Raw genomic sequence first — 107,869 nt, 5'->3', positions numbered from 1 at the left:
TTTTTAAAACCACTTCCTCTAGCAGCTCTTTCTGTATACACACCTCCCTGTAATAGTATGTACTTGCCTCTGGGGTTCTTTTAAATATTTTCTCACTCACCTTAAACATGTGCCCTCTAATTTTACTTTCCCTACTCTAGGGAAATAAAAACTGATCTCATCTTTGTCCCTTGTGATTTTATCAACCTCTATGAAGTAATTGCTCAACCTCCTTCAGACCAAGCTCCATCAGAAGGAGATTAGTGGATGAAGGAAGGAAAAGATTCACATGTATGCTCAAAGACTCCTTGAAGAAATGCAATATCACCCCTAGCTCCTGGGCAACTGCTCTCTGATCCTCAGTGTGGAGGAGCCTACAGGTTAGCATTGGGAATCTCAAGTTCAGGCATCGATTGCACACAGAAGCCCTGTGTCAGAGACCACTTCACTATTTATCAACTGACCGGCTCCCTCATGTCCATTTTTATGGAAGGGTTCCCACAAGCCTCATGATCTACCTCAGAACTCGAGAGCAGAGTGCATGCAAACCTTAAGTGATGACTAAAAATCGTCAGTAAACAGGCTCATTATGTTTTGTGCAGTTTTTGACAAAATTTCAAGCTCCTCATTGAACCAGAACTGAGCTCCTGACTTGATGGTATTTGATTTTCTTTCACTTTAAGGATGCCCAATTATCTGTTCAAAATGTATCATATTCAGCAGTGGAGTACAGCCACACTGTGAAGATGGTTTCTCTTCACAAGGAGACTCTTAAAACTCAGAGTTTTGACATTTGGTATATCACCAAACACACTAGCAAATTTCTACAAATGTACTGCGAGAGCATTCTGACTGGTTGCATCATCATATGTCATATGTCAATGATAATGAACCTGATTCTGATTCCTATTAACATTGTGAGAAATAGAGGTAGAGTGTAATACTGATAATGTGGCTAAAAAAAATTACTACCCTTACTCTCTCACCTGTCGTAACTTGGCCAAGTCAAGCCAAGACTTGTTCATTTTCATTCTTCAAGCTTCGTTCAAGCAGTGCATCAATGTGGAGAAGTATTGATTTGTCCAGTAAAGGAATATAATTACATCTAATTGGTCATATGATGCAACAGAAGTTTGTTTATTCATTTGTAGGATGTAGACAGCAGTGCCAAAGTTTTCATTTTTGTTGTCCATGCTTAATTACCCTGGAACTGAGACAACATTTAATAGTCAACCACACTGATGTCACATAATGGGAAGGAATGGTAAAATTATTTTGCTGATTGATTCCCCCCCATAATAAGCCAGCTGCCAAGTGGGGTTTTAACTCGTGGGTTTGATCAATAGCTCAGAACTCTGGCTACTGGACTATGCAATTGTAGCCAAGTTAATTTATCCAAAGTAAACAAAACTGCACTAATGCATGTACAGCAAAACTTTAGCAAAGGCAAAACAATTCCATTTAAAAAAATGCAGCACTATACTAAATTCTGTTTGCAATGACTGAAGATCACAAAATAGGGAAAAGATTTGCAAAAGTTTTCCAATTTTTCATTAATTTAATTTTTATTCTCCCCATTAAATAGAAAACTTACCAATCTAGAACCAACTATTTCTCTAGATACAACTTGACCTATTGACCATTTCCATTATTTTCCATTTTATTGTAAGTAGATGAGGCTAAAGACTAGCTAAACTACATTCCTCATCAGGTTCAACATAAACTTGCAGGGATTGTCATACAACCTTTCAATAAGACTGTCCCTGGTCACATGACACCGCTTCATAGGATATCAATTACCTGGACTCCACATGTCCAAGCGCAAGTGTTGCCTGCATCCTATCGTTCTAGGATTGGGATTGGTGCACAGTATATACAATAGGTTTTGGAATGGAATCAATTTAAGTTGTTGATTAGATTAGCTTTATTTGTCCAATGTAGATCAAAATATACAGTGAAATGCATCACTTGCATCGGGGATGTGCTGGGGCAGCCATCAAGTGTCATCAAGCTTCTGGCACCAACACAATTCTTCACAATTTACTCACCCTAACCCCGGAGATTCCAACCTCTTTTTCGCCATAGATCATACCATTAAGCAAGAGGTCTGTGAACCCCAGGTTTGGAATGCCTGCCCAAACCTGTATGTCTTTGGAATGTGGGAGGAAACTAGAGCACCTGGAGGAAACCCACATGGAGAACATAGGCAACAGCAGACATTGAACATTGATCTTACAACTGGTGCACCATAAAGCATTGTGCTAAGCACTACACCAGCATGCTGGCCAAATATAGTCATGTATGCTAGTTCCATTTCACTGGGAGGCTTGGTGAAGGTGAGGAGCAGCTTTGCAGTGAGAAAGCATGGAAAGGTCAACACCAACCTTCCTCAGCATTGGTATGCACTGATAATGTTCCTGCTGTGGGCCATTGGTTAGGATCATGGCTTGCATGATGAATTTCTGTGGTTACCAAGTTTGAGCCGGGTATTCTATAGTACCTTCTGGCTAACAGTTAGAACACTTCATGAGCTTGAACATGGCCATGTATAGTGGTTGTTACTACTCTCTGCATTCTGCATTTCTCATCTCAGTTGTTGCTAAGTGAGCAGAATTCACAATGGCATACCACTTCCCATCTCCTAGTGGTCAATAGTGCAAGGCTAGAGCAGGCAGGTTGCAGAGGGATGAAATCAAGCTCAAAATGAACAAAGGGAAGATTGAGGTCATTTTGTTTCTTCCAGCTGATGCTGAATGTCTTTTTGTCCTTGAGGATTTCAGTGTTTTTTTTTAAACCTACATACAGACATGAATAATGTCTTTATTATTCCTTGTGAAGTATTTGAGTCACTGCTTTGTATTCCACTTCATCTTCTATCCGTCAAGACATCCCAATTCAAACTATACAGTGAGAAATCATTACTTCAAATTTCTCCTGCCTATTCTGCAATATTAACTTTACCACTTTGAATCAAGTATTTTCAAACAAATCTCAAATTAGTGCAAAATAAATTTTAGTTCTAACAGTTTTCAGAGTTACGTTAAATATCAGTCAAGTACCTGCTTTCAGAGTAAGACTACAATGACATTAACTACAAGCTAAAACTATACTGCAGCATGGTAGTATAGTGGCCTGCATAATGCTTTACAGCACCAGCAATCAGGGTCCAACTCCTACTTGTAAGGAGTTTGTGTGTTCTCCCTGTGACTGAGTGAATTTCCTCCAGTTTCCAAACAAGAGAAAGTCGCAGATGCTGGAAATCCAAGCAACACACAAAATGAAGTATATTTTATGTATTGCACTGTACTGCCGCCACAAAATAAAAAAATTCTCTGCATATGTCAGTGATAATAAACCTGATTCTGATGGGTTACCTAGTTGAGGGGGAGTGTTTCTACCCCAGAACAGACACTAGCGATGGAAGCCACACAAAAAGATATGTATAGTCAATGAGGAGTTTGAGCTTTGTAAACTTCAGCTATTGGTCTACAGAGCTGGACTCGAGAAAATATATCTTTAACATTTTTGTTAAATCAAAGAGTCATTGGTAGGTGGGGAGGGGAGAAAAGGAGTACAAGTTGAAGGATGATAGGTGAGGGGGAAGGTAGGTGAGTGGGTTGGGGGGGAATGGAGAAGGAGGATGAGGTGAGAAGCTGGGAAGTCATTGGTGGAAAAGGTAAAGGGCTGAAGTAGAAAGAACCTAATAGGAGAGGAGAGTGAAGCATGAGAGAACAGGAAGGAGGGGGAGGGGCACCAGAGGGAGCTGACAGGTAGATGGGGAAAAGAGAACAGGTAAGAGGGAGTCAAAATATGGAATGGGAAAAGAGAAAAGGAGGAGTGGAGCGATATTACCAAAAGTTAGAAAAGAAAAATTGATACATGCTATCAGCTGGCTACTTAAATGGAATGAGGTGTTGCTCCTCCTCATGAGATTGAGTTCTTCCAGCACTTCTTGAGTGCCGTCTTAAATAGTCTAACTTAAAGGCAGCAGCAAGGATTACATAATCAGGTAATAATCAAACATATTGAATGCAGAACTTCTAAGTTTTTGCTACTGTTTATTGCAAAGTAATTGTAACAAATAATTCAATAATGAAAATAGAAAAAAATTCTGGAAATACTAAACAGATCAGGCAGCATCTGTGGGGAGAGAAACAGAATTAACATTCCAAGTCAACGACCTTTAATCACGATGACTTCGGAACATCAACTTGTAATATTAACTCTTCCTTTCTCTACAGATTTGGTCTGAATCCCATATTTGCAGTATTTTGTTATTCCAACTCCGTCATCTACAGTTGTTTAAAAACTTAATAATTGAGCAATAATTTACATTGCAAAAGAAAACTGGAACCCAATTGGAATGAAAGTAAAATTAACAAGTATACAATTACCCTTGCATTGGACTCATTAAAGAAACCTATTGGAAAATTTGAGACCAAACAAATGATCAGTTTATCTTTAAAGTTAACAATGATGTTTTCCATGCTTGGTTTCTCAATGAAATACAAAAAAATGCGATATTTTGTGAAATTATCAAATTTAGGAAGTTTTATTTACCTTGATCAAATTCAGAGCAAATCTGAGATCACAAAAGATCAAACAGCACCAAGTACATCATGTTCTTACTAAATGAAAATGGTTAACTTGAAAAGACACAGTGGACCTGAAGTACATGAACTGACTGAATGAAAAGAATCATTCAGTCATTACAAAGATGATTACCAAAAAAAAATGACGAAGTTTGACTCATATTCTAAAATTATCCACACACATACAAAACTATAGCCCACTATTTTCACTGAAATGACAGGTGCTGACTAAATGCACCAACTTAACACAAATACTGCAAATTAGAAGTGATGCTGTTCAAGGATAATCAGACTTGGAAAGGGCATTGCAACGAAAGGGACATGGAGAAGAAAAATATATTATCTGTGGGAAAAAAAACATACTGAAACACTGCACCTTGAACAGAGGTTCCGACCACATTACAGCATGGAATGTAATTAGCTCTTCAGTGGTCAAATATTCTTTGTGCAAGTACTAGCAACTGCAAACAAGCTGTCAATAAAACTAAAGTTACAAACTGGAAGCACAAAACTAATTACAGAAATATTTTGAACTGATTCATAGAAAGTTTAAACACATTTTAAATGTCAGATTTCAAGTATGAAACAAACCTTCATATTTACTAATTCTGGAAATGCCATCAAAATGTTTGGGTAGAGAAAAATTATACCATTACATCTTTACACCAATATTTGGAAGACGACTGATTTATCCTTAAGATAAATTTAATGTTATTCCTTTTCTTTACATTTCTCTTCCAATAGCAGTGAATGAAATCACGTTACTGCAGTAAACTGACTTCAGTACAGCTAAGTCTCAAAGGTTTTATTAGAGCAATAAGCTGTAGAGTTATTGATTATATTTTCATTTCAAAACTTATTGTCCAGTTATTTTTAAATATACAACGTATCACTTTAAAAATTCTGATTTACTAATGGAAGCTGCACAATTTATTTCATATATCTGAAAAATATTGGCAAGGTACAAGTTCTGTATTAATGCATATTCTTCAATCTCAGAACATTGATGTCGTGGGAGATCAAACTATAGCGGTTTGGTAATTATCAGTCTGGTGTCCATAATATACTTGAAGACTCAAAACTCAGTTCCAATCATTTCAACCATGAAGAAAGATTAAATCATTGCCAAAATTTCTAATACAGATTTTCTTCAAATGTTGCCATTATATCACTCTGTAAATTCATGTCAATAGTTGTTGCCATCTGCAGAGAGATGGAAATGCACTTTTGAACAACATTAATCTTCAACAAATCAAATTCCTAAATTCCCCAAGGTGAAAAAAAAGTCTTCCGAGTAGAAAGTTGTTCTCTTTAAAGCAAATAAACTCCTGGGGGTGGGGAGAGCGGTTGAACTAGATAAATGTGAAACTCCTGCAACAATACAAAATTCAGCTCGAATTTTCAAGCAATCATTTACATTTAAAACTCTTGAGAAAAGAAATATTTTGCATTCTGTTTCCAAAGTCACATATATTATGGCATTATTTTAATGACATTAGGGTTCTAATGATATTAGACTGACCAGATTTTAATCATATGCTTTCCTTCTGTAAAAATAAAATTACTCTATGTTTTAAGTAGCAAAACCAGGATTAAACAAGATAGAATGGAAAACAATTTTTAAAAGGCATGTATTATTATATCCATTATCCCCAGAGAGTTAATCAGTTTGGTTTCATGGGACAGTTCCTGAAAGTTTATCTAAATGTTAAAGGCAGATAGATATTCAAAGTTATGAAGAGCTGAATGTGATCCATTATTATGGTTTAAAATTTGAGGGCTAACGCAGTGTGACAATGTCAAAAGACCATAAGGAGCTGGATTTGGCCATTCAGCCCATCAAGTCTGGGGCTCCATTCCATCATGGGTGGAAATGGATCCCACTCAACCCCATATACTTACCTTCTCACCATATACTTAATTTCCTGATTGGTCAGGGCATCAATTGACTTCCTCCTTTGATATACTCATGTACTCCTCCGCTGCAGTAGAACATTCCACAGATCTGCTATTGTCTGGCTAAAAAAATTCCTCCTCAACTCTGTTCTAAAGGGTCAACCCTGAATTTTGAGGCTGTGCTCTCTAGTCTGGATACCCCCACCATAGGAAACATCCTCTCCACATCCACCCTATCTAGTTCTTTCAACGTTCAGTAGGTTTCAATGAGATCCTCCTGCATTCTTCTAAATTCCAGTGAGTACAGGCCCAAAACTGCCAAAAGCTACTGATATGTCAACTCCTTAGTTCTTGGAGTCATCTTTGTGAACCCCCTCTGGACTTTCTCCAATGACAACACATTCTTTCTGAGATACGGGGCCCAAAACTGTTGACAATACTCCAAGTGCGGCCTGACTAGCATCTTATAAAGGCTCAGCATTATCGCCTTGCTTTTATATTCTATTCCCTTTGAAATAAATGTTAACATTGCACTTGCTTTCTTTACCACAGACTCAACCTGTAAGTTAACCTTCCAGGAGTCTTTCACGAGGACTCTTCCCATTTAGATAATAGCCCACCCTATTGTTCCTTTTACCAAAATACATTATCATACATTTCTCAACACTGTATTCCATCTGCCACTTTTTTGCCCATTCTTCCAGTTTGCCCAAGTCCTGCTGCAATCACATTGCTTCCTCAGCACTACCTACCCCTCCACCCATCTTCATATCATCTGCAAAATTGCCACAAAGAGGTCTAAATTACTGACCAACAATGTGAAAAGCCCCAATACTGACTCCTGAGGAACACCACTAGTCTCTGGCAACCAACAAGAAAAGGCCCCCTTAATTCCCACTTGCTCCCTCTGGCTTGTCAGCCATTCTGCTATCCACGCCAGTATCTTTCCTGTAGAGCCATAGGATTTTATCTTGTTAAGCAGCCTCATGTGTGGCACCTCATCAAACACCTTCTGAAAATCCAAGTAAATGACATTCACTGCCTCTCCTTTGTCCTATATATGTGTTATATATGAGGGGAAATTCATAGTTGTTAGAAAGAACTCTGGTGGGTATGGAAGCCAATACATGGCAAAAAGTAACCATTCTTCAAGGAAACCAAGATGATTGGAGCAGTACAATTAATTTGAACCAAGTGATCCCTTGTAATTTTGTGTGAGAGACAAAATAAGCTACCAGAAATTGCCACTAGAGCAGAAAGGAAATATGGATGGTTTTACATAAAGCAAAGTGTTGGAAACATTCAGGTCAGGTAGCATCTGTGAAAATAGAAATAGATTTTAATGTTTCAGACTGAAGACTTAGCTCTGACAAATCCTAAAACATTTATGTATCTCCTTCCACGGATGCTGTCAGATCCACCAAACATTTCCAGCATTTCCTCGGTTTTTAATTTTACATTTCCAACACCTGCAATTTTTATGACTTTCAAATTCAAGTTAATTTTGAAAGTGTTAGTTGGAATGAACGGTCTCATGCTACTCACTGCTTCCCTCCTCCTCCGTTCTTGCTCCAGCTTCCTGGCTAGCTTTCGGTCTTGCTGTGCTTTCTGCTCATCATGCGTTTTCTGCTCAGCTGCTTTCTCACAGAGCCCACTTGGATCTCTTGGAGTGGATTCCAGAACAATTTCCTTCCCAGGTTCGCTGTAACACAAATGTCCCTTCGGTGTGATTGCATTAGAAACTGTTAAAGTTTACTCGGCCCTTCAAATCTGTTCAATTAATGTGTTCATAGATGACTCTCCATCACAAAATATTTTATTTTCCTGCTTTTAACTCACTCCCCCACCCACTTACTGGTTTTTGCATCTAGCAATCTATCCACCCCCTTCTTAAATATATCCATAAATTGACTTCCAAACTCTTCTGAAATAGCACAGGGTTATTTTCCCTGTATTGTGAATGAGTAGGCCTCTCCTTACCTTAGTCATAAATGTCTCGCTTCTTATCCCAAGACTGTGACCTAATGGTTAGAATTGGCAGCCAGGGAAAACATCCTCCACACATCAAGTCTACCAGCCACATCATGATTCCCACCCCCCCCCCCAACCCCATTTCATAATTTTATTCTTCTGAACTCCAGATAACATTGGGTAAGTGAACTGAATCTTGAGTCATATGATAATTCTGCCATCCCAGGAATCTGTGTCTGGCTTGCTGAGGGAATCGGGCCTGCAGTCCTCGGAGTCGCCTGATGCCGGTGGCCGGAGGTGGGGACATCGTAAGCGGTGTGCGAGGAAGTGGAAGTGAGGTGAGTGGGCAGGAGTCCGTGCCAGGAAAAAAGCAAGCCCTAGCCGGCCGGCTCTCCTGTACATTCTGCTCTCCAGTGGACATTAAATTGGACTACACCTGTGGCAACGAAACACTTGGTGGGAGTACAGAAACAGACGGAATCCCGGACGCCACCATTCAGCTGATTATTTATGTAACAGATTTTCCCCCAAGCCATTGGACTACCAACCTACCGACCTCTGCTGTGCCTATTGTCATGTTTATTATTTATTGTAATGCCTGCATCGTTCTGTGTACTTTATGCAGTCCTGGGTAGGGCTGTAGCCTAGTGTAGTTTTTGTATTGTTCATGTAGCACCATGGTCCTGAAAAACATTGTCTCATTTTTACTGTGTACTATACTAGTAGCTATGGTTGCAATAACAATAAAAATGACTTGACTTGTGAACCTTTCGTAGTATTCCCTCCAATAACAAGTATGTCCTTTCATATGCATGCAAACAGTACTGCAGGAGTGGTATCAGCAAAACTCTATTTTATTTTAAACCAAACCATCTTTGCTTCTGCCCTCCACACCTTTTGCATACACTAATCCTTTCTCTTCATGCTGCTTGCTACATTTGTAGATTTATTTGCAGTGACTTGTGCCAGGGCACCTTCGTCCCTTTGTGTATCAACATTTCCCAGTTAACTTATCACCAGCCTTTTTGCTTTTCACATTGATGTATTTTGTGAGTAGATAGGCTTCAAGCGCCGATTTTTGCAGAACCCCATGACCTTCAGGAATTCCTGTTTATTCCTACTCCCTACATCCTATGCAGTTTTCAATCCCCAGGAGCATGTTCTCCTCAACCATGCAGTTTAGGTTTGTATTCCAATCTCTCATGGAAACTTCTACATACATCTCATCTACTGGTTCTCTGTCAATTCTACAGAGATAAAAGCTTGTCTAACACAATTTCCATTTCATAAATCCCCTTTAATTGTCTCTACTTGACTGAAAGTTTTATTACATTCGGTTATTACATTCTTGGAATAGACTCTGCCAAGGTAAAGCTAGATACAGATTAGAGAAACAGCACCTCCTATTCTTTCTTGATCATCTCCAACCTGACAGCATACAGCATCAATTTCTAACTTCCAGTAACCTCTCCTGGCTATTTGCATCACTCCCAATTCACTTCTCCCCCACCTACCTACCCTCCCCCTCTCACCTGGATTCATCTTCCACCGTTCTCATACTCCTCCCTTCTTCTGCCCTCTCTCTTTCCAGTCCTGTTGGACAGTCTCAGCCTAAAACATTGACTCTTCATTCCCTCCATAGATGCTGCCCGACTTGCTGAGTTCCTCCAGCATTTTGTGTTTGTTGCTTGGAATAGACTCCAGCACTTTTCTGTTATTTGAGTCATGTCTGTCACTGCCCATTTTCTCTCTTCCTCATTTTTTTTCTTATACAATTACAGGAATTAGTGTTGGCGTGTGGCCAAGCCGTTAAGGTGTTCATCTAGTGACCTGAAGGTTGCTAGTTCAAGCTTTGGCTGAGGCTGCATGTGTTCTTGAGCAAGGTACTTAATCACACATTGCTCTGCTACAACACCTGTATGGGTCCTAATGCCCTTCCCTTGGACAACATCAGTGGCGTGGAGAGGGGAGACTTGCAGCTTTGGCAACTGCCAGTCTTCCATAAAAAAAACCCTGCCCAGGCTTGCGTCCTGGAAACTTTCCAAGGCGCAAATCCATGGTCTATCAAGACTAACAGAGGCCTACATACAGTGGAATTACATTTGACACCTTCCAATCTACAGGAAATCTCTATAGAATTTTCTAAATTGATAACAAGCGTATGCACAATTGCCATAATTACTGAGAAAGCAGGTTCATGGGTTTGGCAAGTGAGACAGAAGACACGATTTCAAAAAAGCTCATGAACCATTTACTTACAGACTAACAGTAAAACATTCAACCAGATATCTAAGCGAAACAACTACTCCTCTAAGCCACCCTACATTACAAAAACTACAGCACTGGACATTCAGTAATATTTTAAACTTAAGTACTTTGCTAAGTCTCCCCAGATTACACAACTATAAAACTAAACATTCAACAGATTCCTAGCTAAGTGTACATGAGTGTTTCCTATAACTGCAGCACACATTCCCAATGGTTCCTCAGCACTGGTTGTGACCTCAGAGCGAAGATGAACACCTGGAGACAAAGCAAAGCCAACAAGCCTCTTGCATGTGCTGTTCTTATACCCCTAAGGCAGCTGGAACCAGACAATGGTGTGGGGTCATGCAAGGCAACCAATGGGAAATACCTGATGCATCTCTCGAATGGGCCAATCAATGACTGGCATGGCAGAAGCAGCTTTTGACTGTCAAGTGAACTAACCCTTCACATTACATTACCTCATTTGGTATTCTGGGCTACAGATGATTGGGGACTTTTTAAGCTTTCTTTTCAATTAACCTCCAATACACTTATTGATGTTACTAATTCAATTATCTTATTCATTGAATTGTGTTCGCTGATATTAATTTCCTTTAATTCTTCTTTCCAGTACTAGGAATTTATCTGTGCCCTCTTTCTAGAAGCAGAAACAAACTAGTTGTTTAAGTATGCTATCATTTCTATGTTCCTATTGCAAATACTCCCATTTCTTACAACAGGGGACCAATATATGTGTTTATTAACCTTGTCTTTTTATCTACGCAGAAACTTTTACAAGCCACTCAAGTTCTCTGCAAATTTATTTTTGTTCTCTTCACCAAACTCTACATTAAAATATTGACTATTAGAATTGCTTGTAAAGTAACAAGCATTGCTCAGACACCAAATAACATCAATCTAATTTTGAAGACACTGTAATATCATAATCCTTTTTCCAAATAAAATGAATCTTAAATCTTGCATTATATTCACACAGTATTTCATACAGTGAGGGAAACACTATAAGAGAATCCAGTTGCTAAACCATGGCGTTGCACAAAAATCTGCAGTTGAGACAGCAAGACCAGCTTTGCAAAAGTGCAATTAATATTATGCATACTATGTGAATACGACCCTTCATTAAAAGAAAGCATGCGTGTCCCTTACAGATTGAGAAAGGAGAAATTATTTTCAGATAATAAAGAAATGGCAGTGGCATTAAACAAATACGTCACCTTTTTTCATTGAAGGGACAAAATTAGTGGAGGGTGATCTTCAAAGAAAATTGAAATATGGTTCCAAAGCCACAGCAGTTGTCATCTTTAAAGATCATTTAGATTCTACAGTAGTTCTGAAGGTCTGTACACAGACTGAAGTGAAAGACATGATGACACTGGGGAAGGTGCAGAGCAGTTAGCAGGGTGTGGCCTGGGATGTAACACTACGAGAAGGTTGGTTTGGTGTGGCCTGGGATGTAGCACTACGAGAAGGTTGGTTTGGTGTGGCCTGGGATGTAGCACTACGAGGTTGGTTTGGTGTGGCCTGGGATGTAGCAATACGAGAAGGTTAGTTTGGTCTGGCCTGGGATGTGGCACTACGAGAAGGTTAGTTTGGTCTGGCCTGGGATGTAGCAATACGAGAAGGTTAGTTTGGTCTGGCCTGGGATGTGGCACTATGAGAAGGTTGGTTTGGTGTGGCCTGGGATGTAGCACTACGAGGAGGTTAGTTTGGTTTTCATTGGTGTAGCCTGGGATGTAACACTACGGAAAGGTTAGTATGGTTTTCATTGGTGTGGCCTGGGATGTGGCACTACGAGAAGGTTGGTTTGGTGTGGCCTGGGATGTAGCAATACGAGAAGGTTGGTTTGGTGTGGCCTGGGATGTAGCAATACGAGAAGGTTGGTTTGGTGTGGCCTGGGATGTAGCACTACGAGAAGGTTGGTTTGGTGTGGCCTGGGATGTAGCACTACGAGAAGGTTGGTTTGGTGTGGCCTGGGATGTAGCACTACGAGAAGGTTAGTTTGGTGTGGCCTGGGATGTAGCACTACGAGAAGGTTAGTTTGGTGTGGCCTGGGATGTAGCACTACGAGAAGGTTAGTTTGGTGTGGCCTGGGATGTAGCACTACGAGAAGGTTGGTTTGGTGTGGCCTGGGATGTAGCACTACGAGAAGGTTAGTTTGGTGTGGCCTGGGATGTAGCACTACGAGAAGGTTGGTTTGGTGTGGCCTGGGATGTAGCACTACGAGAAGGTTAGTTTGGTGTGGCCTGGGATGTAGCACTACGAGAAGGTTGGTTTGGTGTGGCCTGGGATGTAGCACTACGAGAAGGTTAGTTTGGTCTGGCCTGGGATGTGGCACTATGAGAAGGTTGGTTTGGTGTGGCCTGGGATGTAGCACTACGAGAAGGTTAGTCTGGTTCTCATTGGTGTGGCGAGGCAAAGGACTGGATTGATGGACCGAAAGTCACAGATAGGATCTGACCCCTTTCCTCAAGGAGGTACCCAAGATAGAAATCGCTCCTCGATGAGGTATCCAAGATGAAAAGCGATTGGTTTTTGACAAGGGATTTATCTGGTGAAACAGAGGAAGCATGTTATCACCCCAAGGTCAGTTGCGATCTGGAATGCATTGTTCAAATGGGTAGCGGAGTCAGGTACACTCAACATTTTCATATGAGGATCAGAGGGATCTTGGGGTCCGAGTCCATAGGACGCTCAAAGCAGCTGTGCAGGTTGACTGTGGTTAAGGCAGCATATGGTGTATTGACCTTCATCAATCGTGGAATTGAATTTAGGAGCCAAGAGGTAATGTTGCAGCTGTATAGGACCCTGGTCAGACCCCACTTGGAGTACTGTGCTCAATTCTGGTCGCCTCACTACAGGAAGGATGTGGAAACCATAGAAAGGGTGCAGAGGAGATTTACAAGGATGTAGCCTGGATTGGGGAGCATGCCTTATGAGAACAGGTTGCGTGAACTCAGCCTTTTCTTCTTGGAGTGATGGAGGATGAGAGGTGACCTGATAGAGGTGTATAAGATGATAAGAGGCATTGATCATGTGGATAGTCAGAGGCTTTTTCCCAGGGCTGAAATGATTGTCACAAGAGGACACAAGTTTAAGGTGCTGGGGAGTAGGTACAGAGGAGATGTCAGGGGTAGGGTTTTTTTTTAAATCACAGAGAGTGATGAGTGCATGGAATGGGCTACCGGTTATGGTGGTGGAGGCGGATACGTTAGGATCTTTTAAGAGACTTTTGGATAGGTACACAGAGCTTAGAAAAATAGAGGGCTATAGGTAAGCCTAGTAATATCTAAGATAGGGACGTGTTTGGCACAACTTTGTGGGCCGAAGGGCCTGTATTATGCTGTAGGTTTTCTGTTTCTATCTAGGTGAGCACATGATTTTCCAAGGCACAGGAAGTTACACACCGTGCTGCTAAATGCACATTTAGGTCAGGATGCACATGGTGGACTGAAGGGTCTGATGTGAAGATCATTCTAATCCATTTAACAGGACTATTCCGGATGGTATAAGGTGGCTACTCTTATCAATTTCTAATCCATTCACTTTGTACATTACCTGTGTTGCTCTGTCACTTTACTCCTTTCTCCACTCTCAGTTTGCTCAAGGTTGAGTCTTTTGATTTCTGCCCGAGCTTTTAAAGCTTTTTGACGTTCTTCCTTTTCAAGCACTGCTTTCCGGAATAACTTGAAGCTTTCACTGCAAGATTTTATCGCTGATGTAGGTGTCACTATTTTGCCCAAATTTGTCCAGCAATTTACATTCTTGACCTCAATTTCCTAATTTATTTAAGTAAAATATTTTGTGAAATGAATGGCTTAAAGTATAGTAAATATTTTAATATGCTAATTAATCATTTATTATTCCAAGAGTAGCCAGCACATTTAATCTTGCAACAAAATAAAAAATTTCTAGATTTAGCTTTGAGTTTGCAAGTCAACATAAAATGGGAACTTTAGAAAGACCGTGAGGAATTGACACATGGTAGGATGTGTCCAAAGGGAGTTACATCTATTAAATATTCAAAATCAGAGGGAATTGTAATAATTTGAAGAGCAAAATGACTAACAACTAGTTCTAGAAGTCATAACTATATACTTGAAAGAAAAAAAAACAGCATTTAGACCACAATACCATAAGACACAAGAGCAGAATCAGGCCATTCAGCCCATTGTCTGCTGCCCCATTTTAGCATGGCTGATCCCAGATCCCACTCAACCACATACATCTGCCTTCTCACCACATCCTTTGATGCATTGACCAATCAGGAACCTTATCAACTTCCATCTTTAATATACACACAGACTTGGCCTCCACTGTAGTCTGAGGCAAAGCATTCCACAGATTCACTTCTGAGTTAAAAAAAAATTCCTCCTTACCTCTATTCTAAAAGGTTGCCCCTCAATGTTGAGGTTGTGCTCTCTAGTTCTGGATACCCCCACCAAAGAAAATATCCTCTCCACATCCACCCTATTTAGTCCTTTCAACATTCGGTAGGTTCCAATGAAATTCCCCTGCATTCTTCTAAGTTCCAGTGAGTACAGGCCCAAAGCTGCCAACGCTTCTCATATGTTAACCTCTTCATTCCTGGAATCATCCTCGTGAACCTCCTCTGAACTCCCTCCAATGACAACACATCGTTTCTGAGATATAGGGTCCAAAACTGTTGACGATACTCCAAGTGCGGACTGACTAGTGTCTTATAAACACACAGCATTATCTCCTTGCCTTTATATTCTATTCCCCTTGAAATAAATGCCAGCATTGCACTTGCCTTCTTTACCACAGACTCAACCTGTAAATTAACCTTCTGGGAGTCTTGTTCGAGGATTCCCAAGTCCCTCTGCATTTCTTTTGTTTGAAACTTCTCTCCATTTAGATAATAGTCCGCACTATTGATCCTTTTTTCAAAATGCACCATCGTACATTCTCAACACTGTATTCCTTCTGCCATGTTTTTGCCCATTCTTCCAGTTTGTGTTAAGTCTTGCTGCAATCACATTGCTTCTTTAGCACTACCTACCCCTCCACCTATCTTTGTATCATCCACAATCTTTGCCACAAAGCCATCAATTCCATTATCCAAATCATTAACAATGTGAAAAGTAGCAGTCCCAATATTGACCCTTGAGGAAAACCATTAGTCACTGACAGTCAACCAGAAAAGGCCCCTTTTATTCCCACATGCTGCCTCCTGCCTGTCAGCCATTCCTCTATCTATGTCAGTATATTTCCTGTAATACCATAGGATTTTATCTTGTTAAGTAGCCTCATATGTGGCACCTTATCAAAAGCCTTCTGAAAATCCAAGTAAATGACATCCACTGCCTCTTCTTTGCCCACCCTGCTTGCTACTTCCTCAAGGAACTCTAACAGGTTGGTCAGAGAAGATCTCCCATAACAGAGACCATGCTGACTTTGTCTTATTTTATCATTGGTCTCCAAGTACACTGAAACCTCATCCTCAATAATAGACTCCAACCACAGGGGTTATGCTAACTGGCCGATAATTTCCTTTCTTTTGCTTTCCTCCCTTCTTTAAGAGTGGATGATATTTGCAATTTTCTAGTCCTCCGGGACCATGCCAGAACCAAGTGATTTTGAGCGATCATGACCAATGCATCCGTTATCTCTTCAGCAATCTCTCTCAGGACTCTGGGATGTACTCTATTGGTCCAGGTGTCTTATCCACCTTGAACTTTCAGTTTGCCTTGCACTTTTTCCTTTGTAATAGCAATGGCCCTCACTCCTGTCCCGACACTCACGGACCTCTGGCACACTGTTGGTATCTTCCACAGTGAAGACTGATGCAAAGTACCCATTAAGTTCATCTGCCCTTTCTTTGTACCCCATTACTACCTCACCAGCATCATTTTCCAGAGGTCCAATATCAACTCTCAACTCCCTTTTACTTTTATATAACTGAAAAATCTTTTGGAATCCTGCTTTATATCATTGGCTAAATTGCCCTCATATTTCATCTTTTCCCTTATAGTTTTTTTTGTTACCTTTTGTTGGATTTTAAAAGCTTCCTAATCATCCAACTCTCCACTCACTTCTGCAACCTTATATGCCCTTTCCTTACATTTTATGCAGCCCTTAACTTCCCTTGTCAGTCATGGTTGCCTACTCCTGCCATTTGAGAACAACTTCTCTGTGGGACACATCCTGCGTCTTGTAAACTCTTCCCAGAAACTTCAGTCATCTCTGCTCTGTCATTGTCCCCAAAAGTATCCTCTTTCAATCCACCTGGGCAAGCTCCACTCACATGTCTCTGGAATTCCCTTTATTCCATTGCAATACTGGTAAATCTGACTAGCACTTCTCCCTCTCAAATTGCAGTGAGAGTTCAATCATATTATAATCACTGTCTCCTAAGGGTTCCTTTACATTAAGCTCCCTAATATGATCTCTGGGTTATTACACAAGACCCAATCTAAGATAGCCTTTCCCGAGTATTCTCAAGCACAAGCTGCTCTAAACAGCCATCTTGTAGGCATTCAGCAAATTGCCTTTCCTACAATCTGACACCAACCTGCTTTTCCCTAATCTCCTTGCATGTTAAACTCCCCCATTACAATGGCATCATTACCCTTATTACATGGTTTTTCCAGCTCCCTTTACAATCTCAACCCTACAGCTTGGCTACTATTTGGAGGCCAATATTTGATTCCCATAATGGTTTTTTTTACCCTTGCAGTTTCTTAGCTTCACACAAAGATTAACCATTGTCTGAGCCCACATTACCTCTTTCTAAAGATGTAATTCCATCTGTTACCAACAGAGCCACACCACTGCCTACACCTTCCTGCCTGTCCTTTCGATACAAGGTATATCCTTTGACGTTAAGCTCCCAACTATGGCCTTCTTTCAGTTACAACTCAGAGATACCCACAACATCAAAATGGCCAGTTTCTAATTGCACCACGTATTCGTCCACCTTATTCCGAATGCTATGCACATTTAAATACAGCACCTCAGTCCTGCATTCTCCACCCTTTCGAATTTTGCCTCTGAGCTACAATTTAACTCTTTGCTCTGTCTGCATTTATACCCAGGCATTGGTTTGTCCTTCCTTGCATTCGTGTAACAGCCATTATCTACTTGTAAACCTGCTAGCTTATCCTCAGCTCTATCATACTGGTTCCTATTCCCTTGCCATATTTAGTTTAAGCCAGTCCCAACAGCTCTAGTAAATCTGCCCACAAAAATATTGGACCCCTCAGATACAAGTGCAACCTGTTTCTTTTGTACAAGTCCCACCAGCCCTAGAAGTCCCAATGATCCAGAAATCTGAATCCCTGCCCCTTGCTCCAACTCTTCAGCCACACATTTATCAGTCACTTTATTCTATTCCTATCCTCACTGTTGCAAGGCACAGGCAGCCATCCTGAGATTACTCCCCTTGAGATCCTGCTTCTCAGCTTCCTTCCTAACTCCCTACATTCTTTTATAAGGACATCTTCCTTTTTTTAAAATCTATGTCACTAGTACCAATATGTACCACGACTTCTGGCTGCTCGCCTTCCCTTTTCGAGTATTGTGGATGTATTCAGAAACATCGCAGATCCTGGCACCTGGGAGGCGTCCACAGAATCGCTTATCTGTCCCCTAACTATAGAGTCCCCTATTACTGCTGCCATCCTTTTCCGTTCTCTACCCCTCTGAGCCACAGGGACAGACTTAATGCCAGAGGCACAGCCGCTGTTGCTTCCCACAGTTATGTTCCCCCTCCGACCAACAGCAATCAAAATGGAGCACTTATTGTTGAGGGAAATGGCCACGGGGGTGCTCTCCACTACCTGGCATTCCTCCTTCCCTCTCCATGACAGTTACCCATATAACTGTCTCCTGTAGCCTTAGGGTGACCACTGCCCTGTAGCTCCTTGTCTATCACTGCTTCACTTTTCCCAACAAGCTGAATGTCATCAAGCTGCAGCTCCAGTTCCCTAACACAGTCTCTAAGGAGCTGTATCTCGATGCACCTGGTGCACTTGTGTCTGAATCAATATTTCAGACCAGAGAGACTTACCTTCTTTGGGGTAAGGCAGGCTTTGGGCTCTGACAATAATTCCAAGTTACTATTTGTTTTTGTTTCTCTGGGATGGATATGCTCCATATCTGAAATATTTTAAAATGTTATAAAGATTAGCAATTTTAAAATAATAATGGGTAACTACCATAGAGTTATATTTGAACATTCATCTGAAATTTTGAAAATGGATATTACTCTTCAACGTCATTTAATACTTCATCAATCGTAGTGACTACAGATAGAAAATAGTCAGTTACAGTTTATGATCATCAACCTGCGTTGAATACAAGGTAAAATGAAATTCCTATGACGTGTGCAAGATTGGATTCAGATTGTTAAATTTCACTCATAAGAGGTTGGCACTACTGCCAAATTCTGCTCTTATTTGTTTATACCCACTCACACTTGAGGTGATGATGGTGAGTGGTGTTGGATTAAGGTGTAGAATTGTTATTTTTCTTGTAGTTTAACTTCCCTGTGCTTGCTTATACTTTTATATATTCACCTATATACATATAATTGTTTAGTGAATTTTCCAGCAATTATGGTAGAAGTGCTTCTGTATTTTCTAGAAACTTCTTAGTTTATCTGTAGTACGTGTCACGACACTTTAATTTGGCTATTTAGTTGAAACACTGGAATTTTGTTCATCTCTAATCTGAGTATGAGGCAACCACAACTCTTTTTTGTTTGTTCTTCATTCTTGTAACACTTAACACAACAGCCATAAGAAAGAAATTTTATGCCTCATTCTCAACTTCCTGAACAGCATTGGATCACAAAACCATTCCGAATCCCATTCCTGTTCCGACATGTCGGTCTATGGCCTCCTCTTGTGCCAAGCTGTGGCCATCAGGGTGGAGGAGCAATGACTTATATTCCATCTGGTTAGCCTCCAACCCGATGGCATGAATATCGATTTCTCCTTCTGGTAAAGACATTTCACTCCGCCCCCCCCCCCCCCCAACCATTCCCCACTCTTACCTTTCACTTCTCACCTGCCTCCTCCTCTTTCTCCTATTGCATACTCTCCCCTCCTATCAGATTCTTCCTTCTCTAGCCCTTGACCTTTCCCACACTCCTGGCTTCACCTATCACCTTCTAGCTAGCCTGTTTTCTCTACCTCTGCCTTTTTATTCTGGCATCTTCCCCCTTCCCTCTCGGTTTTGAAGGGTCTTAGCCCAAAATGTCGATACTTACTCTTTGCCATAAATGCTGCCTGTCCTGCTGAGTTCCTCCAGCATTGTCTATGTGTTGCTTAGGATGCAACAGTGGTTTTCTTCAAACACTGCAGCCTCCCGGTGAGGCAATATTAATGGAACGGCAATATTCTGCCTGATCAGGATAGGACACAATGCAGGTGGAAACTTTCAGATGACACTGTACCGATGAGGCTGCTGCTCTAGTTTCTCTAGGTGCTGGAGATCACAAGATTTGGAATGCTGTGAAACCAGTCCAGGTTATTTGTTACAGTGTGATTTGTAGATGGTGCACACCGTGGACGTAGTTTGTTGGTACTGAATAGAACACATACTCACACTGCAGGGTGGGATGCCAACATAGATGGTGTGTAGCTTTATTTTTGACTGCAGTCAGGACTGTACTCAGCTAGGCTGTTACAATCCTCACCTAACTCTTTCCTGGTAAAGAATGGAAATAAGTGAATCCCTACAGAATACTAAATATCTGAGCTTCATTCGTAACCATGGTATTTGTTTTCCTAACCCAGTAAAGTTTCTGGTCAATAGCGACAACAGGACCTTGATGATATTCAGTGTTGGAAACCTCGAAGGCCTGGGATCTCACCAGTCCTCCGAGGATATTTGTTTCTGGCTGCAGAACATCAGCTCCATTTGTTTTCCTCATATATAATACTGCACCATTAACAGGGAAATAATCCTTTCATATTAGCACCATATATAATAACTAGTTATTGCATCACCCTTCAACCAGACTCCTGAAGCAGCATGGATAATTCTACTCATCTCAACACAAAACTGAGTCCACTACCCATAGAAGCAACACACGCAGAATGCCGGTGGAATGCAGCATCTATGCCCAGCCTGCTGCGTTTCACCAGCATTTTGTGTGTTGCTTGAATTTCCAGCATCTACAGATTTCCTCGTGTTTGTGTTTTTAAATCCACTACCTATAACTCACTTTCAAGGACTCTACAACTCATGTTCTCTTTTTTTAAAAAACTTTTATTTATTTATTATTTATAACCTATTTATTTGTATTCACACAGTTTGTCATCTTTTGCATACTGGTTGTTTCAGTCTTTGTGCGTAGTATTTCATTGATTTAATTGTATTTCTTTGTGTAACTCTGAGTACCTGCAAGAAAATGAATCTCAGGGTAGTATACGGTGACATATACAGTGCCTACAAAAAAAAGTATTCACCCCCTTGGGAGCTTTCATGTTTTATTGTTTTACAACATTGAATCACAGTGGATTTAATTTTTTTTAAAACACTGATCAACAGAAAAAGACTTTCATGTCAAAGTGAAAACAGATCTCTACAAAGTGATCCAAATTAATTACAAATACAGAAACACAATTAATTGCATAAGTATTCACCACCTTTAATATGACACACCAAATCATCACTGGTGCAGCCAATTGGCTTTTGAAGTCACATAAATAGTTAAATGGAGATCTGTTTTTGGAGACCTGTGTGCAGTCAAGGTGGTTCATTGATTGTAATAAAAATATACCCTCATCTGGAAGGTGCAACTGTTGGCGAGTTGGTATCCTGGCTAAAACATTCCAGGCAACTCCACGAAAAGGTTATTGAAAAGCACAAGTCAGGTGATGGATACAAGAAAATTTCCAAATCACTGAGTATCCCTTGGAGTACAGTTAAGTTGATCATCAAGGAATAGAAAGATTATGGCACAGTTGTAAATCTGCCTAGAGCAGGCCATCCTCAAAAACTGAGTGACCATGCATGAAGGGAGGACATCTTAAGAGGCCCATGACAACTCTGGAGGAGTTACAGCTTCAATAGCTGAGATGGGAGACAGCGTTGAATTGTTGCCCGGATGCTTCAACCGTTGCAGTTTTATGGGAGAGTGGCAGAGAGAAAGCCACTTGAAAAAACCTCACCTGAAATCTCGGCTACAGTTTTCCAGAAGGCACATGGGAGACTCTGAAGTCAGATGGAAGAAGGTTCTATGGTTTGAGGAAACTAAAATTGAGTTTTTAAGCCATCATTCTAAACTTCATGCTTGGCATAAGCATCATCATCAAAAATGTACCATCCCTACCGTGAAGCATGGTGGTGGCTGCATCATGCTGTGGGGATGCTTCACTGCAGCAGGCCCTGGAAGGCTTGTGAAGGAACAGGGCAAAATGAATGCAGCAAAAAAATACAAGGAAATGATGGAGGAAAACCTGATGCAGTTTGCAAGAGAACTGCAACTTGAGAAGATTTGTTTTCCAGCAAAACAATGACCTCAAGCATAAAGCCAAAGCTACATGGGAATGACTTAAAAACAAAGCTAATGTCCTGGGGAGGCCAAGTCACAGTCAAGACCTCAATCCAATTGAGATTTTGTGGCTGGACTTGAAAAGAACTGTTCACTCATGATCCTCAGAGCTTGAGCAGTTTTGTAAAGAAGAATAGGGGGAGAATTGCAGTGTCCAGATGTACAAAGCTAACAGAAGCCTGTCCACACAGACTCAAGGCTGTAATTGCTGTCAAAGGTGCATCTACTAAATACTGACTCAAAGGGGATGAATACTTATACAATCAATTATTTTGTTTTACATTTATAATTAATTTAGATAACTTTGTTGAGATCTGTTTTCACTTTGACATGCAAGAATTTTTTTCTGTTGATCAGTGGAAAAAAATCAAATTAAATCTATTGTGATTCAATGCTGTAAAACATGAAAACTTCTGGGGGAGAGGTGGAGGGTTGAATACTTTTTATAGGCACCATATGTATTCTGATAATAAATTTACTTTGAATTTTTAGTTTCATGGTTTGAGTGACTTGGTCTTGAAATATTTTCAACAACCAGCAAGTAATTGTAAATTGATGTGCTTTCAATACCCAGTATAAAAGAAAATTCTATTTATGATATAGACATTGAGTTGACTGTTTCTACTTTTGATTCAGCTGGTCTGTTTTGTGTTGGGGGATTTAGAATTGATTCAACATAACCTGATAGCTGGTAAGCATTGCTAGGTAGAGCAGGTCATCACAGTGAAACTAGTTTTGAGTACATAAGTTTAGATTCCTGTGAACATTGGATTAATATAGTATTTTCAGGCTTGTGGTTATTCTCCTCAAAAACAATGGCATGTTTAATTAAGGTTTTTGGATTTATTGTTTCTTTTTTTTTCCTGTTACTTTAGTAGTAGTCTGCAATATTGGATAGCCTTTATGCTAGAGTTGCCATCTCCTCAATGGTTACTCTACCAGCACCACATTCTGCTGGTTTCATAGTATCAAGTTTGCTTTTTAATTCCAGAATTATTCTCCTTTTTCTCTGGTGTGGCTTTGCTACTACTTCTTTCCTCATACTGGATTTTTGTTATTTTGGGGGACTCAATCAAGAGACCACCCAACTGTCCAAGAGACTTCGAGGAACAAACTTGCAAAGAGATTGCAGATGGTTGCAAGAAACACAAGGTTGTTATAGCAGGTGATTTCAACTTTCCGCATGTCGACTGGGAATCCCAAACTGTAAAAGGACTAGATGGGATAGAGCTTGTCAAATGTGTTTAGGTAAGTTTCCTTTATCAGTACGTAGAAGTCCCAACAAGATAGCATGCGTTACTAGATCTGCTATTAGGCAATGAGACAGAGCAGGTGACAGAAGTTTGTGTGGACAACAGTTTGCATTCAGTGACCACAATGCCTCTAAGTTTCAAAGTAAATACGCAAAAAGTCTGGTCTGTGGGGTGTGATTCTAAATTAGAGAAAGGTCAATTTTGATGGTATCAGAAATGATTTGGCAAGTGTGGATTGGGACAGGCTGTTTTCTGGCAAAACTTTTTGGAAAGTGTGAGGCTTTCAAAAGCAAAATCTTGAGTGTACAAAGCTTATACATGTATGTCAGAAGAAAAGTTAAAGTTAGCGAGTGTAGGGAACCTTGGTTTTCAAGAGATATCAAGGCCCTGGTTAAGAGAAAAAAGGAAGCACCTAGCAGGTATAGGCAGGTAGGAACAAATGAGGTGCTTATGGAGAAAACTTAAAATCAGGAAAGCTAAAAGGTGGTGTGAGGTTTTTCTCACAGACAAGGTGAAGGAGAATCCTGCGGAAGTCTGCAGATATGTTAAGAGCAAAAGGATTACAAGGGACAAAATTGGTCCTCTAGAAGGCCAGAATGGTAATCCATGTGTGGAGCCAAAATAGATGGAGATCTTAATGAATTCTTTGTATCCATTTCCTGAGTAAATAGAGATGGAAAGTCTGTAGAAGTAACGCAAAACAGCATCAACTGCATGGACCCCATACAGATTACAGAAGAGGTATTTGCTATCCAAGGAAAATCAGGGTGGATAAATCCCCCAGGGCCTGACAAGGTGTTCCCTTGGACCCTATTGGAGGCAAGTATAGACATTGCCAAGGCCTTAGCAGAAATAGTTAAAACATCCTTGGCAACAGGAGAGATATCAAAGGATTGGAGAATAGGCAATGTTGTTACACTGTTTAAAAAAAGGCTCTACACATAAACTAGGAATGTACTGACCAGTGAGTCTGACATGAGTTGTGGGAAAGTTATTGGAAGGTATTGTAAGGGATGGGATATACGAGTATTTGGACAGACATGGACTGATTAAAGATGGTCAGCATGGGTTCATGTGTGGTAGGTCACATCTAACCAGTCTTAAGACTTTTTCGAGAAAGTTACCAGGAAAGTTGATGAAGGTTAGGCAGTGGATGCTGTCTACATGGACTTTAGCAACTTGCATGAGAGGCTGGTCAAGAAGGTTCAGTCACTTGGCATTCAAGATGAAGAAATGAACTGCATTAGACATTGGCTTTGTGGGAGAAGCCAGAGAAGTAGAGGGTTGCCTCTCTGACTGGAAGCTTGTGGCTAATGGTGTGCCATAGGGATCAATGCTGAGTCCCTCGTTGTTTGTCATCTCCATTAATGATCAGGATAATAATGTGGTTAACTGGATCAGCAAATTTGCAGATGACACAGAAATTGGGGGTGTAGTGGACAGTGAGGAAGACCATCATGGCTTGTAGAGGGATCTGCATCAGTTGGAAAAATGGGCTAAAAATAGCATATGGAATTTATTGTAGACAAGTGTGAGGTTTTGCACTTTGGTAGAATCAACCAGGTAGGTCTTACACAGTGAACGGTAGGCCACTGAGGAGTGTGATGGGACAAAGGGATCTGGAAATACAGGTCTAGAATTCATTGAGAGTGGTGCCACAGGTAGATAGAGTCGTAAAGAGAGCTTTTGGCACATTGGCCTTCATAAATCAATGCACTGAGTACAGGAGATGGGATGTTATGTTGAAGTTGTATAAGATGTTGATGAGGCCTGATTTGGAGTATTGTGTGCAGTTTTGGTCACCTACCTCCAGGTCTGGGAGACCCGAGTTATAAGGAAAGACTGAATAGGTTAGGACTGTATTCTTTACAACATAAAAGAGCAGAGCAGATTTGATAGAGGTGTACAAAATTATGAGGGGTACAGATGGGGTAAATGCAATCAGGCTTTTTCCACTGAGTTTGGGTGGGACTACAACCAGAGGTCATGGGTTAAGTTGGGAAGGTGAGAAGTTTAAAGGGAACCAGAGGAGAAACTTCTTCACTCAGAGGGTTGTGAGAGTGTAGAATGAGCTGCCAGCACAAGTGGTGCACGCAAGCTTGATTTCAACGATTAAGGGAAGTTTGGATAGGTACACGGATAGTAGGGATATGGAGGGTTATGGTCCTGGAGCAGACTGATGAAAGCAGACAATTTAAAAGGTTTGAGCATGGACTAGAAGGGCCAAAAGGTCTGTTTCTGCGCTGTACTTCTTTATGATTCTATAAACAATCCGAATGGCTGTTTGCTGATGAGTTGCTTATGCAATCTGTCATTTCGATTTTTCTATGAAACCCATTAAGTTCAAATTTGTTCTTTGTACCTGGCATGATGAGCAGAAAATTTTAAAAAGAGCACAAGAGCAGAGCCAGCGAGAGTGAATTGGGAAATGGTTATGGTATGCTTAGGTTAAACTGCTGCTTCCCTTGAGTTCAAGCCTTTTAAATGCAAAGGTTACATCCAAATTTAATTAAAATATTGGCTATATTCTTTATTTATTGAATATAGTCAGGGCTACAATTAACAGCTGATGGTTAGTCTATGTGCTTGTTTTTTTAAAAATGTACTAGTTTAACTCCTTTTGTGCTTCACTGAAATAGATCTTGGACACAGAAATTTGTACTTTTGGAAATTTACTTTCCCATTTCTGGCAGTAAATACAGTCGCTTAATTGCAGTCAGAGCACTCCGCTTTCAGTGATCAATGTTTATTCAAAGTATTTTAATTACTGGACAAGATTCCAATTCACCCATTAGCTATTTGGCTCTCAAAAAACTGCCAATTCGCATGACTGGGCTCAGGCAGCTTTTTTAATTAGGGAGAGGTTAAAGTCCCAAATTATCAAAACATACTTGCTAACATGTAATTTCCAGATTGTGTTTGCTTATAGTCTTAATTAGTTTTGGATTGCAATTTTCTGGCTGGGTCTTTTGATAAAGACCTGGTTTGCCTTATTCAGAGATATACTTTTTTTCTTCTTATTCATTCCCTCCCAACATCTCAACAACTTAAAGCAAACTAATTTTCTCTTTTCTCAGTTCTGAAGAAATCTTTGACCTGAAATTAACTCCGCTTATATTTCCAGAGATGTCATCTGGCCCATTGAAACTTCCCAGTGATTTCCTCTTTTATTTATGATTTTAACATAATTCTTTTGTATTCTGAACTACATTAGATCCTCATGATTAACCATGATGAACTGCAAGTACAATTTAAGCAATCGAAATAGGAATACTGAATGCCCAACAAAGAAGATAATCAACAGGTTGACTGGAACAGTTAGAATTAGACACAGTCTTGATGAGGGAGCACTTAACTACTCAACACTAAGTGCCCTTAAGTGCTGGTAAGCTGCCTTCTTGAACCACTGAAGTCATATTGCACTGTATAAATAGATGTACTATTATAATTCAATGGCAAGTGATAACCATCTATGCTACAAAATGTCTCTGAAGAAATTCTTAGTTTCCTTCAATGTAGGTGTAGATTTCTAGCATACAATAGCTGCTGATACATCAAAAATACTGCAAGTGTAAACTGCTTTAAAAAAAAAGCTTAAATTTGGCAATCCTGCATTTAGGCTTCAATTTATTTCTAACAGCTTGCCTTGACTGTTAGGCAAATACGTCACCTCAATGCTGAACTGACTCCACACCTATAGACTTACTTTCAAGGACTGAACAACTCAATTTCTCAGTACTATTATTTTTAAAAAGTACTATTTGCATGATTTGTCTTCTTTTGCACATTGGCTGTTTGTCAGTATTTGTTGATGTGTAGTTTTTCATAAGCTCTGTGAATATCTGTAAGAATCTGAATCTCATGGTAGCATATGGTGACATATACATACTTTAATAATGAATTTACTTTGAGCTTTGAACTGAATTTGGCATAAACTCAACAACATCTCTACTTATACTTCAAAGTTTCTTAACCTTTTGGCATTAGCATGATTTTACGTTCAAAACAAATGAATATCTAAAGCAGTAAACCTACTTTTTTGTACTGTAATAGACTTCAGGTCACTGCTTGTTTCAGGAATTGGCATGGTCAGATTCATTGGGAAGCATTTAACATCTTCTTCTATATTGTATGTCCTCGATTCCTGGAAAACAACACTCAATGAACTACATTTAAGAATTAAGTGTTTCGAACTTGCATTTGTTTTTAATTTAAATTTCAGAAATGTTTTTTTTTACTTTTGGGTGACTGGATTGAAGAGAACAGTTCATTGATGGATGTGCAACTTTCAAAGGTGGTGACTGCAATGGCGATACAACTGGAGCAAGTCCTTAAAAATAAAACAAAAATAATTCAGACACAGCCAAAACATCTCTTGAAATGTTGGTGAAAGTAGACTAAAACTTTAACCGCAATAATTCAAAAATTTGTCAAATGATCTGAAGAGTTTGCTGCAGAATCCCTTGCTCCTATTGTTTATAATAGTACATTTCCTTACCTCATAAAACAACTATGTTTTATTACTCTTATTATATTATACATGCATAACATAAATTATGGCCAACTAAAAAAAGAATACATTCTTTGGAAAATTATGGTGTATTTGCCCAAAAATACATCACAATCAGTATCGTCAGCATTAAGTTCCATCTTCAAGATCACTGTTCCAGCCACAATTTAAATTGATAATTATCATCTGAGATATCTTGGACAAATCTAATTCCTGATAACGAATGGATAACAATATCCCCTTTCTGAGATTTACTCAAGGTATAGATTTCCTTTAAAGCAGAGACAGCTGTCAATTTGCACTTAATATTTAGGCTCACTTGGACAGGTTTGCATTTCCTCTTCATTAAAACACAACAATGCTGAAAAAAAAACTTAAGGTGTTGTGATGGAAAATAACTGGTTCTTTGAGTCTCAACAGTAGAGGCCTGGACACACACAGTTTTAATAATAAGGAATTTATTTACAAGGGGAAGTCGGGTCAACACAAGCAACTACAATACACAGGAAGCGGTGTGGGGACAGGGTATGGTTACACAAAGAACAAGGGAAAAGCACTACGACAGCTATCCCCCTTGACCTTGGATAGCTGCGGTTCCCTTACCAGGACAAACGATAGACCTTTGCAAACATAAATCAATGCACTTGCCTTCAATGAGGTGGTCTGTAAGAGAGGCCGATCCAGGGACAAGTCTCACCTTTTATAGCATGGGGCTGGGCGAGATAATCCAATTAAGGTGACCAATAATTTAGGTGTGCATTGATTAGTTGGGAGGGACCAAATGTTGATTGGCATGTGGTGTGTCCTCTGACCAGCCAGGTGGCAGTGCATCTGTCACGTGGCCGGTATCTCTGGATGCAGAAGGATACTCAGAACTAAAGCTGTGAAACATAGTTCCAACTCTGCAACTGCCAAATTGGAGCACAAGATAATAGTAATTGTAGTTGCCTCAAAGGCCAATGTCACTTGCACACTCACAGCATAGCTGGTTAGCGTATAACTTGGCATTAGCCAGGTAGTGTGGTAGTGTGAAAAACTAGAGACACAGAAAATCAAAAACATCCCTTGCTGCAACATCACTTTGGTTCAGTATTTAAAGTATTCCAGGTATTCCATATGATGGCACTTTAGTTTTGAATTTCTTCCTTTAAGAGTAGCTAATTCATCACAAAAGGGAGAAGAACACAAGCCATTACAAACTAAAGGTCCAAGGTTGCTGTGTAGATCCAAATATACAATATCATCCTCAAAGTCTTATAAAAAAACCATCAAAATTAAAGTGAAATCAAAAACTATGAAGTACTGAATAATATTTACAATCAAAGTTACCAGATAAAAGCTGGAGTACTCTGCAGATCAGAACTTCTGTAGTTACTCCATTGAAATTCCAGCAGAGATTACTGATGGACAAAGGAACTACATGACAGACTCTCAACAAACTCAAAACAGTGGACAATGCATGGCATCATCAGGACAACATTGATTAGTGGTATAATGGCAATATGGAGAGGGGCTACTGAGAAATAAAACTACAAATTATCAGTTTGACATAAAACACATTAATGGAAGAGAATCCACCATTGCTAACCAAACTTGTTGACTCTTAATGCAAATTTTAAAAAAAACAATCAATTCTAGGTAAACAGGATTAAATAAATGAGTCAATCTAGCTGTAAACAAATTCCAAAGAGAAATAATGAAACTCAAAATTTTTAATGGCAAACACTTGTGTGATGACCCTTATTTTTAGCAGAGGAACAAGTCCTACTCCAAGTACTAGAAGAAGCTCTGAGAAATATTTAAAAGGTAATCTGAAATCAGTGCATCCAGACAACACATGGTGACCACTTTATTAGGTACTCCTGCTCGTTAATGCAAACATCTAATCAGCCAATCATGTGTCAGTAATTTAATGGATAAAAACATGCAGCTGTGGTCAAGAGCTTCAATTTCTGTTCAGACCAAATGTCAGAATGGGGGAAGAAATGTGATCTAGGTCACTTTGACGGTAGAATGTGCCAGACAGAATGGTTTGAGTGTCTCAGAAACTCATTCTCACGCACAACAGTCTCTAGAGTTCACACAGAATGGTGTGAGAAACAAAAAGCATTCAGTGAGCAGCAATTCTGTGGGTGGAAACTCCTCGTCAATGAGAGAGATCAAAGGACAGACTGGTTCAAGCTGACAGTAAGGCGACAGTAACTCAAATAACCATGCATTACAACAGTGGTGTGCAGAAGAGCAGCTCTGAAGCTGCAACATAGGAGGTAACTAAAAAAGTCGTCTCTGTGTGTACATTTACTTTGTTAATTGGGATTGGGAGGGGAAGAGTGGGGAAATGCTGAAAAAAGTCCTCAAGAATACAGTTTCTCACCAGTTACTAATAGAACAAAAAAAAAGTTGCTGGAAAGCAATGATTTTCTGCATGCCTATCAGATATTGAAAAGACTAAGCTTTGATAATCTGAAATAAGATCTTAATATTAAGCAGCAAGGATGGAATTTTTAAAACCATCTCCAAAGGTTTCTCTCTTGTGCAAAAGATAATAAATAATTCTTCCAAAGCAGTTTGGTGGGACAATTCTCTCTAATGTTTCAAAGGGCACCTACAGTACCTAGTACAGTGTGTAATGCCAACTGTGGTACCAGCCATATGGGTAACAAAATCACCAATACAGTATTCACAAATCACTACCAAAAAAAAGTGACGAATAGAATAAAAATTCTTTTACAGGATCTATGAGAAAAGTAACTAAATAAACACAAGAATAGATTGTTGAGGAATTGTATTGTGCATTATGGACAGTTTTCTCGGAACACAGCTCTCTGCAACAAAGGGGTGTACTCTAACTGCAAGCTTCACTTATTTTAAGCAATCATTTCTCTCCCCCCCCCATTCCCATCTTCATCTCATTTTCACCATGCTACTCCTTCCCCCATGCCACATCTGCAATTGCCCCAAGCAAACTGCAAGTAGCATCAGATGGCTGCGGAAATGTGCACAGGCAGCAATATTCTTCTTAGTTTATTAAACTACAATTCTTCTTTACTGTATCTATGGTATATGCTAATGATCTGAGAAATGTGGTTCCTTCCAATGACAAGGAAGTTGAAAACATTTAATCTTGATCCAGGAGTACCCACTGCTTAACGAAATAAAAATGTCAGCCAAGTACTGTAGTGCTCACTGAGGAATAATCTATACTCTTTAAAACTTTGCATTATTTATCTTCTGTCACCTTAACATGCAATAATATATTTGCATTGCAAAGTATACATCAATACAAATATACACTGTAACATCTTAAAATCTCATAAAAGTCCAGTTCAAAAAGATTCTTGAACAAGTAAAGTCATTACCTGGTGGTGAAATTATTATCTCTGCTGGAACAAATTGCTCTGGCTGAGAAGGTCGCATTTTTGTCTTTTGGCTATCAGATAAAATAGGATGACTATATGTTTGTGGTGATTCTGTTACTTCTCTGACATATAATGGCTGCACTTGAGGAAAATAATCCAATGCTGGCTGATACAAGGAATATTTCAACTTGTAATTTGGGTGACCAAGCTTTAGGAAGGGAAAAGACAAGTTTAGAAACCCAAAAGCATTTGACAATTCCAATGGCATTAATGTTGTTAAAGTTACCATTTCTTCCTCCTTAGTGAGAATATTGTTACTTTTGTTCCATTTCTTTTTTGAAATTGTCTCTGTAGAAATTAAACATTAAACACAACATTAAAGATCATGAAATGAATAAAATGAGTTAAAATCCTAAGTTATAGTTTTTAAACATGGAAGGAAAAAATGGTCCAAAATGTCTTTTAGCTTAAATATGTATCACAATTATTTGGAAATGATCTAGCCAAAGCAATCGTGTTTCATTACAGCCTCTTCGCCTGATAAATACTGAAGACACTTGATGTGATCCTGGGTTTCATTCAGTTGGGGCTATAACATGATTATCATGATATAAACAGGATTCGGTCAGCTAATGCAACTGTGAAGGATATGGTAGGTCTACCAGTCAAGGCTAACATATCATCGCCAGTAAGGCAGATTAAACTGCTCAGTAAATTTGGAACTCTGAAGAGAAGTCAATGCACTTCAGAGATTAAATGGAGAAGCAAAAAATGAGTGAGGGAATAAAGATCTCTATGCCTTTTACAACCAGTTTAAATAGGGATGGTTGAGATGATGAGAAAACAAGGAGATGCTTTGATGCGATGTGCCAACATTTAGTATTTTGAATTAGCTCAATTGCATTATCAATAAAAAAAATTATCTGGAATCCAACTGCTTTTCCACAGCATTGGAGGCAGAAATAGCTTCAGCTTAGTTGCTCTATTCATGTAAGAAATGTCTTTTAGATTCAGTCTATAAAAATATATAGATGTACTGGAAATGAAACTATAAAGTTTATGGATAATTCCCTGTTATGCAAATGAACACAAATGACAATAATATTCACTTGAACTATTTTCAATACCTTTTAGGTACCAAAGCGGTTACTTGGATACAATACTATGAACATAACTGGAGTTCACACATTACAATTAGCCATTATTAACTTGTACCACAAGTTACCAAACCATCCCAACTTAAAAATGTATATTTAATATACCAAACATAATATCAAATATTTCCTGGCAATAACTATGAATCAATTAAGGCAGTCATTTTTCAAATCTTCTTATAGAATTTCTGGATCGAAACCAGAAAGTGGTAAGGGTATACAGGACAGCTTTCTGAACTCCTAACAAAAATGAGAAGAGTCAGTCATACCACACAGAAAAGCGCCCTTCAACCAACAAGTGTCTCATCTACACACATCCCATTTACCAGCACTTGTTCTGGAGCCTTTGTGGCTTGTATAGTTAGGTGCTTGTCTTGCTCCCACTTGAATGTTCTGAGTACTCCCCTCCACCAGTCACACAGGCAGATCATTTATTTCCAAACCCTAGGTGAAAAAAATATTCTTCTTTGGGTCCCCTTAAAAACATACTGCACACCTCAAGCTCGAGTACATAGTCCAGAATTAGACATTACTGATATGCATTCAAGGTCCCTACCACCTTCCCTATCAATGCCCCTCAATTTAGTCCAACTACTACATCACTCAACCTTCTGTCCTCCAACAAAGACACCAAATGAAATGCTTCATCCTGGGCAACATCTCTGCACCCTCTCCAGTGTAATCACACTCTTACTGGCATGTGGCCATTTAAATTGGACAGAGAATTCCAGCCTGGTCCAGCTCAATGTTATAAAATTGCACTATAACCTGCATGGCCCAGCTAATGAAAGCAAGTAGCCTGCATGCCTTCTTTACTACCTTACTCCATTTGTGCCATCATCTTCAGTGATCCCCAGACTTGTATACTAAAGTCCTATTCCTATCCTTAATGGCTCTTCAAAAGACCATCACCTCAAATTTATCCATCTCTTATTCCTCTGCCTATCTTATCAACAACGTCCAAAAACCTAGTACCACACCACCAATATTTACGTCATCTGCAAACTTACTAATTACACCCCCTGCATTAATTTCCATATTACTAAAGTGTATAACAAACAGCAGGATCCAATTACACTCCCTGTGGTAGTCGACTGGTCACAGATTTTCAATCACAAAAACAACCCTCCACTATCACCCTGTAATGACTCTTATAGCCAGACCAATTTTGGATTAATTTGCAACTTGCTTTGCTCTCTAAAAGACCAATTTCCCATGTGAAACAGAATTGGAGGCCTTAATGAACACTACATTAACCACATTGACCTCATTACTGCATCTCAGTTACAAAAAAAAAAATCAAATTGTTCAGACAGAATTTGAGTTTTTGAGTTGCCCCTGCTTGTCCAAGTGCAGATTAATCCTGTCTCTCAGAATTTTCCATTAATTTCCCTACCACTGGCTTTTGTTGGCCCTGGGCCACTGTTGTTTGCGCAGAGACAATACCTTAGACTCATGGGTCTCTAATTACCTGGCTTATACATGATGCCATTCAATGACAAAAGACTACATTTCCTCTCCTCCAGTCATATGGAACCTCCTCAATGGGCGGTGTAGATTTGCCAGCGACTGATAAGAGGTTATCTGTTACCCAAATGCATCTCATCAGACTGATTTAATTAGCTTTGACTTGCTAAGAGACCTAGTGTTTCCCTTTATGCATACATTATGGGACCACAGCCTGAATCCTCCAGCTATATTAACAATCCCTTGCCTTAGTAAATACTATTAGACATAGGAGCAGAATTAGGCCATTTGGCCCATCAATTTTGCTTTGCCATTTGATTATGGCTGATTTATTATCCCTCTCAACATCATTCATTTGCCTACTCCCTGTAATCTTTGACACCCGTGCTAATCAAGAGCCTATCAAATTCCATTTTAAATATACTAAATGACTTGGCTTCCACAGCCTTCTCTGGCCAGGAATTTCACAGATTCACCACACACTGCTAAAAGAAATTTCTCCTCATCTGTCTAAACAGACATCCTTCTATTCCGACGCAGGCACCTTTGGTCCCAGACTCACCATGTCCACTTTATCTAGGCCTTTCAATATTCAGTAGGTTTCAATGAGATCCAACTCATTCTAAACTCTTATGAGTGCAGGCAAAGAACTATCAAATAGTTCCCATACATTAACCATTTCATCCCAGGGATCATTCTCATAAACTTTCTCTGAATCATCTCCAATGCCAGGACATCCTTTCCTAGATATGGAGTCTAAATCACCTCAATACTCCAGATGTGGTCTAACCAATGCCTTATAAAGCACCAACATCACATCCTTGCTTTTATATTCTAGTCCTGTTGAAATGAATGCTAACATTGCATTTGCCTTTCTTACTACTGATTCAACCTGCACATTAATCTTTAGGGAATCTCGTACTTGGACTCCCAAGAGCCCTTCCATCTCTGATTTCAAGACCATAAGACATAGGAGCAGAATTAGGCCATTCGGTCCATCACATCTGCTCATGGGTGATTTAACAACTGACCACATTCTCTTGTTCTGCGGAGTTGCACCATTGCTTTCCTGCAAGCTCCACTATTTCCCTAATTACCCTCTTCCCCTCAATACAATATACAAAATTCTTACAAAATAAAAACTTATAAAATGCTTTAAGGAATTCTTTCATCATGTTCACCAGTGATATTTCATCTGCCCTGTTAACGTGAGTACTCCCACCCTTCTGTACTTCCTATACTCAAGGGCCATAACTAGTTGTTAAAATACTATGTGCAATAATTTGTACACTCCCTACAAAAGTGAAATTTTATGACATTGTTTTGAACCTTGTTTACTTCAATCACATTTATAATGAAAAGAACAAAACACACATTAGCAACCTTGTGCCGGCTGCATATCACAACAAAATGGTTCAGTGTTCACTGTCTCATTACAGCAGGTTGTGGGTCAAATCCCACACAAGATACTGCACTGCCAGGTGGCTGCCTTTCAGATCAGGTATTAAAATAAGAACCCACTTACCCATTCAGTTAGAGATTTTTAAAAAACTCAGATGTGTTGACAGAAGAGCAGGTTGTTCTGCTGGTCCTGGATGATGCTCGTCTGTTAACTAACACTCAAAACATGTAATCCGCTCATTAATGTCAGTGGGACTTCATGAGAGCTTGCTATGTACCAACAGGTTAACATTTTCTAAACTACAGCAATGATTGCACTAGTTATAAAGAAGGTAATTTATCATCAAAAATTACCACATCAATGCATTTCTTTGTAATAACAAGCTAGCAACTGATGGACAAGGTAATTATAAAATGCTCTGCAGCTTTTCTACAATACAGTCAACTTAAACGCAGGATATCATCCATACATTATCAAATTGCAGACAATCTGCAAATGCTGAAAATTTTGATCAAAACACAAGAAATGCTAGAGGAATTCAGCAGGTCAGGCAGCATCTACAGAGGGAAATAAACAGTCAATTGCATTTTGGTTCTGTACAAGTTGAAGGCAAGGTATCAGTCAAAGGACAGAATAGATTCACAATTTGGTAGAAGAAAGTAAAATACAAATCCATTTAAAAACTTGACTGTTTTTATTATAATGTGGGGAAAGCCACTTTATGAGATGCAGAATATTGGTTTAATGTGGAGGGCATCGAATACCGCTGTACACAGGAATCTGTACTTCCTTATATGAAATACAGAAAGTTGGGATTCAGAGACAAGCAGCTATTATAGAAATTTACAGCACATCACAGGTCCTTCAGCCCACAACCTTGTGCCAACCATGTAACCTACTCTAGAAACTACCTAGAATTACCCTAGCACAAAGCCCTCTATTTTTCTAAGCTACATTCACCCAAGAGTCTCTTAAAAGTCCCTATTGTATCCGCCTCCATGCACTCACCACTCTGTATGGAAAAACTTACCCGACATCCCTTCAGAACCTACTTCCAAGCACCTTAAGACTATGCCTCTCTTGTTAGCCACTTCAGCCCTGAGAAGAAGCCTTTAGCCATCCACACAAACAATGTCTCAAATTGGGCAAACCTTCACCACAAAAGGGATAGAGCATAAAAGCAGATATTTTGTAGCTTTGTTTCCTAATTTGAGGGATACTCTTGCATTGGAGGCAATTCAGAAACGTTTAAAAAATGATTCCTGATAAGAAGTGATTGACTTAAGAGGATGGGTTGAGCAGGCTGTTCAAGTTTGAATGAAAGGTGATGAAAGATTTAAGTTAGATGGTACAAGATCTTCCCTTCAAGAAAGAACCTTGACCTGAGCAGCAGAGCTTCAGAATGAAGATTCACTCATTTAAAGGATAGATGGCAATGCCATTAGTGCCACTATCATAACACAGCAAAGTATAATGGAGTAAATTGAAGAGCAACTTCTGGCAAGTTAAACATGGATACCTCTACCAGATGTGGCATCACAATGCAATCAATGGAACCAGGTTGAAGATTTGACCACAATCTCCACAGAAGAGGTCAGTAAAAGTTAGGGCTGCTGCTGCCAGGATTGTGTATTTTTAAAGATTCATTATTACAGAATCACCTCTTTGATTCTGAATATTTAAATTTACAGCTGTGGAATCTCAATCCTTTAGAAAAACATGTTTGTTTTTTTTTGTCTTTCAACTATTTCCTAATTCATTAATTCTAATTTTTATTTTCTGGTCTGTATTTGATTTGGATCTAATTTACGCTTTATACCGAGCCATTTTATGACTTAGTACTTCAAGTACCACTTCAAGTATTCTACAATCTAACTGGTTGATGATTGTTCCCTCAAAAAAAAAAGAAACTCTCCTTACAGGAACTGAGGGTGCTTCTGCATTAGATCAGAAGCTGTATTATAGAACACCACCAGTAAAACACATTATAATGTTTACAGCCAGCCGTAAGCAAGGTGAAAAAACATCTACTGTAAACAAAATCTATGCCAGTTTCATGCTAACATCCAAGTGGCAAAAATATGAGTCATATAATGTAGACCTTGGTGCTCTGCTGCTTACAGCCATGCTCAATACATAAAGAAATCAAGTTGAGCTAACTAACCACATTTGCTTCTCACAGACCGAGTGATTCTCCAGCATGATAGATGGATGAAATTGACAGCTTAACATCTTCAGTCAAGCTCACAACATTCTAAGATGCCATTCTTATTGAGAACTTGGCATGCAAGTTCAAAGATCTGCAAGGATCTGTTCTGGGTCCATTGTTGTCTGTCATCAATATCAAAGATTTGGATGATAATGTGGTAAACTGGATTGGCAAATTTGTAGGTGGCAATAAGATTGGAGGTATGGTGGACAGTGAGTAAGGCAATCAAAGCTTGCAAGCACATTATGGACCAGCTGGAAAAATTGACTGAAAATGTCAGAATTCCCAGAAACCAAATTAGCAAAAAAGCCATAAAGTAACTCAAGAAGGGAGTTAGGAAAGCCTGGAGGGCCATGAAAAGTCCTTGGCAAGTGGGATTAAGATGAATCCCAAGGTATTCTATATGAGCAAGAGGATAACTAGGGGGAGGGTATAACTATAAGTTTATGGGGGTGGGGGGGGAACATTTGTTTGGATGCAGGAGGTGTGGGGAGATCCTTAATGAGTACATTACTTTGGTATTTACCAAGGAGAAGAAGACAAAAGGCAGGGAGATCAGTGCTGAGTGTATTGACATACTAGGACACTTTGAGTTAGAGGAGGCAGTGTTGGGGTGTCTTAAAGAACATCAAGGTGGATAAGTGCCCAGGGCTTGATGGAATAAACCCCAGGTTATTGAGAGAGGCAAGACAGATTGCTGGAGCCTTGACCAACTTCTTTGTGTCTTCTCCAGCCACAGGCGAGGTCAGGAGGACTGGTGGACAGCTGATGCTGTTCCATTAGTCAAGAAGGGAACCAGTGATCACCGTTCCCTCTGAACTGTGTGGGGACATGGCCACGGAGGAACTAAAATGCTCCCGTGCACATAGCCTTTGTTGCTGCAGAGCTAGAAGTTTCCTTTATACAATGTTCATATCATTTTGATGTTATGCTATTAGTTTGAAATGTTAATTTGTGTTAATGAATATAATCCATAGATTTTTAAAATAAACACACCACGTTCACTTTGAAACATTTTAGAGCTTCCATGTATTGACATTGACAGTGTTTCAAGTTACAACACTGTTACTAATTCTAACAAACAAGTCAGTAACTCAATATTAATAAATCACTAATCCATTGAACACTGACACAAAGTTTAAAAGTTTACGATACATGAAAGATTCTCTTTGTACTGTATTTCATTGTATACTTCAATAAATAAAAATGTGATATTTCAATTTTTATAGTGTGCATATTACAAAAATAAACATTAAGTGCCGAGCGGTTTGCTGGCCATGTAAGAGTGTCCTGTTCAGAGCAATGGTTGGTCTGTGTGGGCAGTAAAAAAAACTCAAGGGATCATTACTAGGGATAATCCTAGATAATTATAGGGCAGTGAATTTCACGTCAGTGGTAGGGAAGTTACTGGAGAGGATTCTTATGGATAGGATTTATCAGCATTTGGAAAAAGATGAGCTAATTAGGGACAGCCAGCAAGTTGTGTCTTGCTGCTTTGATTGAGATTTTTGATGAGGTGACGAGAATGTTTGATGAAGGCAGAACTGTCAGTGTTGTCTACATGGATTTTAGTAATGTGTTTGACAAGTGACCTCATGGGAGGCTCATTGTGAATTCACAATTAGTTTGCCTAGAGAAGACAGAGGATTGTGCACAAAGGGACTTACGCTAGCTGAAAATCGGGAATTAATGGAGTTCCACAGGGATCTGTACTGGGATATCTGTTTGTGATGTATATACATGATCAGGATGAAAATGTACTGTAGTTGGGTGGGTTAGCAAATTTCCAGATGATATGAAGATTGGTGGTGTTGTGGATAGTGTAGAAGACTGGCAAAGAATACAGTGGGGTACAGATTAGTTGTAGATATGGGTGGAGGAATGGCAGATTGAGTTTAACCCAGCCAGATGTATTGCACCTTGGTAGATCAAATTCCAAGAAACAATATACTGTTAAGGGCAAAATCCTTAACAGTGTTGATCAGCGGGATCTTGAGGTCCAAGTTTAAAGATCCCTGAAAGTGGCTAACAGGCTGATAAGGTGGTTAAGGCATGAAAGGTTGATTTATTATCTGAGTATTTATACAGTATACAACTCAGATTCATTTTCTCCAGATAGCCATGAAACAAAGAAAACCATGGAAGTCATTCAAAGAAAGACATCAACCCACCCCTGCATTTAAAAAAAAAATCACAAAACCACACCAAACGGCAACAAGAACATCAAACCACAAACCCACAACCCCTTCCCCTGCATAAAAAACAAATCGCACCAAACGACAACAAAAAAAAGGGTGAAACATAAATGCAAAAAAAATAGACAATCAAATTAGTCTGAACAATTTGACAGTTCACAATCCAATTCATAACTTGCAGAACTTCAGGACATTCAACAACAGCATCGGGGGAATGAAAGAGACCACTTGAACGCAGAGGCTTTCCGAGATCCATCACAAACTGACACCTTATCCAGCAGCAGCGAGCAAGCAGGTCGCCAGCACTGACCACTTGCTCACCTCCGCATTTGCCTTGATGCTTCAGTCACCCTCTTCGCTTTAATCGGTGAGAAATGGAGTTGATCATGGACTCGCACCGTCTCTGAACTTCCTTGCCTCGAGTCCACTCACAATCGTCTCATGGAATTTTCTTAGAGGCAGGAAAGTGTTAGATCATTCAATCTCCATACTGCAAGCTGCAGGCTCCAACAGTTCCAGAAATACATTTAAGATAAAAAAAAATGTAGTAAAGTGAACTAAACAGTTCTGTGGACTATTTGGAAGATATTGCCTGAGGAAATGTTATTCACTGGTGCATCTTGACTGGATCTTTATAGACGAGGCACTGAGTTCAAAAGATAGGAAAATATGTTGCAGCTTTATAAAATTCTAGTTGCATACATTTCCAATAACCCAATAGGAAGGATGTTAAGGCATCAGAGAGGGTATAGAGAGGTTTACCAGGATGTTGCCTAGACTAGAGGGCATGTGCCATCAATGAGAGGTTGGACAAACATTGTTGTTTTTTTCTGGAGCAGTGGAAACAGAGGGGACATCTAACAGAGGTTTATAAGATTATGAGAGGCACAGATAGAGTTGACAGACAGTACCTTTTCCCCCAAGGGTTGAAATGTCTAATACCACAGGGCATGCACTTAAGATGAAAGGGGGCAATTTCTAAGGAGGTTATAGGGTTAAGTTTTTATATATACACAGTGGAGAGTGCCTGGAATGTACTACCCTGCAGTGGTGGTAGAGGCAAAAACATTAAAGACTTCTAAGAGATGTTTAGATAGGCACACAAAAGTGAGAAAAATGGAAGCACATGGGCATTGTGTAGGCAGAAGAGATTAGTTAGCCATTTGATTACTAATTTAATGGTTTAGCACAACATTGTGGGCCAAAGGGACAGTTCCTGTGCTGTACTGTCCATGTCCTACATAGACAAGTGAAGTGTTGCACTTTGGGAGGGCAAACCAGGGTAGTACTTACTGAGGAGTGCCGTAGAACAAAGGGATCTGGGACTACAGATCAAGAATTCCATGGAAGTGGTGACAAAGCTAGATAGAGTCGTAAAGTGAGCTTTTGGCACAATGGTTTTCATAAATCAAGAGTATTGAGTACAGGAGTTGAAGTTGTAGAAGATGTTGGTGAGGCCAAATTTGGAGTATTGTGCACAGTTTCCTATCAATAGGAAAGATATCAATAAGATTGAAAGAGTGCAAAGAAGGTTTACAAGGATGTTGCTGGGATTTAGGACCTGAGTTATAGGGAAATGTTGAATAGGTTTGGACTTTACAATTAAAACATACATCTGGAACACATTATGGAAGTAATTGGTAAGATCGCTCAAACACTTACCTCTTCACTTAAGGGTGAGTGCATAACTAGCACATAAAATACTTGCAAATCCATGGGTTTTCTTTTATTTCCTTCAATTAAAAGGAAGCATAGTAAAAACTAACAAAAACCTTTCAAGGTTTCTTCTACTCTCCTTCAAATCAAGCAAGAATGTAGCTAATTGTATTTACACAATGCATTGTCGCCCATGTCCTGAGAGACCATTTTTCCCTCAATGATTTTCAAATTTACATCAGATCTAACACAAGATGAATGATTTAAATCTATTTATTACATGATCCCTCAAATAGTGTAAACACTGAATGAGGAAAAGTCTACATACTAAATTGCATTTTCACTAGACACATTTTAGAAAAAATTACCTCTGTAACATTTATATCTGTACAAGGTAAGTTTGTCTAACAGGTTAATTGGTTCCTTTGCTATCTGTAATTAAATCCTTAAATTATTTTGCAAAATCCCATGAACATTGAACAAAGAGGCAGAAAACAGGATCAAATTAAAAGCAGCGTTTCAATCAGTGCTTAAATTCTCATTTAGTAGGATTTTGATCACAGATTTTAGCTTCAGTAACCATACAAATGATGTAACAATTACAATTTCCATCAACATACTCAAGTTATAACTGTTCTTCTTGACAAAACAAGCTTATTGAAGATTTACAAATACAGAATGCAAAAGGAAAATACTTGGAATCAGTCAAATGACTCCAGCAGAGGCCTAAACAAAACAAAAAAAAACAGTTAGCGATGTTTTATCTGGAGAAAACACTACTTGCTGAATACTACAGTAATTTATAACTGACACATTAATATCATAATATTGAATGACAAACTTATCATATTATAAAGATGATTATCTATCCATATTGCAGATCAGGTGTGATTAAGGAAGCTACAACACAGCTTGCCATCTACTAGAAACTCAAAATCTGTTAAAAGATTATTGTTAATATTTGTGCAGGTCTGAAAATAGAAAAGCAAATGCACTATCTTGTGGTCTTTTTTTCTTAAAGAGATGATACTAATGCTCTGATCGTGTAGTCATCAAAATATTACAATCATTTTAATTATGTTCCTGTCATAGACTACTGCCTGAACCACTCACTGTAGATTACTCACTATACATGGAGATCAGCTCTTCAATGTTCTGCCAGCCTATTTCCTTGCACCTAGCCGTTCAAAAGGTTCATGAGAGTTATAATATTGTGCTGAAGGTGCACCGTAGAGAGCAAATAATAAAATATCACTTTCAAGTGACTTGTCACAATTTCCACATGGTTGACTGTCTTTTCATGTCATACTAGGCACTTTGCTACAAAAAGAAAATCACAAGTTACAAAAATGTATATTGAACATAGAAGATTACAAAAATGTTAATGGTGAACTCCAGTTATTTTTTTAAGCAAGTCATAAGCATTTATATTTAAAGTTTTAGTCATTGCTTATTGATTGGTAGTAAAATGGGAAGGCAAGAAATGCTAAAAATACAACAGGTGGAGATTTTAATCATGTCTCAAGTTTCCCTTCAGAATTGCTGGCTTGATAAGCATTTTCAGAATCTGTAGTTGTCTTTTTTGTTGCTTATTACAAAGTATACTACATAGCTCAAAATTCTCCTTCTGGGTGAAAACATTGACACATTTATTGGCTAAACATCAATTTTTTAAAAAAAATACACATTTTGTTTTAAGATGGGGATATGACGGGCTTTTCCTCCCAATGTCTGAATGGAAGACATTGCAACGCCAGTACTGTATTGATGTGCACAAGAACATTTTCAATCCCCCCCCACTCATTATGGAATCACTTTCAGCCTCCAATGTTGTGTCAAGCAGGACTGTAGTTAACCATTTCGGTTTTTCAGTAATGACTCCATGATAAACGTTAAGAGTCACTATGAGCAACAGAGGTGGGATTGAAGTGATTAAACATCTGGCTGCATTTATTTACACACAGAGGCTGACATCTAACCTGGTTCAGAATCACTGCTAGATGAGGTACTAGAGTCACTGCTGCTGCTGTCACTTTCAGAGTCTGAGGAACTGCTGCTCTCACTTAATCTGGAAAATCCACCTGTTTCTTCTGCCGGATCATTCTTTTGAGCTGTTAAAAATAGTAAAAGCATACTGAATTCAAATATGAAAGGCCTGAGCAGAATAGTATCACTGCATTTGTATACCAAGTACATACATATTTTTGCTTGCTTCTTTCCAGAATTCAGATGTCCGGTCATATCCTGTAATCTTTTCTCTAGCTCTTGTTTTCTTTCCAATTGAATTTCTTCCTTAGATCTTCCTGGTGCTTTCTTTGCTGCACAACACAACACAACACCATCAAAGAAATAAAAAGGAAAATAAACTACCCACCATTCTAAATAAGAAAATTACACACGAGAATTTAATACTCACAACCAAGACTTTTTTGTTTCTTTCTTAGACATGCCATAACATATCTTTCCAGTTCTCTTAGTGTTGATGGTTTTAAAGTTTCAAAGTCAATTTCTATTTCATCTGGATCAGAGTCTCTCAAGGATAGTTCCTTTGACTGTATTATGTGGACAACACGCCCCAGTCTGTCACCAGGAAGCTTATTTACATCAAGACTCAGTTGCCTCTTTTCATCATAAGTCATTGGCTTAGCATTATCCTCTTCTTCTGAATCACACAAAACAGGAGCACTCTGCTTCATTTTCTTTGACTGCCTGTATAATTAAGTACATTCACTAGCAAAGTTAGCAGCTTTAAATAGTTCTACTCAACATTTCAGCTAGAAATATTTAGTACATAGTGTAGTGGTTAGTACAACGCTTTACACTACAGGTGATCCAGGTTCAACTCCTACCGCTGTCTGGAAGGAGTTTGGATGTTTTCCCCATGACTGTGTAGGCTTCCTCCGTGTGTTCCAGATCCTGCTGGGTGCCCCAGTTTCCTCCCAAGTTCAAAAAATGTACCAGTTGGTAGGTTAATTGGTCATTGTAAATTGTCCTCTGATTAGGCTAGGGTTAAAATTGGTGGATTGCTGGGTGGCATGGCTTGAGGAGCTGTAAAGGCCTATTCCATGCTGTATCTCAATAATAAAAGGAGGAGGAAGAGAATTTCGTGCTATTATAGGAAAGATGTGGCTAAATTGGAAAAGATTAGAAAAGATTTATGATGTTGTGGTCAGGATTACAGGGCTTGCATTAGACAAATGAAGGGCAATCTTGAGAAATATTTGAAATTAGGAGAGGCAAAAAGTGGACAGTAACATTATTTTCTCTCCTGAGTGGAGAGTCCAAAACTAGGTAGCACAGCTTTAAAGTGAACATAGAACAGTATAGCCCAAGAAAAATAGAAGGTAATTGGCTGTGTACGAGGGCAGTATAGTCCTATTATTTCAGCTTCTACAACCAGCCCCAACAGCCAGTTCCAGGCATCCAGGCCGAGTTCAGTTCAACATTTAAAGTAAGCTTATCAAAGTATGCATAGGTCATCATATAGTTCCTTATTAAGTTGGCAGTGGCAACCTACAGCAAAGCTTTCGGGCAGCTCACAAAATTACTAGATACTTCATTAAATATATTTCCTCTGAACTGCGATCATTGCAGTCTATAAGGGACGTACTTTTGAACTGTCTGAACAAACTGGTGATTTTGCGATTTCCTGGGAAATTTGGTGAACTAGACTCTTGAAAATGCAAGTATGGCAGTGGCAGCCATCACTGGGGGTGGACACTGTATTGAGGCCTGACAGCAGAAGACAAACCTGTCCTCGGTTCCATTACTCTGCACCGATTAAAGTCACCAGGCTGAAAGCAGAAGTTTTAAAATCTGCCTGCAGTTGACTAGTCTCCCTCTTTTCTCGCTGCTACAATCAGATGGGAAATGCAGGTGCCGTGGATCCCACACAGCCAGGTTCGGAAGCAGCTATTGGCCTGCATCCATCAGGCTCCTGGACCGGCTTCATGCGACTCCGTGCTGAACTATCTCTACAGCCATGGACTCACTTTCGGGGACACTGGAGTTTATGTTCTATGCGTTATTTTAGTATTTTTAAAAAAATTATTTGCATGACTTTTCCTCTTTTGCACATTGAATGTGTGGTGGTCTCTTGTGTGTTTTCTTGTGGATTGTATTTCTTTGTTTTCTGGCTACCTGCAAGAAGATGAATCTGAAGATTTTATATGGTATATGTACTTTGATACTTAAATGTTGAGCTTTGAGATTAATTTTCTTGCAGTCATCTACAGGGAATTTTTTTTTTAAAAAACACAAAAACTATATGTAAACAAACCACCAATGAGCAAAAGACAAACTGCACAAACAAAAATAATAGATAACGTGAGTTGTAAAGAGTTCTTTAAAGTGAATCTGTCAATTGTAATATCAGTTCAGAGTAATGGTGAGTGAAATTATCTGCACTGGTTCAGGAGCTTGATTGTAGTAGGATAATAACTGCTCTCAGGAGGGGAAAATTTTAAGAGCACTGAGCAGCAGCATTTTCCCATACAGAGGGTGATGAGTATATGGAATGAGCTGCCCAAAGAAGTGGTTGAGACAGGTACAATAGTATTATTTAAGATACCCAAGACATGCCTTCTTCACACTATTACCATCAGAATGGAGGTACAGAAGCCTGAAGGCACACACTCAGCGGTTCAGGAACAGCTTCTTTCCCTCTGCCATCTGATTTCTGAATGGACAATGTACCCTTGGACACTATCTCACTACCTTTTAAATTTTTTTGAACTGCTTTTTTAAAAAACTTAACCATTACATATATACAGTATATACACACTTAATGCAACTCCATTCTTTCCCTATTTATCAAGTATTTCATTGTACTGTTGCTGTAAAGTTAACAAGTTTCACAACATACGGCGATGACACTAAACCGGATTCTGAAGATCTATATTCTGCTGCGTTCTTTGGAAGTCCTACACAATATTCACAACTCTACCAATCTTTATGTTAACAAACTTACTAACCCACCCTTCTACATTTTCATTCCAGTCATTTTATACAGTATATCAAAAACTACAAAGGCCCCAAGTATTGTTTCCTTTTGATTAAGATGCATAAACTTAAGATATAACGCTTCACATCTAAAGGATAATTAAATGCCTTTTGATAATCACTTAAAATATGACAGATGCAACCTGCTTAACAGTGCTCAAGATGACGAATGTTATATAGTCTGTAATTGAAAGCAATGTAATTTACAACAAAATTGCCAGTAGAATTCTTCCAGAAAAATATCTCAGTAACCAGAACACTGAAATTAGAGTATTACAATTCAGATCTTTGTTCTTCTCCTTTTAACCTGTTTCAACAGTTACTGGAGCAGCAATGTAATGTCACTTCTTTGACTTCATATATTTCTTGTACAATGGCTTAACTTCATGACAAAGAGGAAAAAATAGTGAACTTTTGCACAATAAACAAATTAAATGTAAATATAATCTGGATAGAAAATGGAATAAAGAAAAGCAATTGAAAATGGATCGAGAGGGAATAAGGGACAAAGGAAAGAAAATGCCCAGGGTCCCTGCAGCTGTCACCCATCATCATCAACTCCCACCACCCAGGTAATGCTTTCTTCTCACTGCTGCCATCAGAAAGGTGGTGCAGGAGCCACAGGACTCTCACGACCAGGATCAGGAACATTTATTACTGTCCAACCATCAGGGTCCTGAACCAGACGGAATAGCTTCACTTACCCCATTGACTGAACTGTTCCCACATGTTCTTGACACTTAGTGTATATTATTTCCTTTTCTCCCCCCTTTCTTTTTGCATTAGCACAGTTTGTCATCTTTTGTACACTGGCTGCCTGCCCTGGTGGTGCAGTCTTTCATTGATTCTATTATAGCTATCGGATTATTTACTTTGTAAGTATACCCACGAGAAAATGAATCTCAGGGTTATACATGGTATCATATATGTACTTTGATAATAAATTTACTTTGAACTTTTTCAAAATGTTGCAAACTAACAAGAAGAGATCGTTGATATTTCAAGAGTCAGTGTTGGGGTGGGTTATAAGCAGCACAGATGTACTGGCCATCATATATTGTACTATAGAGCTCCAGATAAATGTGCTATAACATTTGTAATATTTGAAATACAGGACCAAGGTTCACATATTTTATGTTTACTGAATTTTTTTTTAAAAAGTGATTTAAAAGAAGGTTGGTCAACATTTTCATTTTATCATCAAATATTAGTGAATGTTGAGTAGAGAATAATTTGCAGTCTCACCACAACAGAGTGGCTCCCAAGACTGTGGAGTACAAGAAAACCTCTGTTCATGTGAGATATATCTGTAATGTTACATTTCTCAGTCACCATATTCGGTGAGCTCTTAAATAATTCCAGCACTTCTGTCTGCAGCAGTGCTTGGGAACTTTCCTATTCTGTATTAAATTAAAAAGCCCTGTTCCCTGGAATGGATGAGTGCAAGCAGAGGAACACAAGGGGGAAAAATGTATTAAAAGTTGACAGTACCGGCTTTCCAAAGTAGCTTTATTAAATTTCTTTTTCTGCGATTGCTTGGATTGTATTTTCTTCCATTCCAAATTTTTAGATTTATTTTTATCTTTTTTCTTCTTTTCCTTTCTGTCTTTGCTTTTTTTCTTCAACTTAGAGAGTGGAATCCGTGTTAATGCTGCAAGCTGCTCATGTACTGCTTTCAACTGGAAGAAATAATAGACTTAATCATAATATTGACAGACTCTTGATAAGGTGAATTTATATTCACAGGAGGGATTACTGAAGCTTTTTTGTAAACTTGCTTTAGTGTCTCAATTAACTAACGTAATTTCCTATAAATACATGCACTAATAAAACTTTACTTCAACATGCCCAAGATGTTCCAGTGTGATACCCACAACCTCCATTCTTCAGGCATCAACCCCATATCTGAGTGGCCTTGGAAGTCTGAAACCAGAAATTGCATCATTTCTATTCTTACACACTTCAGGAACCCAGGATCGACCCCATCCAGACCAGGTGATATCTCAAACATAACACAATCACCCCTTATAGTACTTTAGATATAGCTCCTCCAAGTATTGTACCAGAGTTTTTAAATACATGTTGCTACCTTCCTCCATGTTTATTACTACTCATTTAACCACATTGTAAACAGAACTATTATGTCTTTTGTTTGAACCTGTTGTCTACTTTGCTATTTATTTCATGAGTATTGTATGCAGAAATAGAACAGGAAAATTGTAAAACTTTACAAATTCATTGCTGATATAGTCAATTATTACACTAAATTATTGTACTAAATTTATTTACATTTGCAGCTCAGTAATCAAATAATTCATGCATTGTACCAAATGTACACAAAACACATTCCAGCTGATAACATCTCAAGATCTACACCACCATGTCTGATTTCCTATGTTTCTAACTTATCAGTTCAAACACTATACAAACTTCAGTCCTCTGTATCTGTCCTTTAATGCTTAATCTAATTTGGTAGCACTTGGGAAACAAAATAAAATAGTCAGAAAAGGTAGAAGAGCTTCATATTTTAAAAGTGTGTACAAGAACTAAAACGCAGATTCAAGGCAGAAAATTACCAAGGAAGAAAAACAAATCTAATTACGAGTTTTTCCTTAAATATTAATTTTCACAGTAATATTATAGATCTATATTTGTAATGAGAGCAAATTGCTTCAGTAGACGATTTTATTTCCTCCATTTACCTTCATCCCAACTCTATTTATTATAATCAAGAATTGGTGCTCTAGGAAAACTCATGTCAAAATTCCTTAATAATTATTCTATCATCTTCTTAGTGCTGCTGTTTGTTTCATTAGGAGGCAGACAGCCATTAATCAAATCCTATGATAATACCCAAAAGACAATGTTAAAGAATCTAAATCTAATTCAAATAACTGCAAGATTAATAGCTTATTTATTGGAAACAAAGTGGACAGTTTTAATTATCTGTTATTTAACTCTTGCCCATATTCAAAGTACAGTTATTATCAAAGTACGTACTGTATACAGTATACAATTCTGACATTTGTCTTCCCACAGACAGCCACAAAATAAAGAAACACCATGGAATCTGTTCAAAGAAAATGTCAAACATCCAACATGCGAAAAAAAACAAGTCACACTAACAGCAAAAAAAAACTACAAAAGGAATTAGCTGTTGAAATCTGCATCATCAACAAATTTCATGCCCTAAATCTCAAACCAAGGAAGTGGAGTACTGCATAGCTTACAAGCACATCATCATAGAGTAATGCATTATAGAAACAGGCCCTTCAGCACAACTGGTCCATGGTGACCAGGGTGCCTGTCTAAACCAGTCTTATTTGCCTACGCTTGGCCCTTATCCCACTAAACCTTTCTGCGGATCTGTCCAAGTCTCTTTTGCATGATGTTAAATTACCTGCCTCAAACACTTCATCTGGTAGCTCATTCCAAACCTTTCCCCTTTCACCTTAACCTATGCCTTCAAGTGCTCAATTCTCCAGCCTTGGGAAAGAATGTAATACAGCGCTGAATAACATAATACAAGAAATAGGAGCAGGAGTAGGCCATCTGGCCCGTGAAGCCTGCTCCATCAGTCAATAAGATCATGGCTGATCTGGCCATGGACTCATCTCCACCTACCTGCCTTTTCCCCATAACCCTCAATTCCCCTACTATGTAAAAACCTATCCAACCTTGTCTTAAACATATTTACTGAGGTCGCCTCCACTGCTTCATTGGGCAGAGAATTCCACAGATTCACATCTCGCTGGGGAAAAGCAATTCCTCATCTCTGTCCTAAATCTACTCCCCCAAATCTTGAGGCTATGGCCCCTAGTTCTAGTCTCACCTACCAGTGGAAACAACTATCTTATCCTTTTCATAATTTTATGTTTCTATGAGATCTCCTGTCATTCTTTTGAATAAAGCCCCTTGGTTTAACTTGTCTATACTGACAACTAAGCTAGTCCCATTTGCCCCCAGCGAGCCAATAAGCTTTGAAATCAGGGGTTCCCAACTTCTTATGCAATGAAGGTCAGTTAACCCCAGACTGTGAACCCCGGCTCTAAATATGCAAATGGGAAAAAGAATGAGTGAAATAAGTGGCACAAAGATGAGAAATTTTTAATTAAAACCTTTTAACAGTAGTCGAAACACTTCTTTCTTTACCTGATCTTCAAGCTGAGCAAGGCGCCTCTTCTGTTCTTTAGCTGAGCTTTCAGAGCTACTTTCAGAGGAACTCCCACTGCTACTTTCACTTGATGATTCAGCGATACGAGTTGTAGATTGTGCCAAAACTGTACTTTTTACAGGATTCTTACATATTTTTGCAAAAAGCATCTCAAAAACATCCTATATGAGAATGAATGGGTGGGGTAAGGGGAAGCAGGAGAGAGAGAGAGAGAGAGAGATAGAAAGAGGACATGACAAAGCTCTCTACAGCAGCTTATCTACTCATTCCATACAGATCAGCAAATTTAAAGTAACCCCATTGATGAAATTAACAATTAGAACTCAAGCCTTTCACCAGACTAGTATTCTTCAGTACATAAATCTCGATTAAAGCACATTTTGTGGACATGATTATAAAGCAAAACAACTGAGCACATAGTAATAATTAGATAGAAAGCTTCAAGTTCATGTGAACCAAAATCTTATCAGCAACTCAAATAAGTGCATCTCTAGTGAAACAGTTGACCACAATTCACTCATATATCAGAAATACTATGTTCTTGATATTAACTTACAATGTGTGGCTACACATTTTAAATCAAGTTTCTTAATTTGTTCAGCTTTAATACTGCAGTGTTTTCAATTTACTGGTTGATCCTGTTACACAGAGGGGCCTTATGATGAAATTCAGTTGTAGATTGGGCTCAGCACATGGGGAGATGCCAAACAGACTTTGCATCAAGAGATACAAAAAAGAGTGCAAGGACAATATAACATCCCCACCCCCCACCTTTTGTCATGCCTTTATTTCCTCTGTTTAGAAACTTTTAATGAGGGGTTTTCCTTCTACAGAAAAGTAAGCACTTGGTTTGGATTTGCTTGTAAGGAAGGCAATTGGCAGCTGTTGTTCCCTGATGTCTTCCTAGCCGGGTGGAACTGGAGTGCAGATAGCTTTACAGTGAGGAGAGAAACCAGCATGAGCATGTCTGTGGGTGCACAAGACTGAACATAGTAAAACGTGTATTACCTCTTACAACTTGATTACCAACAGCTTCTCCCCCTCTGTCATCAGATTTCTGAATAGACAATGAACCCATGAACACTACCTCATTATATTTGCCTCGCTTTTTACACTATTTATGCACCTAAGTTCAAAGTAACTTCATTATCAAAGTATATATATGTCTCCCTGAGATTCATTTTCTTACAGTCATACTCAATAAATCCAATAACTATAATAGAATCAAAGAAAGACTGCACTAACAGGATGGACAGCCAGTGCAAAAGACAACAAATTGCAGATGAAAAAAAATCCAAAAATAATTTTAAAAGACCAATAAAAGTCGAGAACATGAGATGAAGTCTTTGAAAATGAGTCATTGGTTTGTGGGAACAGTTGTGATGGGGCAAGTGAAGTTGAGTGAAGTTAACTCCTCTGGTTCAAGAGTCTGGTGGTTGAGAGGTAATAACTGTTCCTGAACTTGATGGTGTGAGTTCCGAGGCTCCTGTACCTTCTTCCTGATGGCAGCAGCACAAAGACAGCACGTCCTGAATGGTGTGGATCTTTGATGATGGATGCTGCTTTCCTGTGTCAATGCTCCATGTAGGTGTGTTCAATGATGGGCAGGCCTTTACTCTTGATGGACTGGGTCATGTACACTACTTTTTGTAGGACATTGGTGTTTCCATACCAGTCAATGCGCTCTCCACCACACATCTATAGAAGTTTATCAAAGCTTTAGATGTCATGCTGAATCTTCACAGACTCCTAGGGAAGGTGCTGTTGTGCTTTATTCATAATTGCTCTTGTGTGCTGGGCCCAGGACAGGTCCTCTGAAATGATAACACTGAGGGATTTAAAGTTGCTGACCCTATCCACCTCTGACCCCCTGATGAGGACTGGCTCATGAACCTCTGGTTTCTTCCTCCTGAAGCCAATAATCACCTCCTTGATGCTGCTGACAATGAGTCAGTGGTTGCTGGTGTGTCACCGCTCAGCCAAGTTTTCATTCTCCTTCCTATATGTTGATTTGTCACCACCTTTGTTTCTGCCAATGACAGTGGTGTCATCAGCAAACTTGAATTATGGCATCAGAGCTGTGCTTAGCCACAGGACTAAGCACAGAGCCTTGCAGTGCACCTGTGCTGACGGAGATTGTGGAGGGGTCTGTAAGCGAGGAAATAGAGGGTCCAATTGCACAAGGAGGTATCGAGGCCAAGGTCTTGAAGCTTTTAAATTAATTTTGAAGGGATTGCCGTCCAGATGTTCCAGGGTTGAGTGAAGAGCCAATAAAATAACATCTTTTGAGGACCTGTTGTGCTGGTAGGCAAATTGCAGCAGATCCAAGTTGCTTCTCAGGCAAGAGTTGATTAGGATTCATCACCAACCTCTCAAAAAACTTCATCCCTGTGGGTGCAAGTGCTGCTGGATGATAGCCATTCAGACAGGTTACCAAGTTCTTCTTGGGCACCAGCATAGTTGAAGCCTGCTTAAAGCAGGTGAATACCTCAGAGTGTCAGTGAGAGGTTAAAGTGAACACTCCAGCCAGTTGATCAGCATGGGCTTTCTTTACTACTTGGTTAAGTACCCCAAATTGGCCAGATGCTTTCTGTGGGTTCACCCTCCTGAAGGATGCTCTCACATTGGTCTCAGAGACTGAAATCACAGAGTCATCGGGGACCGTGGGAGTTCATGATAGTTTCTCCATGTTTTGATGGTCAAAGCCAGCATAGAATGCATTGAGCTCAACTGGAAGTAAAGCACTGTTGTCACCCATGTCACTTATTTTCACTTTATAAGAGGTGATGGCATTCAAGCCCTGTCACAGATATCAAGCATCCTTCATTGGTTCAACTTTAGTCTGGAATTATCACCTCCCCATGCGATTGCTTTCCTGAGATCGTACTTGGACCTCTTATAACTTTCGTGGTCACCAGACCCAAATGCCTCTGATTTGAATCTCAGCATATTGTGGATCTCATGGTTCATCCAAGGCTTCTGGTTGGGGAAGATGCTGAATGATTTTGTGGGGACACACTCATCTACAACTGTTTTTATAAAGTCAGTAACAACTGTGGTGTATTCATTGAGATCCAGAGACGAGTTTTTAAACATGGCCCAATCCACTGACCTGAAGCAATCCTGTAGTCGATCCTTTGCCTCCTGCGACTGTGTCTTTGTTGTCCTAAACTCTAGAGCCTTGCTCTTCAGCCTCTGCTTGTGTACAGGCAGGACAGCCAAGTGATCAGATTTATCAAAATGCAGTCTGGGTATGGAACAGCAGGCATCCCTCATCATAGTATAGCAGTGGTCTGGTGTGTTGGGACCTTTAGCACTACAGGTTTTATGCTGAAGGTAATTACACAGGAATTTATTCAAATAAATCTGATTGAAATCCCCAACTGTGATATGAAATGTGTCGGGGTGGACTGTTACTTGTTTGGTGACAGCATCATACAGTATCTCAAGCGCTGAATTATAGGCACTTGGTGGTGGTATGCAAACTGCGGTGAAGATCAAGGAGAACTCTCTCGAGGTATAATTATTCCACTGCCAGCATAACTACAATATTTCATATTGTGTATTGCAGCTGCAAAACAAATTTCACAACATATGCCAGTGATACTAAACCCGATTCTAATTCTCAATTTGAGTACAGCGTGTCAATCCCAAGGGAAGATGAATCAAGGCAACAGGTTGTCTTTGACCAGCATGTGTATGTCTCCTATCCCCACATATAGCAGATGAATATATGTCATCAAGCAGGGGAGTAGAAAACTGCAAGAAAATCCATAAGAGTTAAAATTCACTCCTTCTGTATCAGAAGAGCTGGAAATGGACACCAGAGATTGGATGAAGTAGATTTTTAATAAAGTGATGGGCCTTGAACAAAGAAAGATCACACAGAAGAGGAACTATTTTCTAGTGAGGCGGTCATTTTCCAAGATTGAGATAAATACTACACTTTCCAAATCCCCGGGTAATAACTAGGTTCCGTTTCTACAGATGTTCATATGTTAGAAAATATCCAAAAATCACTCAATATGGCAATCATAACTCAATAGTATCTAATGAATGACATCAAAAGTGCCAGACTGATAAGAGAATGAGACAGCACGAGTACTAATTACACTGGTCATAGGAATTAGTGAATGTACGTACTTTGGACATGAATGTTATAATATTATGGGAGCTCCTTTGTATATAGGGGTGTCCATATGTCTGACGTTCATAGCCCAGGAGTGGCTTGTAAGTATTTCAGCTTTGAGATACTGGCATTAAACTTCAATTCATCTGCTGGTCAAAACAAAAGATCAAAAAGATGGAAAAAAAAAACAAGTTAATATTTCAGGTTTAGTACTAGGAAATAAAGAAAAAGTTAGCTTTCAATAGCAGAGTTGGTAAGGGAAGTATATGAAGAAAAGAAATACCTTGAATGTGTGAGACCTAATGTATTATTAGTAGAATTTACCAGTTAGGATCAGATTATGCAACATTATCAGTGTGATTTGCTGATAATAACAAGGCTGTGGAACATATCCAAATTATAGAATATAACTAAATTGTGTAATGGATACATTTTACTCTTACCTGAAGTTTTCGGGCCATAGCTACCACTTCATGGTCTGGTGGATTATACTTGTAACAGTTCAAAAACATTAATCTCATGTCTGCTGCAAACTCTTCTCGATCTTTGTATTCTTGATTGCCCAATTTTCTCTTAGAAGATGGAAAAACAAAACCATCAGAAAATCAAGTGTAGTAAAAGTTTAGTTACCAATATCCTAATTTAATCAGAATCATCACAGATTTGAATACACATTTTTCATGACTGAAGAATGCAATTCCATACCCACCTGACAGATTCATGTACGATGACTTGATGCAATGGAGTGTATGGCATTTACAGAAAGCGCAGAGCACTATCCCTGTGAGTGAATATTTTGATTCATTTATAGGAATATTTTGGGCACATTTTTAAATCTATAGTTTTGAGTTCAAATCCAAAAAAATCAAAAGGCCAAGAAATCGTGTACATGGATTGAGTAACTGAAATAATACAGCAGAAAAGGTCAATTAACAAGTGTAGATGTACACCCAAGCATGATGGAAAAAACAAATACAAATCCTCATTAATGAGGGACCACAGAATAACAAGAAATGAATTAATCTGGACCAGATAAAAAAGTCTACTGGAGGAATAGCAGGTCAAGCAGCAACTGTGGGGTGACAGCAATGGGGTAAGGAAGTTTTGGCTTTTCAGATTTTGTCCTGAATCAGGACTGAGTTTGAAGACAGAAGGGAGCGAACTTAAAGAACAGAGGGAAGACTGAAATAGAAGCCAGCAGGTGATTGGAGGGCTGAGGAGGGGTGAAGAGTAATGGGCAGATGAGAGAGTGGGAGAGGTGGAGTTGGGAGACTGAGCAGGCAAGTGACAAGTTTCTCTCATTTCTCGGTAAATTTGCATTATTGATTTCAGTTATCAACAGATAGTTAAACTCTTGGAAATACATTGTGGTATGTGAACACAGTAACTTTTCAAATTGCTTTGTTAATTTTTAATTGCTAGTATTTCTGGCAACTCTACAATTACCCTCCTCTATTATTGCCAAGGAGATGATAAACAGTCATACACATTGGTGACTCCAGAGCCACCAACAGGGAAAACAAGGGAAACATGCCCAAAGGATCGGGTCAATTAGATGGATTTCAACAAAAATCATCGCCAGGCTCAGGATGAGATTCCATGATATATATTTTTAAACTTCAAGTTAATTATTTATACAAATTTAAATTCCCAGTGATCATGGTAGGATCTTAACTGGCACTTCTGAATCAAGGGCCCTGAACTCTAGTTACCAGACCCATTACTTACCTGCTGCACAACTCAACAGTACAGGTGCTCCCAAGGTAACTGAAACTAAATCATGGCACAATCAAAAAAGGAGTTTATTGTCTGAAAAGACTCTCAGACTACCTTTTAGATAAATCTGAGTGGATTAGTAATACATTTCCTTTAATTCTTCTGACAGCAAAATTCAGTATTTACTTTTGATGTTTGACTGAATGCTTAATTCCAGCTTGAACACTGACATTGATCTGTGATTCAAAATGGATACATTAGGGGAACAAATCAATTTCAGAGATGGCTAGACACATCATTCAAACAAACAAACAAAACAAAAAGTTAGTTGGGATTTCAGTTTCCAGTTTTGGTTCAGATCTGGGATGTTTCATCAATTAATATTTGGCAAAATCAGATCATTTATTTGATAGCACAACAAAATCAAAATCCATAATAGTCATAACATTAAACTTAATGTATTGTTTGCACCCAGCATATTTCTCATAAACAATAAAACATACATGGATACAAACATGCACATCATTTCTGCAAATGATGCCCAATATTTGAAAGTCAATCTGCAGATACCAACACTATTTTCTTGACATTTCCTTTCTTTTTCAATCTTTTTATTGATTTTCACATATACACAAAAAAATAACATAGTAATAAGTAAATTATAAATACAATAGACTTGAAATCACATTGATAATAAGATAATAATATCCTACTAAACATCAACAAAAGAAAATACCTTAATCAAGTCCACATGATTATATGAAAAAAAACAAAAATAACCATTAAAAAAGAAAAAAAAATATTAAAAAAATATGTGAGAAAAAAAATATATATATTAAAAAAAAATAAAACACTAAACTAAACTAACATAGGCAATAATAACAGTTTACAAGTATAAGATAGTGTCAAAGAACTCCGGAACTCCATACCTGAACATGAATAAGCAGAAAGGTCTGGAGAAGGCCAAATTAATTCATATGAAAATGTCGAATAAACGGTCTCCAAGTTTCTTCAAATTTAATTGATGAGTCAAAAATAGTGCTTCTAATTTTTTCCAAACTCAGATAAGAAATAGTTTGAGAAAGCTATTGAAATGTAGTAGGAGGATTTACTTCTTTCCAATTTTGTAGTATAGACCTTCTGGCCATTAATGTTACAAAAGCAATCATTCGTCTGATTGAGGGGGAAAACTGATTACCATCTTCATTTGGTATGCCAAAAATTGCAGTAATAAAATGAGGTTGTAAATCTATATTCCAAATTGAAGAAATAGTAGTAAATATATCCTTCCAATAATTATGTAAAGTGGGACATGACCAAAACATATGGGTCAATGAGGCCACTGCTAAATGACATCTGTCACATAGAGGGTTAATATGAGAATAGAATCGAGCAAGTTTATCTTTAGACATATGAGCTCTATGTACAATTTTAAATTGTATTAAAGCATGTTTAGCACATATAGAAGAAGAATTAACCATTTGCAAAATTTTTTCCCATTTATCTGTTGATATGTTGTATTGAAGTTCTTTTTCCCATTCTTGTTTAATTCTAACTGATATTTCTGGTTGTATCTTCATAATCATATTATAAATAAAAGCTACTAATCCCTTCTGACAAGGATTTAAGGTAAAGATCAAATCTGTAGTGTCCATCAAAGTTGAATTAGGAAAAGATGGTAAAACTTTATGTAAAAAATTTCTAATTTGTAAATATCTGAAAAAATTAGATTTAGGTAATTCAAATTTATTAGAAAGTTGATCAAATGACATCAAAGTATCTTCAAAAAAGAGATCACGAAAACATTTTATACCTTTCCTTTTCCATATGTTAAAAGCTTGATCTGTCCAGGAGGGTTTGAAAAAGAAATTAAATAAGATAGGGCTATCAAGAACAAAGTTTTTCAAAATAAAAAACTTACGAAATTGAAACCAAATTCGTAATGTATGTTTAATAACAGGATTAAATATTTGTTTATTAAATTTAACTAAATCCGCAGGAAGACAAGAACCAAGAACAGAGAATAGAGAATATCCCTTTACCTCATTACATTCCAAATTTACCCACTGTGGGCACAGTGGTGAATCCAAATCTAATTTCCAATACAATAAATTACGAATATTATTTGCCCAATAATAAAATCTAAAATTAGGTAAAGCTAAACCACCATCTTTTTTTGATTTTTGTAATTGCTTTTTACTTAACCTAGGGTTTTTATTTTGCCACACAAATGAAGAAATTTTTGAATCAATGTTATCAAAAAAAGATTTAGGAATAAAAACTGGTAGGGCTTGAAATAAATATAAAAATTTCGGTAAAATCATCATTTTGACAGCATTAATCCGACCAATTAATGATAAAAACAAGGGAGACCATCTTGTAGTAAGTTGATGAATTTGATGAAGCATAGGTAAAAAATTCAGTCTAAATAAATCTTTATATTTCTTGGTAATTTTTATACCTAGATAAGTGAAGTTATCAGTAACAACTTTAAATGGTATCCTATCAGTCAATAAAGTTTGTGCATTTAAAGGAAATAATTCACTCTTATCTAAATTTAGTTTATAACCAGAAAAAGTACCAAATTGAACCAACAAGGATAAAATAGCAGGAAAAGACCTATCAGGGTCAGAAATATATAACAGCAAATCATCAGCATAAAGAGATAATTTATATAACTTCTCATTACGGGTAATACCAAAAATATTAGGAGATTCACGAATAGCAATAGCTAAAGGTTTTGACATTTCCTGACAACGCAAGTGAGAGAAAAATATTTCAGATTTATATAGATGCAATGCTCTGCCAATTCTAAAGGAAAATAAAACTTCTAATTCTAGCCACCATGAACATCGAATTGAAGAGCATATTGGAGCTGCAACACACAGATTCACAGGGGCTGGGGTAAAAGAGATCTGAATGTATTACTTGTGCATTATCTCTTCATTGTCTTACCTTTCAAAATACTGAACTGTAATCAAAGCTTTGACAAAGCTACTGTTAGTTATTAACCTTCTGCACATTAACCGAAAAATGTCTCTTCACCAAAACATTGCAAATGCTTCATATCAGCATCGTCTTTGCAATATAATTTTTTTTATTTAAGCATAGCCTTAATTTACTCCAACCACAATCTATTCCAGCTGCTACCATCCGGGAAATGATACCGCAGCATAAAAGCCAGGACCAACAGGCTCTGGGACAGCTTCTTCCACCAGGCCATCAGTCTAGTTAGTTCACAATGACACAGTTGTATTTCTAAGCTATATTGACTGTCCTGTTGTACATCTTACTGTACATACCATTTATCACAAATACTGTAATTTGCACATTGCACACTCAGATAGAGATGTTACAAAGATTTTTATTCCTCATGCATGTGAAGGATGCAAGAAATAAAGTCAATTCAATTCTAAAACCAAGCAGGACAAAATCCTGTTGGACACTGATTTCTCCACGTTCTAGATATGAAATCGAGGAATTGAGTCACAAATTCAAGATGTCAAAAATCATATCTTCAAAACTGATCTACATGCTCAGTCTGAAATATTTCACTCATAGGAATATAAAACAGTACAGCATAGTACAGGTCCTTCAAGCTCACGATGCTGTATCAACCTTTTAACCTGCTCTAAGGTCAATCTAACTTGTCCCTCCAACATTCTTTCATCCATGATACAACAGATATTTTGCGAATGGTTATCGGTTGGTTAATTGGACATCAGGATTATTTTTTTTTAAGTGCAAACCTCATTTGCCAGAAGATTGTAAAATAGGTTCCCTTCATCTCCAATGTTTATGTGAATAATGCAGCACCAGAAATGGGGGGGGGGGGGGAGAAGAGAGTGGAAATCACCACTTCTGTAAAAGCAGAATTGTGGTCAGCTTTTTCATCATGTTGAATAAATGGCAGGGACCCACATGTACATTTAGTGGTCACTTTAGGTACAGCAGTGGAATCTGATGTGGTCTTCTACGCCGTAGCCCATCCACTTCAAGGTTCGACCTGTTGTGCCTTCAGAGATGCTCTCCTGCCCACCACTGTTGTAACACATGGTTATTTGAGTTACTGCCACCTTCCTGTCAGTTTTTACCACTCTGGCCATTCACCCACAGAACCGCTGCTCACTGGATGTGTTCTGTTATTCGTACCGTTCTCTGTAAACTCTCGAGACTGCTTTGCGTGAAAATCACAGATCAGCCATCACTTGCATCTCATTTCTTTCCCCCATTCTGATGTTTGGTCCAAACAACAACTAAACCGTGACCATGCTTTTATGTACTGAGTTGCTACCACGTGATTGGCTGATTAGACATTTGTATTAACAAGCAGGTATACCTAATAAAGTGGCCACTGACTGTATATTCATCCAAACTCAGGCTAAGTAGGTTCTGAGTCACAGAGCAGCATACTGCTTCCAGAATAAGTATACAGACATATCACATCATTTTTGAAACAAGTTCTGAACATTTCTGAGATATTTATCCAGAAGGGGAAGAATATTCTGACATGATTTTATGTCAGCCACTGGAGCATTTCTGCGACTTTTGTTCTTGTTATTGTAAAATATAAAAATACATTTGCAGGCGGATTGCCTCTGGGCTTTCAATGAGAATGATTATTTTTCTTACCAGCCATTTCAAGTTATTTTCTAAAACTTCTGGCAAATGCCCATTTTATGTGGTAGAATTTTGCTGTGTTTTGTTCCCTGCCCCCCAGTCCTCCTACTTGATTCAGTGTATCCCCAATTTTACCAGAGCCCTAACAAATAAGTGGTCATCTTTCCACATGCCTTTTTTTTCCATAGTAGGTAGTTTCTGTAAACGAGCAGATAGCACTCCAGAACCACAGGCTAGATTTTTAAATTATACAAGATGAACTGTGAAGGTGAAGGTTTTATTTAAACTATACAAATGACAATTCTGCCTTATTTGTGGCCTAGTTCACTATTTTCCCATATTTTAAAATTTCAAACATAACACTTTTTCTTCTCCCAAGGTCAACAGAAAAACCTTTATTTTTCCAAATTTTTTTTTTGCAGATGCATAATATAAACCTTTAGGACTTTTTAAAAATCTTTTTCAAAGTACTCAAGCTCTAATTTATAACAATCTTCGTAACTGAAACAGTTCAACACAAGGACAAAAGAAAAATATGCCATTCAACGCTAGTCTCTTCCCCAACCAAACCCCAATATTCAATAAGACTGATGAACCACTCATCTTTTTGCTAATTTCCTGAACTAACTCCATATCCACCAATTCCAATAATAAATAAAAGAACCATCAGTCTCTGTTTTGAATATACTGAGAACCAGTCTCCACAATCTTAATGAGTAGAGAATTCTGAGTGCTCTGTTTCTTCTAAGAAGGTAGTAGGGATTGTCTGGGTAACTATAGACCAGTGAGCCTTACGTCTGTGGTGGGAAAGCTGTTGGAAAAGATTCTTAGAGATAGTATCTATGGGCATTTAGAGAATCATGGTCTGATCAGGGACAGTCAGCGTGGCTTTGTGAAGGGCAGATTGTGTCTAACAAGCCTGTTAGAGTTCTTTGAGGAGGTGACCAGGCATATAGATGAGAGTAGTGCAGTGGATGTGATCTACATGGATTTTAGTAAGGCATTTGATAAAGGTTCCACACAGTAGGCTTATTCAGAAAGTCAGAAGGCACGGGATCCAGGGAAGTTAGGCCAGGTGGATTCAGAATTGGCTTGCCAGCAGAAAGCAGAGGTGGAGGGAGTACATTCAGATTGGAGAGTTGTGACTAGAGGTGTCTCACAAGGATCGGTTCTGGGACCTCTACTTTTCGTGATTTTTATTAATGACCTGGATGTGGGGGTAGAAGGATGGGTTGGCAAGTTTGCAGATGACACAAAGGTTGGTGATGTTGTGGATAGTGTAGAGGATTGTTGAAGATTGCAGGGAGATGTTGGTAGGATGCAGAAGTGGGCTGAGAAGTGGCAGATGGAGTTCAACCCGGAGAAGTGTGAGGTGGTACACTTTGGAAGGACAAACTCCAAGGCAGAGTACAAAGTAAAAGGCAGGATACTTGGTAGTGTGGAGGAGCAGAGGGATCTGGGGGTACATGTCCACAGATCCCTGAAAGTTGCCTCACAAGTAGATAGGGTAGTTAAGAAAGCTTGTGGGGTGTTAGCTTTCATAAGTCGAGGGACAGAGTTTAAGAGTCGCAATGTAATGATGCAACTCTATAAAACTCTGGTTAGGCCACGCTTGGAGTATTGTGTCCAGTTCTGGTCGCCTCACTATAGGAAGGATGTGGAAGCATTGGAAAGGGTACAGAGTTGATTTACCAGGATGCTGCCTGGTTTAGAGAGTATGGATTATGATCAGAGATTAATGGGGCTAGGGCTTTACTCTTTGGAGAGGAGACATGATAGAGGTGTACAAGATAGTAATAGATAGTGTGGACAAGGGCAACACTGCTCAATACAAGAGGATATGGCTTTAAGGTGAGGGGAGGGAAGTTCAAGGGGGAATTAGAGGAAGGTCTTTTACTCAGAGAGTGGTTAGTGCGTGGAATGTACTGCCTGAGTCAGTGGTGGAGGCAGATACACTAGTGAAATTTAAGAGACTACTAGACAGGTAAATGGAGGAATTTAAGGTTGGGGTTTATATGGGAGACAGGGTTTAAGGGTTGGCACAACATTGTGGGCCAAAGGGCCTGTACTGTGCTGTACTATTCTATGTTCTAGATGAAGAAATTTCTTCTCATCTCTGACCCGATTTATCAACCTTTACTTTGAGATGAGCACCCCTGGCTTCAAACATCACAGTCAGTGGAAATACCACTCCATGTCTCCTGTCAAGCTAATATTGTGTGTGAATACTATGACTATTAGTCAGGAGATCACCCTCATTGACAGAACATCTAGATAAGCCCAGGAATGGAAAGTTTATTCAGTGAAATTTACAAAGTTCTAGGGTGTATCAATATTTCTTGCTAAAGATCTAGCTATAAATATTGGTTAAATTTAGAACAACTTATCTTTAAAAAAAAAAGCACGAGTTTTACAACATTGTAAAACAAGAAAACCAAATCTGGATTCGATCCCTCCTTACTTTCTAAAAGAGCATACGAAACAGAACCTTACCAAATGCCTTACTAATCCATATACACAACATCCACTACTCTACCTTCAATGTCCTTTGTCACATCCTCAAAAGAATTCAATCAGGCTCCTGACACATGACCTACTTCTCAAAAAAAAAAACCACGCTGACTACCTCTAATCAGACTAATCACAAACAATACAAAATCTGCAGATGCTGGAAATCCAAGCAAAACACAAAATGCTAGGGGAACTCAGCAGGCCAGGCAACGTCTATGGAAAAGAGTATCATCCACATTTTGGGCTAAGACCCTTCAGCAGGACTGGAGAAAATAAAAAGATGAGGAGTCAGACTCTGACTCATTTTCCCTTCTAAAAAGTCTATGCATCTCCAAATGCTCATAAACTCCTATCCATTGCAATATTCCAAGATCTGCTTCCTAATCTGTTCCTCAGTCTCTGTTACTAATGGGGGAAATCTATAGAATACCTCCAAAAGAGTGATTACTTACTTCATGACTCCACCCACATTGACTGACTCAATCCCTCTGTGACCCCTCCCTATTTGCAGATGTGATACTATCTCTGATTAGCTCCACCACTTTTACCTCCTTTCCTGTCCCTTTTGAAACATCTAATCCCGAGAACATCCAGCAGCCACTCCTGCCCATGTTACAGCCAAATTTCCATAATTGCCACAACATGGTGTTTAAACTGTGCTCAACACCACCATGGGATTATCTTCAACAAAAGGACAGCAAAAGTTCAAGGTGGTAGTGTGAGATAATCTGCTCAAAGGCAATCATTATAAGACTATGCTTTGTTGTCCATTTAAGACTTGAAAATCCCTATAAATTGAAAACATAACATTTGTGTCCCAGTCTTCACAATGTCCAAATACAAATCGAGGAAGGAATAGACATTTATCACAGTTTTGAATTAGGTGACATATTATAAAAAGCTTCATAGGTATGTTGGCAACCTGCCAGATTGAATTCAATGTGGAGAAAACTGGAAGGTTACTCAAGATGAAAAGATGAAAACATCTTATAAATTGGATTTCTGGATGAGCAGAAAGATTAGAGAATTGCAAAATGACAGACACAAAGGTTATTGGAACGATAGTTTTCACCTGATTGGAACTAGAATACTTCTGGTGAAGCTTTGCAATCTTTTTTAATACATCTGAAATTGTGTGTTTAGGTCACACCATCCTGAAGATAATACCAGGGAGAGGACTATACAAGTTCCCCAGTAAATTAAATTATAGTGAAGGTTACATAGATGAGACAGAAATCAATTATTTACAGTCTTGCAGAAGCCTGGTCTATATAACCTGCCCCCATAATTTAACCTCACTGCTGTTTACGATCCAGGTCACACCACAGCAAGCTTTGAAACATGTAAATGATCAAATTATGCATGCAGATATTTTACAAAGCACCAGTGTTGCAACTACTAATGCAGGGACTTCCTTAAACCTCAGTTATATCTAGTGTACAGTAAAAAAGTTTTCAATCATAGCTTCTTTTCATTGTATGTATTAATTGTACCCACATTAGAACTCCATGGAAGACGAGACCACAATTAAAGTCTTCTTCCTGTCAAGAAAGCCTAAATTCCAGACAGGATCGTCGTCAAGAATGCGTATCAAATCTGAAAAATGCCTGAAAAGATTACATTACACTACGTGTATAAAACAGTAGCTGCAAGAGCAAACTTATGCCTATCAACAGCATGCCACTCAACCAAGCACATGGGGCACTATACTGTGATGCAATGTGTCTCAAGTGAAATAGACCTTAGTAAATCAAATTGTTGTCAAAATTGTCACTAAGACTATAATATCAAATACTATCAGTACCAAATACATTCATGCATTCTTTCTGCCAACACTTTACAACCAGAAACTTATAATCACAGCAAAAAGAAACTATTACAACTCAAAGAAATGTACTCCAGAAGTAAATGGAGTGATGGAGGGATTACCTTGCCACGTTCAAGCAAGAGAGATCCCACCAATACTACATGACACCAGCTATGGGACAGGAACCCAAATGGGACTAAAAGGGAAAATGGCCTCCCATGGAATGTGTACAACAAAAAAGGGAGAGTGAGAGGCTGGTGAGGCAGGAGACAAGACAGATAATAAAAAGTCTGAAGACTGCGCAAGCAACTGAAATTGCTAAAAATATACATCTCCCTTGAAGGCCATAAGGGTGAAAGACAGCAGGAAAATCAGCAGCAACAGCCTTCTAAACATCTTGCTGATAAATATACTTCTGAACATGGAAGATCAAGGCATAATGGAATTTTATTTAAATCAGGAGCACTGAGAGAAATTATTTCCTCTGGCAAGAGTTTAAAACACTTAAAATTAGAAGCAAACTGTTTATGGATAATCTCACAAATAATTGAAATAAATACATTCTTCTCCCACCCCTTCCCCCAACCAAAAACAGAAACAGAAAAATATTGAAATTTAAACTTGTCATTAAATTTTGATTGGTAAAGCTATTGTAGAATGCATAATTAAAGCAAGTAAATCAGAATTAAGATCACCACAACATAATGAAATGGCAGATTAGACTTAAAGCATTAAAGTTTCATTCTCATGTTTCAAAGCTCTGAGGCAATTACTTTGGTACATTTACTGTGTTAAAGATAACATGCAGCATACAAGTCCAAATTATGATCACACCCAGTAATGAAATTTTTTCCTCCCACCCAAGCTGGCTGGATCTCAAGGTTTGGTATCTAACTCAGTACAGTAGCTAGATACTTCGGCCAATTTGAATGCTTATACATTTTAAATTTACATTATTTGCAAGTTTACTACTGCTATCTCTCTTTGATATTTTAATTCTTGACATCCATTCATTTTTACGTTCTTGAATGGAACGGGTAGCAGATGAGACCATAATTTGGCCAGGACATCTCAACAGTTCTGCGCCATAAGTGACAATGTTAACAATACTCCAAAAATGGTTTAACAATTTCCCACAGTCATAAATCTTAATTAACTCTAGAAAGGACAGCACCAAGCTGAGTTGTGGAAGGAGGTGGGTTGGGCATGCTAGCAACCCTGTCCATTAAAAACCTAGAGCTACAGAAGTTCCAAAGACCCTGAGAGGGGAAGGATCTTTGCTCAGAAGATGTATGAAATCATGTGGTGAAAAATTTGCAGATTGTATTTTCACATCTGTTAATGTATATGTAAGAACAGGATAATTTTTTTTCTCAAAGATCTTCAAGATTTTAGGTCTGCTTCAAGAGCAGACAAGATTAGCCACAAAGATCAATAAAAGCCTGGACTTGGACACCTGCTTGCAGATACGGTGACTACGTAGATCCAACAATGACAAATCACACCATTCATTAAAAAGACTTGAAGGTTACATCAATTGAGAAAGTAAGCAAAAAGAATAGCAGATGGATTTAACACTGACACAGCATGAAGTGCTACTTTCTGGGAAGTTAAACCAGGGCAGGAAAAAACAGTGAATAGCAGAGACATGAGGGAGTTTTGTAGAACAGAGAAACCCAAGGGTACAAGTACATTGCTCCCTGAACAAGGGAAAGGAAAGTAGCTATACAATTAGACAGGGTAGTGAAGATGTATGGATGCTAGCCTTCACTGGTCTGGGTACAAGAACTGGAGCATCATCTTACAGCTGTACAAGATTTTGGCAAGACTGAGCTTGGGGTAATGTGCACTGCTCTGATTTCCATACTATAGGATGGATGTGATTAAACAAGAGAAGGTACAGAAAAGATTCACAAAGATGTTGCTAGGACTTGATCTATTAGGACGGATTAAATTGGCTGGGATTATTTTCCCTGGAGTGAAGGAGACTGAGGGGCAACTTGAGATTTATAAAACCATGAGATGCACAGATAAGGTGGGTGCTTCTTTTTCCCTCTCCAGGGCAGCGGAGTCCAAAACTAGAAGTCAGAGTTTTAAGGTGTGATGGGAAAGATTTAAAGGGGACCTGAGGGGAAAGTCCTTCCCAAATGAGGGTAATGGTTACAGTATATGAAATAAGCTGCCAGGTGAAGTGATAAGAGCTGGGAACAAACACAATGTTTAAATGACATTTAGGCAGGTAAGATCCAGAGGGATATGGGATAAACACAGACAAATGGGACCAGCTCAGGCAAGTACCTCAGTTGCCATGAACAAGTTAGGTTGAGGGACCTGTCCATGTTGTATAACCCTATGATCCTAACATTTGAAATGTCCCAATTCAATTATCCAAGAATTTTTGTTGGCATTTTGGAAGCAATATCCAATCCAAGACGTGGCAGTATCATGAAATCAAATTTTAATATGGTTATGTTGTCACTATAACTGTTCTCAAAAAAATCTTCTTAATCTGACCTTGGATTGGCATCACAGAAGATGACATCTATTCCCGGTAGCAACATCTATTTTTGTGCTCAGATAGAGTGCTTGGGGAAAGAAGTTTTCCATTTGGGCAGCTGGTATCAAGATGCAGCACCATAATTATCAGCAGAGTTAAACAACTCTGCCTGTTCCTTGAACTCATCAGACTGTATTCAATTTTAAATTACTACTTCTTACACAAAGTCATGCTTATTACCCAGTCAATTGTCAAACTGAGCAGAATAGTAAACAATTTGTTTGGAAAAGCACTTGGGTTCTGTGAGGTTTCATTTTATTGCGCCATTTAATTCCTGAAGGAAAGGATCTGGATTTGTGCAGCTTACATTTTAGTCACATGAATCATATTGAAGGATGCATTGGATGTTATTTACTTTGTGTTCAAAACATACATTTTTTTTCCTTTTACAAGGAACGATGTACTTGTAACCCTTAGGTCTCCCTGTTCTACAAGACTCTTGAAATTAATGCTAACATCGCATTTGCCTTCCTCACCACTGATTCAACCTTCAAATTAACGTTTAGGGAACCCAGCACAAGGACTCACAAGTCCCTAAACAACTCAGATTTTGGAATTCTCTCTCCATTTAGAAAATAGTCTATGCTTTTATTTCTTCTATCAAAGTGCATGACCATACACTTCCCAACAATATTCCATTTGCCACTTCTTTGCCCATTATTCTCATCTGTCCAAGTACTTCTGTACCCTCTCTACCATCTCAAAACTACCTGCCCCTCCACCTATCTCATTCTGTGTCACCAAGTACTCCATATCTGCATCCTTCACAATTGACTCCAACATTTTCCCAACCATTGGGGTCAGGTTAGCTGGTCTATAATTTCCTTTCTGCTGTCTCCCTCCTTTCTTAGGGAGTAGGGTGACATTTGCAAATATCCTAGGCTATGATATGATTTTAAGATGAAATAATATCAAAAATATTTAACACAAGAGGAATAATGAGAGAAGCAATGAAGGTACACCAGATTGATTCCTGAGATGGCAGGTTTATCATACAAGAAGAAATTAAGCACATCGAGCTTTTACTCTCTTAAATTTTATAAGAATGAATGGTAATTCCATTGGAACATACAAAATACATATATTGTACAATTTGACAGGTTAATAGCGGGACTGCCTTTCTACAAGCTGGGGTGCACAGAACCAGTGCTCAGTCCTAAAATTAGATGCCAAATATGCAAAATGGAGCTGAGATTAGAGGTTATTTTCATCCAGATTATTCAGTTGATGAATGTAGACAATAGATTTTCACTGTGAGAGTAATTAAAAGATAGGATTTTAATACAGGAAAATGTTGCTGTTGTGAGAGATCTCACTGAATTCTGAAAAAGCCCAGACCTGATTCTATTTCTTATGGTTTTGAAACTCAATACCCTCTTCATCTACTTTAACCTCTTAGAATTCTCTGACCCAATGGACCTCCAGTCAGAAAGAACAGTCCTCCACCAGTACCATTTGTCTTCTTACAGCTGTGACAAATACAAATCCAATCTACCCAGTTTCTGTGGACTCAATGTGCTTTAAGCTTCTGGATCAGTCTACCATGCAGACCTTATTGAAGGCCATATATACATCTATTGCCTTGCCCTCAAATATCTTCATCAACTCCTCAAAAGACTCAGTCAAGTTTATAAGACATGATCTCCCCTCGCAAATAAACACTAACTTTCCCTAGCAAGACCATGCCCTGCCCGATGTGAATAGACCTTTTTTCTCAATTTTATCCGGTAGTTCTCCGACCGCTCACCATTCTACAATTTGCTGGATTATTTCTATTGGTCTTCTTAAAGGGAGGTACAATTTTGGCTATTCTTCAGTCCTCTGACCTCACCCATGGCTAGTAAGGATTTCTGTCAAGGCCCCACGAATCTCCTCACTAGCCTCTCTCAAGTATAAAAGAGATTTCTTTAGCCAGAGGGTGGTGAACCTGTGGGATTCATTGCCATGGTCAGCCAGGGAGGACAAGTCATTAAGTATATTTAAAGCAGAGGTCACAAACAAGAGAAAATCTGAAGCTGCTGGAAATCCAAACAACACACACAAAATGCTGGAGGAACTTAGCAGGCCAGGCAGCATCATTGTAAGACAGCAGTCAACATTTTGGGTCGAGACGTCAACTATACTCTTTTCAGTTAAAGTGGAGGTCAATAAGCTCTTGATTAGTCATCAAAGATTATGGCACTGTGGCAGGAGAATGGAGTTGACAGGGATAATCAATCAGATACGATGGAATGGCAGAGCAGACTCAATGGGCTGAATGGCCCAATTCTTCTCCTATGTCTATGATCTTGTATCTTACCAGGCCCTGGGAACTAGCCCACCTGAATATTCTTCAAAAGACCCAATCCTACCTCCTTCATATCACGATGCTTTCGAACATCAACACACCTCTCCCTGATTTCGCTCCTCACCATGTCCTTCTTCTTGGTGAATACTACTAAGAAGCTCTTGTTTAGAGCCCTGTCCATTTCTTCTGGCTCCAGGTGCAAATTCCCTTGGCATTCCTAAAGGAAAAAGATTTTTGCTTCCTAAACCATGTACGTACTTTTTTTCTTGCTCCTTATTGACTAAATTTGCACTGTCTCTCATCATCCAGGATTCTTAAACCTTACCATCTTTGCTATTTTTCTTCACAGGAAAATGTTTCACAAGACCGATTTTAAATGGGTCTAGTACTCAGGCAGGCCCTCAGTCAGCCATCAGCAACAGCAATACATACCACCACAAATCTGCATTCTCAGAGTGGCATATCATCACACTGCAAGTATTGGCAACCTACTGGGTCAACTTGGACTCAATGAGTGCCAATGTGCATGGCAGAAGCAACAGCAAGTGTAGCTAAAAACACAAGATGTGAACCCTGTGAAACTTACAGCATATGCACCAGACAAAAGCAACAGCATCCAAACAAGCCATACAATTAAACAATCAACAAAACAGATTAAAACTCTGCCACTCCGACACATGCAGTTCTCAAATGCTGCTATACAATTAAAACAACAGGAAATAGAGACACCAAAGTTTCCCCATTGTCAATTATCTACTTTTGGTACTATTTTTGTAACTTAAAGTAATTTTTATGTCTTGCACTGTACTGCTGCTGCTGCAAACCAACAAATTTCACGACATATGTCAATGATAATAAACCAGATTCTGATGCCAAGGACAAGGCAGAAGCATTTGCAATCCTCAATCTGCTGTAAGTGTTGAGTGAATGATCTTTTTTGGCCTCCTCCTGAAGTTCACACATTACAAAACACAATTATGAGCCAATTCAATACAATTTCCATGATAATGTGAAACAGTCAAAAGCGCTGGACACAGTAAAGCAAATGTGGCCAAATAAAAGTAAAATTGAAGACTTGCATACCAGACTGGCTTTTTCTGTGGCCAAGCTGTTCTAGTACAAGACTGAAAATTCTCCAGCTATACCTTGTCTACAAGAGGCATAATCAAACCAATCCAGCAATTACAGGGCAACACACACAAATTGGTGGAGGAACTCAGGCCAGGCAGCATCTATGGGAAAGAGTAAATAGTCGACATTTCAAGCCGAGACCCATCATCAGGACCCTGCAGCAATTACAGTTCTGGTCTGTTCTCAGTATGTAGTAAAGTAATAAAATGGTTTAGTTAATATTGTTGAGGGGTAACTTCCATTTTGCTCTCACTGGTGTTCAGTTTGGGTTTTCAAAAAACCACTCAGTACCATCCTCATTAAAACCTTGGTCCAAGTGTGTACAAGACAGAAGATTCCCTAAGGAGAGATACGCCATCAAGGTAATATCAGGCCATGAGAGAATAGCAAGAGGACATCGTAAAACTGGTTAGTAACTGGAATTACACCTTGTGGCCACTTTATTAGTTAACTCCTTTATATTCATGGTCTTCCGCTGCTGTAGTCCATCCACTTCAAATTTCAACATGCTGCGCATTCAGAGATGCTCCTCAGCACATCACTATTGTAACATGTGGTTAATTGAGTTACGGTCACCTTCTTGTCAGCTTGAACCAGTCTGGACATTCTCTACAGACCTCGCTTATTAAGAAGGCATTTTCACCCACAAAATTACTACTCACTGGATTTTTTTTGTATGTTCTTCATACCATTCTCTGTAATCTCTAAGAAACAGTTGTATGTGAAAATCCTAGGGGATCAGCAGTTTCGAGGATGTACAAACTACCCTGTCTGGCACCAACAATCATTCCATGATCAAAGTCACTTAGATCACATTTCTTTCCCTATTTTTATGTTTGGTCTGAATGACAACTGAACCTTGACCATATCTGCATGTTTTTATGCATTGAGTTGATGCCACATGATAGGTTGACTTGATATTAACAAGCAGCTATACCTGATAAAATGGCCACTGAGTATATATCCAAGGAAAAGGAGTTTCTTAAAACAGCATGCTAAGTCTACCTGTTATTAATGACCATGTCAGAAGCAAGAGAACATCAGGGAAGCAAGATGTGAATGAAGCCATGAGAGAAAGAGAGAGAGACAGAGACAGATAGGTCAGAATGGGAGTAGGATAGTGAATTAAGTATTTTATAGTCCCTTCTTTTTCAAAGTTCCATCAAGAGTTTCATCTTAATCATTATCCTTTAGCTCTCCATCCTTGTAAACTACCAGTATATCTCCAAACTACTTGCACACACGGAACCGTGGAGAACTTTGGCTTACCCGAGGCTCAAAATATGAATCCTCTGACACACAAAAAAGTTGCTATTGCATCGCTGCGATAATGCAGAACAGATCAATATCAATGCACTGGAGATAAAGCTAACCAAAAATGCAAGTACTCTCAATTTGCTTTCTTCTTTTGATGGAGTCCACAGCATTCTCCTTCAAAATTTTTCCATGATGATCCTTTTGAATGGGGCAACTCTTGCTTGGTTCTGTTACTTATCCAGTCACAGTCAGAGAATTATTAGCCACAGCTTATTTTCCCATGTAGTCTTTTCTCATGTTGTGTGTGAGTACATACGTGATCCCCTCTCAGATCTCAAACACATGCTTATGATGCAGTCATCCACATTTTAAAACTCTAAACATTATAAATAATTTTTTTTCAGCATCAAGGTCGCAGTTAGAACCAGGGAACACATTTGGACCGGGACATGAAAAAGCACACATCTCTTCTTATTGAAATAAGACTCTCTTCTTCATGAGCTTCCACCATAGCACCAAGGTCCAAATTTATAGTACAGACATCTGGATATTAGAGTAGGATGGAAGCAGGGAGAGGGGAATCATGGTTGGGAAAAGTGGGAGAGAGAGAGGAGAGAGGGAGTGGGAAACACCAGTGACATTCTGTAATGATTAATAAATCTTGCCTCATGTCTCAGGGCTGAGTGTGTCTGCACTGCCATCTGTCCCACAACCCTCCCGTGGCTCTCTACCCTTGCCATTCCCAACATCCTTTGCTCCCACCAGATGTACAAACTCTCTCTCCATTCCACATTGACATATACAGTACTGTGCAAAATTCTTAGGCACATTTATATAATTAGTGTGTCTAAGACTTTTGCACTGCACTGTATAGTGGAGATCAGTCTACATTTTCTTAATTTATGTGTTACCAATAGTAGAATTCTAAGTTTATTAACTTTGATATACTTTGAATTTATCTTTACTACCTCAATACTTGCTCAAACTTTGAATGGTACTTAGCAACTTTCATTAAGCATCTCTTACTTAAACTTTAGATTGCTTTTTGGTCCATTGGTCCAATTTCCTCAAGTTTCAGTCTGTCTGCTAGTGTCTCCGCACACTCCTTTCCCAAAGTGCTCCAATTCCACAAAATACATACCAAAAATAAATCTAAAGTCCTTTAATTCCAAAGGAACATTTGGTGAAGGAACAGAAGAAATGTAAGGACATACCTTGGAGAAAAGCAGACATAGAGGGGGGAAAAAGTCACAATTTCAAAGTTTTTGACTCAATTTTAGCCAGATTGTATAGGATAAGCAGTATACATAACCCAACAGGAAGTATGGAGGATGGACTATCACATAAAATAGGCAATAAACCACAACCTTGAAGTTTTATTTAGTATTTCAGATTTGGGCAGAGGGAGATGTAATTAACTTACTTTCACAGCACTAAGGTCCATGGGGTGTTTAATGATATTATGGTAATCATGAAGTCCCAATGCCTCAGCATCCACAGGTTCATAGAAAGGCCAAGCATACGCAACATGCTTCTTTGCAAACATTTCTTTGAGTATATTATTACAGTCTTGTAAAAGTTCCATTATTTTTTCTTTTTTTCCAGCTTGGTGCTGTTGAGAATCCAGTAAATCCTTTGTATGCGCCTTGATGGACTGACTGGTTACCTTCTGGGAACAGATTTTTGTAGGCTTTCTTGGCAAGGATTTGCTACTTGTATTAGAAAATGAAGTAGTGGGTGTAGTAGTATCTGCCTTCCTTTTTACACCTTTCTTTACCTTAAATAAAAATAGTAATGAAGCACACAACATCAAAAGAGGAAAAGCTAAGCAATTATAATAAATTAACTCCTTGGCTAAATGAACATTACTTCAAATACTTGACAAAACAACAGTTAACAAAAGAATGTTTTTGCAGCCGTCCTTTTGCAATTAATAGCAAAACATCCTCAATCAGATCAGTTAAACTGCATTTGATCTGAATTGTTTCATACAGCAAGTTCAATATTATCACTATGTTGCTTGTTGTATCATTTTGGCAATCATAGTCCATGACAATAATTGGTTTTGGTAATTTTTTCTTCCAGAAGAAGGTCATTGCCTTCTTCTGGGCAGTCTTTACATGACTGGTGACCCCAGTCATTATCTACACTCTTCAGAGATCGTCTGCCTGGTCTCAGTGGCTGCACAATCAGGAATGGTGATATGCACCAGCTGCTCATATGACTGTCCACCATTTGCTCCTACGGCTTCACATGACCTTGATTGGGGGGGGGGGGGGGGAGAGTGCGGGGGGGGGGCGATAAGCAGCTGCTAGACCTCGTGTAAGGGTGACCTGCAGGCAAGCAGAGGGAAGGAGCACCTTACATCTCCTTTGGTAGAGATGCATCTCCACCCCACCACCCAATATATATGTTTTTAAAACCCATGCGTTGGAAGCCTGAAATAAAAACAGAATGTGCTGGCTGGAATTGCTTAGCAAGTCAGGCAACATTTGAGAAACGGAGTTAATGTTTCTGGCCAATAACCTGATGCAATTTCTGATGAAGTCACTGACCTGGAATGTTGACACTACTCTTCTCCACAGAATGCCCTCATCCTGCTTTATATTTATAGCACTCTCTGCTTTAAATCCAATTTATAGTTTGACAAAGTGTTCCTCACTGGAACTCAGTGTTAGGCATGCAATCCCGCATTATGGAGGGGTTACTTTCTTAGAAGCCTACCAAATCATGGTTTTACACAAATTAAAATCCTATTTCGCATTGAACCCTGTGTTTTAAGTGTAGATGGGCTTCTATGGGATATTTCTCTTTCAAAAGTATTAGTAGTACCACAGCTGCTGGTTCATAGCTGAGGTGCCGCTTAAAACAAACGAGATTCTGCAGATGCTGGAAGTCCTGAGCAACACACACAAAATACTGGAGGAACTCAGCTGGTCAGGAAACATCTATAGAGGGGAATAAGGCCAAGACCCTTCATCAGGACTGGAAAGGAAGAGGGTAGAGTAAGGATAAGGTGGGAGAGGGAAAGGAATACAAGCTGGCAGGTAATAGGTGAAACCAGGTGAGAGAAAAGGTAAGGGGAAATGAACTAAGAAACTGGGAGAGGATAGGTGGAAGAGGTAAAGAGTTGTACAGGACATCTAATGACAGACAGTGCTTCATGGAAGGGAAGGAGGCAGGGAACCAGAGGTAAGTGATCGGCAAGTGGGAAGAGAGGAGCCAGAATAGGAAATGGTCATGTTCTTGCCATCAGGTTTGGAGGCTACCCAGACAGAATGAGGTATTGGCTCTCATGCCGACCTGCTCCCTTTTCCAATTTTTATTTCAGCTGACTAACTAAATTAATACATCTTACCTTCTGCATTTATTTCATTAAGCTGCTATCACATTGCCTTCTCACTTCAGAGCTCCAAGTTTGTAAATAATAAATGACTTAACAGTTTTCAGCAATAACAAGCAACAAATCTTTTGAAATCTTTTAAAATTCCAAAACAGAAGCACTTACTTTTGTAACAGGTTGGCTTGCGGAAATTAGAGGTCGAATTGGAGTAACTGGTAGTAATGTTGATTTTGTCCCGGTTGATATTATTGGTTTCTGAACTGTAGCTTCAGAAGCAGGTGGACAAAACTTTGATTGCACAGTTGAGGACACTGTGGGCAGCAAACAGATGGCACAACTACATTCGTAGTACAGTAATATCAATATCTATCCTTATAATTACTTTCCATGTTATAATTCATGACCCAAGACAATTATTGCCAGATAAACTAAAACTTTTCCTAAGCTAGTAATTCTTTTAAATAATAGTTTTAGATATAAATATACTGCCAGTTATTTTATATATTTTAACCCCACACCTATTAAAATATATTTGCATACAACTAGGCATTCAAACCCCTATTTCCCCCATCAAATTTAAAGCTGTCAGCCTTGGCATTTATATTGGTTTATTATAGTCATAAGTACCAAGATACAATTTTCATACAGTTTATATAGATCAAATCATTGCAGAGTGCATTAAGATAAAACAATAACAATGCAGAATCGGATGCAAAAACTACCAAAAAAGAGCATTGTAGGTAAATGATAAAGTGTAAGATCATAACAAGATAGATTGTGAGGCCAAGAATCCATCTTATTGTACAAAAAGACTGCTCAATAGTCTGATAATAGTGTGATAGAAGTTGTCCTTGACCTGTCAGGCTTTTATATCTTCTGCCTAATGGGAGAAGGGAGAAGAGAGAACATCCAAGGTAGGTTGGGTCTTTGATTATGCTGCCAGTTTTACAGAGAAAGGACCCATAGAGGGGAAACTGGTCCCTGTGATGTGCCAAGCTGTGGCCACAATTACAAAATTTCTTGGTGTCATGTGCAGAGCATGCTGTCATAACTAAGCTGTTCTGAATCCAGACAGGATGCTTTCTACAAAAAGAGGCATTTGCAAACAGTGTGGGAAATTCTTTTAGGCACCTTTGGCCAAGAAACTTGCACATTGATTATAATCTAAGTGGTCTTCGATTTATATTGCATAATTCTCAATTCTGATTGAATAACAATCATGGGTTAACAAATATCTGAAGTTCTCAATACTTTTCAATGTAATATATAGTAATAGTAGTGCAAAAATTAGATGTTACTGTGGCATTTGGGCCATGTTGTCTTCAACCCCACAATCTTTTGTCTACAACAGGCCAAGAAAAGGTCACAAATCTGAGATAAGTGCAGTAATTATCCAATTTTACACAAAAAGTGATCATGTTAAGGATAGAATATTATGAGCAATTTAGGGCATGTTTTAATTTAAAATCACATACATAAGTACACCAACAAAATAGAGAACATAAAAGGCTACCATAATCATAAGCTATTGTAGAAAGCTACAAAGAGAATGATTCTGAGGTGAAACTTAATCATATGGGAGTTGTGAGGATCAATAAGATGCATTAAATGAGAAGTCAAGTTAAGAGCACAAGGTTAAAAGGAATAGAAAGAGAACTAAAAAAGTACATCTAGACCTTATATACCAGCATAGATCAGTCAGGCCTATGATGTGCTTTGTGTGCCATAGTTTTTAGTTCTTATGTACATGTAGCAGAAAATATCAAGAGACTACCTTTTGCATGCCACAGTTCCTGAGGAGATATTGAGTGGAGGGAGGAAGAGGTTAAAAGAAGCGAGCGGGGGGGTAGCCAGCACATTTTTTGTATGCCACTGTTCCCAGGGGGGCATCAGATTGTGTATAATTAGAAACTTGATAAGATTGAATAGAAGTTAGGTTTAAGCAGAGCTGCCATTGAATGAGTGGGCCAGTGTTAGCGAGTGGGGAATTGAGGCTTTGTTAAGGAGATGCATAGGCCATAGGTAGATATTTTTCTTCAATGTTTATTCTTTAATTCTTATTGCACATTTGGAGCAGTGAAGATGCCAGGCAGGATAATGAAATGCTCCTCTTGTGGGATGTGGGAAGGCAGAGAGGTCTTCAGTGCCCTGATGACTACACCCAAAGTGCAGATCACAGGGTGACCATCAGGAAGGAGAAAGGGTACAGGCAGCCAGTGCATAATACCCCGTGGCTGTTCCTCTCAACAACAGGAATACAGCTTTGGATACTGTGGGGGTGTTGGGGTGTAGGAAATTACCTAGCAGAGGAAAACCACAGCAGTCAGGTCTCCAGCACTGAGTCTGGGTCTGGGTCTGTGGCTCAGAAGGGAAGAGATATGCTGTAGTGATAGGAGATTCATTGGTTAGGGCAACAGGAAGGAGGTTCTGTGGATGAGAACAAGATTCCCGGATGGTATGTTGCCTCCTGGGTGCCAGAGTCAGGGACTCTCTGATCAAGTCCTCAGCATTCTTAAGTGGAAGGGTGAACAACCAGAGGTCAAGATCCACAATGGTACCAATGACATGGGTAGGAAGGGTGATGAGGTCCTACAGGGTGAGTTCAAGGAGTTAGATGCTAAGTTAAAGGACAGGACCTCCAGGGTTATGATCTCAGGATTGCTATCCATGCCATGCTAGTGAGTCTAGAAATAGGAAGATCACTGTTTGAGAAGGAAGAGGGAGGGCTTCAGATTGTTGGATCATTGATCCAGCAATCTCTTCCAGGGAAGGTGGGATCTGAACAGAAGGAAAGCTTGCATTTGAACTGGAGGGGGGGACTAATATCCTAACAGGAAACAAAAGGTTAAATATGGTGGGACAAATGTCCTTAGCTGCATATATTTCAATGCAAGGAATATTGTAGGAAAGGCAGATGAGCTTAGCGCCTGGATCACCATGTGGAATTATGACATTGTAGCCATTAGTGAGACAGTTGCAAGAGGAGCAGGACTGGCAGCTCAATGTTCTGGGCTTCCATTGTTTCAGATGTGATAGAGCAGGAGGAGGTTGCATTACTAATAAACAAGAGAGTGTGCAATACTTGATCCCCTATTAAGGAATGAGGTGGGTCATGTGACAAAATTTTGCTTAGGGGAATACTTTGCATCTAGTGATCATGATGTCATTACTTTCAAGGTAATTATGGAAAAGGATAGGCCTGGCCCTCGGGTTGAGTTTCTAAACTGGTGAAAGGCCGATTTTGATGGTATCAGAAAGAATCTAGTAATTGTGGATTGGGAGAGGTTGTTTTCTGCCAAAGCTGTACTTGGTAAGTGGGAGACCTTCAAAAGTGAAATTTTGAGAATACATAGTTTGTATGTTCCTGTCAGAATAAAAGGCAAGGATAACAGGTTTAGGGCACCTTAGTTTTTGAGAAATATTGAGGCTTTGGTTAAAAAAGTAGTAGGCAGCTGTCAATCCCAGGAGATCATGGGTTTGTGCCTCTGGTGGACTGTGTCCTCTCCAGCTTGCAAGACCAGACGGGAAGATTTGAAGAGCCGGCTGTTGCCCATGCAGCGGGTTCCCCCTCTCCACGTCACTGATGTAGTCCAAGGGAAGGGCAAGCGCTGATACAGCTTGGCACCAGGGTCATCGCAGAGGTTGCCAGTATGAAGTTGTAAACAACATCAAACTGCCTCAGGGACCCCAGCTTCAAATTTCTTCCTCGGGGTTTACTCCTGAAGCCTTTCTCATGGGTGGGTATGGCACAAGGCAGTGGGGGGTTAAAAATCAGAGTTTTCCTTCTCCTAGGTGGGTCACCATCCAAGGCTGACAAACCCCACCTGCCCAAAGCAACTGGTTTTGAGGTGCCAGTGGTCCACCTTTGCCCCTTCTCGTCAGTAGTTCTGCCGGGTCTAGTAACTAAGCCACACGTGAAGGCCAAGAGTTGGACTTGGTTGTCAGAGGCTGTCAGAGTCACATGCCATTTGGAGCACTTTATAGGTACTGGGAGCTTATCTGCACTACCACCCCCAGTTATGAAAAATAAAGCAGGTATAGGCATGTCAGAACAAATGAGGTATGAGAACTACAAGAAATGCATGAGAACACTTAAGAAAATCAGGATGGTTAAAATAATAATAAATTTATAGAACACTTTTCATACGGATGATATAGTTCAAAGTGATTTACAATGGGATAAAAGTACAAATATGAAAACAAAATAAAAAATTAAAATAAAAAAAGGACAAGAAGATTTTAATTACAAGGTTAAAAAGATCAGTAGCTTTTGATCTGTTTAAAAGCATCAACTGAGTCTGCATCCCTTGTAGTTTTAGGTGTTGAATTCCAGTTTAAGAGTGTAGTTCAAAGAAGCTGACCTGCCAATTACCTTTTCAAGGAGATTAAATTTAGAGACTAACGGATGAATACCTGAGAGCTCGAGTAGGATTACAAAAGGAAAATTGTTCTGTAATGTACTCCAGTCCCAGACCACTAAGAGCTTTAAACACAAGTAAGAGAAATTTAAAATCAATTTTTAAAGATATAGGAAGCCAATGCAGTATAGCTAGTACAGGAGTGATATGCTCCCTCACCCTAAATTTGGTTACAAGTCTAGCAGCAGTATTCTGAATGAGTTGAAGTTGGTCAATTGATTGCTTGGAAGGCCATTAAAAACTGCACTGCAGATTTCCTCGTGTCTGCAGTAATCTAGTCTATTCAATATAAAGATGTTAATTAGTTTTTCAGCATCATTACATGACAGAAACAAACATACCTTTGCAATATTTCTTAAGTGTAGAAATACTACTCTGGTCACTTTCTTTAAGTGAGATTTAAAATTCAAACCTGAATCAAGGATAACTCCCAGCAGGTTATTTCTGATTTTACAAGGGGAGCCAATTTCCCAAGTTTATCAAGTAGTTGATCTATTTTGGCTTTGGAACCAACCAAAAGTATTTCAATTTTATCTTCATTTAGTTTTAAGAAACTTTTGCTCATCCATTTGGTTATTGCAGCCATACCAGAAGTCAAAAAGGACAGGGTGTTATCATCCTCAGGCTTATCAGAGATATACAATGATGTCATCTGCATATCTGTGGAAATAGCATTTATTGAGGAATTGATGAGATTTTTGTTCCTCGTGTATATGAAGGATGTAAGTAAGGACATGTTCGGCACAACTTTGTGGGCCGCAGGGCCTGCATTGTGTTTCTGTGTAATGAAGTCAATTCAATATACTCTCTAATCATGTCTCCTAAGGGGAGCATGTATAAGGAAAAGAGTAGGGGTCCAGGACACCTTACCTGAGTAATACCAAAAGGTTCATAACAGAGGGCAGGTGGTTGCTCAGACATGAAGGTGAACCCCAAGGGTTTCTACAGATATGTTAAGAGCAAAAGGCAAGGGACAGATTGGTCCTCTGGAAGATCAGAGTGGTCATCTATGCACAGAGCAGAAAGAAATGGGGATTTTTTTTTTACATCTATACTTGGGAGACGGACACCATCTATAGAAGTGAGGTCAAGGAGTGAGGTCATGGACCCTATTACAGATTATAGAGGAGGAGATATTTGCTGTCTTGAGGCAAATTAGGGTGGATAAATCCCCGGGACCTAAGCAGAGGTATTTAAAACATCCTTAGTCAAGGGTGGTGTGCTGGAGGATTGAAGGATGGCTGAAGTTGTTCAAGATATATACAGTGGCAAGCCTGACATCAATCATGTGCAAGTTATTAGCATATAATTAAAAGGACTGGATGCAAACTATTTGTATAGACAGGCACAGATTAGGGACAGTCAACATGGTTGTGAGTGTAGATCGTGTCTAACCAATCTTATAGAGCTTTTTTGGGGAAGTTACCAGGAACATTGATAAATTTAAGGCAGTGGATGTTGTCTACAATGACTTTAGCAAGGTCCTTTGACAAGGTCCTGTAAGGGAGATTGGTGAAGAAGGTTCAGTCACTTGGCACTGTAGACATGGTAGTAAATTGCATTAGACATTGGCTTTGAGGGAGAAGTCAGAGAGTGGTTGCCTTGTTGACTGGAGGCCTTTGACTAGTGTATTGCTGCAGGGATCAGTGCTGGGTCCATCATTGCTTGACATCTATATCAATAATCTGGATGATAATATGGTGAACTAGATTAGCAATTTTAGTCCAGGTGCAGGTTAATGTGACTAAGCAGATTAATAGTTTGGCATGGAGTAGATCAGTGAAATGGCCTGTTTCTGAGTGACAGTGTCCTACAACTTTACCAGTGGCTTAAACTGAGGTCATTTCTATTCACTGACCTGGAAAGTTAAGTAGGGTATCTTTATTTGTTGGAGCTCTTGCAACATTTAGGAAATAAACATTTGTAAGAGACCAAGGATAACGAAGAGAAAGAAATTTGGATTAATTTTGCAAGATTAAAGTCCATCTTCATTATCCACTCACTCACAACGACACCCTCAGATCCCCATGTTGAAGTTTCTTAAAGCCATCAAAAAGGTTTGTAACACTTTGAAAAGAGCAACACATTTCACAACATAGGCCGGTGATAATAAACCTGGTTCTGACTCTGAAAATGCATGCTGATCATGTGTGAGCATCTGCATTGCAATATTTCATCATCCGTCTCAGTAAGCATTGGGTGAACCTTGCATTCAAAATTAGCATGTTAGTCTACGTTTTGGTATTTTTAACAAGTGAACCACTGAAAATATAAGAAAGGGGTGCCAACATAAGTTTATACAGTTGAAATCTTAGATAAACTAGCTAGTGGCTTAAGTGAAGCCATGGTCAACAGGTTGTGTATGGTTAATGAGTCAACCATTCATTTAATCAATTCTAAAGCAAAAGAAACTCGTTCAACTGTAGCTTTTAGAGATCTGAAATGCCATATTGTGGAAAAACTAAGGAGAAAATGGAAAGAGATACAGGTTTGCGAATAGAGGGCATTAAGAAAATTTTCCTGTAGATCTTGCATTCAAGTAAGATTACAGAATTGCACGGAGACAGTACAGGGCTGGTAACAAGCAAAAAGAACAGAGTTAGCAGCAGGTGGTTCAATCATTTCACAAAGTTTTTAAAGCTATATAATGCAGCATGAGGTGAAGCAGTTGGGCAGCTGGTGAAGACCTTTATTTTTTAAAATGGTCTGAGAATCATTTTTAAGGAGCAGAAAGCAAGAACCTGTTGCAAGGCAAATCAAAGGGCTCTGTGGTTTCATAATGAAGATTATAGGTTGAAAAGGCAAAGAGTTTAAGAAGGAGGAATCTGCCAGGAGAGGAAAGAGGACTCTGGGAAAATTTGAAGTAGGGCACCAGAGGAGAGGTGATGGGCAGGTAAGCAGAGAGCCAGAATGGGGAGTGGAAAAGAGAAGGGGAAGGGGAGAGAAATTGATGCTCATGCCATCAGGTTGGAGGCTATCCATATGGAATGAAGTGTTGCTTTTCCAATCTGGGAGTAGCCTTAATGTGGCAGTAGAGGGTACCACAGAGTGGGAATGGGCAGTGGAAGTAAAATGGATGCCAATAGGCAAAGGCCACCTTTTTATGGCAGATGGGGTGAAGGTACTCAACAAAGAAGTGCCCCAATCTATCAAGCACTGAATACCGCCCTGACAGAGTCGGAGGTGAAGTGTCGCATCGGAAGGATTAAATGGGGTCCTATATAGTGGTGAGGGAGGGGCAGCTGTAGCACTCGTCTTCCTTACAGGGTTAAGCACCTGGAGGGATTGGGTTTGGTTGAGAGGACATAGGAATTATGTAGAGAGCCATCCCTGCAGAGAGCATGGGGTGGGGAGGGGAGGAAATGTGCTTAGGAGTAGGACTTTATTGAAGATAGTGGAAGTTACAGATAATTATGTGCTGAATGTGGAGTCTCACGGGGTAGGTAAGGACAACGGGAGCTCTAAACCTGTTATGGTGGCCAGGAGGTGGAGTGAGTGCAGATGTCCAGGAACTGGAGGAGATTCAGGTAGCATCAATAGTGGAAAAAGGGAATGCTGTTTCTTGAAGAAGGATATCTCAAACATTCTGGAATGGAAAGCCTTGTCCTGAGAACAGATGTGGTAGAGACAGAGGAACTGAGAGAAGGGAATAGCATTTTCACAAGTGACAGGGCCAGAAGTAGTAATCGTCTAAAGAATCAATTAAACACAAAAACGAGGCTGAAATCCAGATCTTAATGCTTAACAGGATAGTGAAAGCCACAAACATCAAAAGCATTGACATGCTTATCGTTTCAATTAGATCCATCTTGAGGGTAGCATAAGAGTTAAAAGGGATATAGACAGTGCTTTGAACCCTTAAGCAGAAATGCATGATGAAATAAAAAGTTTCACAGCTTCCTATAACAATAATAAAACCAACCCATCAATAAAACCATTGGAACAAACAAACCCATGCCCCTTCTTTGGAAAAATATTACTCTCAGCCTCCCTTTCTAGCCACTTAACCTCAACAGTTGGTAGCCCAAAGTTATTAAGATTAGCACACTGTGGGCTGAATAGCCTGTCCCACACTGTACTGCTCTAAGTACATGTAATCTTTAACACCAGTGGTCCCCAACCACTGGGCCGCAAAGCACGTGCTACTGGGCCCCAAGGAAACGATATGATTTGGCGATATGAAATGATATGAGTCAGCTGCACCTTTCCTCATTCTGTCACGCACACTGTTGAACTTGAACTTACGCAAGGTCATTACACACACTGTCATTACCCACGCGAGGTCACCAGTTGCCTGGAGCACGGACAGATGGGTGCCGCCTCTAGACCTGTTTAGCACACCGAATGTTCGTGGGGAACCCGGTGCTAAGATATTCGCAGACAACCTAACTTGGGCTCAGGGTTTCGTAAGCAGCAGAGCAGCTACCTCACTGCGATCTACTTAAAGTCATCCCTCGAGTCAAACTTTTGTCAGTCGATAGATCCTACCTACCTATGCGGGGCGGAGGGGTGGACACGCGTCCTGTTGCACACCTCGCTCGGTCGCTCTCTTCAGACTGCGACCGCCGCGGCCCCAGAATGGGGACCTCCAGCCCTTACCTTGTCCTCTCACTGGTGTGTTGCAATGATTTTATATGTTCATACGAGGAAAATATGTGCTGTGTGTTTAATATTAAATTCGTACAATAAACCTTTTTAGAAAAGAAATTGAGTGTATTAGCCACTTATAAGTGACTTACAGTTAACTTACCAATTATATTCCAGTCGTGAATAACACCACCCCCGCCACCCCCCGCGGTCAGCCGGTCCGCAAGAATATTGTCGATATTAAACCAGTCCGCGGTGCAAAAAAAATGTAGGTGACTCCTGTTTAACACCACCATCTCATCCACACAATAACATCAATCATTAATGTACATTCAGTATGATGCCAGGAATGGCTTCTCATCTTTCTCAAAATTGCTCTATTAAAAGGATTTTTTCTATTGCTTTGCTAACTCTTATTATCTTTATTAGTCCTCCCAGAGTGTCACATCTCACACTTAACTGGATGAAATTAAAATTAGTCCCACTATCCTGCAAATTGGAAAGACACCAAGCACAAAAATAGAAAACTCAAGTTGAAACCCAGGTTTTTCCACAAGTGGACCTTTGGTTATCAAACACGCTGCAAGTGTTCAAGGTGATGTAGCATTTAATAATATCATTGTGAAGAATACAATTATAACATTTTTTAAATTTCCTGCAGTTGAAACAATGAAGATTTCTCCAGGAATATACAACTCCCCCTCCATTGTCCTGCCTTATCAGTTTCTTGATAAAGAAATTCTCGGATTCCTTTAAAACAATGGTTTGGAACCTGGCATCCTTGGTTAACAGCATTGGTCCATGGCATTAAAAAAAAGTTGGGAAACCCAGCTCCAAAATGAGGTGATACTATTTAATGTCAACCCAATGATCTACTTTTAATTCAACAAAGACGTTCTAATTGACACATCAACTGCTTTCATCATTTTAGGTAACTCAGACCATTACATATTTGATAACAGAAAATAGTAAATCTAAAACAAAGGGAATTGCTGGAAGCACTCAGTAGGTCTTGCATCCTATTGTCATTTCTATCTCAACAACGCCCAATCTCTGAGTCTTTAGATGATGGGGGGAAACTACTAAATCAGTCAGCCTCACTCAGGAGTTTGTGCCTGAGATTTTCCAATGATACACATCCTATGAGCTTTGTAATAATTTTGGAAATCTTACCAGACTGAGACTATACTATAGAAAAAGACTGTCACCTTTCTTTCCACCAACGTACAGTTACAATGCTATATATAAGATGAGAAATATATCCAGCTGATTACCTGATCCTTTTCCTTTTCCATGAGTTGCTTTTTTATTAGCCACTGGAAGTTCTATTTCCTCTTGAGGCATTTTTGCCACCTTCTGTAAAAATAGCTTCTCTAACGTTTGTGCCATTAGAACTATATCATCACCTGGCTAAAAAAGAATTGGTTATATTGATAACAATCAAACCATTAAAATGTTCACAGAACAAATTAAGTAATTTCATACCCGATTATAAACATAACAGTTGGTAAACATTGTATTTAAGTCTTCTATACACTCCATTGCTTTACAATAATATTTGTTTTCCAAGCGTTTTTTGATTGTACCCAGATCCATTGGTTTCTTCGTTATTTGATAATAATCCTGAGAGGAAGAAAACATTGATATTGAGATTGGAACCAGTTTTAGTTATTTTTTTCTCTATTTATTAGTTCATCAATTTAGCAGTACAGTCTTTAGATTAAGAAAATACAACTCAAAAACATCCCAAACAAGTTAAACTACAAATCTTTGATGTTTATTATCCAAAATATAAAATTCGAATTTCACTCATGATGAAAATAATAATTCAAACATTTTAATTTTCCACATGATGATGCAACATGGTTTTTTTTTTGAAAAAGGAGGACTTATCGAGTAGAATGCAGTACCAAGACATCAGGAAATGAAAATGGAATCTCAAAAAGTAGGAGGGAATGTAAAATAATTTTGATCAAAGGTTTCGAAGGTACATTTAATGTCAGAGAAATGTATACAATATACATCCTGAAATTCTTTTTCTTTGCAACCATCCACGAAAACAGGGGAGTACCCCAAAGAATGACAGTAAAATGTTAGAACCCCAAAGCCCCCCACCTCAGCTCCCCCCTCCCATGCGCAAGCAACAGCAAAGCAACAATCCCCCCTTCCCCACCAGCAAAAGTAAGCATTGGCACCCCCACCGAGCACTCAAGCGCACAACAAAGCATCATTAAAGACGCAGTACCTCAAAGACCACTCATTAACCCAGTAATTCAATATACCACAGGCTCTCCCTAATAAGAGAAAAAGAGGAGTCTCAATTTCAGTAAGCACCGTTCATGTTTCAGTACAACAAGAACTTCTGAAATGTAGACATTATGAAAGGCATCCTAATGCTTACCAATGATAAAGTAATGGGTCTGGATTGAGGAAAATGTGTCCATAATGTTGAGAAAACAAAATGTGACAATATAAACCAGATTACAGAAATACATCTTGAAACGAAAACTGAATACTCTCAAAGACTTCAAATATAACTCTCCACCCATCTCGCAACCAACTCAGAGGCAACCCGACATGCTCAATATTGCAATTTTTATTTCAGAATTCCAGTATTCGCAGCAGTTGTCCAATTTACTGGATGTCTGGATTGAAATATTTCCTGGAAGAGCACATGCTAACAAATAAGTGCAGATTAAAAAGTGATAAGACCAGGTTTTGGTAGAGTTGTTGTTCTTCTTTGTGCCTTGTGGCGCATCGGGCAGCAACCTTGCCATTTCTTTCACATTTGTCTGTTGTTTTTTTTAAATAAGGCTAAGTTGCTAGCTCAATGCTCCACTCAGCACGAATAGAGAGCGTGCAAGTAGCTGGCCAAATTTGAACCCAGGTCCGCTCACCTCCAGTGCCAGTGCAGATGCCACTGCACCCATGGTGGAGTAAATTAGCTATATATTTCTGCAAAAGATAATGTATGGATCTAGACTAATTACACAGAGAACGCAAATTCAAATCCACCATTGGGAACATTTATGAGATTTTTTTTTTTAAATATAAAAAAAATGGATAATGGTAATAATTTGATTAGAAAGTTGTCATATTAGTTACAAAATTCAATAATATGATGACATCCTTGACAAATCAAACCTGGAACTTTCAACTCTGGTTTACTCTTGCACAACATCAGAACTTATTCCAATTATATCTGCAATACATCAAGGCCCACCACCATCTTTTCAATTAAGTGAACTCACCCTTGAATTCCCCCATAAAGAATAGCAGTTTTTAAAATCAAGGTTATAGAAAATTTCCAATACCGTGGCATGCAAAAGTTTGGGCACCCCTGGTCAAAATTTGTTACTGTGAATAGTTGAGTAGAAGAAGAACTGATCTCCAAAAGTCATAAAATTAAAGATGAAATATTCTTTTCAACATTTTAAACAAGATTAGTGTATTGTTTTTGTTTTGTACAATTTTAGAATGAAAAAAAGGAAAGGAGCACCATGCAAAAGTTTGGGCACCCCAAGAGACTTGAGCTCTCAGATAAATTTTACCAAGGTCTCAGACCTTAATTAGCTTGCTAGGGCTATGGCTTGTTCACTGTCATTGTTAGGAAAGGCCAGGTGATGCAAAGTTCAAAGCTTCGTAAATACCCTAACTCCTCAAACCTTGTCCTAACAATCAGCAGCCATGGGCTCCTCCAAGCAACTGCCATACATCTGAAAATTAAAATAAATGATGCCCACAAAGCAGGAGAAGGCTACAAGAAGATAGCAAAGCGTTTTCAGGTAGCCATTTCCTCAGATCGTAATGTAATTAAGAAATGGCAGTTTACAGGAATGATGGAGGTCAAGTTGAGGTCTGGAAGACCAAGAAAACTTTCCAAGAGAACTACTCATAGGATTGCTAGAAAGGCAAATCAAAACCCCGTTTGACTGCAAAAGACCTTCAGGAAGATTTAGCAGACTCTGGAGTGGTGGTGCACTGTTCTACTGTGCAGCGACACCTGCACAAATATGACCTTCATGGAAGAGTCATCAGAAGAAAACCTTTCCTGCATCCTCACCACAAAATTCAACATCAGAAGTATGCAAATGAACATCTAAACAAGCCTGATGCATTTTGGAAACAAGTTCTGTGGACTGATAAAATTAAAATAGAACTTTTTGGCTGCAATGAGCAAAGGTATGTTTGGAGAAAAACAAAGGTGCGGAATTTCATGAAAAGAACACCTCTCCAACTGTTAAGCACAGGGGTGGATTGATCATGTTTTGAGCTTGTGTTGCAGCTAGCGGCACAGGGAACACTTCACTGGTAGAGGGAAGAATGAATTCAATACCAGCAAATTCTGGAAGCAAACATCACATTGTCAGTAAAAAAAAAAGCTGAAGATGAAAAGAGGGTGGCTTCTACAGCAGGATAATGATCCTAAACACACCTCAAAATCCACAATGGACTACCTCAAGAGGCGCAAGCTGAAGGTTTTGCCATGGCCCTCACAGTCCCCCGACTTAAACATCATCGAAAATCTGTAGAGAGACCTCAAAAGAGCAATGCATGAAAGACGCCCCAAGAATCTCACAGAGCTAGAAGACTTTTGCAAGGAAGAATGGGCAAAAATCCCCCAAAGAATTGAAAGACTCTTAGCTGGCTACAGAAGTGTTTACAAGCTGTAATACTTGCCAAAGGGAGTGTTACCAACTACTGACCATGCAGGGTGCCCAAAAATTTTGCTTCGGGCCCTTTTACTTTTTTGTTATTTTGAAACTGTAAAAGATGGAAATAAAAAAGTAATCTTGCTTAAAATGTTAAAGAAATGTGTCATCTTTAACTTTATGCCTTTTGGAAATCAGGTCATCTTTTTCTCACTTAGCTATTCACAATAACAGAAATTTTGACTGGGGTGCCCAAACTTTTGCATGCTACTGTATAGATTGTTTAAATGATGTCAAGTATCAGAGAGGAATAAGGAGTCTATGGATAAATTTTTCAAATTGTGGTGTTATTTCCACTGCAGCCAAAGTCAAAAGAACTGTGTAAAGTTGCTGGCAAACTAAGATCAATCTAACTCTTCCCTCTGACATAGCAACCACCCTAAGTTTCTTAATGCCCTTAATCTATTTGCCTTTACCACCACCCTGGCAGGGCATTCCAAGCACTCACCACTCTGTAAAAAGGTTACCTCTGTGTTTAAAAAAACCTACCTCTGACATCTCCGCAACACTTTCCTCCAATCACCTTTAAATGATGTGCTCTCACATTAGTCACTTCCATTCTGGGTAAATGTCTATGGCCTTTTATCATCTTGTACACTTCTATCAAGACCTAGCTTGCTCAAGCTATCTTCACAAGACGTGCTGTCTAATCCAGGCAGCTTTTCGTAAATTTTTTCAGCACCCTTACTGCTTCCACATCCTTCCTATCATGAGGCAACCAAAACTAAACACATTATCCCCAGTGTGACCTGGTCAGCATTTTTATAGAATTGCAGCAATACGCTATGGCTTCAATTAACAATGGCTCAAATTGACTCCTATGTTTAGGTTTGCTTTCAGAATTCCTGCTGCCCACACTTATCCAACAATCAAATAAGGCAATGAATGTTCAAAGTCTTCTAACATTTGAACTGCTCTACCTCACTATGCAGGTCAATTCTTCTTTCAGAGAAAGAATTAACTTGTGCAAAACTTGCTCATCGAAGACAATTAGAAAGAACAATGGACAAAAATTTAAAATCCGCAAGAAAATCCTATCAGCACCATGATAGTGGGTACCCACAAGTGTAAAATGCTTGCGCAGATAGTTTTATTATATAGTATTTACTACCTTGGTGTCTGCTGCCAGTATTACTTACAATTGCTACAAAGACAGCCTGCCCATATACCCAAAATAAAACAGTTTAATTTTGTTATAGATACAGTTTAAATGTTTGATCTTCAACCTCATGACTGATGCACTGAGTAGCTTGTTAATTGTGGCTGCTGAATAAAACAGGATGGTGTAAGAGTGTTGTGAACAGATAAAAATATACTTACAGGCAGGTTTAGCTTCACAGCATCAACAGGTTGCTGGAATGGCCAGGCAAAATGGTGTTTCCACAAAGCTTTAACCACCACATTCTGCAAATATTGCAGCTGATTTGTCATGCGGCTGGGTTTACTTGGATCACAGTATACTGGTGGCTGTGGATTCACAAGCGTACGCTCATGCATAGCCTTTTTATCTTCAGTTGATGTCATTTTGAATTTAAGTTCTTCAAAGCCAATAGTTTTTCCCTACATTTCCATTCGATGACCTTGGCCATTTATTAAACCCATTACTTCACAAGGTATCTGCTATAAATGTGAACAGTACAGATTTAGAATCATAGCAATTGTTGAATCTAAGCAGTTTAGAAAATAAAATGCAAATAAATACTACATCTCAAATTAATAGCCTCAACTAGCACAGAAATCATGGTTGCATAAATACTAAGATTACAGAATTACCACTGGATATTAAACAAGCTTCAGCAACAGTTTCAATTTATAGCAATGATGAAAATGCCAAAACACAATTTTAAAAAAAAAGGCATTTTGCTTTTGTCCTTTTGGAGAAATCAGAAATTTTAAAGGCTGAAAATACTATAAGCATCCCATTAATATGGAACAATATTGAAGTGGATTTAAATACCATTATGATCGCTTGAGATATACTGTTATGCAAACAACTGGGGTAAAAAAAAAGCTTAAAAAAGTCGCCTGGCCTGGACGGCTTGCATCCTCATTGAATTTATTAAGGGTGCGACAATACAAATTGATAAAGGTAGAGCACTAGATGTGGTGTATGGGGATTTTAGTAAAGCATTTGATATGATTCCTCATGGTAGGCCCTTTCAGAAGGTCAGAAGGTATGGGATCCAGAAAAGCTTGGCTGTGTGGAAACAGAACTGGGTTGTCCATAGAAGACAGAGGTTGGTTGCAGATGCACCTTATTCTGCTTGGAGGTTAGTGACCATTGGAGTTTCGTGGGAATCTGTTCCAGAACCTCTGCCCTTTGTGATTTTTATAGTGACTTGGATGAGGAAGTGAAAGGGTGGATTAGTAAGTTTGCAGATGACACGGAGGTTGGTGGAGTGATAGGTTGCAATGCGATATTGACAGGATACGGAGCTGGGCTGAGAAGTGGCAGATGGAATTCAGCCTGGAAAACAGTGAAACAATTTACTTTGAAAAGGTCAAATTTGCAAGCAGAAGACTTCAAAAAGGTGAAATCAAGAAACACTCACCAATCTGAATTCAGTGGTCATTGGTGGAAAGCTTGTGTGGTTTCAGGTTCCTGGGCATCATCATCTCTAAGGATCTATCGTGGGCTTACCATACTGATGCAATTACAATGAAGGTGCACCAGTGATACCTCATTCAGAGTTTGAGGAGAGTTGGTATGTCACATATTAGCAAATTTCAATGGAAGTACCATGGAGAGCATTCTGACTGGTATCATCTTGTTTGGAGGTACCAATGCACAGGATTGCAAGAGGCTGCAGAGGGTCGTAGACAGTCAGCTCCATTATGGGCACCATCGAAGGCATCTTTCAAAAACTGTCTCAAGAAGGTGGCACTCACCATGCAGACATGCTCTCTTCTCATTGCTAGCATCAGACTGCTGGTATTGGAGCATGAAGACCCCCAAAATTCTGGGAACAGCTTCTTCCCCTCTGCTAGCAGCTTTATGAATGGTCCATGAACAATACCTCACTCCTTTTTTGCACTATTTATATTGTAACTCACTGCAATTTTGCTCTGCCTGCACTTTGCTGCTGCCACAAAACAAATTCTGACAAAGAGTTAATATAGAATTAGATCTTGTTGAATTACACCCTATCCTCGTTATATGCATCTTCAGTAATGCAGATTCACAGTTAAGCAAGGAACCTATTTCTACCAATGTCTCCTTATATGTGTCCAAAACACACAGTTATGCGAGGAGCACTGCTTTCCCGCCAACTCAAGTCACGTGCACATGCCTCACAGTCTCACTGTTGGGATGAGAAGCACCACTTTCCCGCCAATACAAGTCAGGTGTGCGCTCGCCTCATAGTCTCACTACCGCCAGTCTTGCATTGGTTTTGGCAGTGTGTCGATGTGTGATCTTGCGCTCTTAAACTTTTGAGTTTTTAACCTATGATGCAGTGATTTTGTGCTTGAAATAGTTAACTATGCCTCTAAGTGTCTGATGTCAATTCCTGGGCCATCAGCCAAGTGGCAGAGAACCACTTTAACACTTGAAAAAATGTTGGAAATTATAAAGAGGGCAGTGTTAGGTAGAGGTAACACAGGTCTGGGACACTACTGCCAGGAACCAAATCTTGCCTTTAAAGTTCTTTTGTTGCTTGACAATGTGCCAGCCCATCCTAAACATTTCAACAGCATTCATCCTAATGTAACAGTGCGTTTCCTGCCACGTAACACAACATCGCTGATTCAACCACTCGACCAAGGTGTGATCCACATTCATGGCAGTTTTTTTTTTGTGGTTTTTTTTTGTTTTACGGCAAACTATCGCTCAGATGCTGCAACAGACGATTTTGAACATCCCGGGAATTTACCAATAGTGAGGGAATGGTGGAAGTCGGAACACTTGGCGCAAATGGCGATGGACGTGGACCCAAGTTTAGAATGGAGTCAGCATTTCAGTCGTTCCCTGCCATCAACCCTTCTTCCCTACAAGCAGATTTATGCTGAAAAACAAAATGCTGCCAAGCAAACAACCCTCACTACTTTCTTCAAATTGGTGTCATCTCCTGCCGCTGGCAGTTCTGACAGTTCTGTGAGTCTTCCTTTACCCCTTGCTGTGCTTGATGATCCTGATGACCCACAACCATCCACCTCATCTATGTAATGCTTCCCAACACCACCACAACAACCACTCATCTCCTGAAGCGAACACACCTGGTGAGTACTATACACCCTAGTATGTTAACTTTCTATGAATTATTATCTTAAATTGATGAAACATAATATGAATGTTGCCTTGTGGTACTACTTTTGTGTTGTATTGGTATGAAAATGTCAATAAATTACAGATAAAGCATATTTAGGAAGCCCCCTGGAACGCATCCCATTTTCTCCATTTAAATAATTATTCACATTATGCGTTTTCATACTATGCGCTGACTGTGAGGAATGTATCCCCTGCATATAACGAGGATAGGGTGTATCCATTTTAGGTATAGTACTTGTCTCATGACCATTTTGAGACTAAGTCCCCTAGTACCTGTCTCATTTACCAGTGTCAACAACTTTCCTGCTTTTATCTTATCTATCCCTTTCATAATTTTGTTTCTATAAGATCTCTTCTCATTCTTCTGAATACCAATGAGTAGTCCCAGGCAACTTAATCTCTCCTCACAGGCTCATCCTCATCTCTGGAATCACCACCCCCAAAGTTAGTACATTTTTCCTTAAGTCTGTGACTGAGGTCTCCGTCAATCAGAGTTGACCATAGATATTATGTCCCAGCTGTCTAGATATGCAAGCATGGGTAGTACAATATGGAGAGCAAGCTGTTGCCCATGGAGCAAGATCCCCCTCTCCGTGCATCTGATGAACCCAAAGGAACGGCAGAGACTGATACAGTTTGATACCAGCAGCATCGCAGGAGTTGCCAATTAACAGTGAACTCAATGCAAGACTGCCTTAGGGACTCCAGCTCTGGATTTACTCCCATAGCCTTCCCCATGAGTGGGTATCGCCACAAGGCAGCGGAGGTTTGAAATCAGAGTTTTTCCATCTCCTAGAAGAGCTGCCAATGACAGCTGACGAGCCACATCTGCCTGATGCAAGTGGTTTTTATGGCACTAGTAACCCACCTTTGCCCCTTCTCCTGTCAGTAGAAATGGTTCTGCTGGGCTTAGTAGCTAAGCCACATGTGAAGGCCAGGAGCTGGACTTGGTTGTCTGAAGCTATTTGAAGCGCACACCATCAGGAGCATTTAATAGGTAATATCCCCATTACCACCCTTGGCTATAAAAATCTTAAGGAGACTGGAATTGCATACAGTACTCCAGAAGCAGCCTCACTTATACCCACTACAGCTGCAATATAACCTCCCTGATCTTAATTCAATCCTTCTAGTAATGAAGACCAACCTGTTGCATCCATAAATCAACCTTCTAGGATTCATGCACAAGCACTCTCAAGTCCATCTGTACAAATGGATACTGGAATCTTTTACCATTTAAATAATAAAATCTTCAAGTTCTCCTTCCAAATGCAATTTACCAACATTGCATTCCATCTGTCAGACCCTTTCCCACTCATTCAACTTATATGCACTCAGCAGCCATTATTAAAAAAATACAAGAGATTCTGCAGATGCTGGAAATCCGGAACAAAACACAAAATACTGGAGGTCTGCTGGTCAGGCAGCATCTATGGAAATGACTAGGGTTGATGTTCCTGATCAAGGGTCTCAGCCTGATATGGCAATCATATATTTATTTCCATACAGCATCTGCTGAGTTCCTCCAGCAATTTGTGTGTGTTACACTCCACGGCCACTTTAATAGGTAATGCAGGGTTACTGTTGCCTTTCTGTCAGCTTGAACCAGTCTGGCCATTCTTTTCTCGCCTTTCTCATTAACAAGACAATTGCACCAACATAACCTTGCTCACTGGATGTCTTTTTTTAAGCACCATTCTCTGTAAACTCTAGGGAGGCTGTTGTGCATGAATATCCCAGGAGATCAGCAGTTTCTGAGATACTCAAACCACCCTGTCTGGCACACTCAGTCCATGGTCAAAGTCACTTAGATCACATTTCTTCCCCATTCTGATGTTTGCTTTGAACAACTGAACCTCTTGACCATGCCTGTATGCAATGAGTTGCTGCCTCGAGATTGGCTGATTAGATATTTGCATTAACAAAGTGTAAAGGGATACCTAATAAAGTGTATATCTCCATAGATTCTCCATACCTTTGCACAATTTGCATATCCACTACTTACTGTTATCAGCAATACTTAATCCCTCTTCTATATCATTTAGGTATATCGTAAACAGTTGTTGTACAACTCCACTCATCACTGATTGCTAGCCTGAGAAACATTCCTCCTCTGATTTCTACTGGCTAACCAATCCTCTATCCATGCTAATACATTACCTTCAACTACATGGATCCTTATCTTATGGACAAGTATTTCGTGTGGCACCTTACCAAATGCCTTCTGGAAATCCACGTATACAATATTCACCTGTTTCCCTCTACCCATTGCATTCAAATAACTCCAGTAAGTTTATCAAACTTGTCCTTCATGAATCCAAGCTGCATCTGCCTGATGAAATCACTTTTATCCAGATGTCTATTTTTTTCCCCGGATGATGGCTTAAAGCATTCCCCCGTCTACAGATGTTAAACAAACTGGCCCACAGTTGCCTGCCTTTTGCCTAAATCCTTTTGTAAACAGTGGCATGCCATTCCCCTGAGGCCTGCCCCGAGTCCAAAGAATTTTGCTAAATTATCTCTGGTTTAAGATGTTACAGGTGAAGCACAGTGACATCGTGCTGGTAGTAAACAAAACAGACTAAACTATAACTATATTAATCACACTTTTTCTCAAATAGAATCACTGCAATCAATAGTCCACATATTTCCTTTTGGAGTTGATTGTCTGAACTGCCTGGACAAGACAGCATATTTGTGGTGTGAATTGAAGTCTTGAAGGTGCAGTAATGGTCAATATTGCTCTTTATTGGTGCATTGACAAAGAAGATAAATGTCCTTCTGCCTCATCATTGGCCATTCAGCCTGAATTCATATCATCCTTAAACATAGGAATCAAGTTTTTGATTCCAGAGTCTTAATTATGGATACAAATTGTGACCAGACATGATCTTAAGGCCAATTTCCCTGGTACATTCGCACCTACATTATTCCACAGCAAATGGCTTCCCTTTGCCCCACTGTCTGCCTTCTGTCCTCAGCAGTTAGCAATTCACAAACTTTGTACTCCTTATTCTACCATTAGATTTCTTACTGAAGACTTCTAGAAAATTTACATTTACCTCTACTGCACTACCATTCACTATTCTGTTACCTCCTCAAATATGTATTATTGGTCAAACTAAATTTTCCCTTTCAAATGGAAAAAATGCAAATTATTCACATTTTCTAGTAATTCTGATAACACGTAGCTCAAAAGAAATAGTGTGCAAATACATAACAACTGAAACCTTACCTAAATAAATACAGGAAGATGATTCTGTTCTGTAATCCCTTGTACTCAAACATATTTCTTCACTGTGATCAGATAGTATAATCATTTTACTGTTGCTCACTAGTTACAATCAAACATTAAACCTGCAATACTCTTCCAAATACATTCACTACTAGCTTTGACCTTAGCAATTCTACCTGAAGTCCCTTTTGTGCTATTGATTCAGACACAAAGAATCCACTTATCCCTCCAGCAACAATGAAATGCAAGTGTGAATATTTCCCCTTATAAATGTACTTAGAATTATTGTGTCAATAGTCACAACCTACACAATAATTCAAAGCACCAAAATATCTGACATTAGAGTTACCTTTTAATTGACAGTAATAGCTTTTTATATGACATCTTACATTCCGTAAACTTGATCAGTTTAGCTGGCTTACACTCACTTGCAAAACCAATTTCATGGCTTTGAGATGAACATTTTAGGTTTTAGAAGTTAACAGGATGTGAAAACTCCTTACATGTACAGGAATATCAATTGTCAGATAGTTTTTATTTACATCAGGTCAGAATCATGCAAGTAAAAGCTTTCACTTACATGGTCAGAAATGCAAAAAATAATTATCCTTAATCTGCGCAAAGTTCCAAACTGATTTTCTGGACAATTTCCAGACTGTTGTTGCCAGATTCTGGAAGTGTAGAGTACAGTGTAAAAGACAAAATAGATTCTTTACTTTAACCTGCCATTGTTTCTTGATATCTCGTAGTTGCTTTTTATAGCTGTCTGGATTTTTTTTAAATAAAGTACAAACCTTTTTTTAAAAAACTGGATGATGTCTCTTACCTCATTTGCTGACTAACTACACAAGTGAAACCACTGCCTTCTAAGGATATGCACCAGTTATGTATTGCAACATTTGAATACTTTCCACAACTTGTCTGAAAATTTACCAATTTGCACCTCAGTCTACATATCTGATCAGTTCAAATTTTAATTTTTTTGAATTAATTTTTTTTAAAGTAACCCAGTTAGCCAAATTCTCATTCATTGCTTGTCAAATCTAGAATATCAGATTGAAAAGTTAGTGAAAAGGATTGCACAAATACTAAATATTTATTACTTTTCTGCTAGGATGCAAGATAATGTTTTAAAATCATAAGATGAAACGTTACGATGTCAAGGCAAAGAACCCAGTAGCAGCTGATCAAAATCAAGAAACTGCAGATGCCGGAAATATGAAAGATTAGCTGCTTTGCACAGACCTGTATTTATTGATTATTTTTAAGACCTCATAGAGGCCTCATTCCAAGAGCACATTAGGTTGAGATAATGTTATCAGCTTTGCTCCAGAATAAACTTAGAAGTAAAGTGGCCCAAAAACCAGAAGGATCAGTGGAAAGGTGTGGCAATCGTCAGGCTGCGTTCATGCAGTACTTTCAGGTCAATAGTAGAATCAGCCTGTGACAGTTAAGATATGCAAGTCTACATATTTACATTAAAATGTATAAAGGAATTAGCACTGGTATATTCACAAGCACTTTTTAAAAATAGTGTGATAGGTAAGGTTACTCCTGTTCACCCTGCTACACCCACCAAAAAAGTGAAAACCCAGTTTCACTGAGGATTCCAAAATAATTCAATTATTTGTTTAGACATCTTATTTCTCTCGTTAAAGTATCTTGATTTTTTCAATTATTTGTAGTACATTTAAAATTAGTACCTCCATTTGCACACTGTGCACCTGAAAATATTCAAAGTGCCAATTAGTCAAGGAATATGACTGTTCATAAACATTAATCCCCAAGAAAGGAAGCCAGCTAAAAGCAATTAGCTACATTCAAAAGCAAAATATTGAAGATATCACATATCCAAAATAGTAACTGAAAATTCTAATAATACTCAGACCAGAAAGCATGTGTGTGTGAGGCAATAGTAAAGGTCAATAACTGGAAAACTGGAAAAGTTGCAAATGAAACAAGCTTTAACTTGTAGAGAAAGTGAGGATGTGACAGTGTCAAAAGAAATGTCTGAAATCTGCAGTTGATGTAACTGGAAGAGAACTGTTGAAATTTGAAATTGTAAGAGTTAAAAATTATATCCTAGGAATGTGAGCTACAAGACTGAAAAGGCCAACAATGTGGATTTTTTTAATTCAGTGTAGAGTGCCGATGTCTGTAATACATCCAAATCTAGCTGACACAGAAACAATGCAGGATACCAGAGATGGGGCTTAGAATTGAAGCAGATTCACTATCTTTCTCACAAAGAGCTGAGAACATCAGACTGCTGTCCGAATAACCCAAGCAAGCTCTTCAGTTGTTTCAATAATATGAAAAAAGACCGGCATGGACATTTGAAACAGATATAAAAAAGGCAAAGTCCATCAACAATGCAAAGTCCACCTCACCAAGAACTGGGAATTTACCAAGAATGGAAAACTACCTCAGGAGTGCTTAAAATGCATGTCAAAACAATCCAAAAATCTCTCACCTTGATAGAAGCTGACATCAGCAGTGCTGTAAAATAATACATATCCACTGAAAGACTGTTTGATTTTGCTAGGACAACTAGGTGTTGATTTGGTCTGAACATGGACAGAACAGCTAAATTCCCAAGCTCATGACTACTCTGAATGCCGTCAAGTTAGCATTTGATTTAATGAAGCATTCTGAGCCCAGGTATAAAAACCAAGAGGAGAAAAAACATTCTCCAACAGTTGGAATTGCACCTTTCACAATCATCTTCTCAGGTCTTCACTGCAGAAAATGCTTAGTGTCTCAGGGTCAGTCACCTTCAGTTGACTCATCCATAACATTCCTTCTATTACAGAGAGAAATGGGAATTTCACTCAAGACTTAAAAATATAGAATTTTATTCTCACCTCCTCAGAGAATGGAAGCCATGCAGCAATGCATTGATAAAGTTCAAGAATGAGATGCAAGCAACACCTTTGATCTGCAGTTGTAATCAATTACCACCTCCAACAAAACAGGCTAAACATTAATCTTTGAGTTCAATACTATTATCAATGCCAAATAAATATATATATATATATATAAAAAAAGTTATCAACTAGAAGCTCGACTGGATCCTCCATGGCCTGTCTATACTTCTTGCTGCCTCAGTAAAACAGACAGCATAATCAAAGACCCCACCAATCAAAAACACTCACTTCTCCCCTTTCCCACCAAGCAGAAAATACAAAGCTTGAAAGCTTGTATTACCAAGGTTAACAACAGTTCTACCCTGCTGTTACAGGGCTATTGAATGGCTCCCTAGTGCACAGCAGTGTAGTGGTTAGCACAGTACCTGCAAAGTGGGTTCAATTCTCGCTGCTTCCTGAAGGAGTTCGTATGTTCTCCCTGTGACTACATGGGTTTTATCTGGGTGCACTGGTTTTCAACCACAGTCCAAAGACGTACCAGTTAGTAAGTTCATTGGTCATTATAAAATTGTCCTGTGATTAGGCTAGGGTTAAATTGGGGGTTGCTGGGCAGCGCAGCTGGAAGGGGGAACTTCATCAATAAATATCTCAATAGTTATTGATCTCTCGATTTACCTCATTATGACCTTGCACCTTATTGTCTACCTGCACTGCACTCTCTCTACAAGTTATATTTTATTCTGCATTGTTATTACTTTACTTTGTCCTACCTCAATGCACTGTGTAATGATATGATCTGTATGATCAGGATTTAAGACAAGCTTTTCACTGTACCTTAGTACATGTTACAATAATAAAACAATTCCAATTTCCAAATCAACACACAAAATGCTGGAGAAACTCAACAGATCAAATAGCATCTATGGAAATGAATAAACAGTCAATATTTCAGGCTGAGACCCTTCATCAGGACCCAATCTCCCAGTTATGTTACTACCACAGGAGAACAGTTTTGGTATTGGTTTGTTATTCTTACATGTACCAAGATATAATGAAAAGATGTCTTGAATACTGCTCATACAGATCAAACTACACAGTGCATTGATGTAGAACAAGGTAAAGCAATAACAATGCAGAATAAAGTGTAAAAACTACAGAGAGTGCACTGCAGGCTAACAAAGTGTAAGATCATAATGAGGTAAGTAAGAAGTCAAACATACTAAGGTATTAACTAGGTCTTAAAAATGCTTTCACCCTCTACAAGGCAGGACAGGGAGGGGTAAATGCTGGGGCACGTGCAGTTTGAACAAAACTAAAGAAACTTGACACCATAATCTGTGACCTCCATCTCTATGGACAAAAGGTATCACTATCTGCATGTCTTCCTCTAGGTCACGATTTGGAAATGTATACTGTGTAGCGGTGTGCTACACGCAGCGCTGAAATAACGACACGTAGTCGATGAGCTGCAGTTGCAAAAGAGGTTTATTCGATCTTTGCGGCCTCGCTTTAAAGCCTTCCTGATCGCGCCCTCCCCGGGCGGGAATGCTATAAGGGGCGCATATTCACAGTCCCGTCCTGCGCGCGGGCTTTTCCCCTTGCTGGTGAAGCAGACTTGGCGCCCTTTTTGGGACTGGCGTCAATGCCGGCGCACGCTGATTTGTGAGCCGGTTCAAGTGCGCTGGGAAGTGGGTCGCCACATAACCCCACCTCAGAACCGGCGATACACCCCCCCATGTCCACAGTCTGGGCCGGACTCTGTTTGGGAGGTCTGCTTCTGCGCCGCAGTGCTGGAATCTCAACCGGCTGCGCCACGTCCACATGGGCCGGTTTGAATCGGTCCACCGTGAAAACCTCCTCTCTCCCCCCAATGTCCAGCACGAATGTGGACCCGTTGTTTCTGATCACCATAAATGGACCCTCGTAGGGCCGCTGTAGCGGTGCCCGATGTCAGCCCCGTCGTACAAAAACGAACTTACAGTTTAGCAGGTCCTTGGGGACGTAGGTCGGGTTTTGCCCATGCTACGAAGTGGGTATGGGGGCCAAGTTACTGAGCCTCTCGGATAGTCTGCCCAGGACTGCTGCGGGTTCTTCCTCTTGCCCCCTTGGGGCTGGTATGAACTCCCCTGGGACTACCAGGCGTGCGCCGTACACCAACTCGGCCGACGAGGTGTGCAGATCTTCTTTGGGTGCCATGCAGATTCCGAGTAGGACCCAGGGAAGCTAGTCCACCTAGTTAGGTCCTCTCAGGCGGGCCATGAGAGCCAACTTCAGGTGACGGTGGAAACGCTCCACCAGTCTGTTCGACTGTGGGTGGTAAGCAGTTGTGTGGTGCAGCTGTGTTCCCAAAAGGCTGGCCATAGCTGACCACAGGCTGGAGGTGAACTGGGCGCCTCTGTCGGAGGTAATGTGGGCCGGTACACAAAAGCGGGACACCCAGGTGGCAATCAGTGCCCGGGCGCAAGATTCAGAGGTGGTGTCAGTGAGCGGGATCGCCTCTGGCCAGCTTGTGAACCGGTCCGTGCGACACTGGCAGGGGGCCCACGATATCCACATGAATGTGGTCGAAACGCCAGTGGGTGGGGTGGAACTGCTGCGGCAGAGCTTTGGTGTGCCATCTTGGCCATCTGGCAGTGCATGCACATTTTGGCCCATTCACTGACCTGCTTGCGGAGTCCGTGCCAAATGAACCTGTTGGAGATCATCTGGACGGTTGTCCTGATGGAGGGGTGTGCTAAGTTATGAATGTTGAAAACGCGCCGCCACCAGGCTGCCAGGATGATGGGATGGGGTTGGCCGGTGGTGACGTCACAGAGTAGGGTCCTCTCACCTGGGCCTATGGAGAGGTCCTGGAGCTGCAAACCGGAGACTGCGGTTCTGTAACTTGGGATCTCCTCGTCTGCCTGCTGTGCCTCCGCCAACGCTTCATAGTCTACCCCCTGGGACAGGGCTTGAATGGTAGGGCAAGAGAGAGCATCCGCCACGATATTGTCCTTTCCCGAGACATGCCGGACATCCGTCGTGTATTCAGAGATGTAGGACAGATGTCGCTGCTGGTGGGACGACCAGGGATCGGACACCTTCGTGAACGCAAAGGTAAGCGGTTTGTGGTCCGTGAACGCGGTGAAGGGCCTACCTTCCAAGAAGTACCTGAAATGCCGGATTGCCAGGTATAGCACCAACAGTTCCCGGTCGAAAGCACTGTATTTGAGCTCGGGTGGTCGCAGGTGTTTGCTGAAAAATGCCAGGGGTTGCCAGCAACCCTCGATGAGTTGTTCCAGCACCCCACCGACTGCCGTGTTAGATGCGTCCACTGTGAGGGCAGTAGGGACGTCCGTTCTGGGGTGCACTAGCATCGCGGCGTTTGCTAAGGCTTCTTTGGTTTTAATGAAAGCGGCGGCGGACTCCTCATCCCAGGTAATGTCCTTGCCCTTACCCAACATCAGGGTGAATAGGGGGCGCATGATTCAGGCTGCTGAAGGGAGGAAGCGGTGGTAGAAATTTACCACACCCACGAATTCCTGAAGGCCTTTGATTGTGTTGGGTCAGGGGAAATGGCGGACTGCGTCTACCTTAGCAGGCAGAGGGGTTGCCCCGTCTTTAGTAATCCTGTGGCCCAGGAAGTCGATGGTGTCGAGCCCAAACTGGCATTTGGCTGGGTTGATTGTCAGGCCGTATTCACTCAGTCGGGCGTAGAGTTGACGGAGGTGGGACAGATGCTCCTGACGACTGCCGCTGGCTATGAGGAAGTTGTCCAAATAGATGAAAGCGAAGTCCAGGTTGTGTCCCACCGCGTCTATTAACCGCTGAAACATCTGTGCGGCATTCTTTAGGCCGAACGGCATGCAGAGGAACTCGAAAAGGCTGAAAGGGGTGATGAGTGCTGTTTTGAGGACGTCATCCGGATGCATCGGGATTTGATAGTATCCCTGGACGAGGTCCGCCTTGGAGAAGATCCGTGCACCGTGCAGGTTTGCCTGCAAAATCCTGCATGCGTGGCACGGCGTAGTGGTCCGGTGTTGTAGCCTCGTTCAGCCTGCGGTAGTCTGTATTTCAAATTAATAACCTTGTTTGAGAATGGACCTGAACATTGAAAATACCAAGGAATGAAATTCTTGCGATTGGAGTGCTTTGACATGCATGCGTGTTTTCTCCCCGATCTGCTGGAGCAAAGTGGTATTATTGGTGCAGTCTCATTTTTTTCCTCTACATGTAGAAGTAGAATCATGGCTCATGATTGTAATAAGAATATACTTCTGAAGATGTTATTCCATATTACAAATCACTAACAACCAGCAAACATAGTAACTAACATTTCCCTTGAGTTGAAAAAAAAAACAGAAGTCTAAAAATAGTGTTCTTTTTACAATAAGCATTTAAAAATAGGATTATCAACCTTGTTTTAAATTATGAGTAATTGCCAGCTGGACAGCTTACTTCAAAAAGAAAATACGTGTTTATTTATGAAAATAAAATTTAATTATGACACAATACAATTGAATGAACTGCATAAAGTTAATCAGAAACACTGTGGGCACTACCTCTTTTATACAAATATTAGGACTGTTTGAATTGGACTGTGAAAGATGCCATAGGATTATGGTGCTCTGGGTATAAATCTGCGCAATCATTATCACAATTTAAAGAACAACATCAATACATCAAACTTGTCCAATTAAACTAAATGATAAACTAACTAAGTCACAATTTAATCACAAGTTAGTTATCAAAAAGAAGTTGCACGTGATGCAACAACATAAAAGAGACAAAATATTAAGAATGCTAATGATTGGAAATCATAAACATAAGGAAGTCTGCAGACACTGGAAATCCAAAGCAACACATGCAAAATGCTGGCAGAACCTAGCAGGTTAGGCAGCATCTATGGAAATGAATGAACAGTCAACATTTCTGGCCAAGACCCTCCTTCAGGATCGAAAAGGAGGGGGAAGATGCTAGAATAAAAAGGTAGGAGGAGGGGAAGGAGACGGAGACTAACTAGGTGATAGGTGAAGCGAGGTGGGTGGAAAAGGTCTAGAGCTGGAGAAGAAAGAATCTGATAGGAGAGGAGAAAGGATAGGAGGGGGGCACAGGGAGAAGTGATAGGCAGTTGAAAAAAGCCAGAGTGGGGAATAGAAGGGGTGGGGGGGAAATTACCAGAAGGAGAAATCAATATCCATGCCATCAGGTTGGAAGGTCTTGGCCTGAGATGTCGACTGTTCATTCATTTCCATTGATATTGTCAGACCTGCCGAGTTCCTCCAGCATTTTGTGAACGATTGGAAATTGTAGAAGATATATTTTATTTCAAGTTTTATCAAGCAGGTGGGTCCAGGAAAGAACTGGCAGGATACCTATCACAATTTTCAACATGCCTGAACTAAGGAGCTAAACTAGCCAGCAAGCACAAAAGACAAACTGGTTAAGTAGAGATTGAAAGAAGCATAAAGGAAAGGGGGTTAACAAGAGAAGGTAAGGTAATGAAAAGGAATGTTTTATTACAATAAAGGGCAGGGAGAGAGTTAAACAAAAACAGAAGACTATTAAAATAGAGCTTGCATTTCCTTGAACAGCAGGGAGAAACCCAAAGTACATACTGTTAATCTTACAAAGCAGCTCACAAAATAATAGATTAAAAAAGTAGTAGGAACATGCCATGAAACCTCAAGCTTGCTCCACCATTCAATAATGTCAAGGCTGATATTTTTATTTCTCTTTGTTCTATATCCTTTGATTCCCTTCCTATCCAAACAAAAACAATTAAACTATCTTCATCTATGATTGTACCCCCAAAGCCCTGCGGGGATTCCCAACCCGAGATCCACAGCCCCTGCAGTTAATGTTAGGAGCCCCATAGTAAAAAAAAGGTTGGGAACCCCTGCTCTGAGGTGTAGAATACCAATGGATTCACTGCAGTTCAGGTGAAAAAGGACATTCTCAAGCTGAAGATTGTGTAAAAGAAATTTACAAGGTTGCTAGCTGGATTCGAGGTTCTGAGTTATTGGAGAGGTTCAAAGTTCAAAGTCAATTTATTATCTAAATATGCAATTGTCACCATATACTGCCACAAGATTTATTTTCATACAGGAATTTACAGGAAAATAAAGAAATACTATAGAATTTTCTTTGCACCTTTCCAAAATCTGCCTACTTTAATTGAGTTGATTTTATTACTTACATCCTTCAAATACATGAATCTTTACGTTATGTCTCCATTCAAATGTGCAAATTGCAATCATAATAATAGTATGTACAACAGGATAGTCAATATAACATAGAAATACAGTAGTGTCAGCATGAATTAATCAGTCTGATGGCCTGGTGGAAGAAGCTGTCCCAGAGTCTGTTGATCCTGGCTTTTATGCTGTGGTACAGTTTCCCGGTTGGTAGCAGCTGGAATAGTTCATGGTTGGAGTGACTCGAGTCCCCAATGATCCTTTTTTCCTTAAACATACCTGTCTTTGTAAATGTCCTGAATAGTGGGAAGTTCACATCTACAGATGCGCTGGGCTGTCCGCACCACTCTGTGCAGACACCTGCGGTTAACGGAAGTACCGTTCCCATACTAGGCAGTGATATGCCCTCTTACTATGGGGGGGGGGGGGGTGGTGTTTTAAAGCGAGAGAATACCTCCAAAGAATGATTGCTCCCATTCTGCTTCTGATATCACCCACACACTCAGCAGATGATTCCTCCAAGACATTCTCCTTTTCTACAGCTGTGGTACTATCCCTGATTAGCAATGCCACCCTTTCACCTCTTTTTTTAAAAAAAAATAAACTTCCCCTCCCTATCCCTTTTGAAATATCTGAACACCAGAACGTCAAGTAGCCAATCATGACCTTGGTCATGATGGCGCTAGATGGTGACTCCTTTGTTTGCATCTTCAGAAACAGCTCTATTTCTATCTTTAATATCTTTATTTTTCCCTTTCAGAGTTCTTTTGAAGACCCTGACCTGGAGTTACACGCTGACTTCAATTTTTTCGGGAATGGGACCCGCTGTCGGGATTTCATGACTGGCCATTATTCGACATGCCAAGGACGTGGCCTAAGAGATTAGCTCACCTTCGAAAGTCCAAGATCTCGTGGCTCTGGAGACAGGCAGATCAAAGGTCAGTGTCCCAGCTGAAAATTGGCGTGTCTTCATGGGAATCAGAAGATCTCTAGGTGTGTGCTCAAAGACCTGAGATCTTTGGACATAGAGCTCTGAAAAAGTGACGGAACAGACTTTTAACATCATAAACCAGCGAGTTGTTTGTTATGTCTCCCCTCTCAATGTGAAATGGAGACATCCCTTTCTCCCTTATTAGGGAGAGAGAGAGCCTGTGGTATGTCGAATACCAGGTGAACGAGCAATCTTTGGGGTACTGCAAGTCTGTGTCTTTGCTACATGCTTGAGTACTTGGTGGTGGGTGCTGATGTTTTTTTTTGCTGATGGGTGGGAGGGGATCGTTGCTTGCTGCTGCTTATGCATGGGAGGGAGGACAGCTGGGGGTGACTTTGGGGTTCTAACATTTAACTGTCATTCATTCTTTGGGGCACTCCTCTGTTTTTGTGGATGGTTGCAAAGAAAAAGCATTTCAGGATGTATATTGTATACATTTCTCTGACATTAAATGTACCTTTGAAACCTTCTCCAAAGGCCTCTTAAAAAAATATATATTTAGACAATAGACAATAGGTGCAGAAGTAGACCATTCGGCCCCTCGAGTCTGCACCGCCATTCTGAGATCATGGCTGATCATTCACTATCAATACCCAGTCCCTGCCATGTCCCCATATCCCTTGATTCCCCTATCCATCAGATATCTAT

The 107,869-nt window shown here is 39.5% G+C and overlaps 1 protein-coding gene across 1 annotated transcript; it reads right to left on the bottom strand.

Annotated features, from left to right (window-relative positions):
- Positions 1-5,705: 5,705 nt before the first annotated feature.
- LOC132402351 (bromodomain-containing protein 3-like) lies at positions 5,706-107,233 on the bottom strand. Its single transcript, XM_059985230.1, has 19 exons — positions 107,122-107,233; positions 91,006-91,305; positions 86,459-86,596; positions 86,248-86,383; positions 76,134-76,279; positions 74,049-74,402; positions 55,183-55,311; positions 50,589-50,771; positions 47,928-48,115; positions 43,852-44,144; positions 43,634-43,753; positions 43,415-43,546; positions 31,353-31,700; positions 27,722-27,813; positions 27,519-27,627; positions 18,736-18,824; positions 14,262-14,482; positions 8,013-8,169; positions 5,706-5,774 (listed from the first exon to the last, which is right to left on the bottom strand). The coding sequence occupies exons 2-19, from the start codon at positions 91,207-91,209 to the stop codon at positions 5,706-5,708; spliced, it is 3,108 nt and encodes a 1,035-aa protein (XP_059841213.1). The 5' UTR covers positions 91,210-91,305; positions 107,122-107,233.
- Positions 107,234-107,869: the final 636 nt, after the last annotated feature.

The sequence above is a fragment of the Hypanus sabinus genome, chromosome 11 (assembly GCF_030144855.1).
Source record: "Hypanus sabinus isolate sHypSab1 chromosome 11, sHypSab1.hap1, whole genome shotgun sequence".
In the NCBI taxonomy this organism is placed as follows: Eukaryota; Metazoa; Chordata; class Chondrichthyes; order Myliobatiformes; family Dasyatidae; genus Hypanus; species Hypanus sabinus.
The sequence above is the reverse complement of the archived record's forward strand: the minus strand, read 5'-3'. Positions and strand labels throughout refer to the sequence as shown.

What these genes read in the sequence shown, in the direction of transcription:
- LOC132402351 (XM_059985230.1), bottom strand. Translation starts at nt 91,209, where the DNA reads ATGACATCAACTGAAGATAAAAAGGCTATGCATGAGCGTACGCTTGTG. An exon ending in CAAGCCAACCTGTTACAAAA is followed by an intron (nt 74,403 to 76,133) that starts GTAAGTGCTTCT and finishes TTTTTATTTAAG; the next exon opens with GTAAAGAAAGGTGTAAAAAG. An exon ending in AACGGAGGAGGAGGGAAGCA is followed by an intron (nt 5,775 to 8,012) that starts GTGAGTAGCATG and finishes ATCTCTCTGCAG; the next exon opens with ATGGCAACAACTATTGACAT.